The sequence below is a fragment of the Nesoenas mayeri genome (assembly GCF_963082525.1).
Source record: "Nesoenas mayeri genome assembly, chromosome: 14".
Lineage (NCBI taxonomy): Eukaryota > Metazoa > Chordata > Aves > Columbiformes > Columbidae > Nesoenas > Nesoenas mayeri.
In genome coordinates this window covers 11,378,580-11,522,758 of record NC_137556.1, presented here as the reverse complement: position 1 = coordinate 11,522,758, position 144,179 = coordinate 11,378,580, and the positions used below count along the sequence as shown (strand labels likewise).

Here is a 144,179-nt window from a genome sequence, read left to right as displayed (position 1 = left end):
TGCACTTGAGGAAATAAGCGTGAAGGGAATGAAATGGGATAAGACACTTGGTGTGATGGGGAATTTCAGAAATCCAGCAGTAATTCTGGAGAATGGAACTCAGCTTGTCTGTGATGAGAAGGATGTGGAGGGAAGTGAGTGGTAGGAGTGAGCAGATAAGGGAGGCAGCTGGGACACTGTGCAAGAGAGATGATGGGGACAGGGTGGAGAGTGTGGGGCACAAGGGTGAGAGGGAACAGTGCCCACTGTGGTCCACAGCTGTCAGAGCAGGTTCTTGGCAGAAATAAATGAGGGACTTGGGGTTCTGATGGCCAGTGTGACTCTGCTGCCAGCAAACAAGGACAAAACCTGTTACTCAAGCCTTGTGCCTTGTCCCATCCTACCTGCACAGCCAATGCCCCCCCAGCTCTCACCATGTTGATCTTTACCTCGTTTGTGGGTGTCCAAGGGCATCTGATGACATACAGTGGCAACGTGACATGACACCATGGGTCTTCTTTTTTTAGGTACTGAAAAGTACTGAAAGAATAGCCACAAAAAGAATTACTGAAATCACAATTCAGTTACTAAGCTGTGTAAAAGCCCAAGAGAATAACTTCCTTTAGAAGGGTGGTGGTGTGGATATGGGAGTGGATGAAAATCAAACACCTCCACGGCTGATGTAAATGCTGCATAAGAAACGTGTATCAGAGTCTCTGTGCTCTTCTGTCAAAGCAGAAGTTCTGTTGAAAAAAAAAAATCGTCATAGTTTAGTCCGATGTTTTATTTTGCCAGCAGCTAAGCACTGGTCGGTATTTTTGACGTGTTAATTTGGCTCTTGTTATTTAGTAGCACCTGAAATTATGATGAAATCCTACTTGTTTGTACTTGAACTCCACTGAGCAATGAGAAATTCTTTAATTCCTGCTGCCATTTCACAAGTCACATCTGTAAATACCAGGGGTAAAATGCTGACCCAGTGAAATAATGACAATGTTTTTCAGTGTGAGTTAAACATCCCGTTATTTAGATGGAACAGAGAAATAACGTGTAGTTCTGAAGCACTTAGAAACCCTCATCCAAATCCTAACTCCAAAAAAAGTTAGTGTAAAGTCACCACTCAGAGTTAAAGGACTGTGTATTGATGTGAAAAATAGGTGACACAGGAATTGATTAGTAGATGTCCAATATTACGTGGTAGTATTTTATGTTGAAGAACAGCATTAGAAATGGATATTTGAAAAGGTGTCGTCAGAATATGAAGAAAATCACCTCTCTATTGTTGTTTTTAATGATGACACTGATTTTTCACAATTTGAGAGATTTTTCTATGTAGAATGTGGTAATTAAAACTCTAAAGAACAACTGATAACTGATTAGCAGGATGAGATAGGTACAAAATACTGGTATAGTTAAAGAGAACTAGCGCATGTTCTGTGTTTTAAGGATACCACGTCTTTAAATCTATTTGCATTGCCACAAAGGTGCTTGGGTTTCAGTGTTGTTTTTAAATAAGACATATGGCTTTTTCTCTTATGCAATGTTTAGGTTTTCCACTGAATTTTGAGTTTGGCCTTCAGACCCACTGCAAAGATACAAATCAGATGCCACACAACCCTGTTTCACTGGCAGGAGATAATGACAGCATGGTACCACTGTTGAGTTCCAGCATGAGTTTGCATCAGAGCTTACGGGTTCTTTCCCTGACACACAGGGAAATGAAGTTGGCCAAACTGTGCTTACAGAGACAGGTAAAACCCTTCACCACCAACTTGTGTGCAGGCACACTTTCCCTGCCAGATAACTTTTGAAGACATTAATCACTGAAGTCACAGGATTTCTGGTCTTTATATTTCACTGGATCAAATTACCCTCCTGTGTCCAGAAATGTGTTTTCTTCCCATTACTCACTGGAACTAAAGGTCTGTCTCCCCATCCTCCAGCTGGCAGCCACATGGAGATGCCCTTCAATCCATCAGCTGACCCACTGTGCCAGCAGGGTCCATGGCTCAGTTTTCATGCTCCTTGGATATGATCTTCTGCAGACCTGTTATTTCTGGCTCTGAAGGTGACTTGGAAGTCAAAACACAGTTGACTCAAGTAAGAAAACCTGCCAAATTTCTCATACTTTCCCCATACAACCAAATTTCTGTCTGTCTGTGAGACAGAGCTGGCAGGTGTAACAAAGGAGGTAAGAATTTCCAAGCTTCTTTGAGTTCTTCCTTTAGTTTGGGAGTTTGTGTTGCATTTAACTTTATCAGAGATACTGAAGGGGAGGAGAAACCTTGTGTGCACGTGTCTGTGTGTGCATGTGTGAACTCACCACTGTGCTGGTCCATGTAACAACTGTGCTGCTCTGGATATTCATATGGTGTCTATGACAGCTCGCTTTCCTGTGACAATAAGGAGCCAGTTTTAGGCTTCTGGGTTTTGAGGTCAAGTTAGGTCTCACAGACAGTTCTGGGGGAAGTACTGCAATGAATAAAGACTTATGTATTCTTTGAAAGCCTTACTATTTTATTACATAATAAAGAGAGCTCCAGTTCTGACTCATCATGTTGTTTTATTTACCCTAATAAGTAAATGAAAGCACAGAGTTGTTTTGACTGGAGCCGGTTATTCCATCCCTAGATAACTGGTCAGCAAGTGGAAGCTTTACTGAAGCCGAGGGTGCTATGCAAATCAGTGACTGCGTACTCCACCTCTGGTTGCTCTCAGAAGGAAACTGCAAAGTTTTTAACATAACGAAACTGCCTTAGTATTTCCAGACTGAAAATTAGAACTGTCTGGGGGAATCGATTGCGACTGCATGAGAAAAAACTCACTGTTTTGAAATAATGTTCAGTACATTGCAGTGACTGCAAATAACACACAGGTAGTCCTTAAGAGCCAGGTTTAATCTGAAGCTCTTTTATCTTGTGGTGAGTGAGAAGGTGGATGTGAGCAGCACAAACCTACACTGTGCCCTCCTTACACTTGTGCTCTCTGGAGTTTTTGGGTTATTTGTGGTGGGTTTTTTTTTTTGTTTGTTGTGGTTGATTTTTTGTTTTGTTTTTCCTTTGACATGCTTCAGCTTTGGGCTTGATATAACTCTTTGTAAGGAAAATATTTCCTTTGCTTTATGATGCAGACAAATCACTCTCAGTGAAAATGGCCAAATTCTTGAGGGGGGGCTGGCAAGGGAGGATGCACCAAAGGAGCATTTCAAACAATCTTTTACTAGACAAAAGGTTTCAATCTCAGACAGAGAAAATGTTGCTTAAACTCGAAGTGATTTCTTTTCAGTGAAATTGTGAAGAAAAATGGAATTTTCTTTCTTTACCAAACATCCTATCACCTCAGAAAGGCATTAGTATGGAGAAAAGGGATCCAAAAACCTGGGAAGAATTTTTAATCAAAACTAATTAAGAAAAGCCCTTACCACGGATAAAATGGATTTAGAGAGCCATTTATTAGTATGTTTTCTAAAAAGTCCCTGACACTAAGATTCCTCAAAACTAGATTTTGAAATTTTGCTTTACATGTTTCTACTTTTCTTTTGTTCTGTTTCCTTCTTTGTTTCTTTGAATTTCTTTCTTTGTTTCTTATTCTCTCCCCCTTGCCATCTGCATTCTGCTGGATTTCAACACTGGTAATGCCTTTTTTAACATAAAATGAAAAAAATATGGAGGTAAAGAGTCTCTAGGATAAATCCTTATTTGAACAATGAATACTGATAACAGACATTCCCTATACACAGATACACACAAAGTTATCTACTGATGGCTTGTCAACATCATATTGTTTTTCATGCACCGTTAATGGAAATGTACCTATGTATTTTCTGTTGCTTGTTTGGAATTCTGATTCAAGCTGTAGCAAATATCTGAGCACTACTGAACATGTCAAATGGGACCTTTCTCAACAGATATCTCTGGCTCCCCTGTGAATGCAGACACAATGTACAACAGAAGTGCCACATGAGGTAATGTAGCCTTCCCTATCTTGACAAAAATCAAGGCTATTTAGTAGAATCTGTGGTCCTCTTCCCATCTTTTCCATAGATTCATTATGTGTAAATAAAGCTGCAGCACAAGTGAATTAATTTCTATCTCAACTGCTCAGTCACAGGCATTCAAAAGAAACATTTGTGCCTAAGATAGTGTAAAGTTTCGGGGTTCTTTTCTCACTTCTATTTATTCCTTTTCGTGAAAAATTAAGTGTAATGAAGGGACAATGTAAATGTAGTCCCCTATAGTGAAATGGTAATGGTAGTATTGTCACAATGGAAATTCATGACCGCTAGGGATTTTAGCTCTGATTGTGTTGTCAAGCCTAGGGCTGTGCCCAGTCACCTCCCATTTAGCAGCTGCGAATAAACTTTGCCCTCGTTTATTTATAACTCTGCTGCAGATTGCAAAGTTCCTGTTTTCTTAAAATGACACACTTTGTTGCAGAGTTGACTTCTGTGGAAAGCTGTGTGGTGACTGCAGGGCTGTGCTCATGCCACATCCCCTGTCTGTGGCGTTTGTGCCAGCCGGCCCATGGAGTGGTGCCAGGCTCGTGATGCTGCCCACAGCCTGCAACGTGACCAGCCCTTTCGGACAGCATGAAGTTCCCTGCAGAGCTGGGTGGAAGTCTCCTTCAGTGAGACTGCTCACAGTAGCCAAGTAGTGTGTTCATTAAACTCAGCTGGTTGGGAGAAAAAAATAAAAGGCATAAGGTAGGAGTTCCCATATGAAGGTTACCATTTGGTATATATGGTTTTACTGCAAAAGTTCTCTTCCATCCAATCTATCTACAACATTAAGCTACCTATACTGGACTGCATTATGTGATAAAAGTGGTTTTCTGCTGAACTCTTTGAATATGAGTGACAACTTGTTTGCTTTGAGCAAACAACGGGTTCCTTTGGCAAAGGGATTTATTGTTATGATTGTCAGATCAAAGCTTTCTGAAGTGGTTCTTACTCTCAGATGTTAATTATAGGTGGAGGGGATCGAAACAGAACATCTAAAACTGATATTATTATTACATATGCAAACAAGCATTGCATAGGAATACTAATGTTTAACTTCTGAGGTAGTCAGACGTGCTTACAGATGAGGTTCTGCAATGCAGGGCTTTTTCCTGCTGTTTCTCACTTGCCTTAGAAATTCCATAACTAGTTGGAAGATAGTTCAGCTTTGCCTCACAATATTAGAGGAATTTACATTGTGGAAAGTCACAAATGCAAGCAACCTCTTTGCTCAGTCAACAGTAGTCAGAGAAATAAACAGTGAATATGAGGTGTATGATTTTCATATGGTGTTGCTTGCAGTAGCTATTACCACGGAAAGGAAGTAATGTCATTTGTGGCTGAAACCCACGTTTGATTGACTTTCTAGTGTCGGGGAAAGGTTTGGTGGAGGTACCAAGAAACATCATGGTGCGATCACTATGTCAACACCTATTGTGTAACTTCATTTAGCTTCGCACAAAGGAATTGAATTTTTGTTTTGAGTACTCTGAGGAGTGTCCGAGGGGATTTTTCTTATAGTAAGAAGCAACAGAAAAAAACAATTAAAGGTGTACATTTTAAAATGGAGTTTTCATTTTTGGCTGTAATAACTTACAAAGTCAGATGGAATTTAGGGGCCAACGAATCTTTATGCTCTGCATCTCTGCACCGTGGGGCCGGAGGCTGAGTTTGATTTCCATCCTGTTCATTCATTCTCCACCAAGACAGAGTGAGGAATGCCCACCCCAAAACACGGTTAAGCTTCAAGGAAGAGTAGACTTAGGAAGCGACAGAGGAGAGTCAACAGTCACTCTGTGATAGCTGCAGGGCTTATTTATTTACTTAACAGGATAGCATCCTCTTTTCTGTGTAAACTGGAAGGCCTTGGTTTCATTACCTTCGTACTTGCTGCCCATAATGAATGCAGAACCCAGTAGAAACTCTCCTGGCACAGGATCTAATGAGCTCTCGAATGTGCAAAAAGCAGTCAACTCGAAGAGCCCTGTGTATAGGGTCAACAAAAAAAAGGCACTGGGTTACATTTTTGACCAAAAAAACCCCAAACAACCCAAAGAACAAGTCTGCACACATTTTAAATGTGAAGCATTCCCTTGTTTTTTTTTTTCCCTAGGTCTCCTCAGACAAATTAGGAAGATATCTCATTCCTGCTCAAGTCCAGGAATTTACTGATATTGGTCAACAATTTCATCTGTGTGACAGATGCTTCTTCTGCAGACCTGTTGTGGTGCATTTACTCAGGATGATGTCAGAGCCAAGGGAGGAGCAAGAAGAGCACAATTCCAAATATGAGCAACTCCAGACATATCCTCATACTCCATGGCGTGATGGTAAGCAGAAACAAATGTGCTCACACCATGCAAGCAGTTTCATCATTCTTTTGGGAAAGTACTTAGTGGAAGTTCCCTCATGCAAGGCTTTCTCCTCACTTTGACACCTAAATTGTTTGCTGAATGACAGCTATTGGCCAACCAGTAATCTCCCTTGAATAAGGAACAGTAAGTAGGTTCACACCCAAAATCTCAAAAGACACCCCAGAATGACATGAAAAGCTGTGTGTCTGCTTTTGCCTTGCTCAAAAAGAAATGTAAGCTGTCACCTCCTTTCCTGTTTTGCTTCCTCTGTGCCCCAGCCCAATGATGCTGTGAGCAGCCAGTAAGAACTGAAGGACGGGACAGTGAACACCCTCTCTTCTCCCCATTTGGATCTGTGCAGCTCAGACCCTAGAGACCTGCTCCTTGGATGAAGCAGCTTGATCTTAACATCTTCACCCTCCTACTCTCTTCCTGGTATCTGAACATAGGGGCCATACAACCTGGTTTAGTGTTTACTTCTTAGCTGGTGGTTTGATGTTTTATCCCCTAAAAGTAGCTTATTTAAGAAACAGCAGAACAATAGCAATAACAACAACACTAGAGTATGTGACAATGTCTGTTAGTCCAATTGCTTGTTAAGTCTTGAGAGGCATTGCAATGTTCTTTGATGTCTCTTGTGCCATACCTAGCCACAAAGACACAGGATACTGTACTGGAACGGTCTTGTTTTTTCCCTGCCATAGGGGTTAGGTAGATGTTCAAAGCTTTCAAGGTTAAAAACAGAAATACATCTCAGGATTTCTCAGAATTTTTAGAAACAATACATTTAAAAAAAAAATGTATTATTTTGTTTCTTTATTTCCAGTCACATTTCTATCATTCCAGCCTCTGTATATGTAACACTGTTGAGTAGTATTCTCGCCAGCATATGGATCATTCAGCAGCTGAAAAGGAAAGAAAATCTCTCTTTAGGTACAAGTGTGTGCTTGGTCCTAACTAACCTGAAAGTGCTCCCTGTGTGTCCTACTACTGTTTGAGATGGGATATTGAGCTCAACTGGCCTTTGGCCTGATCCGGGCCATACATTCTTATTCTTTACTTCCTATTTTACTTCTTTTTTTCTTAATTAGAAACCTAAAGGGAGATCAGAACTGTTAAACCATGAACTAGTTATAAAAACGTTGCACGATAGAATAAAATCCACCAGCAAAACAGTCACTTCTAGAGGATCTGAAACTGAGTCACAGATGGAGACTCCGTGTGTGTCCGTGTGGGCTCAAACAGCTGCTCGCGCTGCATCCTCGTGACCACAGATTGTCCGTGTGGCCGCCCTCTGCAGTTCGTGTAACCGGTGTGCAAATGAGGTGGTGAATCTTTGGGGCACAACATGAAATGAAAGCCACAGGCCACAGAGCACGTAAGAGGGAAAAGAGGCAGAGCAGTGGTCTACAACCAGCAACCGAGCCGCTTGTACCCAGTCCGAAACTGCCCTTCAGCTGGTATGAACAGAAATATCGTATTTCTGGGTAGGAAGGGAGGAGGCAAACGCTGGGAAAGGTCAGGGCAGAGAACACACAGAGTTGCAGCTTCAGGTTGTCAGTATTATTCTATTCTGACATATCATTGAACAAGAAGCCTTCTGCAACAATTTCGTTCAGAAGTGTGTGGTGGTGAGAAGTGGGGTTGCTGTGATTAAGTCTGAAGCAATCTAATTCCCGTTAATCTTGTAACAGTCTGTACATCAGTGCAACTGGGAATGAGACAGACAAAATATAGTTTAAAAAAAGACATATGTCTCCTTCTACTGCCTGTTTAATTACTTTTGGCTGCAGAGACATCAGATTAGTGGTAAAAGAACTTTTTAAAAGATTTCTCCATTTCAAATAAAAACAAGATAAATTCAGTTAACTGATTCATATAATAAATATTGTAACAATAAGAACTGTTCAGCAGTTTAAAAGTTGATGAGGAAAGCTGATACTGTTGAGCATAGAAAAAAAATATATATACAGTTCTCTTGTTTTATGGCTACAATTAATGACTCTGTAATAAAGGACAAATGAGTCACCATCCCCGGAGGTGTTTAAAAGATGTGTGGATAAGGTTCTTAGGGACATGGTTTAGAGGTGAACTTGCCAGTGCGAGGTTAATGGTTTGACTCAGGGATTGTAAAGGTCTTTTCCAACCAAAACAATTCTATGATTCTATGAATTTTTCAGGGATGATAATTTTTAAATGTAGAAAAATCTAATACAAGGTTACAGCAGAATGCAGCACTACGGAAAGTTTGTTTCTGCACTGAGAGAAGTGACACTGTAAAAATAAATTTTTGTGCTTCTATTTGTTTAATTTACAAAGAAACACATCAAGAAATTATTGAAATATCTGTATTCTCCCTTTTAGAGTTCAGGTCTACTCTGAACACCTCTTTAATGAACAAAGTTAAGGAATGTGAATTCTATTGCACACTTCCAACTCAAACTCCTGTGTTGCTGGCCTCCATAGTGCTTTGCTGCATGAGGAACTATCTGAAACTACCTACCTAGAGAAAACAGAATATATTAGTTTTCTGTCCTTGAAACTCCATGATATATGACTCAAGTGGGTATTGAAAACCTGAGTTTCATATATCTTCAAATTTTCCAGTGGAATTTCAAATGTCTGTTGAGAATTTTAGACCACTATGGTGATCTTACTCTTTTAAAAGCTCATTTATAACCATCTTAGAACAGGCTGCAGGCCAGTTTGCAAACCTCTGTTGCAAAGAATATATTAAAAAAGCCTAATGTGCATTCATTCCCTAAAAAAGCCAGAGGACAGACCTAGGTCTCCTGATCCACTCTTTGAGAAGGCAGGTAGGACACTTCATGTCTGACCAGGATCCATTTATAATAAAAACAGTGGAAGTTTTTCCTGTCCTCGAGCCCAGCGGTTCCAGGGTGTTTCAGCCACAGCCTCGCTGCAGGCACCTTGCTCAGTTCAGGGAGGTTTGAAACAAGTTATCTTGGCAAAACGTTGTAGTTTTAGCACTCAAGAAGCTTTTTTTGTGAACACTGGCACAAAGGCTGTTTTCACTGACATCTATGCTGCAACACCCATTATATTAGAGGGAGAAGGATTAAGCCTGTGCTGTTTTCTTTTTAAACACGGAACACACCTTTTTCTACTGTACAAACTCTGTATAAATTCTCATTAGTCCAAATTTGTCTTCTATCAGGAGTAGAATACAAAAGCCAAAAAAGGAAGGCTCTTCTTTTAGCTTTCTTTTAAATGTCTTGCAAAGTTCCAGGAACTGATCACAAGTTATATTACCTTTTGCAGTTTATTAATGTAAAAACTGTGTAAAGTTTTGAACGACATAGTTTAGTTAGTCCTAGACTAGTACAAAGCAACCTTGTTATTTCTCTAATTATAGTATTACTAACTCTCACAATTTTACAGGGATTCATATTTTCTGAACGTGGCAGTTAAGGCTTAGTTTTACATGCTAACACAAGGTTGAATTCTCAGCTTACATTTTTTGCTAAAATCAGCATCTAACTATAGTGGTTGCAAAGAACAGCTGACCAGTGTTACTTGGCTCCACCCTGAATCCTAAACACAATATGAGCAGAAGACAGAAGATACTGTTTAAAAAATAACTCCCTGGGGTAGATAATATCTGGGTGCTGTGGAAGGCAGGCAGGGCTGGAACCCCTCCTGGGCACATTAATTCCAACCATGATCTGGTACATAACAGCAGGGAGGACTTGCCAGGCCACAGTTCCTTGCCTTTCCCCATTCTACTGTGGTTGCTAGAAACCATCACATGTCAGAGCTCCTGAATTTTCAGCACTCAGGGTTGGTAATACTGTATTCCCACTTATTACAACACGATTTCAGCCCAGCTAACATTCACAGAAGTTACAGAAGCAAATGTCGTATCACAAAGCAACCACTGGGGTCATTTCAGAAATTTCCTTTGGCTTTCAGAAGTTGAGGGATGCTTCAGTGGTTCGTTTGTGAAATATCCTTGCTTTCCAAACAGGCCTTGTATGACCTCATTCATTAACAGTCATAAGTGGTGGTAAAGCTCTTATTATGTAGTTTAAAATGTCTTTTCACCACTTCCAGGAACCTGGAATTTTTTGACAGGTAAAAAATGATGCAACAAGCTGTCTAGATCATGACTAGGCACTCAGTCTTAATAAGAACTCTGGGTGTCCTTCATAAGATGAGGTCCCATTCTCAGTTTGAGTCTCTAGACTTAAGCATAAAGTAAATATATACACATTAATAACTACATAGCAAAATAGCAAGTTGTCAGGACTTCCCTTTTCTTCCGGGTATATCTCTGAGTACCTTAATTTCTGTCCATGTTGCCCTTCAAAATAGCAATAAAAGCAGGTAGAAGAAGTATTTTTCATAAAGATAACGTTTCGCGCTGACTTACATGCACTAAGAGTACGACTGAAATCCTGTCGATCCAGTGTTTCACACGTAGCCGCAGCTTGCTCTGCTCCAGCAGAAGCTGCGTGGCAGGAGCCGGCACTGTGCCAAGCCTGAACTGCATGCTGTCTCAATAAAATTCAAATCTGCTTGTGAAATACCGTGTAAATATCGGCTTAGTCAATGGAACTACTGACAAGAATAACTCCTCTACTCACCTCTCATTAATGCCGTGATAAGAGCCTGGTAACCTGAGCAATGTGCATGTATGTAGCACAGATTGTTTGCTTTCCCCAGAGGAGGAAGGATGTGTAGATTAGAAGGGCAAGAAGAGGGTTTGTTTGTTCTTTATAGACACATTGCAGGTTGCAGGTGGAGAAAAAAAAAATAAATTAAAAAAAAAAGGTGCATTTGGAGCAGAAAGCAATAATGTTTTCTGACTTCCTGTAACATTTCATTCAGAAGTCTTGGGCCATTTCTGGAGAAACATTTGTTTTCCATCCTTGTCTTCCCCTAAAGAAGTGTTACCTTTACATGCAGATTTCTTACTATTAAGAAGCTGAAAAATTTTAACCACTATCACCCTTCCAACACTCCAGGTGTTACTTTATATTTCCTGAGCTCAGCTCTGGTGCAGCTGGAAAAGAATGGCCATGAGGGTCCCAGATAAAGCTGGAAACTTATGTGAGTTTTTGCAATATACTCCTAAAAGGCTGAAGTGGTTCAAAGTGCATTTCAGTGCCTTTGAAAATTTTCCCTTTCCCCAAAAGTGGCAGGAAATGAACAGCACCTTTTTTTTTTCCCAGCTCTTCCTTTCACTAAAGCTGCAGATCACTCAGCATGGGCTGCATTAGCCAGTGCAAAAGCAGCAGGTCTTCATCTCTGGTTCATGAGCCGCCTGTTCCCCATAAGGTCCTCGACATTGCATGTGGCCGTAGGGATGCAACCAGCTCATGCTGCATTAAAAGAGAACAATGTCTCATGTTGCCAACAGCTTATTACTTGTTCCATCTCTGAGACATCAAAGGCAACTCTGAGACTGCAAATTCAAGTGCCAAAATGAATTCTTATTGTCGCTGAAACACAATAATAAAAAAAATAAACTGTCCTTCAAATACCATGCTATTAAGTGATAAGTTGATAGGTGAGTGGTTAAAAAGAGAATATTCCACATAGTTGTACAAAAATTACAACATAATGACTCCTGAAATATAAAAGAACTGCAAAAGATGTTATAACCAGTTTCTGTCTCCCTGTGGCATGCTTAACCTTTGCAATTCTTTTCCACTCCACTTCTTCTGCTTAAAGTCACACACTGAACACTGTGACTTAAATGTGTGCACTAAAAGCGTGTCACTTGCTGTCCAAAACTGACATGTATCACAAAGTTAATTCCTACCTATCAACAAATATATTTTGTAATGCTATCTAATCAAATATATGTATTTCATATGAGAAAATCAACTAATGTCTGAGAAAGGTATTTGATGAATTTTCGATTATTAATACAAATCCAAAACCTGAAAGTAATTTCTCAGTAACCTCTTCTCTAACTGAATGTTAGTGTAGGTGGTTTTTCTTCGCTTCAATATCATGCTATATTTCTCCATTTTATCTTTCTCCTGCATTGTTCTTTCTTCAGCTGTGGCCAAGGAATAACTGAAGAGCAGTATGAGAGCATCAAAGCCTTTTCCAGACTGTACAATAGATGCTCTCCAGTAATTGTCTGCATTGGAATGCATTTGTCTACGTTTTCCTACATTGCCTGATCCTAACACCAGCAGAGAGGTCTTATGTATTAACTGGCTTTTGGTAAAGAAAATACAGACTTTTCCAGGGATGTTCTTATGGCTTAAGGTATTCCGAGAGACTACATTGGTTGTGGCCTCCTTTGTCACCTTCAGGTTTATGTAGAAAAGCTACTGTTGTTTTCTGTAGAGTTGTTCATCCCAGTCCAATGGTGTGAGATTCTGGGTTTTAAAAGACTATCTGACCCCATAACACAACCATCACTAATAATCACTGGCTCTGAAAACTGTGACCAGTCCATCTACCTACATATCTACATACCTGCCTATGTACCTTCCCTGTCATGTCTTAAATCAGCTGAAATTTCCATTACTGTCATAGAGATCACAAATACATCCTGAGGTTCTCTGCACAGAATAGTCAGCTACTGAATTTGTTGCCCAAGGGTTTTACTCTTGCTTGTTGCTAATGTGTTGTGAATACCTGAAGAACTGCTCTATGCAATTTTAGAATTGCAAAGATATCAAGTGTTCAGCCTCCTTTGTATACAAGTTGCCTGACAAACAAGAAAATGCTGCTTGAATTTAAGTCAATAAGTTACTACCGGGTTTTTCCCTTTGCTTTCAGTTTGATATGTTATTTCCCCCACCCCAGCACTATATCCCAGCCTAAGCAATGGTGACAATGGATTTCAAATAGTTGCAACATCACACTCAAGAAATGAGTGAACTTGACGTAAAGAGAGCAACTTCCATCTAGGTCCTGCAGTTGAGTGTAGCACATCAGATCTATCAGATGTAAAGAACAGATCTATGATGGAAAGGGCAGACTGATGCAGTAGGAAGCATCACATTGCACTGCACTTGAAAAATGCAATGAACCATCTTCATATGTGTACTCTGGGGAAGGAACTTTTGTGCTTTCCTGTGTTAAAGAGTACCAGTATCTCTATAGTTCTGCAGTGAGTCCCAGACATATGAGATTCTTTTGTATTTCTGCCCCATATTTTTGGAATTACTATAAAGATTTGCAAAAGTGTATCATAGACTTAGGTACCCAAATCCCATTTACTCTCTGAAGTAGTTTACTGTAGAAAATGTTACTTAGTTCTTAAAACCCTTTTGAAACATCATACCTCTTTTTGCTATTTTTTAGCTTTATGCAGGACAGTACTGTCTCGGTCCTCACATTCTTTTTTTACTTCTAAGATTGTCTCTAAATGCAGGCTGTATTTGTGATGTGGAGACACCCAGTGTGACGTGAGTTATAAGCTGACTGAGCAGATGTTTCCAGGACAAGAAGGGAGTAGGACTAAGAGATGACAACCCGTTCTTTCCATTTCTCTTATTTAGCACCAGCTTGTGCTCTGTGTCTACATGTGTTTTATATTCCCATTCAGCCCCACACTGAACAAGAGAGCTCTAATCTGAAAGTTGATTAGCCACATTAGCATGATAATGGCCAATTAATTAGGTCAAGCCACAATAATCTATTGTGCAAATTTTTTCTGGAGGTAGTAGATGGCCTACCAGCTTGGAGCACAAATGAAGTGAAATTGTTGTCCTCTGCATCTAAGGAGAGATACCCAAATTCTTTGTCTTGGGTGGCTGCTCTAGTTGTGTAACAATGCAAATGAATCACTGTTGTATAAAGCTTAGATTTTTTTAAAAAATTATTTTATATATATATATGTATTTACTTTAAATAAAAGTGGGATGTAGTTTTCCCCTCTGTTGTTTTGCATTTCTCTCAAGGTTTTATCTTGGTTCAATGATTCCACATAGTGCTTGCAACTTGATTTTTTTAGGCAAGATCATTGATATGTCAATATTATACCATATTTCTGGATGAAGTCACATGAATCACAGTTTAGTGAATGATATATAAAGAACAGAGTTCCCTGCTCACTGCTACTACATTAATAATAACAGTAATAAAACTTGATCTTTGGCATTAAACTCCAAATCAACATCCATGCAAAACTAGCCAGATGCTGAAGGAAATTCCATATAGACAAATCATGCTAATTATAGAGTTTATATAAATCTTCCTTTTACTAATGTTATGCAGTTTTTTTCCTGGATTGTGGTGTAAAAACTATGTTATTCCACAAAGCAAAAATCATCTGTCCTTCAAAAGAATGGAAAAGCATTTTGAAACAGGCCATTTCTGCCAAAAAGTAGTGTTTCCATTGCATTAGAGAAAAGCAAAACATGGACATAGAGTTTCCACCATTCTCTTTCACTGTCATAGGGGAAGTAGGATAAAACAATGGGAGAGAAGCTGCTCTCCTCCAAATTTCCCCTTAAGAATGTATGAGCTCATAATGGAAAATCAGACTGTCATCAAAACATATTTTCACAATCTCTATGTTTTAATATATAAAAATTCCTCTGATGGATCATAGCAAACTATCCCACCATGGAAGTTCCACAGAGACATGTCTGTGTTCTGTATCTGGCATCTAGGGCCCTTGATGTAAAGCCTGGATCCTGTATTTCTCCGTTTGTCCTGTAACAAGAAATGAGCTAAGGCAGTTACGTAGGCTTTGTGCATGTGTGTGCAAGCATACACTCTGAACATGTGTATTTATTTATATTAATCATTAGCTATTTATGTTTCAGAACTGAGCAGGCATTTAAAGACTACTGTCAAGTTGAGCAAATGTTTAAGCTATGCATTAGTGACATTACAGTCAAAAAAGAAAAGCCATAATAGATATTTGACATAAGCAAACAGGCAAACTAAGATGGGTTGAGAAAGAAGCAGGCAACGTGTATGTAAAGTTACTTGTGTCCTTATTTATCTGCTCAGTGACTGAATGCAGCTCCCAAGTTCTCCCGTTCATTACTGGCTTTCTGTTAAACTTGTGTGTTATCACAAAAGTGAATTTTGAAAACTGGAAATTGTTTTAAATGGGAACAAGGTGTTGCCCAAGCTTGATTCGGCCTGGGCTCTTTCCTGTTTAAGAAAGGGGAGCTGCCCTAAGTGCTTCCCAGAGGCTGCAACTAGAACAGGCTGGAACTGCAAAGGGAGAGGTGTGTCGGTGTTCACTGCGGCTTCCTCGCTGCTCTCATTTCAAGGTGTCCCCTGGGAGGAGATGCAGATGAATGGGAATATGGTGCACAGCCCAGCCTCCATCTGACATGCATTCCAAAGGTAGTCAGGGACCAGGATCAGAAGGAGACAATTTTCTCACCTGTAACAGCTGAATACCTTTCAGTTGCCTGTGCCCCACCTGCTTCTGCCACATCCTTCTCAACATGCTTTCTCACACTGCTATTTTCTCTTTCTGAATGGGGAAACAGCAGTAGAAGTGTCAGTGTTGGCATGGACCACCTTGGTCAAAATGACCTGGATAACAACAGTTGAAGATAGGAGTGGGAATATAAATAGTGTATGCGAATGAAGACCCAAAACTGCCTGAAAAGACATTTGTCCTGAATGATCATGTAAGAGGGGAAGAGAGGTATCAGCCAGGTGCAAAGAGGGTATGTGTGCTTGTAACCCAGACATCCTCAATGTGTGAGTGTAACACCATGCGTATGTGTGGGAGGGGGAGATTAGATCTTTTGGGGACAAATGGAGGATAGAGAAGTATAGATATTCATTAACAGTATAGGTATTAAGTAACGGTTCACTGGTTGCTGGTCAGTTCTGTGTCATGAATAAATCAGTAAACCTCTTTGATCCAGATTCAGTACAGAGTATGGGAAGGGAGCAGCTTTTCCTCTGACAGACCTGCTGTATCAAACCCTCTTCGGAAGCCGCGCTCGCAGCCGCAGCCCTGGCGCTCTGCTCCTGCCCAGCTCTGGCTCTGAGCTCTGGCACAGGGGAGTCTGGACCTGACATCTGACCAACAGGTTGGGTACACAAGTTAGGCCTGTCTGAGATTGAGATGCTCTAGTTTTGTGTTTTGTCAGATGCGAGGGAGTTAAACCTCCCCTGCCACAGGTGTATGTGATCCCCCTTTGGCAGTGTTTCTTTGAAGAGGATGGCTAGGAGAGAAAAAGATTCCACTGGTAATGCTGTAATACATTTGAGTAAAGCTTTCAGCATGGTTAATCCAGAGCCCTCAAACTACCCTCCTTCAAATGAGCATGCCACCCTCTCTGCTGTTGTGCCTCCCATATGTGTGACAATAAACAGGAACCCCATTCACTGGGAACTGCTGGGGTTCATAATAAGTTTGTCTCACTGCTAATTTGGGTTGTTCCTCCTTTCATTTTATGTTCTTGCCGTATTTGTGGGCACCAAATATGTAGCATACTGCAAATTCTTGTGTTGTTTTATATGTGTGAAGGACTTCTAAAAGACTACTGACTACAGCAGAAGGGACAGGCACTGTCTTTTCATTGCTGGATTACATTACAGCCATGCTCTCCAGGCTGTGGGAATCCTCCTGTCACTAGAAAGCAGTGTGTAGAGTTGTGTCTCTTTATGAATTCCTAGAGCATATCTGGTTGAATTTAAAACTTTTTTTTTTCTTATTGCTTGTAACTATTAAGTCATCTTATTCAGGTTTGGAACAGGGTTAGAAGAACTACTGTTTTGGTTTGCCTGACAAATGAATTGTTTTCTATTTCACAAATAATTGAAAAAGCAATAGAAACTTTTTCCTCATTTTCAAAGTATAAGCTATGAATGGGGCTTTTCTTATACTTGAGTACATGTCTAAAAGGGACATCAGTTCATAAAGAAAAAACAATAAGTTATTTTTAAAACTGCAACATAAAATAATGTTACAATCTCAGGATTTTTTCTCTAAGCCAGAACTAATTATTTTATTGTTGTTGTTGACCTAAGTCTTTATTTTTAGAATAAATACAATTCTAAAACAACAATTAAAAATTAATTTTCTCTTAGCTGTACTTCTGATTGATGTGGTAGCTGCGATTTTATTTCATGTAATTACCTCTTTCATGCTTACCTTATAGAAACAGATTTAGTTAATTTAACTTTCTCTTTCTGTCTTCATAATATATTTCCCATCAGACAGTTTTGGAAGTTTATTTAGCCTGTATTTACTCTTCCTCAGATGATGAATGGGCATTATGAGAAAGAAAATCAGAAAGGAAAGGAAATGCCTCAGGCATATGATAAAGGTCATTGTAACAATCTCATAATCTCATTTCCTCATTAAAGTTTACCTGAGAGTCCCAAACAATTTTTTTTTTGCTTTAGCTCTGCCACTATGTAAAAAAGGAACTCAAGCCACGTGTTGCAATTCTGTGGTATTGCGGTGAAACGGAGCATCCCTTTCCTTTCAGAGTTTACAAGTATTTATAAGGGAGCCAGCTTCCTTCAGATCACAAACCCAACCTGCCTGGCAACTTCAGCTGACAGCCAGCACAGGAAAAGGTGAGAATTCCCTTCTTCTCTAACACTGGGGTGACACAAGTCTGGCACGAGCTGCTTCAGGTGAAACTATCTAAAACTTAACATTATTTAAAAGTGTATTTAAATAGTTGTCGTGACATTTTAATCAGAAGGGTATTTATATCCCTATGTGCCTGAAGTTAAGCACAGTGTATATATTATATAGCTCATAGAATTGTTATCTAGCTAACAGACTAGCTAATGTTATAAAGATAAATCTTTTGTATCTTACCAGTGTTCATGTTGCTGGGGTGTGTGCATTGGCAAATATTTTATGTTCAGACTGTTCGCTGATTTGAAAAAAAAAATGTATTATGATTGACTTGGCCCTGACTCGAGCTGGGGCTGGTCCGGACATTGTCCATGGGTCCTTTCTGACATAAGTTATCCTGTGACTCTCAGTGAAAGGGTCTGTGCTGGTCTAGAGCAGCTCCTGCTCTGGGTCACAGACAGCGTATGCTGTGGGTACACTCTCCCTGTCTGTGAATGCTTGGGCAACTGGACTGATTAGTGATGTTCAGAAACTGAGTTTGTTTCTGATTAGGTTTTTAGTACCATTTTGAGATGGGGGAGAGGGAGCGTTCTCCCCCCGTCTCAAAATGGAATAGTTTTCCATGAATGTTGTTAACATTTTCATCAAAAACATGAATTGTTAAACTCCTCCCTAAAACCAGAAGAAATTGTTCTGTTTTCAAGGTTTTAGTTTTGATGAAAGGCTGATATGGAAAAGAAGGCGTGTTTTAGACTCCAAGTTTTATTTGATATTTCAGATTTTATGAGGCATCGTAGTGAATGCCTTGTTATAATGAAAGTCGTATCTTTCAGAAAGTTGGAAAATTAATTTTCTTCCACAAATTACAGATAATCCTGCCTGCAGTAGGAAATCATCAGGAGCTAAGAATGTTTGCCTTTTAGTGAAGCAATATGCTGCTGATAGGCTGCCTGATGGAATCTGGCTTTTCACTGAGGCTCCTGCCTCTCTGAGTACAGATGCAACATGAGCTGGTTCCTCTCCTATATACTCTCTCTGTTACTGTACTTGTAGCTTCTGGTCCCACTAACAGCTGTGCTGTGTGGTGTACACAATCAGATGGCACGTTTTCTTGGCATTGGTTCAGAGACAGCTGGCTTCTGATCAAGATTAAGGACTGCTAATAATAGCATGCACTGCCAGTGAGTAACTGATTTGGCACACGTAAAAATACAGACATACTCTTCCTCCATGAACCCACAGGAAAATGTTTCATATCACATGAGAAGAAATCAGGAGGACTACTCTCCTTTCACTGAAAAAGACTGGTTTGAGAAGGAAAAGCAAACAAAACAAACAACAAACACAAAACCACAACACTTAATTTTGTGTTTTTCGTGTGCATTCAGACTCTCACTGTAGTCAGAATAGACTTTGAAAGATATATTCACCAGCCTCTTTTTCTAAGTCATATTCCTATTAATTTGTTTTACTCTCCAGCTGAAAAAGGTCTGAAAGTGTATCTAAATAACTGTCATTAAAATTTTTATGCGCCTAGTGGTTACTACAATATTTGAAAATACATTTTACATTTCATTTTTGCTCTAGCTGTAATTTGAATTCAGGACAGATATACATGTATATATTGTATATATAGCTATATACTTATATATTCTCAAGTGAGATATACATATATGTCTCGAATGAACATAGTATCAATGACATGCATATCCAGCCATTTCTGCAAATATAGCTGTGGCACTGAATCCAGTAGGAATTTTGACTGAAATTGCTTGCAAAGTTAATTAGCCCGGGCAACCTCAGGTGGATACTAAAACTAGTACCAGTCAGGCAAGTGTCAGTATTGATGCCAGCTTGACACTCCATTATTGACTCTGCTGTCACTTGTTCTCAGAGATGGTGAAGACTACACTTCAGCAGGTCCTTAATTTTATTTGCAGTCCTTTGTTTTAACAAGACTACTGACACACTTAAACCAAAGTTTAAGTTACTTATATTACTTATAAGCTTTGTGTTACTGGAACTTAATGTCCATTGACCCTTAAGCCCAATGCCTTGTTCATTGAACCAACCTCATTGACATCAGCAGGACCTTTCTTGCATGAGGAATACTTAACTGAGGGACTTGGGAACATTTCTGTGCTCCTGATCTTATAAGACCTATACACACAACAATTTTCCTCTAAGTTCTGTGATTTCTTCTCTGAAGTGGTTCGTAGTGTGAATAACAAGTGGATCAAAATCTTGGCTTGAGCTCCAGTACAAATCTGATATTCAATTTTTGTGTAGTCTAAGAGTTCTTAGAATGGGGTAATGTTTCTTATCTCACTGGAACTGACTCTGTCTTCTTATTGTCCTGTCTAGTGTTGAGCTCGATTTCAGTACACACTCAACAATACTCAATGTACTTTAGTAATGTATTTTTTTCCTTACAGATGTCTCATATCCTATTTGCCTTACTTTCATTATTTTCCTTTGCTGCCCTTCTGGAAGCACAGTGGAAACTGAGGGAAAATGGTAAGCAGTCTTCACTTACTGAGACCTACAGCTGACTATAGGACACAAGGGTATTTATTTCAGAATTACACTTGTGTCCACAAGCAAGGAATTTGTTGACTGTAGTACCTTAGGCCAAGGTTCTTCCTACTTTCTTGTGAATAACTAGCCAACTAATTGGTATTAATGGAAGAAATAGTTAGAAGTCCTAAAACATCATACAACAGTCATTATAAACTGTCTTATTTCCTATTCCTTCTTCTCTTGTTTCAAAAGTTTCAGTCATGCAGTCTGGAAGCAGAAACAGTATCTTGTGACTTAGATAACAGTCCACAAATGAACAAGTGAAGAATTAATTGTCAAACAGAATATTTCACAGTAAAACCTAGAAATTAGTTTTCCCAGCTTTTCTGGTAAATAAATGGAAAAAAATACGAAGTCAGTAATAAACAAACAAATCTTTTAAATAACTTACCAGAAACTGGGCTAAATTCAGATAATCAAATTTGCTGTTCTTATTCACCCAGTGTAGCTCTATAATCCAGGCTGTCATCAATGCAATTATCTAAAAAGAAGGACCTTAGTCAACATGAGAAAAGCATTCTCAACCTGATTGTGTTTTATTTGTAAAAAGTATTTCAATTACTGTTTCCCATATTTTTACATTTAAAGATGGTTTATCCTGTGGGTTCCCTGAGATATACCATGGTGCTGAAAACTGCAAGTATGTTTGTCAGAACCAAGAATAATCTCTGTATTTGAAGCCTGTAAGATTTACCTTGCCTGTGTTTCCAATATCCATGAGCAGTTTGGTAAACTTCCATGCTTCCTAGAACTGCGTATTTTCTGCCATTTTGGATTCAGCTTTTCATATATATTTCTTAGTTTCTTCTTTGTGGTAAAGTCTTAAAGCTCTTGTTCTGGTAGTGAAACGCTCTGGTGAAAAGGTCTTGGAGCTCACTGGAACTCTGATTTCCTGAGATGAGCGCTTGCTGTCGTGTTGACACACTAAGAAACAAATTTTTGCCACTTCTTGCCTGTAGGAAAGTCTCTAAGGGCTGGGGAGCCTGTGACAGCAGCATCATATCTGAGCAATGACAGTTAAATTGGAGAACTGTTGCCACACGGAAGTGTAGGCGAAATTCTTCAGCCAACCACGGCAAAGAGACAAGAGAAAATAATGTTTCTTTAATTGAATTGTTCCCAGTTATTTTGTGATGTGGTGTGTCTTCTAATTTGAAAAGGCCAGCAGGGCATTTCAGAGTTACAAGATGGCATTTAGAAGACCACATCTCCCTGCTGCATTCCACTTACCTCTGCTGTAGCTCAGAGATCCTCCGTCTCCTAGTGATCGCTCCACTAGGACGAGGGTGATGGGAGTACAGATTTCTCTGCAGAAAATGGAAAACAACATCAGCTACAGGCAAATACAAACCACTTCCTCAGAGCTCCCCTCCTTCCCGTTGCTAACTCGTGGACCTTTGACGTTGAAGAGGGCAAAGCATCGCAGCTTTGCGCCATAGGAAACACCAGAGTACGGAGTGATAGGACAAGGGGAAATGACCTCAAGTTGCACCAGGGAGGTTCAGAATGGATATTAGGAAAAAAATCTTCATGGAAAGGGTTGTCAGGCATTGGAACAGGCTGCTCAGGGCAGTGGTGGAGTCACCATCCCTGGAGGGGTTTAAAAGGCATTTAGACAAGGTTCTTTGGGACATGGTTTAATACTAGAGATAGGTTATGGTTGGACTCAATGATCCTGAGGGTCTCTTCCAACCGAAATGATTCCATGATTCCATGATTTTACCTGCCTTTCTGGGAGCAAAGGCCATAGCCCACATGCAGGAGGAATACTTGCGCTCAGTGTGTCCTGGAATCCTCACCTTTAAAACAAAGATATCTGCCTACTTCCCACAGTTATGAACCACTGCAAGATTCTTTAGGAACATGGAAAAAAAATGACTTCCTCCATTAAAATGTCATCCCTATTGATCAGCAGGTTCTAGATACGCTGTAAAATTCGAAGTCAAACCTCTTCTTATAAAGATTTCCAGGTGATGGTGAGGCCTTGGGCAAGAAAGCCAGAGACTGGTTAGCAGTTTTTCTGGAGAGTAGAGCTGAAAAAAAGGGCTTGGTTCAGTTTTCGCACTGTTAAGTATGAGTAGCTGCTAACGTGTCTTTCTCTGCCATGTTCAGTGTACGTCATAGAATCAGAGTGGAACGATGTGACACCAGCTAAAAGAGTGAAGCTCACCTGTAACACACCTGATGAAGCACTGCCAGTTTACTGGAAGAAGGGCACAGAACTGAAGGGAACTGGAAAGACTTTAATTGCCGAAGTAAAAGAATTCCCAGATGCTGGCAACTACACCTGTCTGAGAGCTGATACCCATGAAATCATCAGCTATGAGTTCTTCCTCATAACTAAAGTAGACTCTAATGGGCAAATGATAAGGTCAATGCTGAGAAGCTTTGAAGGTATGGTCGTAATATGATGTATTGTATCTTGCTCAGCTTTGTGTGTTGAAGCTTCGTGAGGACCAGAGGGAGCTCTCTGGAGATATGCATGAGAAATATCCCCTTTAAAATAGGTCCACCTCAAATGCTTTACTGACAGTGAAAGGTAAATTACTACTTTTGTGGGTGTGTGTATATATATGGTGCAACTGATGAGCAGCATTGGTTACCAGGGCATTAATTTAGGACTCTATAGACCTATAGGAGAGATTGATGGTAGGAATGATTAAATACAGGATTCAATCAATAATACATCACTGCTTTTCTGATGTGAGAGCAATTTACTTGCTTTGCCTCCATCTCACAGACCCAGCATTCAGGAGAGGGTCGGCAAAACCAGGACTACACAATTTGACAGAACCAGGGACTGACCTGAATTTTAAGTGCTGTCATTCGGGCTTCTCCATTCACAATTAACCCACTGGGACAAACCTGTGATGTTTTGCATTTTCTCCATGAACCTCCCTCATCTACGTCTCATATTGCACTCCCTTGTTGTAGTGACAGGAACTTATGACTTTCCAAGGCTTTTTGCCTGGCTCCTGGAGCCACATATCAGATGCAGTGGGCTGGTCTGCCGGTCAGCTACATCCAGGGTACAATATAGAGTTGTTGGGAGTCTACAGTGCTGGGCAGCAGAAATGAAATACGCACCTACACTGAGGCCTCATTCACTTCTCACACTGGAAACATTCCCCATCAAGTGCCCCAGTGTGTGAAGACGTTGAATTATCCACCGCCTGGGGTAACAAATGCAAAGGTTTGCCAACTGAATAGCTGCAATGTTTCTTTGTGAAAGGAACAATGGGTTGTTCTATATTGCTGCCTGCAGCAGCTCAGGTATGTTCTAGCTCCTCTCAATGGCCACGTAGATGTGGTTAATGTGGTGCCGTGTAAACCAGCCCTCAGCCACTAATGATGCTTATATGGCTTTTTAACTACAGGTGGCTGCCCAAGGGGCAGTATGAGGCTGTGTCTGTCTGTGTACCCACCTGCTGAAGTCTCTTGAATTACTGTTTTCTCTCTGCTTTCAACGTATTGGCAAAAAGTGTAAATAAACCATGTTTTCTTTCTTTTGCCATCTAGAGCCAAACAGGACATTTTTAAAATGTGAGGCAAAGAACTACTCTGGAATTTTCAAATGTTCATGGATGACAGAAAATGAGAGTCCAAATGTGAAGTTCACAATCAGAAGTCTTAAAGGGTAAAAGCTTGTACTTTCCTTAACAACCTCAGAGTAAGGCCAGAACAGCCCTTTATGTTACTCTGTGTAGAAAACCTTGGATTTTAGGCTATTGAGGACATCCCACTGTCTGATGAATCCCACTTCCAGAGCCTGAACACCTGCCAAATGTTTTAAGCCATGACCGAGACTAACTTAACTAGTAAGGATGTGGAAACTGCTCAGAAACTAATAAAGACTTGCAAATGGACCAGTCCCCCACTGGCCTGTTAGAGCTGCTGCAGTGCAGCCACAGAATAATTTAAGCAATAATAAAAACAGTTTGTGCAGGGGAGAGAGGGGAAGTTGGGCCAAAAGCAGAAACAATCACAGCACTGAGTCCCTTGGCAACAGATCCAGTGGAATCAAGGGAGTGGGAGGCTGCACTCACGGCAAAAGCCACATGTCCACTGACAAGTCTCTGTTGAGGAACACTGCAGAAACCTGTGAGGGAAATATGTGAGGGGAACCTCGTGGGGATTTCCTACCTCCCACCACTCTTGGGGCTTTCTCCAAAACATGGAGTGCTTAAGCGAAGGTCACTTCAGTTCGTTGAAGAAGAAACAACGGCAAAGAGTTTTATTTTGCTGAATGCAAAAATAGAACCAGATTCAGGTAGTACTTTATAGATGGCTTTTGTTATTTTGTTCTCAATGGATACATTTTAACATTTCCTTATTTCTTCCATCAAGGTTTTGGAAAGGACTAAGGAACAAAGTAAGATACTAGAGCTTGTCATGGGACAGTGGCATGATAATAGAAGAGATATCCTTGTTTAGGTTTAAACACTAATTCCTTCTGCTAAGGAAGAGGGGCTTTTGCGATTTTACATTAATATGTAATACAGCACTAGAAATGTAAGAACTCCCACTGAACTGTTTCTGCATCTGTTGAACCGTAGCCATAAAATGATACAGGCAACAGTAAAACATTACCTTACCAACTACATGTTATTGTTGTTTTAACAAATTCTCGGAACAAACCAGCATTTCCATTACTTTGTTCTGTATTCAGCTCTCAGGGAGATGTAACCTGCAGCAGCCCTGTAGCTCACACTGATGAGTCAGTGACTGAATACACAGCTCAGTGCCAGAAAGAAAACTACTGTCCATTTGCTGAAGAGCACCAGCCGATTGAGATGTTCCTGGAGGTCATTGATGAGGTGGAATATGAGAACTACACCAGCAGCTTCTTCATCAGAGATATCAGTGAGTAGATCAGGAATCATGATTAATTCTTAGCTCTACTCTTGCTGCTGACAGTGGAACTAACAGTGGCTTGGGAATCCCTGCTCTATTCTACTGTAAATCTCTATCAAGCCCCCAGTTACAGGAACAGGGGAAAACAAATCATAGCAGCAGTCCAGGAGAGGATGAGGAAGTGAAGAAGCAACATGTCCCTAGCTTGTGACCTCCAACCCCCTCACCCGAGATCTCACAGAAGTTCCTGTAGCCCTCCCTGCTATCACATGGACATGTTTTGGAAGGGGTATGTGGGAGAACTCAGGCAATAACCAATAACCCAACTGGTTCTTTTCTGAGAACTGTAGATTTACTCCAAGAATGGTTGGTGCTGTGCATGCTTCCCTCCTGATCCATTCTTCTTATGGGCATCCAGGGCAGTTTAATAGGAACTAGCGGGAAGTAAGAAAACCAGTTGTGACCATGATGCCACAGGGCACAGGAAAATGAAGCAACATCCTAAAGAAACAGATGTTTTGCTAAATGCCTTAACAGTTAGCAGGGGTTGAAGTTATTCCTCTGTGCCTAACAGAGCCCTCTGCAGCCCTCCAGGAAAAAAGAAAAAAGGATCTTACCCAGAGAGACCTGGGACTGTGCTTAATTTTCCATAAGAAGCACACAAGGCAGTACCTAGACATTGTGCCTACTCCTCTCTTAATCTCATGGAGGCTCCCAAAGCTGATCCCTATAAAACTATCAGCAGCAGTACACCAACCTCTGATATTAGGCTGCTAATGTGAACTCCTTCTGTATTTTCACTTGCAGTAAAACCAGACCCACCTCAATGTCAGTATGTGGCCACAAATGGAACAGTGACCTGGACGTATCCCAGAACATGGAGCACACCAAAGTCCTACTTCCCTTTGACTTTCAGGGTCAAAGCTGAAAGTACAGAGGAACAAAAAATCCAGGTAGATGTACATTTGAAACATGATTTTCTTGCTTGAACAGACAGTATAAATAATATTAGCTTAGTATGCAAGAACTGTGGACTACAATTAAATATGTATATATATATATATATATATATATATGTATATATATGCTGAGACTTAAATGTGAAAAGGGTTTATTTTGGCGGAAAATGTCCTCCTCTCCAGTTCCATGAACAGTAAGATCCAGACAACACACTCTGTGGTGGATATAACCTTGATGTAACTGGAGAGATAAAGTCATGCCCAGCATTGCATAGCTGTGCCAGCGTGAGAAACGTATTTACTAATTCATTAGTAGGCTGTGTGGGTCCTAATGCAGGAAAATCCCAATTTCCAAATCAAGGAGTATAGAATCTGTTGCATTGATTTCCTTGTATGTTGCTTGTACCTGGGTAGCTCAGACTTTCTTTAGAGCTGAATTGGAAAATAAGGAACCCATGACTCATTTGGCAGCATTTCTGTGGAGACTGGCAAAAGCTACAGTCTTTGCCACTTACTTTCCACTTATTAGTTAATTGTTAATTAAACATTGCTGCTCTGTATTAGCTTTAAATCACAAAATGGTTTCACTTCCTGTACTAGTGCTCATGGATACACTAAAGGGTGCACAGCAGCAGTATGGCGATTTGCCCAGGTTGGCAAAGAAATCAGCAGTGGAAGTGGAAATAAATACACAAACCAGTTGACCACAGTGCAGGTCCTTGACTGCAGTGCTGCTCTTCCGTGGTCCAGCAATCAGACAAGGAAACAAATGTAATGATCATTCCAGTTCGTCGACAGATTAAACCAAACACACTAGCCATGTCTTTTTAATGTGAAAAAGATAAGCAAGCCTGTACCAGCAGATGGGGCCATTCCCCCTTGATTTGAGTAGGGTTGTCTTGTACAGTCCCTTCAGTGGAGAAACTGGCCAGCTGCACAGCGCTTCTTGTAGCAGCCACAGGTCCTCGGTGGAAATTTCAACAATACTGAAAAGCAGCAACTTCTGTCTTTTAGGGTTCCAGCTCTAGGAGAAGAATGAAAAAAGAGAAAAATCCAGATAAACAAATAAACCCTTTGTTTTAATGACTGTTTCAGTTTGGGGTTTGGGTCACTTTACGACACTAATTTCCGTGGAAAGTGGGGTTTTTAGTTTGTTTCTACTGAGGCTCAAGTTCTCACAAGTCGTCACGACTTTGGTATCTGTGGGTGAAGATTGGTGCCTTTGAAACACCAAACTACCAATGGGGTTTTTTGAGTTACATGTTCTTGTTGCAATCCATCTGGCATGTTATTGTATGTTCTGCTTGACCTTTACAACCTGCTGATGGAGCTGTGCCCTGTCCATAGGTCTATGAGGCTGATGAGCAGTCATTTCAGATTCCAATGGCTGGGCCAAAAACCAAGATCTCTGTGCAGACCAGGGATCGCTATTACAACTCATCCTGGAGTGAGTGGTCTTCAGTTTGCAGGTAAGACTTAAAGAACCTTCTACCAGAGGAGAAGGGACAATTCCTTACCCAGAAGAGTAAGGACCCTGTGCACTTCTTCTGCTTCTTAAATATGCATTTATTTCACATTTCCTCATAACCATTTTTGTCTCCTGAATATTTTTTCATGAAATATCTGTAAGAGGATAAACATGTAGATGTATTGGGCTGTCTAAATGATTATTCTTGTAAAAAAAAATAATGAGGAAACAATTAGAATCCATTTAAATCAGAGTGGAAACAATGGATGTAGGTTCAGAGACATGGGTAGGGTTCTACATAACTAAGCAATTATAAAATATTCTTCAGCAAATACACGAGCATTTTGCCATTGCTAGAGTAACCCGTGCTGATTTTAACCCTTTCTGTCCATTGATAGCTTATGAATGTATGTTGAGCGTCCAAATACAGCAGACAATCTATAAACAGCCAAGTATCACCAGTAAAATGACAAACGGAATGAGAGAGAGAAAGAGGAGATATTTGCTATTATAAAGAAAAGTTAGTAGCAGCTTCTGCTAGTGCTAAGAACGGATATTTTCTTATTCTATGAAGTGATTAGTGTTTTCTGACAGCTCTATACTCTCAGCCCAGCTTTCCAGGTCAGAACATATTTCTAAATATGGAAATAGCCTCCTTTAGATCAACACCAAAAATAATTATGCAAATTTTTAATCTTCTTCCTCTCTTTCATAATTTTAAGGTGGGGTTTTTTCCCAATCACATGTAGATGAAAACCTCTCTGACCTCCAAGTTTCCTGAGTCACACCAGTTGAAAAGTTGTGAACTTGTAGCCCTGTTGAAACACTTGAAATGAGATCACACTGTTCTGTGGATCCAGACTTCACTGCTACAGGGCCATTTATAGATTCCAATGAGAACTGAAAGGAATTTCCCAAAGGGCCATATCTGGATGGGTACTTGACTCTTATTAGCTGAAATTGAATCTCTCACACCCGTCAAGACGCAGGAACTCCTGAGCTTTGCATTCCCTAGGCCTGAGTCCTGTAGAGAAACTGAGTGTTCGTGTTTCACTAGACGGCTTAGACCAGCAAAGCTTTATTGAGAAATGGACTGAAAATCCAGGTCTGAGGAAAATAAAGATAATTCTTATGTAAATTTCCTTTCTCTTATTTTACAGATAACCAGTAAGAGATTCTAGGAGAACGGCAAAAGGCTCCTAAAGAAAGCAAAGAGTGAATTACCACAAGAACATAACCATAGTTAGAAGAAAAAACTACATTTGAGATTCTTAAGAAGCCATAACATATCTTTTTTGAAAGAGATTAATACAGTCCTGATTTTGGCAGCTCTTTTAAGTTCCCCAGATTTGAGTGACGCCTTTAGCATACACCATGTTATATTAACATGTATTTTGATACAATGCTGTCAGCTATTATTGTAGGTTCTGCTTATTCTTGGAGTGCGTCTATCTATCTATCTATCTATCTATCTATGTATCTATCTATCTGTCTATTTATTTATTTATTTATTATTTACTTGATATGAATTGCAATGTCAGATGATGGCAGTTGCTGTTTCATGTTGTAATTTATTTGGAAAGTAACTTATTGAAAGAACTGGTTTAGTATTCCATTATTTAATTGTTTATTTATTTGAATATTTAATTATTTATTTGTATTTATTTTGGTGCAATCTATCAACACAGAAAGCCTTGGCTGCATGAGGCAGCTGTGCACCTCTCAGTTCCTCTCTGATGACAGATGTTTTTAGTAAAAGAAGGAATTGCAAGTCCAAAGTCCTAGAGATGTCAGCTGTCTGTGCTCACACGTGGTGATGCCCGGCCAGGGAACACTGCAAACAGCTGTTGCACCAGAGATGAGCCGCTCTCTAAGCCCCACACCTGCACCTGGACCCAGGCTGCAGCGGCAGCACTGGCGTGGAGGCAGTTTGAGCTGCTGTGGTTGACAGGGTCCTGTTGCCACCTCTCACGAACATGAAAGGACATGGGAGCCGGGAACTGCAGACAGCACCTGCTCCACAAAACTCCCTTTCTTTCATGCCTGTGATCATCAGAGGCCTTTTATTCAGTGCGCTCGGTGCAGCTCTTGCAGTGGAGTTTTCTGACAATAAAATTGATTTGGACCTGCTATGCCGCAGGCAGAACCACAGGGCACAAGCTCTCAGGGATCTGCAAATGAAACCAAGGCAGCTTAAACTATTTAGAAGTTTAACTGCAGTGTATCTGACACTTCGGAGAGCGATTGGTGACTGGTTTTATAAGTGGATGTTAAGCATCTAATTAGAGTTTTATAATACAGATTTGTATAGTTCATTTTGAAAGTGTTTCCCTAGTACTGCAAGAAGTGCTAGATGTTGTCACAGAACCTTAGGAAACAAAACTAGTGCTAGTTCTGGAGTGCTTACAGTGTAAGTCCCCGGGTCTGGAAAGAAGCAGAAGCATGTGTTGAAGCCTGTACATTTTTGTCAAACCACCTAAGTCCTGACTTTCAGGAGGGCAAAATCCATCAAAACATCTTTGAGGATTTAGGCCCTAATTCCTGATAGAAGTTCACTGAAATTAAAGACTTCCATTGTGACCATGCTTCCTTTTTCCCCAGCCCTAGAAATGGGTGGTAATTTAAGATATTTAAACATTGAAGTATCTGATATTTCAGAAAACTCTCAAAAATCTAGCTATAAGTGCTGTTACTATTTATTAATATTAAGTGGATGCATCTTATTTCTGCTATAAATGCAATGTATTGTGCTTATTTTATAAAGGAGCTAATAATAAAATATATCTGAAAACAGGAAAATTTGCTTTACTTGTGATCTTTTAAGAAGAATGGTTAATATCACTCTTCACTTTCCTATAAGAATATTATACACTACTTCTAAGGCAATGTCTGTAGAGAGAAGTAATATTACTGAATAATGCTACCAAATTCATGGCCTGTAAAACTGCACAGAACCACACAGAAAAGTGATGTCTATTAGTCAGCAGTTTCTTCTAAGTCCTCCTCTGCAGGCTGTGAACTGGTTGTTTCTTTTTCAGTCTAAGAGTACATTGAAGTTCACTGAGGTCTGTGGTCAGGAGGTTTGCAACTGAAACCAGGCTGACATAGATCCTGAGGTCTTTGAGGCTTCTCTCTAATGCTGCTGGTACCATATTCAGAATTAGTAGGACCTTCCTGTTCTTCAGATATCTGGGTTGAAACCCTGGCAACATTGAAAACACTCATTGAAACTTCTCATTTACTTTGATTCAGCTGAGTTTCCACTCTTAGAAATATTGAGGCTAAATTTACAAATATCATGACAAAGATTATATTGATCTACTGTCTTTGGAGTAATATGCCTTTCTGTGCCGTGATCCCATAAGGTCAGACCTCCCTACAGGATCCTTTTCTGGCATAGATCATAAGGTAATTAGGAGATGGTAATGATGAAAGTAATAATATAAGATTCTTCAGAAAAGTAACAAAGCACAGTTTGAAACTGTCCTTTTTTCTGTAGAAAACAAGTTACAATTACTTACAAGTAGTTGTAAGATGGTTGCTCTCCATGACCTAAAGTTGGATTCAGTCTTTGATTATCCATTTCCTGGGCCTTACATGCATCCAGTGCCCCTGAGTATCTATTCTAGAAATTGCTAGTCCCCCATTTCTGAGGAACTCTCTAGATTTTACCAAAAGGTGTTAATATAACAGCACAAATATTCACCAGAATGGCTCCATACACTGGAGACTATTTCCTGGCATACTTTGCCCAGTCAAGAAAATAATCGACATGTCAACTAATCCTTATACTTCACTTTCTTAATTCATCTCCTAGTTGCACTGCAAATAATCTGGAAACCTTCTTATGTCACAATGTATAGACTCAACCAGGCTGAACAATGTACAAAATTGCCCTTCTAAAATATTTTGATTGCAAAATCAAAGCTTCTGAAAAAAATAATGGTAGATTGAAGTTTATTCCTGAGGTTCCCATTGTATGACAACCATTAATTAAACAGTCACAAAATAGGTCTTCTGCTGGATGGACCCCTGTCTTACTCCATGACCCACCATTCTCTGGGAAGGGGCAGCTCCTCCAGCGTTCTGTTCATCCTCATCATTCAGCATGTGGCTTTAGGTTTTGCGTAGCACACCTCCCTAAATCTGCACTGAGCAGACTGACTAATTCCCTCCAGGGCTTTTTGTGGGTGATCCGCATCCTAAAGAATGCTTTACAAATAGTCGGTGTGCTTTATGAGGCTGCAGTAGGAGTTTGCTGTCCTCTGAGTGCTTCAGCCATTAGATCTGGGTAAGCAGGCACTTGCTAACAGCAAAACAACAACAAAAAAAGGCATAGGTCTAATTAGGGGTTTTTAAAGAGAACACATTAAATTTCAGGTCCAAATGCTTCACATACACTCCTCCTTCCATGTTGACCTTCATTCTTTCCCACTTCTTCATAAGTCGTGGCTTCTCTTTTACAAAAGTTATAATATTTTGGAGGCAAAACCACTGTATGTCCACTAAACTTGTTTAGAGACATTAAAAAATAACTTTGTTTCCTCAAATGTTTCAGTTTAAATGACTTCGGTATGACAGAACTTTTAAGTGCTGAACACCTGGAAATTACATCTTAAAATACAAAATATGAGGCAATTTAAAATAAGTCCTATTCAGTGCTATTTGTCCAATTTATTGAGTGCTAAGCATTAAGCTGTTAATGCCTGCTTTGCATATGTCTTTCAAGAATCAAGTCATTCAGAAACATCAATGGTATGACACTAAGTAACTAAAACGATTCACAAGCTGCTTGCACAATAGGAGGTATAACAGCCTCGTAATTTATCTTAAAGGGATCAGAAGCTACAAACAAAAAGAATAAAAATAAGCTCCAGCCTTGGCAGAGAGCCATGGTGTTGTTTTGTTTTGTTTATTTGGTTTTTTCTTTCATTCTTTCTAAAATAATATATGAACACTTCACCTGGGATCTGTCCCAGCTTGATACGCGCAATTTTAAAGAAAAGCTCCTTTGATCTTTCTTAAGACGTGGAAAATGGGAAACTCACCTTCCTTCAGGCAAATACTCAAATGTTTTGGCAGAGTTTGATGCCTTAAGAAATACTTCACTTGGTTCTCAAATCTTCTGTTGCGCAAGGCTTTAAAGCCTGATATCTTAATTGCACATGGGTGGACAACCCTAACCACCCACCCACAATAAAATTGAAGGAGCCCGTGTGCTGTGTTGCATATAAACATGCACTAGAATCACTATAAGGCCAGAATTCCCACTCTTGAGCATATCAATACCCACCCTGGCTTGTACTTTCTTCCCAGGTATACATGGTGTGTGAAAATATGTGAGTTTCAGCTGTTCCATGTGCCATTTTTTCAGCACTGTTGATATCCTCAGTGTCAGGCACTCCATCATATAAATGGGAACAAGCTGCTGAGCATCAACACTTTTTGGAATGCAGCAAGGTAACATCCTCGCATGCAGAATAAAGCAGGCACTTAACTAACGACATTCTGCAGCAGCATATTTGGCATCACAGTTGTGCTCCATTCAGGGCTCCAAAAATAAAACCAATATCTCAATAACTGCAACAAACGCCCGCACTCTCAGAAAAATATGCAGTAATATTTTATCAGATATAACAGACCTATTAAACTGAATAAACATTTGTTCACCAAGTAATTGCTTTTTCTTCTCCAAATTAACAACTTGGAGAGGTGAGAAGCTGAGAAAAGACAAGACACGATGACAAAAGTAGAAAACTATCAGAGGCCCACAGTTAACATACATATATTCAAACAGTACCTCCCAGCTCAATGGAAACCAGTATGACTTTGCTAATGAGGCCAAGATTTCACTCATAATTTTTCAATCCAGAGTATTTACCATGAATTTCAGAATTAGTTTTAGATATGGTGAAGAGGCCTACCTATTCAACTCTGGGAAGCAGTTATTACTAAACAGATCTGAACACTTGTTTTCCAAAAAACAACTTTTTTTTTTAGTAGCTAAAATCAATCCAGCTACTCTATTGTCCATGTCTGCCTGGAAATGCTAACAATTAATGACAAACATAATATGCCACAAAGTCCCTAAGCCGCTGACTGCCAGCATCAGTTATCATTCACCTATGAGAATCACAGAATCAGTTCAGGTTGGAATAGACCATGGAGGCTGCCTGGTTCCCCACATCCTTGCCCCACCACCAGATCATGGGCAGTTTAGAAGACATTAATTTTTTAATATCTCCAAGCATGGAGCTTCCATAATCTTTCTGGTCAACCTGTTCCATTGCTTGACTTCTCTCACTCTAAAATTTGTTCTCCTCACATCTAACTGGAATTTGTCTTGCTACAATTTGCACTACTCTCTCTCTTCCTTTCACTGTGCACCTCATAGAAGGGTCTGGCTATTGTCTTCTCTGCACACCCCTATAAAGTAGCTGAAGACAACAATGAGATTTTGTCTTCTTTCTTTAAACTGAACAAACCACTTGTCTCAGTCTTTGCTAGTATGACATGAGCTTCATTCCTCTTAACACCTTGGTGGTTCTTCATTAGATTTGCTCCAGTATTTCAGTGTCTTTCTTGTGCTGAGGAGCCCAGAACTGTGCACAGAAATCTAGACGCAGCCTCATAAGTGCTGAACAGGGTGCAACAACAATTTTTTTGACTTGATAATTACATTCTTACTTACAGAGCTTAGCATGCAGAGTTGGACTTGTTCACTATAGGGGCAAACCATTGGCTCATGTTCAACTTGTCCACCAAGAGAAGAACCGCTTTATTCTCCTCTCAATCTGCCAGCGAATGTTCTCGAAGACAGCACTGTGGCCTAGATGAACCTTTGGCCTATCTGAGCATGACAGGTCTCAGGTTGTCAGACCAGCTCCATATGAAGACTATCAGGGCAAACAAGTCTCTGCAAGTCTGGACAGAAAGGTGCCTCAGATGAAGCATCATTTTTTCAGTCAAACAGTGACTATTTTCTCCAGTTGACTAACGAGTATTCTGCCCATTATTAAAGCTAGGCATACAGTCACTGAGATATTTCGGTATCCTTTTAAACTGAGGTTGCAATAAATGCTTTGTGGTACTATTTTTTCACCAAATTTCATTTTGAGATTTTGCATATGAGTGTTAACTCACTGCAGAAAGTGAAACTGACTCTTTCTGTGAATGGCATTTTTCTTCTCAGACCTTCAAGACAGCTTTGATATTTCAATATACAAAAACCTTCAGAGCTTCAGCTGACCCCCTGTTGTGTCCCGCTTGTAGAGAGATGCTATTTGCACACCATACAATATGTCACAGCGTCTCATCAGAACTATATCCCTCCTATCCGAGTGGTCTGGGCAAGCCCTACAAAGCTTAAGGTCCGCTGCTCAGACAATTAATCTTAATTTTTTTCAAAAGCCCTAATCAAAATACCTAAACATTACCAGAAAGAAAACATTCACACCATGGTTTTCCTGCTATGGGGCATAGAATAAGCATCAGGAATCCTTTCAAGAGCGATGTAATTTTCAAATGCTAAGAAAAATCTGATGCAAAATCCACCTCACTCATTAGCCCCCTCCAACGTCCGAAAGTTCTCCCTTACTACACTAGTCCTCAGAAAATCTTTCTACGTCAACTCAGAAGACTGGACACAGATGTCTATATTCTTCCACTAGGAGGATGGGATTGATCCCGAAGTTGCATCAGACTCTATAGCACCGTATTAGGCAAGACAATGAAACTAAAGTGGCAGATTTCCTCATACCAGTGTCAAAGAACTTGCGTGTTCTGTCAAGCTGCAGTTCTATAGTTTCAAGATATTCTCAAGCAGCTTGCTTGCTCAAAACTATTCAGACTCTGAGTACCTTCTGGATTGTTTTGGGTTTTGATCTTGTTGCCTAGTGTTGGTAATTGTCCATCAATCAACGAACATATCCTGAATATTCTCTATGAGTTCACACATGTTTTATGTCAGGCTCTTCAGAAAAGATTTTGCTTTCCAAAACAAAAATTCCACTGACACCCTAAAGCAGCAGAATCAAGACCAACCCCAGTTTAAATCACAGGCTGTCTGATGTGGTCTTCACCTCACAGGAATATGCATAGATGTCCAAGTTAAGAACGAATTAAAATTTAAAATGAAATCACTAAAGTAAGGGCTTATAAAAAAAAAATAATCTAGAAGCCTCCACCTCAAATAAGATCTTTACATATCTTTACATAGCACAGAACTGGAATTTGATGGCATCTATTTTATTTTTTTTTGTCCCATTAAGTGATGAGAAATTAACCATTTATTTTCTACCTACATTCTTTAAAGACAAGATGATCTGTATCCCTCTTGGTTTCAACATGAGTTAGTGGGGCCCAAGATCTACTTGGCCTATTACAACCTTTACTGTAAGAACTTAGTCCCTGTGAAAGTCTTGCATGGGAAAAAAACCCCTTAGCTATTTTGTAAGGTGATCACAGAAATACTGTGAATTGTAATGGTGCACAGAGATCTTTCATACTGAGAGAATTTGCACATCTATGTTGTAAATTGCTAAAGAGAAGGCAATTCTGGAATTACGGGTTCAAACAAAAGTTTAGGTTCAAAACTTCACATGATTTGGACTTTATGAAAATTAAGACTCAGATCTGAGTTTCCCATTGTGATTCTATCCCTGGTCTGTACTATAAAAGCCAGAAAATTATGGCCATTGATTAAGTCATTAACACACTGCTATGTTGTATTTGTTTAAAGAATCCCACCTGATAAGACATCTACTTTGCTGGAAATAGCAATAAAGGATATGGGCAGGCAGAGGATCTTCTCCATATCCTCATGACAGCAAACTAGGCAGTAACTCAGCAGGATGCACAATGGCCACCTTCTTTACTAGGCAGTGACACGTGGTGTCTTTGCTCCTTCTGTCACCAAGCATTGCTTCTGATCTCTAAACTGGTGGAACTTCAAAGCCAGAAGAACACTGAAAGACTGGGACATCTGTGCTGTGTGTGAAGGTGAGGGTATTCACATGAAACAGATTTTTGCAAGCAGCAGCTGCTATCACAGAGCAGTCTGAAAGGGCTCAGCGCATGGCCACACTAACCAGCACCACTTCTATCCACAGTCAGTGACAAGGGTCTCCAAAATTTCAAGAGAATGGGACTTATGCATTTCAGCTCTACTGGTATGAATGTTTTGGAACACATCCAGTAAAAATTATTTTTTGCTCTGGGAATTATATTAATCTTTAAGGGTCAAGATGACAGTGACAGAACAGCAATACATAACCACCTTATTGAGTCACTCCTTGAACTTGCTACTTGAGATGGAACAGTTAATTAAGCTGCGGATTAGCCAAAGTACAATACATCTCCTTTTATCAACACAATGCATGCCGTGACGCTGATCTTCGCCCTTCGTGTTGTACAGAAGACATTCTTATTGCCACTACCCATGGGGAACACCTTCTTCTAATTACCTTCTCTACAAGGGGGATTTCGTCATCAGGGTTCCTGCTCTTTGTGCATGCATGTATACATATATATATCTGCCCTCACAGACACACAAATCCGCATTTAAGCTAAGTGTACTGGAATACTCAGAGCACAGATCGGCTGTGAAACAGATCAAGAACCCATGTCTGCCATGAAGATAACAGGTGCCTTTGTGCTTCTTGCCCTGGCAGTTCTTTGCTTAGCAAGTGAGTAACCTTTTTTAATTTCTGATATATTATAGTTCTAATGTTCAAACAACAGAAGCTTCTCGGTCTACTGGGACAGTAAGCAATGGTTTCTGGACTTGGGTGGCAGAAAGTGAAATTTTATGCTTGTGCACTATTTAGCAACCAATATTGCAGCAGCTTTACAGTTGCCAACTTGTGTAGGTTAAATCCATATTTTACTAGTGGTGTGAATCAGAGCTGCATTCTGTGTTGTAACTAAAATTGATCTGTAAAGCCTCAGAACTACAGCAGGTTTTTATATTTTAATTTGAACTATCTGAGCAGGGAGCTTGGAGCTGGTGAGGTCCTTCTCCTGCCAAACTGAGCGAGCAGGACACATCATGCATGGGACACATCATATGCCTGTAAAGGATCTCTTTATGATGTTATTTTACCAGACAGGAGAGAGCTCTGAGCACAGGTTACTTTGTGGTAAAATAAGGAGCTGGGAGAAATTTCTTGAGCATTCACTTGGTAGGGGTTTTTTAAACAAAAACTTGCAATGAAAATAAAGATCTAGAAAAATAAGTAGAATAACTGAGAGGAAAGTCCAAGTCTTCTTTGCTAGTAGCATAGCAGTTCAACAGCAGTATGAATGTTAAAGAAGCAAAACAATGAAAATGTTATAACAAAACCAAAGTTATGAAACAAAACAATGTTTCCATTGTAAATAGCTCTGAAAATTTTGCTTTGAAAATTTTCTCAGAATGCCCATTTTAATGAAACGGCAGCCTTCTGATGGAAACTCCTTTCAGACAGTGTTTCATTTACTGTAGATAAATAAATATTGCTTTCAGAAGAATTCAAGCAAATCACTTCCTTGAACTTTCTAGTTTCTCTTGTCTGCATCAAAACATTATGGAGCAATACTTTTTGAACTCATCTTTTTTTGCATTCACTTCCAAATATATAGTGAATACTAAAAGATTACCAGAGAAAAAAATTATATCTCTTTTTTTTTTTTTTTTTTTTTGGTGGGAGTGGGTTAAATCGGGTCCAATTCCAGAATAATGAAAGCTCAATCAAACGTCTGGTGACATAGCCTAAAACTTGACATGGAGCCTGAAACTTGACATGGAGCATTATTTATGCTAGTTTTCTTTACTCTGCACAGCTTTATTTGATGAGAAGATATAAGCAGCTGCATGAAAGGAAGTTTCAGTGGAAAGCTTAATGGATTTATAGATCAAAAAAGCTATAATTAGTCATTAAGACAAATGCTAAAGCCTTATTGCCTTTCAGATTGTAAACATTTTCTTCCTGCTCCTTCTGCACAAAGCCTCTGCCTGATAACTTTTATCCCTTGGAAGCCACAGAATGACAATTACAGGACAGGAGGAGAACAAAATACATTCCTAAGGACAGTAACAAATGTGTCACCATAATGGAGGCATGCCAATATTACTTTATTACTTTCTGGGAGATATAATTATAATTGTTTTGAAGTAGCTTTATGAAGCCCCACCTGAGGACAGGGTTTCATTACATTAGATGCCATATGTATGCAAGACAGGAGCCAATCCTTCTGCCAAATAGTTTTGAAACCATATCAACTGGCAAGGGAAACCACTTTTTAAAGTCATATTATGATCCAAATTGCACTATTGTCATTATATATATTATTACATTTTAATGAAGATATTATCCTCATTATTGACAGAAAATAAAAGTATAAAAGGACTGTGTGATTTGCTTAAAGCCTCAGTCATGCTCAACAAATTTCATCCTAAGCAGACTTGCCATTGAACATAAAATTGATGCCTGGGTTTTCAATCTTTGTCTGGTGAAAAGGGGAAATTACCTTTAACAACAAAGGCTGTTCTAATTGCTGACACAGATTTCTAATACTAACGATACAATAAGGCCCACTTGTATAATAGGTCCTGACACCTGTATCTTATTAAACACTGAAAAGCTCTGTTAGTTACTTTCAAAGAGGTAAGAGAGTTGGTGTTGCTGGAAGGGTTGCTGCTAGCAAAAGCATCCCAGTTGCAAGCTGAATGTTCAAAAGCATTTTTTTATTTTATCTTTTGTGATTCTGCTTATATTGCAGATGCTGCCAAAAAGAATGAGGTGAGTAATTTTCTCCTTTATTTCTGGATTAAAATATATAGTTTGTAACAACATGAGAACAGGGAAAAGAAAAATCACATTAAACATTAATTAAATGCTGCCGAAGTATTGAGATTTCAGAGAGCAATCCCTGAGTTTGAGATATGTGGTTTCTGAACAGTTGCCCTGGAAACTTCCAGATGCTTTTACCTGTAATGTAGTCTGGGCAAGAAATGGGGCAAGGTCAAATTTTAAGTTGGATAAATGAAGATTTTAAAAATATTTATCTGGTAATGACACCATAAGACTTTCTTGGTGTCTTTCAGATTCCAAGTCATGTACCTAGAGATTTTAACTTCTCTCTGGCTATGCTGGAGTGTCTGTCCTGGAGTCAACCTCTGAAAGAAATGAGGCATCGAGCAATAAAAATCCTTACTCAGCCGAGCAGAGACAAGCTGTGCGGTGGTCCAGTGGACAGTAATAGGGAGTGGAGGACACACACAGAGCTACTCCCATACCAGCACAATATTTACAGCCTCTGACCCCGAAAACTACACCAGAACATACACACTTTTCCAGGAAGAGCCTGTTCCACGCTCCACACCAAACTAAGTATCTTGCCCATTTTTCCAGCTGTTATATATATATATATATTTATATATGGGGCAAATTAACCTATTTTATAGGTTTTTTATTAGCTGGCCCTTGCCTCTCACAAGTTGGTGGTTGAACAGTGTTTAAATGGTATAAGTTACAAGCCACAGAGATTCCCTCCCATGCTGCTGCCTCTGCTGAGTTATGTTGTGGAAACCTGGCAGCTCTGTCAGGTTTCTGACCTGCTTTGGCAATTGAGGCTCAGTGTGCTGCCTCAGAAAAACCTAGGGAAACTAACGTCCCATATTGTCTCTCTGTTTAGAAGTGGGACACTGGGTTTAAGCCCATAATACACACAAAAGAGTTATTGGCTAGTGCCTCTCTTTGCCACTGGAGACCTCCCGGTCTGTGCCGAGCCCTGGCACAGGGATGGCCGCACACAGCTCCTCACTCTTCACCCGCCTACAGACCCCAGGCAATGATTACTGTAAAACTAATCTTATCACCTATGTAAATCATGTCATCTGTAATAAATTCCAGGGTTTGGCTGAAGTAACACTCATGTCCTTCACTAAGAGCTGGAATGAAGGGGGGAAAAATCAGGCCATAACAAGAGAACAGCAAGGCTGAGTTCTGTTTTAAATCCTTTCACCAGCATAAAATGCAGCAAGAGTTGATACTTGTGCAATAAAGAGGCAGAAACCCTTCACAGCCTTGAAAACTAATCTCACCTGAATGTACCAAAAAAACTGCAACTGCGCAGAAAAATATATGAAGATTCACCTTTCCTGTAGATGGAAAAAGGGCTGTATTTTTTTCCAGTGACTGAATTCTCATACAGCAAAGTCCCTGAAGGTGCTCAGTGCCTGGCACAGGTAGTGTCACACACATCTCTGTCAGAGGAATGGGCTTTTTTTTGAGGTTTAGACTCGGCTAGTATAGAAGGTGGAGCCTCATTGACTGCGTTGATGTAGAGCAGCTGACAAGTTTGTCCAAAAATTTCATGTATTATTTGTGTAGGTGAATGGAGAATGTGACAGATTCAAAGCAAAATGATACTGTATTTGCAGATAGACTGCAGTGAATACAAGAGTTTAGAGAGAGGAAGACCTATTTACTGTGAAAGACTCTATCAACCTTTCTGTGGCTCTGACGGGAAAACATATAACAACAAATGCTCTTTCTGCAAAGCAATCCTGTAAGTACAATACTACATAGTTACTCCTGAATAAACCAGAATCTGAGTTTAGCTGAGTTATCTGGTATTTCTGTTCCACCTAAGCGCTATAATATTTTTCAGGGTAGCTACTCTTCTGCTTCTTTGCTCAATCTTTACAGACTGATTGTTTATCCCATCAATAAGGTCCAATTGTTCTAAATAAATGACTTTGATGTTTGTGTAAGTACCTTCCTATTCTAGCAGAAAGTGTAGAGGTCAGACAGTAAAGAGTCCAATGAGCAACACAAGGCTAACAAGACACATGTACACAAATCAGATCATATAAGAATTCAAAAGTGGTACCAGAAATATCTTGCTTTTTATGGACAAAATAAGTAATTTTGAGAAGAAAAATGTTTACGGATCGGTGTCTTCTTGTCTGCTACAAATGTTTGTAGTATCTTCTCTGTTAGCAAGCTGTTGGTTGAGGACTTCAGAGAGGTTTTAGTTTACAAAACTAAGCTTACTGTCTGCAACGTCTATATCCTTCCTTTCCTTTGCAGGAGAAGCAGAGGTGCCTTATATTTGAAGCAAGCAGGGGCATGCTGAATGAATTCTGCATGACAGAGAAGAGTGCTGAGAACAGCTTTACACTGCCTTATCACAATCTCTTACTTTAATTTCATTCATCCTGCATGTTCTGATGACAGTGAACAAAACACAAAGTAGGCTATTCAGCTGTGCTCTGTCATTTGCTGCTTCTCTCTGCTCCAGAGTGTTGGGATCGACACTCTTGTCCTCCTCGCAAACCATTTCCTCAGGATTTTCAGGAGCATTCTTATATCTGTAGCAAGCTGGTTTTCACATGAGCTCTTCCTTATACTTTTGTCTCCATGGTTAAAGTTCAAATCTCCTAAAAATGCCATCTGATTTTAATGGACTCAAGTCAGTGCAGGCATTGCCTCTGTTTCCCTCGTTGGTGAAGTGTTTTCCTTCATTTACCCAGAAACTTTTGCAGATGCTTCTTTTCAAAGGTCTCAGCTTTCTTAAGCACTACTTCAACTCTTTCGGTTTTGTAGATAAGTTTTAAATTTTCATTTTTCTTCCAATGTTGTACAATTCTGATTCATGTATGTTGTTTAGCTACTTAGATTGCATAGTTATTAAAATAAACATTAACTCTTTTTTTTTTGGTCTATGGTGACCTTTCTGGAGAATATGTTTATTGCATCCATTATTCACAAATAATATATTTCCCAAATTACAGAAGATAATCACAGAGCAGGAGCTAGGGCCAGATATTAAAAAAACAAAGCCCAGAAGGCAGAAATTGTAACACTGACAATATGCACTAGATGGCCTCACGTTACTGGAATTTATCCTGCGACCTGGCTCTTTTTTCCTTCAAATGAAACAAATCTGGTAAATTGTTAAGACTGTAAAAGCTTTAAGTCTTGTCATTTAAATGTGATCATCAGTGATTCTGTTCACTTTTTGGTAAACTGGCTGCTTTCAGACCTGAAGATGTTTCTGTTCTGCTTTTACACCTGTATTTTCTTCATTATTAAACTAGAGTATGTCTTTTATGCTTGAATCATCAGTCAAGGGAATACATTTTCCCAGAGTTAAAACTTATTACTTTACCGAGCTTACAAATGAAGAAAATTTTGGAACTGGAATGTGGGTGTCATTTCTGTCTGGTACTCCAGTTGGCTGGAGTAGGACTCGCACTTCAAAAGAATGTAAAGTGAGGAAAGGAGCCCTTGTCCTTATCTTTGAAGGCAAGACACCAAAAAGGCCAGCCATGCCACTGCACATCCCTGTAGCACCAGGCAGGCTGTCTTCTGCAATGCAAGGACCAAGGGGTTTTGTTGGTCTGTGGTGTCAGTATGTGCTCTTTCTCCTGGCAGAGCTGAGAACATCACTCTCATTGGAGTACACTAGAATGGTGGCATATATTATGGAAATGATGCTGTACACTGGCATTAGAGGTTTTGTCCATTTTTCTCTAGTCAAAGATAGGGACACTACATATAATTGAAATATTTTCTAAAAATCTTCAAGAATCTAGTGAAGTTGCCATGTCTTGAAGTTGCAGGTAAGACACCTGACTAGAAAAGCAAAGCAATAAAAATCCTCCATTGGGTCACCAGACTATTCAGGTACCTTCAATACATTATTTATTTCTTCTTTAGCTAGACTGCTCATACTAGTGCCTCCAGCATTAATTAGATATGTTGTTGGTAAAGAGATATATGTAAATCTGTGCTAAGGTAACAAGAAACTGTTGGTTAGTTGAAACTGCTCATGACCTCTAGCACAATAACAGCAGGTCTTAGGGCTGTGTGTATAGACTAGTAAAAGAGGCAAGTCAGATGATTCTACTCTCTTTTGGATTAGGACGTGAATAGAACATGAGGATATAGGCTGGTACTGAAACTGAAGATAAATCAGTGGGAAAAAAAGTCTGCAGGTATGAACTGTTATTGTTCATCAGCTGGAGCTGTTTCCTGTTGAAACAGATAAGCTGAGAAAGATAAGGAACCTAATTCTCTTAGCATTGAATCAGAGGAATTAATGGGGGATGTTGGAAGAAAATTCTTCTGTCTATCCTAGGACACAGACTAAAGCCACTACTATCATGAATTCTGTTTATCTGGAAACTAGGTCCTAGCAATTAGGCAGTAAGAATGTAAATGAGCAAGATAATATTGTAAAAGCTTCTCATAGCTCAAATGCTTGTGGCTCTGGACAGTCAACCTAAAAACATTCTCACTGCACGTCAACTTGCCCTGAATGTATTTTGACTGACAAAGATCAAAATGAGAAAACAAAGATCAACTTAAGAAAACAAAGTCAAACTCTGATGTTTCATCACAATGGCAGAAAATCCAGCAGCTAATTTGGGGATATTTTCTGCCTCCCAGCTTGTCTTGTTAGAGCCTTATTGGATACTCATACCATCTGCTTTAGTATATTAAGATATTTAACTGATTGTGTTTGTGGACCATTGCTAGGATACCAAGTTTCTTATGCAGGCAATGAATGTCCACATGGGTGACTAAGAATCCTGTAAGTCAGAGGTCTAAAATAGACCACCACAGACCCCTGGGACTCTAAAATGTTTCTGACAATTTCTGACATGAAACAATAAATGAGAGCAGCTGGAGAGCAATACTTTCCAACATGGAGTGCTTGTATTTTTTATCAGCTCCTGGTAGCATCGTGTACTGGCCCATAGCTGCAGGTAATGCTGAGAAGCATGCCAGCTTTTGGCACATACCAGAGTAAAGAGCATGTTTGCAAATTGCTGTAAATGACATCTGAAGAAAATGCTGCAGTGGCCGGACAATCTAGACAGTCAAGTTTGTGTGATGAAGCAATGACATAGAAATATGGGGAAGAAAAAAATGTACGTAGCTTGAGTAAGCTGATGATGCGCTCAGATTCTGTTTGCTAGAAAATAAAATAGAAATAGTCAGATATTGGCATTGAATGGAAAATAGAACAGATCTTGCACTCATTGAGGATAAGAGTTTTCAAAACTCAGCGCTGAAAAGGTTTCGATGTACTTGTTTATATTTGGAGCAGAAGGAGGGGCTTTCACAGTAAGGTCTTACATTTTCTTTTTCTCTTCTATGATAAGAGGTAATGAAATACAAGCCTGAAAATCAGGCTGGATTCCCAAACAAAAGAAAATGCCAGTGCTATAGTAAAGCTACTTTACTTGTCCATAAAGCCTGTGCTGTATTTTCTGGTATTGTTGTTACTATCATTTTCTGATACTGCTGTCACTGCCATTGTTCTAGCACATAAGTATAGCTGATGAAGAGCACTGGTGCTCCCTGTGCTCAATATAAAAGATGGACCCTGCCCCTAAAACCTCAGAGATTGTCCCGGAAAGCAAACTGTTAAGGGGGTACAGAGCCATTTTGATCAAAGCCTCTTATGTATCAGAGGTGTATGGGTGAGGCAGAGCCAACAGTCAGCTCTCCTGACTCCTACACTAGCAATTACCTTCTTGAAGACATCAAGGGCAAGAGGAAAAATTGCCAGCTGCGCTCTAGAGTTGCTATTGAATCAATCATTCTTTAGATCAGACCAGAATCCCGTGTCTCTGGATTGAAGATAATACCAGGTGTCTGACTAGCCAAGTATAATGGAATATAATTCACATTCAACTGGCTTCATTATGGTGTATCAGTGTCTGGTCAGGCTGGAGAAGTACATTCTAACTCTGCCCTAAAACCAGTGCAATACTGCTCAGGCTGTTTACACTAAATAGCTTAAAATGTTATGTCATGCTTGTGGAGTGTTTCCAGTTACTACAATTATTTGGTGTTTCTGAGTCTTGTAATAATACAAAGTATTTGGAAAAAACCAGGCTCTTAGAGTCATGACTTAGAGAACGTAAGCAGAAGACATTTTCAACTATTTGATCTTAAGACCGTAAGGTCTTACTCCAAAGACTCTACAACTTGTGGCTGCTAAGAGAGCTGGTAAAAAAACCTGTCAGCACCAAAATACCAGTGAAGTTCTCAACACCCAGCACTTTATTTCAGCCACGTGTCAAGAAGGAGACATCTTAAAAATTCAAGATTTAATTTGCATGTTAATGGTAATTGCTTGCTTTGGAACATTCTTCAGCTGGCTCCAATATTAAAAAAAATACATGGGAGAGGATTAAAAGCAAGTCTTGAGCTAAGGGAATGAGTAAAAAATAGCGTATGGTGCTAAATTAGTATTTAATTCGTGTGTATTTACATTAATATGAAAGCACAGCAAAAGATTGAAAAAAATAACTTTTCCTACCAAATTTGACATCTTTAACAGTAAAGGAGATTGGAATGCTATCCCATCACTTTTATACAAAACATGTAGACTGCCATATGCTCTGTTTAAACAGATATGTTGCCCTCTCTCCCCCAAGCTTTAAAAATTACAATTCAGAATATCAGAATACCAAAGGTATGTATTTCAGTAATGACCAACAATCAACACACATGTAATGTATTAACCAAGGAGTGGGAAAAGAAACCGGTGGCTGAGGAAATCCAGATTTTTTTTTAAGAAAAATTTGGAATGTTGATAAGTTTTTGCTAGCCACTTCATATGTAGCTAGTGCCTAACTTTGGTATGGTTTCAGATGGAGGGCATTCATTGTTTCAGAAGATTAAAGCTTAGAAACATCTCTTTAGGAGACTGGTTAGTATCGTGAGTTTGTGGGTTGTAGAACTTTTTCTCTAAAGCACAAATGAATGCATTAATTCCCTCAGGTCTTTTATCGTTTATTCAATAATACTTTTATTGCAGAAATAAGATTATGAAACCTCCCTAAAATATAAACTTGTAGTATGTATGGCCAAGTAGCTTCCACGACGGTCTCAACACCCTGGGTAAAAGGAAGCAAAGCCAATGCTCTAATGTTAGTTAAAGAAACAGTAGCCTCTTAACATTGTAAACTTCTCAGTAGTGTACTACATTTAACTCAGTGCGCTCTTTCATTTCAGATTTGATTAAGACTAGAACTGTATATTTATTGATGGCTGGTCAGCATCTCTAGTTTCTAATTGTTTTGCTTTGGGTTTTTGTTTGGATATCCTTGAGTGCCTCAAACTCTAAGTGTTCTTATATGTAGCAGTGGAGAGAGAAAGAAATAGAACCAATAAACTGCCTTCTAAGATCTACGTGTAACTGATCTATGTGATAAGTTACTATTCTTCTGTTAAAGAAAAAGGATGTTTTTGTTTTATGTTACCTGTCTTGTAACCGTATAACCATTCCTACACTATACTATTTATATGTAAGTTTAAGTGACAGTAAAACTAAACTGTCCTGCCCAAATTCCTCAATTCAGTTTAATCTCTCTTGTGTTTTTTCTGCAATCTCATTGCTACTAAATTCTACTCTCATCTTTGGGTGAGGAGGGCAGGAACAAGCATTGATAAACTGCTATTGAATGAACTACTGTTTCCCTTCTCATTTTCTGTTCAGAGGAGGCCTCACTTGACTACGTGCCTCATATTTTGGGGTCTAAATTTTTGGGTGTTGCTGTTGACGTGTCTAAAATCCACATTGATTGCCAAGACAAGGGTCTGTTGCTACTTTGCACAACTGTTACCAACTGTTCTGAGTTCACCAATAGCACCAGTGGCACCAGTTCCTCTTGTTCAGCAGCCCAGTGTAAATTTGGTCTATCCTAGTGATAAGAGGAACAAAAGTCTTTTAGAAACCTGTAGGCCTAATGTAACAAGACTAGACTTAATGTAACAGGAACTTAATAGAGAAACAATAGCTATATAGAGACTGGACATGAGGCAAAGTGTGATGGCCTTGGTTTGCAAGCTGGGAAAGCGGAATGTTCCACTAAATGAAGAGTGAGCTACGTGACTTTTGCTGTGTAGTAGCACAAAACAACAACATGCATGCTCAACAAATTAGGTCAAGAAGCTGAGAGTGGGGTGGGCACCAGAGAACCCCAATGAAGATCCTTGAATACCAGAGATGGACTTCTGGCAAAGAGTGGGATTATATAAATAATGTATGTTTAATGCATGAGCTAAGCAGTAGAAACAAATGAATATGAAATTGGTATGTATAATAAATACCAAGAAGTGTAAGTTACCCACACCCTCAGTTAGAGGAACTGGGGTGCTGCAATCCAAGTGCTGGCTTTTTAACACTTTCAAAACAGTGCTAAGGAGTCTTTTTTGCCAACTTTTCTGTATTTTCTTATTCGTGGAAGAGCTCATTTTAGGATTTTATTTTCACACTTTATCCATGCTAAATATGTTGTAAATCACTAAACGTCTTTGCACAAAGCATTAAAGTTAGGATATTTTATTCTTCAATTACAGACCACATGGGAAGCAGGTCACACAATGCTAGTGCACATTTTTATTACAATGAAGACAGAAGTTAATGAGTGATGGTTACTACAGTTTCGTATATGCTTTAGCAGGTCAAATACACCAACTGGGGATCAAAGGTTGCACAGAGAGACCCAACGGAAGGTGACTGAGGTGGCACAGTGGGAGCGATCCAGGCCGTGCTTCCCTCCCATCCCCAGGTCAGAGCCTTCCAGGCACCCTCAGCTGCACATGTGGCCCCCACCAAGCGTCTGACACACAGAAAACTCACTGATGGTTGCTATGAGAGCCTTAAATAGCTCACTAGCAATGCTTTTAATTTCTGCCAATAGCTACCAAGCCAGTGCTGTTTTCTTCAAATAGTAACTCTACAGACACTGGCACTCAGATCCATTCCTGTTTGATTCTTCCACAGACTATTGCTGTTTGGGTTTCTTCAGACATCCCCATGTGAGCCTGGGAAAGATACTGTCAGAGGACAGAAATTCTCCTTGCAAATGCTTCATCAGCTGAAGCAATCTCCTTTTCCTGTTTTTAATATGCTCAGACACCGTCAGGCCTTTTAACATCATCACATACTTTTCAGAAAGGCATTCCACTCTTGTGAAAGATTTTGGTTTAAATCTGCCATTAAAAATACTAAAATGGGACACTAGCTTGAGATCAATGGTATAAGTAAGAAAAATGAGACTGATTAAAACAAGATGTTTAAAAAAAAACCCCCACAACCCTTAAAAAAGGAAAACTAGGTTTTAGGATACTACAAAGTTCAAGAGTACAAAAATATTTACCTTTTAGAAATACCCAGGCCTACAATCACATAAAATAAGTATCAACTTACTTAATATAAAAATCTTCATAAAAATATGGCCACCCATATTTAACCAAGTCCTCAAACCTGCCCTACACTGGATATAAAGGCTTTGTTGAGAAATTTAGTTATGTCTAAACAGCTATTCTATAGATTAACTTTTTAATAAGTAAAACCAAGATTAAATACTGCTGTTCTTAGAGAAAATCCAGCTTGAGAAGGGATGAGAACACCCAGAGTCACAGGATAATGTTTTCCTCATGCCACACTACATCTATGGCAAAAGCAAAACTGCAGAAAATTAATATGAAGGCAAACAGTATTTCCACATCCCAAAGAGCAGCTTGAAATAATTGCACAAGTTCCTTGCATTTAAATATTACAAAGCTTTATATTTGTGCTTGAACTTAGAGGGAGAGCCTCATCCCTGTGCTTAGTGCCAGCACGGAACTACTTGCTAAGAACTCTCACATTGGAGATGAGACATTGTGCTTTTGTTGGCTGTTATTCACAGAGGATAAAAATCAGCCTACCAGGTCTGACAGATTTTGTGGCTAAGAAGTGCATGCATAGCTAATAAATAGAAAAATAAAAGTTATTATACTTTTTTCAAACTATGTAGTGTCCGTAAAACAGTAGTAGCACAACTCTGAGCTCTACATTATTTTTCATCCAATCTAGATTTGCTGAATGTTTTGTTTTGTTTTTTTAATGCATGTATAACCTGTAGGATTTGAAAAACAAAATACCAGTTTTGTTGGCATTTTGTTTTGAAAAACTGTGGTCCCGAATTAGTCCTTTTGCATTTTTAGCAGCTGCAGGTGGACATCTCCAGTACAGAACGGTAGCTTTTCGCAAGCATCAAATGCCCTTTAAATTTGTAAATGGTACAAAGGTTTTGCAGAGGCTTTTGAAACGGCAATGATCTTTCTCTAAAGGTACAGAACAATGCGGTATATATCCAAAGGAGAAATGAAATGCTTTGGAAAAAAAACCCACAAAAGATCTAAAAAACTGCTTATGCCAACATACCATGAAAAAGCCAAAAGTCAAAGCTGCACGGCATGTTTTGACAGGATCACTGACTCACTAAAGCCCACGTTTCTTTGGAAAGAAGGCACGGCCCATCAGAAGGTCAGCAAGCCACAGTCCTTACTCTGTTTTGGAGATTTCCCCCGAGCCCCAAAGACACTGAACATTCATAAAGCCCAAGGATTTCAGTGGGCTCAGGCTTTATGAAAAAGCATCAGCAGAGACAAGTGGATCCCAGGTCCTGGGACAAACAAGCAACATCAAAGGATAAGCTGATACCATGTTTAAAAAACACATCCTTGCAGCGAAATCTATGTCTGCTTTGGTACAATTAAATTCAGATCCCACTTAGTCTACCAGGCTTTGGTCACAGATTTCAAAGGAGGCCAGAATCTTCCTTTTAAGAGCATGTACTGAGATTTTTCAAAGACAGATGCCCAGCTCCCCTTCATCCAGTAAACACGTACAGCAAGAAAAACACCCGCGCTGTTTGCTAGCTTTTTTTTTTTTTTCCTTTAAGCAGCTTTCACTGAATATCTGACCGACTGGAGTAATTGTTGCTACTATTCCTAAGGCTAATTTCTAGCTTATTCCTCAAATCAGGTTTAGCACAGATAGGCCCCCATTTCTCAACAGGGACAAATCTGTATCTGCTCTCACATCCCAGGTATCAGGACACCGCATCACAGACTAAGAGTCCTACCAGACAACATCTGCTCAGTAAACTTGGTATTTGGGTACAGTAGCACAGGGGATAATCACTATGGTGCAGTTGCACTGACTGTTGGGTGTTGTTTGTTTTCCTCTGGCAGAATATGCATTTTGAGAAGATCTTGTTCTTCTTTAGGCCCCTCTGAGAGTGTGTGTCCTTCTTCACAAAGGTGTTACCAGAATTTTAGGACTCTCCTTTGAATTCCTAATGTCAGTGGTTTGCTGGCCGTTTCTGAAACTGAAAACAAGTAGAAGACTTAGAAGCTAGAGAACATTTTATAGGGTGTTATCAGATACTTCCTCCTCCTCATTAGCACCGCTAAAAAATACACGTTACACCACTAATATAAATATTAGGAAAACCCCAAGTGCTCTGTCAAGTCTGCCTTTCCAGAAGGCAGAAGCAGTGCAGCAAACAACACTTGGAACTTGAACATAATTCAGTGATTGTAATTCAGTTACTTCAGCCTGTTTATACAAGAAGCCCGTAAAGGTAATCTGGTTTGACTCTAGGATTTCTAGCTATAGTTTGTCAACCACAAAGCTGAAAAGCTGTAAGTCAAACATATGAGACATCGTAATTGTGATAAAGAGCAGCATACGCTACTTGAGCATTCTGGCCCTGGAATTGTTCTAATTCTGGAAGCATAATGACAGCTCCTTATGCGACTGGGGATTTCTGTCAAGCTATTATTGCTTATAAGGGCAGATTCTGTTCCAGAACAAGTTCTCACTAAGCTGGATGGGAGCTGTGAAGCTGCACTTGGGCTAATTCAGTTTTTCTCTGCTGCTCCCAAGAATTTTCTTCCTGTTATGGTAACTGGCAAACACTGGCCATCTTCACTGCTCCCACACTATAATGTCGTCCTACTAAATAGATAGTTTAAATGAAGAGTTAAGGAGAGCGAATGATATAAAAGGATGGGAAGTGTTGGGAGATATGAAGTTACAGCCTCAAGGTGATGTAAAGGCCATCCTTGATCTGCAAGTCCCTGCTTTCAAGCAATCAGCTCTCAGGTTCAGAGATCCTGGAGAAACTGCATAACGTCAACGGCCATCAAATTAACAACCCAATAAAATAATCTAAAGGGCACTTTGAAAGCTTTGATGTTTTGCAGTGGGTCTGATGAAACATGGTGAAAAGGGTTTACGTAGAAAGAGGTCCTGAATTAATGTGAAGCACGGGACGGATGCGAGCTGCCTTACCATTTCACCTTCAGCATCTGCTCGAAGGTCTCAGGCAGGGGGTTGCCGTAGCTCTCCGGGAGAAACAGGATAAGGATCCCGATCAGGACAGTCAGGCTTCCCATCAGGATATAGGGTAGGAATCTGTCATAGGCACCTGGCAGAACACAGGACATCACAACACCATTGATATGTCCACAATCAACAAACTCGTGTAAAATTTATACTACAGACATCATAGTAATGCATAATTAATTTAGAATAATTAGCTTGAATCTTTGTGAATATCAAAGGTGAATCCAAAACTGAATTACATCTGGTATCTGCTAGTAAATGAAGGAGTTTTTCAGTTTTAAAACTACAACATATGCTCTGGTACAGTCACCACCTACCATCAGTTTCATGCCATCCCCTGTGTTTGTGTAACAGCTAATAGGTTTCCTGTACATTTTCAATGGGGGTAGCCAACATCTTTGCAATGTAACAGCTCTGCTGGGATCACTTCTGGAGTTCTCAGTACTACACTGCCATCTGGAACCAAATCCTCAGGTAAATAATTCAATATGAGGAAATAAAAGTACTCATAAGCAACCAAGCACTCATCGCCTGCCTGGGATTGTGCATGCTACTGGTCTTGTACAAAAGAAGAGACTGATGGCAGCTGAACAGGTCAACTTCAGACTAATGGGCCATTAATGGGGGAATCCTAAAATACCTTCTTTATTGCAAGGAGCAGAAGCACCAGGCCTCCTGTGACAGACAAGATGCTCTGACCTTGGAATACTCAGAATATTATTTTGGACTAGAAGGCAGCAGCCCCTGCTGGTAGCCTGAAGCCATTGCACAATGTTTGGGCAGGATGCAAGATCTGCGAGTCACATTAGCACAGCAATTAAAAGGTCTTTGGGTAAAGGCAATAGCTAGGAGTTAAACTATCTAAGGGAGAGAAAGTCCTAAATTGGACCTCACAGCTTTATTTTTTAGCTGGGATAGAACAGTATGCTTTATAGCGTATGGAATAAGCTAGGATTACAGTGAAGGTCCCTGGGTATTTCACATAGAGCCAAAGTTTGTGATTTGATCTCTTCTGTGTGCACAAGTAGGACGAACTGCAAGGTCCTAATTTAGCTGTAGCAAATATCAGCAGCTGACAAGTTTCTCCTAAAACCTCCTAAAGTTTAGGAAACTATTCTGATGACCGGAACAAAATTTTTTAAAGGCTGAGCCTATGGAAACCTGGGAGGAAAAAAAAAGAAAGAAAGAAACAAAACAAACAAACAAAAAAACCCTGGAAAACAAAAAACCAAAACACTAAAAACTTCATCCTTTCTACATCTCTCTGTTACTGGTACTTGTGCTGCAATGGAGACTAGGGAGCATCACACTCCTGCTGTCTCTTTTACTTTACATTTGTGCTGAACAAGTATGAAATAAAGATAATGTATTTTCATTATTTTTAGTACAGCGTGTTATAGCCACACTGGAATGTAGAGGTGAGACAACACAGGTGAGCTGCAGATAGTCTCTCCCCTTTCCTGGCATAGTGAACCAGCACTAACCCCTCAGCAGCACACCAGTAGCGTTCTGCCAGAGCTGGCAAAGTCACGCTCCGTTCATATTGAAGGTTTCAGCAAGAAGCAAAACTCTTCAGGCACAGAGCAGAGCTGCATTGGGTCCAGTGGCGGTAGAAGGAAACAAATGTGTGAGTGAAAGAAACAGGATATTGAGCACCACGTATTAAGCAGGCAGACAATATTCACAGATATTTCCATCTTTAATCCCCTTACCTCTGTTACCCTTTCCTATCTGCAATAAGAGGATCATATTAAAAAAAAAACCCAAACAAATAACAATTAATATTTGTGCAGCATTCAGAATGTGATGGTAATTATAGTCAAAATAAAAAAAAAAGGCCTCTGAGGAAATCAGTAACTCTGCTTAGATAACAAGGTATGAACAATAATCAAAACCAAAATGAGTGCTGAGGTGCCTGGGTTAGTAATGGGAAAAAAAAAAGAAAAAAAGAAATCACTTAATGAAGGTCACAATTAAACACCCTCTTGTGCTGCTTAGTCTGCATATTTCCCATCAATTGCTCCGGAAAACACAGATTTGGGGGATGTTTGGATTCCCTTCTGGTTTACCTGCTCCTGACATACCCATCTTGGGACATGCAGGAAGAGCACAAGCCAATGAACCTACCACTGCATTTCCTCTACTTGCAAGATCGTTTCTTGTCACACTCTCTTGGGAAACTATCTGGTGCCCCAGGGGTAACATCCGTTGCCAAAATGTGACCAGTTCTAAGCCCAGCCACTCTGTTTGCACAGTTTATAAACACCAGAAGTGCCTTGGACCAGCTCAGACCCACTCCAGCCTCAATAAAGGAAAAAAAGTGCCTGATTCTTCTGCAAAACCCAAGGAGCTCCACTTAATTCCTGCAGTGTATGGCCGTGAACTCGGACACAAGGTGAGAGATGGGACTTATAAGACAAAAATGAAAGGACTTAAAGCTGCGCCTGTGCTCTAGAAGCTCCAATAACTTCTCTGAGCAGTTGTGCAGCAAAAGGCAAGAAATGCAAGGTGTCTCACCCAGGTAAACAAAGTAAGGAGCAAGGATGCTGCCCAGCCTGGAAGCCATGGAAGTAGCTCCAACTGCCATATTTCGCACTAGCGTTGGGTATAGCTCCACGTTGTAGACATAAAGCATTGAAAAGGCAGCTGTTATGCCAAATTTTCCAAGCATCACCAGACCAATAGACAGGACATCAAAATCTGGAGGAGAAAAAATAAAATCAAGGTGAATAAATTTTTTTAATTATACAATGTACTAGCCCCATCTTCAGATGACTTGGCTCCAAACTTCCCGCTGAGCCTAATGTAGATGCTCAGGTTATTTTGTACGTTTCATATTTTGGTTCTTCCCCAGTAAACAGCATTATTGAAATGGAACAAAATCCTGGATTACACACCAACAAAGCACAAACTTAAATCCATGTCTTTTTCGCAAAAAAACGGTGGCGATTTATCCATAGTGAAATCTGGAAGACTTCCAGGTTCTTTTAGCCTCTACACACAACCAGATAAATCACAGTACACTTTTGGCTGTCATTTTACAAGCTGGTTCCCCTGGACTATAAAAAGCTTAGTAATTAGACACAATAAATGATGGCTGTCCCTGACTCAGCATATACACTTAAAAAAGAAATCACAGCTGCAAGTGATCAGCATAAACTTAACCTCAAATTCTAAATTTGATCATAGTTTCCAGTAATTTTACAGAACTAACAGATAGCACCGTGCAATATTTCTAACATTTTATACAATTAAGTCACAAATTGAACCTCGTACCTGCGGGCACGAGCTGAATGAAGAGGACAACACCTCCCCCTAAAACCAAGGTGCCAGATAAGGAGTAGCGCCGAGGGAAGGAGTGGAGGAGAAGCCAGGCGATGACATAGGCTGGAACCTCAATAACCGCCGCCAGGAAACAGTTGATGTAGGCATTGCCATGCCAGTTTGGAGTGCTGAGGGACAGGCCAAAGTAACCAACTGACGTGAAAAACCTGAGAAAAGCAATAAAACCAAATGATTCCAGAAACACCAGGCTCTGAATGCTTCCAGTGTTGCTTCAGATGTCGTTACAAAAACAGGATGTGGCAACGCACTGCCATAGGCATCGTGGCTTAAAAAAACCACAATCTCAGTGGAAACCCCATCTTTCTAATTCTGTCATCCCTTCCAGTGATCACATCCACAGCAGCTTGAAGAGACCTCTGATTTCTCTGCCCTTCCTACATGCACTACACCAAGTAAAAAGCTTTGTGGAAGTTGTTCACAATGGCTTTTCACTGCAATGGACTCATTGACACAATGAAATAACTCCTGAAAACTTCCCATGCCAACTACATTCCTTCTTGTAGCAAACTCCAGTGACAGGATCTCCTCCCACCCTCAGCAGTTCCGTTACATCTAATGTAACCTTCACGAGAGAGCTGGATGTTTGGGTTTCAAATCTCAAAACTCTATTACTATGGCATGCCAAGTGTGCCAGTTCCTTTCTGTTAGGGGAAATAGGTACAGAAAAGTGTGCTGGTTTGACTGAATGGTATTATTGGGTCCTCATTCCTCGTGGCTGCAAGATGGGCACTGTAGAGAAACAGAACAAAATCGCTGGCCATGGGTCTAGTTCTTGCTATGTTACTGAGTTGCTGCCTCTGCTTCAAGAACATTTCTCTTCAAATAGATATTATAGACATGGGAGCTTCATTTAAAAAGAAAAAAAAAAGGCAACAGAATTTAAAGTACACAAGCTGTTATGTATAGTTTCCTATTTTACGTCTGAGTCAAGGCTACTGCCTCCATACTCTTGTGTGTTAATGCGTCGAGGGTGCAAGGACACTGAGGGCCATTTACCCACCATGGACCATGTACAGACAAGCTCCGAGCCTGAGACTTGTTACCTAAACCTGTGGTATGTGCCCTCAAATTAGAAATTGTTCTATTGTCTGGATACTTTAGGAATACACATTTCCTTACCACAAAAGTATTGACATAATAGTAATAGTTGCAATGTTTCGGGTTCGAAATAGGTCCAGAAGGATAGCCTTCTGCTGCTGCTGAGGCTTCGAATCCTGCATCTGAAGGAAAAAGGAAAACAAAACCAAAAAAATTCCCACACACCTAAGAGCAAAACAACCTCTGCACACCCACAAGTTGGGCAGTTATGAAGTTATGACTCTATCAGGAGATAACTGGCCAGCCCATGACCACTTCTGCAGCCCGGAGGTAGAGCTCGTCTCTGCACCCAGCTGTACTCCACAGTAGTTTCCATTTTTTGGTTAAAAATAAGGTGGCACTGAGACACAACACCATGCCGACTGATTAAAAAGAAGTATTAGCCGACAAGAAAAAAAACATTAACACATCCTTAATGATCTAACTCATCCTTAACAAGCTAACACAGTACTTCCAGAGTAACCTCATTGCTAAAGGCATTTTTCTGTGTGCTGTCCGCTCAAGTCTCTTCTGTTCAACCTTCACAAACAGTGTGAAATAAATGCAAAAAAGTTGCCCAGTTTTCTGCCTGCTGGTTGGCACCCTGCTGGAGATGGGGACGAGGACGGGTGCCAGGGTTTATGTGGAAGCCAGGAAGCATTATGGGAGCATCCACCACATCAGATCAGAGACCGAGGGTCCAGTTTGAGGCTCAAAGCTGGGACATGGGTGGCATGAGGGTGGCATGAGGGTGCCCTTCTGCCAGCCTAGTGAGCCCTGGCTGGGCTGAAGCTGCTGCTCACACCCAGGCTTTCCCTCAAGCCCACAGAATAAGCCACCCTGTCAGTCTCTGTGGGGCTGCCCAGGAGATTTCCCATCCTAGGAAGAGAGGATGGTTTCTGAGGAATCTGTGTCTAGCATTCCAAGGAGTATCTTCCCACTTCAATCAAGAACTTAAAGTACAAACATCATCCTCAGGCTTTTGCAGACAGATGCTTTCACACACAAGATTCCAATGAAGTAAGGGACAGCTGAGCTGCTGTTTGGTCTCAAAAATACGCAGGAGCGATGAAAACTCGTGCTGGAGCCTGAAAAAGTCACATCCAGTATGAAAGACGACTGAACTCTTGCTGTGAAGTAAAGGAAGTGCTTTTCTATGGTTTCTGTAGGATGAGCTTCTCACAGCTGGAACAGGTACTCGAATTTACACTGGAACAGACACTTGGAAAAGAGATCTTCAGCAGATCAGCCAAAATGTAAGCATGATGTTAAAGAGCTGGATCCCGCCACAGGAGGTGCAGCATGCAACAGCTCTCTCCTGCAGATACTGCAGAAGACCACACGATGCTTTGTTTTCTGCTCTACCAGGAGACATAAACTGCAGGTGCCAGTATAATGAAGCAAAGCAAGATCTGACATACAAATACGTGGTTATTGCTGGAAGCGTTGCTGGTTTCTTTGCATAAGAAAAATGTCTGAGCCTCTCCAGAAGGAGCTCTGGAGAGGGAAAAGCCACATGACGGGGTGATGAGCACAAGGACCAGCTGTGCTGCTCCCAGCTTGCTGCGGTGCTAGGTTTGTTCTAGGCATTCTCCTTTTAACCAATAAATATGATATACAAGGAAAAACAAACAAATAAACCAGGCCTGAAGAAAAGCTTAATGTTCTTCACTGCCTTTGCTATCATCACACTTTTCAAGTGCCCATGTAGCACTCGGGTGATTTTGCGGGTTTGTGCAACCACAGGAGTCCCTCCGTGCAGCCCCTACACGTGTGGGTGACAATTGAGGGTCCCCAGCACAGCCCACTGCAAAGGGCTGATGTTAAACTGCAAACTGCTAAAACTACACCAATCTGAAACAGGGATAAACATGTCTTCCTCTGGTCTTCTCAGGGCACAAAGGATGAAGCAATCTGGGTCACCCTTGCTCTGAAAACCACAACAACCACCACTGAGGAAGAGAATTCTACTGTTAAAAAAACAAACAAATAAAAAATCCCTCTGGCTTCTCATTTTGAACTTGCTAACCCAGCACCTACCTCACACCACCAATCACTGCCAGCCTCTAAGAGCTGCTGCTCCAAAACATTTCTCTGCTGGCATTTCCCAACAAGTCAACGGGCCAAAGGGGAAACTGCCACCGAGGTAAAATACCAGAACATATGAAACATACCTCCGTGGTGTCAAAAAGCACGGCTGGGGCTGGAACACCATTTAATTTTGCAGCCTTTCGGATAATAACTTCTGCCTCCTTATATCTTCCCTGGGAGATCAGCCACCGTGGGGATTCAGGAATGATCCTGCAATCAGTTTCAGAATAAATGACTCAACGTTTTCACAAAGTAAGAAGTTATTAAAAACACATGTATCTTTTTTATGAGTTAGGCTCTCATCTCACAGATTGCTTGCAGCAGAAGACAGTCAGCACAGAAGCATGTGAGCAATGTAATGCATGGATTTGTCCCACTGGGATCAGTGGGAGAATTCAAATATATGAGATGTTTTTATTCTCATGTTGAAGTAGATACACAACTGGGCCCTTGTCCTGGGTGGTTGTATTTCAAGGAATAGAGTCATAAAACAACTTTGGTTGGAAAAGACCCTCAAGATCACTGAGTCCAACCATTAACCCAACACTGTCACTAACCCATGTCCCTCAGAACCTCATCTCTGCGTCTGTTCAACCCCTCCAGGGATGGTGACCACCACTGCCCTGGGCAGCCTTTTCCAATGCCTGACAACCCTTTCTGGGAATAAATTTGTCCTAATACCTAATCTAGACCTCCTCTGGCGAAACTTGAGGCTGTTTCCTCTCATCTTATTAAAAAATAAAAGAAAGAAGCAAAGGTAGAATGAATCACCACCTAGTACTATAGGGGTAAACTCGAGGTGGTTAACAGTGTCCAGAGTTAGGATTCAAACACAGAATTCCCAAGCTGCTCTGCAAAGCTGATGAAAAAGTGGCTTCAAGCACACGGCCAGCACCAGTGAGGCTCTGAAGGTAGTTAACTCAACTTAAAACTGGCAAAAAAAAAGCAAACAAAAAACCCCCCCAACTCCCACCTCAAAGTAAAGCCTCCTTACATGGCAAATAGGGTAAAAAAAAAAAAAGAGGAGAAATGAGGAAATGAGACACCTCAACACCTTGTCATTACCCAGTACCTGGAAGGGAGGGGACATGGGGAGCGTGGCCTTGTGGCGTGGGGACACTCACCACCAGAGCGGGATGCAGAACAGTCCCGGGACGGTGAGTGCCAGCAGCAGCATCTGCCAGTCTCTGATGAAGTAAGCAAACAGTGGCAGCAACATGTAGCCAATTGCAAAAAATATGCAAACTCCTAATGTAGAGAATATAATACGAACTGATTTGCCAAGAATTTCTGTTCCTGTTTAAAACAAGGGAGGTTGGATTAGCATTTTAACTCTTTCTGTTAAATCATGACTAAATACTTTACTGCATTCACAAAAAAATAAGCTAAACAATCTTAGAAAAGAGTGGTTTCTCTTATAATACTTAAAGGGACACTGTCAAGGAGAAATGGTCCAAGAAATTATGATTATCACAGTGCTATTAATCTGGTGGGAGGTTCCTCCAGATGCTTGTTGTGCATCTCCCCTGGAGCTGCCATTGGACCACCCATGAGACCAGCACCAGCAGTCTGGGAGTCTGATACAAAACCATTTTCAATACTAAACTTACCCTGTTTCCCCAAAAATAAGCCCTAGTTACAGTTCATAAAAAAGTCAATTTAAATAGTGTCCAGGCATACATGTAAAAAAGTAAAACATTTTGGAGCAAAAGTTAATATAAGACCCTGTCTTATTCTCAGGGAAAACGGGTAATTACCAATCAGTATTTGCTCACAGATCTAGCAGAGGATTTAGAGACCTGCTGTTCAGTGAGTTCTTCTCTATTGCAAAGGCTGGCAAAATGAAAGAGAAACAGCCGACAGTGGACTTTACATGTTTCACATCTGCCAGGAGTTTACATGCGTTTTGAAGAGAAAATGAAGGCTACCATGTGGAACCACACAGCAAAACATGAACCCTCTGTGGTGTGCTCCAAGGACATGGAGGTGAAGGGATCCCAGTGCTGTTGATGGAGCACCAGAGGCAGACGCAAAAGCGTGAAGCTGCTGTGGTACCATGGGGACAAGACTGAGACCACTGGTCAGCTACTGCGTGCTTGCAAACAGGCTGAGCTTGGAGTGGAAGAGTTTATGTCACATTTTTTGTCCTCTGTGTCAGCCCAGGAATGTGCACCCACACAGCTAAAGCAGCTCAGCTGATGGGCAGGAACTTGAATGTATGTTAAAAGCCTAAACATTGCTTGGCACTGCAGAACTTCTCCACAGCAGTGAGTCCTGTTCCTTCCAGCTGCATGAAACAGCTCATCACATCCTCTCCTCATGGGAAGGACTGAGCAGAGGGGATTTCAGTTATCTCCATTAGCCTCATTTCCAAACTACTGAGCTCCACTACTACACACACTAACTCCAGCTGATCTATTGGGTGAACTGAAAGAGCTGTGAGGACCTGAAGGAGCTTCACTCCTCCCTGGTCCCTTTCCCTGCCTGGAAAATCTGCTTCTGTCCTTCCCAGTGGTTTGTGGGATGGCAGGGAAGAGCTGTCAGTGACAGAGTGGTCACTGCAGCACCATACGGACTCACCCAGTACAGAAATTATCAGAGATCATCAGGAACCTTCAGATGAAGGAGCAACTTCTGTTTGCTTTGATTAATGCATTGTCTGAGACAGATATGGGCAGGCACGGGGAATGACCAGCAGACTCTCAGGAGCCTTCCCAATGCACTTGGCTGAAACACAGCCTCCTCCCCGACTTGACCCGTCTGGGATTTAAGGTGCAGGTCATCGCTGAGCCCTTCTGGGGCTGGCAGACTGACACGAGTGCTTCGGGATGAAAGGACATGCCGCACATCAAGGCAGCATGCCGACCTGCATCCAGCACCGCCTGTGTTCCTGGGCCAGCTGTGGAGCTGTGTCTCTGCCTGATCAGATCCCACACCCCCTTTAGAGGGACTCGTGCAACACAAATTTCACCTGCGTACAAGAGGATTTCCAGTCAAGCCCTGCACCTCCCAGCCTTCCTACAGCAGGTGTTTGCTCCAGATTCATCAGCTCCGCTCAAGAGTTAACTCCCAGGATGGAGGGAGCAGTGGCGATGGCAATGGCAAGGGATCTCCCCCGTGACAGTCTGACCTATTTAATCCTCGCAGTGGTGACTCACGGCTGCCTGGGGACACACCACCATATCCCTTCCATAACACTGATTTCATATCGTGCTCTTCTGCTCTGTTTTTTCCCCGTTAAAGTCTCATGGGGTTGGAAAGAACAGCATTAACTATTAGAATATGGTTTTAATTTAGACTAGCTCACACTCCAATCTACAAGTTTTAAATTTGACACTAGTGGTTTAAAAGCTGACAGAGAAGTATATATCGCTATTTTAAAGACAGCTCTTGCAAATCCCAACTTCTCCCGGAGGCTGCATCCATCACCCCAGTAATTCACCAGTGCAGTTGCCTTTCCTGAAAACCCTGAGATGTTGGGGGTCCCCCTTTCCCCACAGGGTCCCTGGGCAGTGACTGTGGCCATGCAGCCTCCCCACAGTCACTGGCTCTTTCTTTCTATGCTGCCCATAGAAAACAAAACAAACCTTGCGCAATAAAATCAGGGACTTCATCACTAGCCTCAGCACCAAGACCAGTGACTTTATGGCTAATGGAGTCTCTAACACCCACCTGGCTCCTCTGCTCCCATCTTCCTACTGTGTCTGGAAATGCTGGTTTGCTCCAAGGGTTTGCAGCCAGGTATGTACCAACCACTGTGCAAAGGCACAGAGCGGCAGGGAGGACCCAAATGCCCTCTCTATCTCAGACCTGCTTTTTCTGCTAACAAACCCTGAATGCTTCCTGCAACATCTTCTCCAAAAAGGAGGGAAATTGATGATTATTTAGAGGTTTCCTGCTCTCATCTTTTTCTCTAACCTGTAGGAAGTATAGGCTTGACACATCCAAGAGCAAAAGAAAGAAATCATACTAGGCTAAATGAGGAATTGTACCAGTGAGGATTTGCTGCTAACTAAATGATGCAAGTTCACAGGAAACAAACAAAAAAAAACCAAAACCAAACAAAACTCAAACCAAACCAAAACCAAAAAAACAGTACATTAATTGAGACTTTAATCTAATGCTGACATACTCATACCCAGTATGAAAGCCACCACGTAGTTAGAGATCTGTCCCATCCCCACCAGGAGAAAGAGCACTGTGAACATCTCCCAGCTGGTAGAGAAGATCTGCAGGAAGCTGAAGCCAGTCTGCACCGCCATCGTCAAAAAAAGGATGTTCTTCCTGCCAAACCTTTCGCAAAAGATAAAGGAGATCATCATTGAAACAGTATTTATTTATGGAGCAGGGCTATATAGAAGAGCATGAGGGAACACAAATATGGAACCTCAAGAGATATGGCTCAGAACAAAATGAAGTTTCATTAATTTTAAAGAATTTTGTTTCTCATTTTCATATGCACTAAAAAAAAGGTACAATTTCCAAGATGCAGGAAATAAACCAAGAAGAAAAATTAAGAGCAGAAACTTCAGAGAGGCACTAGAAAGGAACTAGAGAGACTAGACAACAGGATAGAAGAGAAACCTGAAGATTGCAAGGCACACAGCCAAAAGTTGGGAAATTATGACATTTAGTCTACTGGCATCTATACATTGAAACACAGTTATGCTTTGAATCTGCTAAATAGTTCTATCAGCTAGTGTCAGTCTCTCTGAGCTGCCATACATATTGCACTCTTTCTCTCACCCACTTGTCTGCATGCGAAGTCTGTAGCATTTTCTTATGGAAATGTAAGAGCGAGCACATGCAGGGGTTTGCACCAGCAAGATTTAGTTATTATCTCATCTCCTTTTCGAACAGTAACACTGACTGACTTCTGCACCCAGGGCAGGAGTTGGGAGATTAGATTCAGATCACATGGAATTTAATGCTGGAGGCTTTAGGATTAAGGCTCCCGTTGAGTTTTGAAACCCCTCTGTTAAACCCAGCACTGCTGCCCTTATGAATTCCTCACTAACAGGGAGCAGCCAAAGCGGTATCAGAGACCCCACCATAACAATATGGAAAAAAAGGCTCAGGGCTCTTTGAAACAGAACATATATTCTGCATTCAACATTTGCAAGGCCAAAACTTCAATAGTGCTGAGATAATTATCAAATGTCTGTAATGATTTTTTTACTATTTCACATCTACTTAGAGGCTATGTTGATTGCTATCCATTTACAGGTTATCTTTTCTTTTCTTCCTCTTGGATATGCTTATTTTATTGCCAGCAAACCAACTCTTCAATGCAGAGCTTCCATTCAAAGGTTGTTTCTGTCCTGCAGCTCCAAGAACGGACTGACTGTTAACGTGTGACAAAAAACATTTCTTGAACTACTAAAAAGGCCAGATACAGAAACAAGCGTGGTCACAAAGGGAAAACCGCCACATCAATCTGCAAGCAGCCACACTGGCTCCTTGCAGAGACCAGCTCTTGATCTCCTGAAGTACCCAAAAGGCAGCTGGGGTAGACCGAGGGTGGGATTTTTGAAGAAGCCAGGCCAGTTACCTAATTTTAATCAAAACTCAGAGAGCTGGACTCTTAACTCCCTTACAAATGCAGCATCCATGGCAGCAGCTCAGCCCAGCTCTGCCCACGAGCAGACCAGGAGCAGCGGCATTACCTGTCCGAGAGCTGCCCCGAGATGAAGGAGCCGATGAGGACCCCCACAAAGAACAAGGAGGTGGTCAGCGGTGCTTTCCAGTCGTTCTCGCACACTAGGTTCCACTGCAAGAGAAGGGCCCATGCTCAGATGCAGTCACATCGAGCCTCACCCAGGGGGTTATTGGCTGGAGACACACATGTTTCCACAGCATTTAATTTAGTTTCCCCACACCTGCATTTCCACCCATCGCTGGCACCAGCGCTGTTTCCACAGCAAAGGTCGCTACCAGCATGTCCTGATTAAAGCACAAAAAAAAAGGAAAATCATTGCCTCGAGTCCCATCAGGCTGAAACACCAGCAGCCATCTGATGGGACCCCATCACCTCGGAAGTGGGTGAGCAGCCAGCAATGCCAGCCCCATGGGCAGTCAGTGTGTGCAGCCTCATTTCCAGCACAAACACCGCACCACATGCCCATCAGGCCCTCCCAACACCCAGGACCTGCCTCCCCATGGCCTGAGATGCTTCTCACCAGAAAAACAGAGTGATGGTGATGGGCAGGAGACGGCCCCATCCCTGGCTAGGGATGGTTTCCAGTTTACCTGACCCCTGCCATCACAAAAACTGTTGTTTCTCCAATTTCTGGGTTCAACAAGAAATACACAAGATGCACAGAATAAAATCTCTTTTCCCATGCTGACACATTTACAAAAGCCTTCCCATCATCACAAGCTGCATGGCTGACTCACTGCCCATCGCTCAGCCTCGCGACCAGACCCAGCTCGGGCTGGAGGCTTAGGACAGGAGCCAGTGTGGAAACTTCCACCTAAAGCTGCTCATAACCCCAGACAGGGTTTAAAAAAACAAAAAACAGCATCATGAGCCTCTGTCCACTGAAGCTACAGCTGAATGTGTTTCTGCTGCGGCTTGCTGCTGTCCCGGTGACTAACCTCTCAGTCAAGACACGCCTGCCAGGAGCAGTTATGGATTGACTTCAAAACTGTCAGTCTCATGTTAGATAATTCTAACACAAAGGTAAGAGAATTAGCTCACAGATCAAAGTATAGCATAATTCTCATAATTAGCCGTGCTATCAGAGAGCAGAGACATTGCCCTGGCTGTGCCCAGGGAACGAAGGGGCCAAGCCCAAGCAGAGGCAGTGGAGCAGAAAACTCTGCTCTGGGCTGCCCAGGCTCCTCCACTGAGCTGCCGGCAACAAAAAGGAGCAACTTTTGCATTACAAAGAGATGCCGGTGCCACCTGACAGCACTGAGAGTCCTGCCAAAACCCAAGCAAACAGCCGATGGCTGGTCGGCTGGGCTTCACTTCTGCTGCAGAAGAACAAGCAGAAATAAACCCCAAAGCAGTGGGGATGTGTTGTGGTTTGGTGGATTTTGCTCTGGACTATAATTCAGGAAAGTGATGCAATCAATGCCTATTTTCAGGCAGAATGAAGGTACGCTGCCATGGGTACTTTTGTGCCTCTGCCCAGCTTGCAAAGTAGCACCAGCTACGGGACAAAAAGAGATGAATTGAGCTTCAAAATGCAGCCCATGCCTCTTTGAGAAACACAGCAAGTCTTTAAGATGGGAATATGGAGATTTGAAGACTGAAACCTGAAACGTGCCTCCACTACTTAAATCTGATTAATAACAAAAAAGACCCCTATGGCAGCCACTTCTGTGAGAGATTTTCTGGTCCCTGCTGGGAAGGGAGAGGCGGTGAGGTGTGGGCTGGCACCTGCGCTTATCTTTGCTGTGTTTGATAAGGTGGGTGTGAGCACGTGGGTCAGGAGGGCTCCCATATGTTCAGGGATGTTAATTGTGAAAAATATACGAAGGGATCTGTTTCACGTCAAATACAACCCATATTTCTGTGAAGGAGCTTGGTGGAGATCAAGCCCCATATTTAAAACACAAATGCAGCTTCAGGAAACAGCACTAAAAGGAAAAGTTTCAGCAGCTCTGCACCAGCTGGGCTCACCTGGTCCCTGCGGTACAGAGACATTTTGTCACATCCCCTGCAGCTCCCTTTCCCCGCTCTGGGAAAGCTGGTGACTGCCCCAGAGGGCAGCATTTGCAGCCAATACAAACTATTATCAATGATCTGGGCACTGAGCATCCCGCTCTGGGGCTGCCGGTGCAGCACCTGCTCCCAGACCTTCAGACTTCAGTCACTCGAGGTTAAGGGTCGGTGTTTTTAAAATGCCTCCACCATGCCAAAGGCACTTTGGTTGCAGAACAAATCCAGCTAAATAATAACTTGTTCATGACACTGAGTTGCTTCCTGTGTTTCCTTGGTGCCAAATGGTTCCTATGCAGCCGTTCACTCTACTGTTTCTAATGGCATACCCACAGATAGCAAAAATTCACTATACAGGGTCGCGTCTTTAAGATGTGTGGGATGTGGTAAACAGCCAGCTGGCTGGAGAGGGGACGCTGGCTACAAGAACTTGCTGTATTTAACCAGAAAACAGAAACACACAAAACCCATCTGACTCCAAGCATACCTGAAGCTGCTGAGTGAAAAAAAACCACAGCACTTGTTTTGAGTCCAATACCACACACAGCACATGGGATCTGGGAGAAGATCTGTACAGCCCTACTCTATAGGCAGACCTCGTCTTTTCCCAAAACACCAGCCTCCCCTCCACAAAGGTGCTCTCTCTCATGCCCTGGCACTGCACAGTGATGGAGCATGTGTTGACAGGGTAAGATTTTAGTAGTGATTGAATACATAGGGCTTTAAGGTGTTCTCTGTATGCTGACTCCATGCAATTAGTACTTGGAAAAAGAATAAATTTAACTTATTTGAGCTTTTCCTTAGAGCCTGCATCCATTGCAGCCAGCGCCAAGCACACCATGGAGCTGCAGCCCAGCCGCAGCGAAACTACCCACAGCTATGACTTCCGAACCATCTGTGCTGGACTAATTATTCATTAACCAGAAAATAAGTAATTCTGTAATGTCCCTGGCAAAGCATACTGGAAAGCAAAGTTCATATAAGCTTCCAAGCAAGTGCTTTGAACACTAGGAATAAGAGCTCCTCAAGAAGAACACTTAAATCACTTTATTGCCATCAAATCCTTCCAACTCTTTCCCACAAGCTCCCAGCTACTAGAAGAGCAAGTTCTGCTGGGTGCTGCCAGCAGGAATGTTATGGATGGACAAGGTTTCTGAAACACTGAAACTGCTGGAGAAGGTACACTGATTGCCCAGCGAACAGGGAAAAGGTGCTGGGAGACAGCCTGGCTCAAGGGAATTAACTGTATGCTAATGCACCACTCCAGAGAGCAAAACTGGTGCATGTGCTTCAATCTTTAATTATGGTCAGAGCTCAGCACTGTTGCCTGGAATTAAAGCAGAAGTAGGTTAAGTTTCAGACAGAAAACTCCAACGAAACAAAAATACATATGTTAAAATGTAGATTAATTTCAAAGCACAGATGACAGAAAGCAGAACGGGTGGTGACAGAGTAGCAGCCCTGGTGACCCCAAACCAGGACCTTCTAGATCAGCTGAACCCCTCATGCAAGCGCAGGTGGCACTGACCCCGTGCAGCAGCCACCTGCTTAGGTGAAAAATGGTGATTTGATGTCAGGACAACCAGAGGAGCTGCAGCAGACAGGAACTGCTCTGGAAATGGGGAGAGGTGGCTGGGCCAAGGGGAACCTGCCAAGGTGCCCAGCTGAGCCCTGCAAAGCAAAACGAGACCCTGCAGCCCCTCCACAGCTGCAGGATCACACCTCACCCCACACTGACCCCACGTTTCCACATGCTCACCATTATGCTTACAGCCTCATTCTTACCACCCTGCCCTGTTTATCTGCTTTTTCACCTGTGCTGTGGACACATTCACTTTTCTGACATCATTTCAATTTTAAAACTAAGCACATGACCGAGTCTGGGATCCTCTGTTCCCAGAGTTTAGCATGTCCCCATAGACCAAGTGACACCAGTGCTGAGCTGGCATCTCCAAGCCTGTTCCTTTCAAGCACCAGTAGTAACAGGATTTGATGCAACTGCACGAACCAAATAACACCTGCAGCACTTAATCCTGCACCGTCAAGTTTTGCTCCTCAGTTGAGTTCTTGAACTGAAGATGTTTTTTGACTGAGCTTTCCTGATGGCATGTCTTGGCTTGTCTTTCATAATACAGAGAAAAATGTTGGGTACAAAAGTAATCATCTCAAATTTAACTCAACTACTTCTTTTCAGGGTTTCATCAGAGCCTGTTTTCCTTGTTTTAAAACCAAATTCGCTATTTTTTCCAAATGTCCATGACAATTTTTAAACAAAATAAGTATCTTTCTTTTCCATCTGGCTTACAGATGGGAATCTGGCACTTGGTTTCCATCTCCGAATGTGCTGTTGCCTCTCTGCTGTGTCCCAGGCTCCATGGTAACCCCCCCGCCCCGCTGTGTTCCATCCAAATCTGGTACAGAGGCTCTTGTTTGGCATCTGCCAACACAAGGTGTTCACTTCTTTAAGAAGGAACAGCATTTCTCCTCCTTTTGCTTCATTTACTGTCTCAGAGCAATTGCTGATTCCAAACCACAGACTGTGAGTTCACAGTCACCCCAGGTTAATCTGGCCTCCCTCCAGCAGTGAGCATTGGGACACTGCCTGTGGCTACCACACTGCCTGTGACTACCAGTGAGCACTGGGGCACTGCCTGTGGCTGCCAGTGAGCACTGGGGCACTGCCTGTGGCTACTGGGCACCTGCCATGTGGCATGTGCCAGCCCATGGGTTTATGGCCGGGCACATTTACATGCAGCATGTGGGCTGCAGCCAGGCTGCCGCTCGAGTTCACTCATGGCCTGGAGCAGGATGAGCTTCCCAAACACCCTTGCCTTGATGTGATGTTGTAAGGGATCCCCAGTGGCTGAGCACAACCACCAGCACAAACAACAAGAGATATGCACACAAAGGCACCATGGGTGACAATGGCTTCATTTTGGGCATGCAAGGGGAGGCAGCATCCCCTGCCCGTGTCCTGCCCTCCTCCAGCATGGAGCCGTTCCCCACTTGCCTCCCTCCCTGTACGCTTCAGTGCAGCTGAGCCCATGTCTGCACAGACCCTGCCTGTATCCCTGGGGCACAAACCTTGCTCCTGTGTCCCTGGGACGTAGACCCACATCCACATGCCTCTCAGTCAAGACTGTTCCTGGCTGGGGCTCCATGCAACAGTTTTTGTTGGCAGATGTTGCTGCTGAGTCACGGGGACTTGAGCCAAGAGCCACATACCCGCTCCGTGCCATGCACCCTGAGTGTGAGCCATCAGTGTGTGAGCAGGGTGTCCCTCAGCTACCTGGGGTACACTGCTTGTCTGAATGACTGTGGAGCCCACCAGCTGCCAAACCCAAACACTGGCTGGTATAAGGATGAGCCTGTTATTCCTTGAACCGCCTCACAAAACACAAAAGAGCAGCAGTAACTCTGCAGCTTCAGGGCAATCATGTTTTCCTTCTCTACCAGAGCTCCAAGCTCCCCACCAGTGCAAGCAGACAGACAGCATGTCCCTGTTGGAGCATGGCCAGAAAACCCAAACAAGTGTTCACATGACCTGTCACCATCCATGCTCCCATAAGACACCCAGTACAAATGATGCCATTGTACAATCTTAAAAAAAACAAAGTCAACAGCTTGGCTGTAGCCTGAGGGAAGGTTCTGTCAGGAACCTGCCACAGCATGCCAGGCACGCCACAGACCGCAGGCACCAACCACAGCACCTGCCTCACACCAACGCTGATGGCCACCAAAGCCACCAGCACAGCTGGCAGCATTGGCACAGGGTGCTGGCACCAGCAAGGGCCCACCACTGCTCTAGACCCATCCGGGCTGCTTGTGTGTTTACCAGAAAGCATCCATGTCCCCATTCAAAGTGTCACTGGGAACAAGTGTCAGATTCCATCAGACGGAAAGTTTACTGGGACAGTCAGTGTGCCGACAGAAGGAAACGATCAGGCTTCTATTTTCAGCCTTTGCCTCCCCCTCCACACAAACCCCCTCTCCAAATAAAACAAGCTGAAGTTTCAATGGAAAACACCACCGAGATAACGAGGACTGGGGGCTCCTCCGGGGGCTGTTCCCCCCACATGCTCCCTCCTCTCCCCACAGCATCCGACCCTTTCTCACAGACACTTGCCCTCCTGGTTGTTGCTCTCTGTACATGCCCCCCTCGCAAGGCACAACGACCCCCCAAAGCCCTGGCAAAGCCCGGCCGGTCACAGCCTCTCCCGGGGCATCGGGGCCCCGCGGCCGCGCACCTCGGTGACGATGGTGGAGTGGTAGACGTCGCGGCTGTACTCCCAGCCGTCCAGGCACGGCTCCTGCTCCAGCGACCCCAGCTCCACATCGGATCCCGGCAGCAGCCCCAGCGCCGAGAAGTTGGCAAGCGCGGCCAGGTTGTAGCGGCGGCAGCGGCTCGGAGCCGCCTGGCCGTCCCGCAGCTCCAGCGGGATGCTCGCGTTCAGCCACTCGCCGCTCAGGTTGGCCCCGCGGGGCACTGCGCACCGGTGCTCGGGGATGCCGGCCAGGAAAACGACCGACATCCCGTTGAAGCCGTTAGGGATGGTGCTGGCGCTGAGGAGGAAGAAAACGAGCCTCTGGAAGCGGCCCCACTCGCCCAGGAAGGCGGTGGCCGCATCGTAGTCGCGCATGGCGCGGCGCGGGTCTTCCGCGGCTCTGCGCGCACCGCGGGTGCCCCGCGCGGCGGCTCCGCCCCGGCCCGGCCCCCCGCGGAGGCGGCGCGTCCCGGCGGGTGCCTGCGGCCCCGCTCCGGGGGGCGGTGAGGAGGGGAGAGGATGCTGCCGGCCCCTCAGCATCCCCGGGGCCGGAGGCACATGGGCACTCACGTTTGCTCCGCAGTCGGCTCCAGGGCTTTCCAAGGAGGCATTTTCCGATTTTGCACCGAGAATATTTAGCAGATTTATTTTAAATCGCCGCTCGGGGACTCCTGACTGTCAGCCGAGGCGGTCAGGGCTGCGCCGGTATCGGCGGTTCGGCACCCGCGGCCGGGCGCGACCCCGCTACGCCCACGGCTGGGATGGGCGGGCTGGCTCGGCAGCTGCTGCCGGTAAGAAATCGGCGTCCGATGAGACTGGGCGCAACGCGATGGTTCCATCGTCCCGAGCCCTCTCCGGCGCCCTGAAACCAGCCCTTTCTGGAACCTGAATCAGGTTTCTCCCTGTAATGCCGCTGCAAGATGGATGAATATCACTGCGCAATGCACCCTGCAAGAGCTGGGCAAAACCGACAGTCACGATAATAGTTAATAAATAGGAAACTAGAACAGCTCTCGATCAAACCATGTGCAGGGGGGGCTGCCGGGAGAAGCACCCGTGGTACGCGGGATACTGCTTGAGGCAGCAGCAATATGAGCCCCTCCTTCGCACTGACACAGCTTTAGAAATCAAATGTGTTCACGCCCCCGAAAATCTGTGATTATCTGCAGCCCAGTGTTTTTTTCCCGGTGGTGTTTATGCAACAGACAAGGTCAGAGCAGACACTGCTGAAGGAGCCTGTAGCAGTCTGGCCTCAGGAGAGGAGCTTTTTATATTCCGGTTTGCTATCTGTTAACTATTACCGTTTCACACGTGACTCTTGGCTTTGCCTGGAGCGAGATATGTAGATAGCTGGTAAAGCCATTTCAGAAATCTGAGCAACACTGTCATCTGAAATATATCTCAAGGGGCACTCAGAAACACGATGGTGTTTGAAATATGCACAGCACTTGGCTTGCCTGAAGGATCGAGCTCCCTGGAGCAGTACAGCAGGGTGCCCACTCAAAAATAGGACAGCTTGGCTTTGCAGAGCTGAGGGTCCCTGTGCTGGCAGCGGGTGGGGCATGCTGGGGAAACATCTGTCTGACAGGGATGATGAGAAGGTTACGTGGAAGGCAAAGGCACAGACCCAGAGCGATGGCTGCAGCAGTACCCAGGGTGGAGAAGCAGATGGCAGCATTTATCTGGGCCAAGCAGAGATCTGCTGCTCCTCAGGATAAGGGGCAGAGAACCAATGTCATGCAGAAAATGGGGAAGGTTTAGATACCTCCCACGTCAAGAGAGGCTGGAGATGGCATCTCACTGCCAGGCCTGAGCTATTCCACAGCCAAACCTGTCCCCAGTGATAAGGGTGGGGCAGGGGCAGTTTGGGCAGATCAGGGTCTCACAGGCAGCAGCAGGCAGCCTGCCCTGCCCTAGAGCTGGGCAAGAACCACAGCAGAGACAGGCAACACATGAGACAGGCCCGAGGGAAGGAGGAACTGGGAGTGTATTGTCTTAAGCATTAATGTTAATGCAATCTTCATAATTATTTAGTCAACAGTAATTGTTTACAGAGGAATAATTTGCAGTATTCGTAAATAATTGTGGTGGTTCTGCAAATTTAATGTAACCAAAGGAAGTGGTAGATGTATATGGCATAGGCAGGTTTATCCAGTTTGCAGATGAATCCTTAATGTATTATAAATTTCAAGCATTCAACATTAAAACAGTAAGGAGTTTCCTCTTATGTTGTGAATCTGCATAAATTAGTAGTACCTCAAGTTCTTGCCAGCTCTGCCCCAGCACCACTAATTACTGCATACAATCATTTTAGCCCAGCACGATGCCACTCTCCTGCTAGCCTTTGCCAGGTGCTCCCCAGGCTGGAAACACCACTTACCATCCAATATCTGGGATGCTTCTGCCCAGATATGGAGATTATGAATACCACACGGAATTAGCGGCCAGTAGATGGCTCAGTCAGTCACAGAACAAGTTTTCTATAGTGGAAGGACCAGTCCTAATTCTTCCAAATGACCCCTCTGAAAGCTGTAAGTGGATTTCACTGCAACCTGCTAAAATACACTTTCAGCTATTAAATCAAGAGCAGCATGTGGGAAATGAGGATGGAGAGATTCCTATAAAGTGAAATCAGATGCTGAGGAGCCGGCAGAGCAAAGGAGTCATGAGGGGAGAAAGAGTGAATCTTTGCATAGTTGAGAAATCACCTTTTGTGCAAATATTTTGTTCTTGTGCAACAGTATTTTCTAACATGGCCTAAGCCAGCCGGGCAGGGGTTGGTTGGGGAAGTGGCACCAATGGGCTACTCTAGTGCTGGAAGCTGCCCAGTGGCTGTGAGCTGCCCGGCTCCTGCCATGTGCAGTGCCATCACACTCACCCTGTGACACTGCCAGCAGCGTGGCTGTCACCGGAGCTCCTGGTGTGCCCTGGCTCAGGGTGGTTACTGCTCACAGCAACTCCGCTCTCCCTCTTCTGCTTGGGCAAGGCCCTTCTCGAGGGATCCTCTGCCTTGCTGGGACTGGGTCACCCTCCCAGGAGACACCTTGAGAGCTGGGAATTAAGAAAACACGTGAGTTCTATAATTCCGTGTTGCTTGTGTAGCACTCAGATTATGTGGAATCTTGTTAATTGATGGGGCAAAGCAAAATCCATTTTGTAAGTGTGTTTACTGAGTCTGCAGAGTGTCCTCCAAGGGATTCCATGCATGAGAGCGAGATACAGCCATGCTCTGCCCCAAACCTTGGCCTTACGCTCCTGCCTGCCGCCCACCCTGGCATGGATGGAGCTGGTGATCATGTCCATCAGGGCCACATCTTACCAGACAGTTGGCATCTGGGAAAAAATCATCTTTGTCAACTCTGGAAAAGGCTCTTGGCTCGTTCCAGCCTTGCTGCTCTCTCAGCAGCGCAATATGACTGTGTGTACCCACAGAGCAGGACTGAGGACTGGCCAGTGCAATTCTCACTTGAAACCATATTAATCTGGAGCTTTTAGGGGCATTTGTAGCCCGCTTTCCAGTTCCTGGCACTACTGCGTGAACTTTTCCCTTCCTAAGCAGAGCTGGGCAGACAAGCACTCAGCATCATTATTTTTCAGGCAATCATATTTGTGGTAAGAATATTGTAAAAGAGATGGACTAGGGCACCTGCCTGTAGTATATGTGTGAGGATTTGCAATAAAACCCCCCAAAACGCACCTATACTCAAGTAGAGCTAGCTTTCCCAAGACCATCCACTACCCAATCACCAAGGACTTAAGTAATTTTACCTGGTGTAATGTCACTCTGGTCAGGTAAGAGATACCACTTCGGCCTTGCCAGCTGACACCAGCACACGTTTCGACCATATCTCTGCAGCAGGAACAGATGCACCGAGGAGCAGCACCCATGCCCTGGGGCAGTATCACCCCGTCCTGCATCCATGTCCCCTCAGCCTTTGGGGCAGGACACAGTGATTCAGTACTGAAAAGGAGCCTATAGGAAAGCTGGGGACAGACATTTTACAACAGGATAAGGGGTGATGGTTTTAAACTAATGGAGCAGAAATTCAAGTTAGACATGAGGAAGAAATGTTTTACACTGAGGGTGGTGAGACATTGTCCCAGGTTGCCCAGAGAGGTGGTGGATGCCCCATCCCTGGAGACATCCCAGGCCAGGCTGGACGGGGCTCTGAGCAACCTGAGCTGGTGAAGATGTCCCTGCTCATGGCAAGGGTGGCACTGGGGGAGCTGGGAAGGTCCCTTCCAACCCACACTATTCTGTGATTCTATGAGGGTCAGGGCTGAGTGATGTGGGGCACGGCAGGCAGGGCTGTGTCAGAGCACAGGAAGGCAAGAGATCTTGCCAGAGAAGAGACAGGATATCTGACAGCACCCAAGAGCTGAGCAGACAGGTTCAAACCCATCGCTACTACTCACACCCGACTCTCCCAGCACAGCCTTTGCTAGAGATTTCTCAGAAACCCTCTAGGTGGATGTGGTTGTTCCCACCCAGAAACCACTCCACAACGCTGGGAATCTTCAGAGCACAGGTTCTTCTCCCATCCTACCTGAAAGCGCTGGATATTTCGGTTTCCATCACTAGATGGTGCAAGAGACAGGCACAGCAGCCGGCTGGGCTGGGCTGGGTCTTGGCCTGCCCCATGCGTCTGCACCGCAGGCACCCCGTGTGCCCCTTCTGCCCCTGTGCACCCCCACGTACCCCCATGAACCCCCCCCACATCCTATATAGCCCCATGCACCCCCATTTATTTACTAATACCACTATCTACCCTCTTCATCCCATACATTCCTCTGCACATCATGCACACAATGCACACCTGTGCATCCCATGCAACCCACAGATCACAGAATCATAGAACACCAAGTTGGAAGAGACAATGACGATCATTTGATTGAACCTTCTTTGGCAAAAGCCCAGTCTGGAGAAGCTGGCCCTCTATCCTAATGTTGGGGAATCCACCACTTGTCTGGGGAGATTATTCCAACAATGTTTGGAAATTCCAGTGCATGGGACATGATACCCGGGGAGCTGGGAATTTCTAATCAAGAACAGATTAAACATCTCCTGAGAGGGATGCAGGTACCGCCTAGGGACAGGAGCAGGGACCAGGTGGCCTCCTGAGGTCCCTTCCAACCAGCTTTTCCAAGCATGGTGCTCAGCATCCCTCAGGTGAGCACCAGCACCACCATCCCATGGTGCCAGCAGCTTGTGTCTGCTCTAAGCCAGTCAGCTCCAGGAGGACAGACATCTGCCACTCACCTCCCAGCACTCCTTGAGTTAGGAAGTGAAGAAATCAGGTGTTTAAGTAAAAAAAAGTAGCTGTTATTATTAACAAAGCTAAAAAAAGCCTGAAACGTGCTTGAGCAGCATCTTTGCACAGCAAGAGAGCGACCCTGTGCACATCAACTGCCCAAAGCAGCAGTGCTGGCTGCAGCCCAGGCTCTCCCCACCAGCTCTGTCTCACAAAAGAACTGCTTCAGCACTATGTAAAAATTCAAAATATTTAAACACTGAGGTGCAGGAAGCTGCTCCAGGGCTGGGGGAGCTCTGTGGGTGTCTCCTGACAGCTTGTGCTTTCCCAGGGAGAAAAATAGAGGCAAAATAACTGGCAGGAGAGTGCAGTGTCTGTTTTGTTATAGGCGTGTGGAAGAATTTTTTTCCCCAAAGTAATTAAAATAGCCTCTTTCACACATGAGAAAGGGAGGAAATGGAACTTTTGCAAAGACCCTCTTTCCCTTTACCTCCTCCCCTATGGCACAAGGACTTTTATCCTAATACAAATGTAACCAGCTGAGATTTTTTCTAAGGTCCCTGGGGCAGCCATCCAATAACAAAAGCAAAGTTAAACAACTCCAAACAAAAGCAGCAGAAGAAAAGGGGTGTGGTGGTGGAAATAATGCCTGGCTAAGTAGGAAATTTTAATGATGATACATGGAAAAAGTTAAACAATTAGAACTTGAATCAGTTTGGCCCTGGTCCCACCTCATTTAGTTAATAAATGGTACCCTTCATTGTGTTTGATCTTATACATTGCTTTTTTCCAACACAGCGAGGAGTTCTGTGAAGGCTCCCAAGGTTGGGCAAGTCAGACCAAGGCAGCTGCTGTATGAGACAGGGCTGCCATGGGGATAACAGGGGGGTCACAGAGGGCCCCTAACACCCCCAGGTGCCCTGTGTCCCCCTCTCCAGTCTCGCAGTCAGGGATCACCCCAGGAGCTCAGCCGTGGGACTGACACTCCACAACAGCAGCGCCCAGGGCAGAGGGACTGGATATCACAATGGCTGTAACATAGAAACACATCTGACATACGTATGCATTCAAGGGTGAATGGAAAAATCACTGGCTAGGGAGTCATAAGCATGTTAATCATCTGAATATGCACAGTAATTAGACGTGGAGTTCCACTGACCTAAACTTCATGAAGACCTTTCATGCCACATGTGGATCCTCAGGGGCTTCGTCTTTCAAAATATTTTTAGGCACGTACAAGCAACAATTTCCATATATGAATGCTTTCCAAATAAAACCTTTTAGATTAAATATCTGCAGGAGGCACTTACCCCACATTACTTCCGACTTTCCCACATACCAATCAACCACTAAAACCAGACCTATCGAGATTTAGCTACATAAGCAAACATCTCTCTATGATACATCAAGCCTGCCTTCACCCTCCTGATCCCCATGCTCTTGCCACCCAGCAGGTTTTTGCGGTTCAAGGGTCAGCAGTGATAATGTGGGACAGGGATTTGGGGACCAGTTCTGTCCTTGCCATGCTGATGTTGCAGCTCCGGGCTCGGGGAATGAGCTTGAGTGGTGCCACAGCCAGAACTGTGCAAAGAGATTCTTAAGAGCACTGTTTGCTTACGGCTGTACTGTGGTTTACATTATCCTTGGGCAGAAGGATGTTTTCCAGCCTGGGTGCTGCCCAGATCCCTCCCATGTTGACAGGGCAGGTGACACCCTCAGCCCCCCAGAGCTGCAGCTCCCTGAGAGCCTGGGCCATTAGGTGGGAGATGGTACCTTGGGAGCAGCACCATGGCTGCTTGGATGCTGCTCATAAATCCCATTCACCTTATGCACAGGCAGACATGATAAAGCTCTGGACCACTGCAGGGCGAGGGGAGCCAACCCTGTGGTTGTTCTCATAATGGGCAGGGACAGGCTGGCCCTTCTCATCTCTGTGCCCGATGCATGCAGGGTCCCAGGAAGGTCTTGGGAGTTAAAACCAAAACAAATACAAAAAACACCAAACAAAACCAAACAAACCACAACATACAAAAAACCCCAAACAACCCCGCAACAAAAAAATACACACTAAAAGAAACACAACCTAAAACCAAACACCCCCCCACCAAAATACAGATCAAACCTCAAACAAGGCTCTTAATGCCCAATGCAGTGAGAAGTGCAGCTCTTTGTCTCCAAGATGCTTTTTAAAGGTTATCCAGTGTCCTCCTTATCCAGATGCCGAGTGATCCCTGCACGTACGGGTGCTACCGCAGCAGAGACCCAGACGGGGACCAGGCAAAGGCCACGCTCAGTAATGCGAGACATAAAACTGACAATACAACTTTATTTTGTATTTCATACAAACAGCACCCTCCCCCTGTTGTACAGAGTTAAATAGCGTTACCTGGGGACACAGGAGCCTCACTTGCAGCAGCTCCCACAAACCCCGTAATGTCAATGACGTGGCCTGAAACCAGGAACCAACGTGCCCTGGGCTGGGGTTGTGTGAGGCAGCTCCAGCTTCAGGCTCCTTGGGAGAGGATCAAAGGAGTTGATTACTCCTAAGAAAAAGTATTATGAGGCAACCACATGGAAACGTTGATTTGTGGGAACTTGGTTTTAGCTTTAATGAAAAACCCCATGCCCAGTGCTCCCAGTGCTGTAATGGTGCAGCAGCCAGGCAAGGCTCTGGATGCCCTGCCAAGGATGCCCTGCCAGCAGCCTGCTCATGCATTCAAAATGATGGCAATGAAACCATTTATGAACTCCTAAGTTGTTCCCTGTGCCAAGGCTGCAAGATGCCTGGCATTCCCCTGGACACAACAAGATGGAGTTGAACAGGGGACAAGAGCTGCAGAGGGTGACACGAGCTGCAGCTGGCAGCTGTGGCCATGTCTAGGTGGAAAATGGGAAAAGCCCCCAGGACTGTGTGTGTTGTGAGTTTTCCACTGCTCAGCTGAGCTGGATTCAGTCCTGTGTTTGGGGGAAGCCTGAACTTTAACACAATGGACACCAGAGCTCAGTCCAGCAATGCATGAGGTTAATGGAGGAATACAGAACAAATGTTTCTGACAATCTGCCAACTAATGAGCTCCAAGCAAAGGCCTGAAAACAAGGGCAGTAACACTTCCTACCTGATTATTGTTAGTCTCCTCATCATTTACAGTTGTCCCAAGTATTTCCCATCAGATGGTCCAACCTACCAAGCTAGGCTATGCAAATACATGAAAAACAAGGCTCGGCACTGTGATAAAGTTTTCCATGCGTTTCTTGTACTTCAGTAATTAAAAATCCTAACAGCAGGAGGGGCAGCTGGATGTTCTGCTGGTAGCAGGAACGCGCAGGGCCAGCATCCCTGCGGCTGCGAGGTGGTACCCAGCTGGTGGTACCCAGCTGGGATGCTGGGATGCAGGCTCAGGCAGCCTGCCGGGCACCGGGCAGGAGCCGCACCATGCAAAAATGTCTAAATGTGCCCACGTAACACCCTAAAATCCTTACTCCCTCTGGGTGCAGAACCTGTAGGAAGAAATTGCATGCTCAGCTGTAACCAAGATAACACTCCCAACCCTCCTCCAGTCCCAGATTTCTCAGACCCTTGTTACAGAGAGCGAGAGGAGGAGGAGTGCTTTGGCCATTGCCCCATCTCTTATCTTCCTTTTCCACAGAAGGGAAATGAGTACAGACATTTCTTTTCCAAATGCAGCCTCCCTCTCTCACATGAGGAGGAGGAAGAAGACTGCTGCAAAGCAGAACCACCCTCATGGTACCAAACACACTATCACCACCCACAATGGCACCCAGCAGCTGGGTGACAACTCTCTCTCTCCCCTCCAAAAATTAAAAGGAAAAAAACCTCAAACATTTCTCCAACAAAGCAACATCCCAAGATCCTCAGAAATGTTTCCCCATCAAATAAAGTGGATGACGGACCTGGGATACAGGTACCAATCCAAACCTGCTGCCTCTGGACTCCAGGCTCATATCTGGACTCACTGCCACTCCAGTTACTTCCTAGAGGGATTTCATGACCACCTCCCTGGCAGACCAAGATGGCAGCAGTCTGGGGATCTAGAAATAAAGGACTACAAAAATATAGCAAAAGCTGGAGAAGAGTCAGAACAGCCAAAGCAGGACAGGTGTGAAGCAGGAGTGCAGGAGATGGGAATAGCAGAGGTGGGCTCCGTGCTATCTCATTGCCCTATAAAGGTGTTACTCGGGTGATCAGATGACAGAACAACTGAATTAGGAGTGAAAGAAAGAAAAAAAAAAATAAGCCTCGTTGCATGCTTAGCATGGAGATCTCTCAAGGAACTTGGATCAGTCTGTCTCAGCCTTGAACAGCAGTGCCCCAATCTAGGGAATTTCACAGCAAATACTGTATTAAGAGATCGCCCTTTCTGGGCACACCTGCTGGGGTGGGGCTGAGCCAGGGACCCTGACCCACTGGTACCACATCCCAGACTCCTCAAGGGGTTGGTTTTTAATCCTTTGGGCAGCCAGAGGGCAGGAGATTAAGGTCAGGATACAGGAGTCAGCTGCTTTTGTTAAAGTGCCTTCTTTTCTTTGAGCTTTTAAAACACCTTCCTTGCTTTTTCAGAAGAGGTGGTGGGGCAAAAAAAAAGGAATACTGGTTTTATATGAAACAGAGTAGAGAATTAATCAGTATTTACACAGATCGTGGATAAGGTTATGGCACAGACTAATAACTCAACACAGCAACCCAAAAAAGCAGAGTGTCAAAAAGAAGGAAAAAACCTGTTCGTATGCTTTCAACACCATCCCCTGGAGATCCCAAGTGTAAACGGTTTTATCTAGGAAAAGGCATTTTAACTTGGGCTTTGGCAGTCGCGGTTGATTACAGCCACATTGCGCAGCCGGCGGGGAGGACGTGGGTGGGCGCGCGGCCGCCCGACCTCTCCAGAGCGCAGCCCGGGTTTAGACAAGTTCAACTTTGGCATTGGGATAAACAGCCACCACGTCATATCCCTCAGGGGGTTTAACCCTCTCCTTGGCATGCGTCTCGCAGTACAGCTGCTCCTCGATGAAGAAATACCCTCTCTGCTTCAGGTTGAGGCCGCAGTCATCACACATGAAGCACTCGGGGTGGTAGAGCTTGTCCCGAGCTTTGACGATTGTGCCCCTGGTGAGAGATGGGGAGAGCTGGAGTGAGACGGAGCAATAACCAGCAAAAACAGTTTTTCCTGCTGCCTTGAGTAAATGGGGTGAGTGAAGGAAAGGAGCAAGGGTTTTTATGGTGAGTTCCCATCCCAACATACCAGGCTGCCCAAAGCTGCCATCCCACTCCACTGTATTTCCAGGGGAAGGGATGCTCCGTTCCCATTTATCTACAGCCCCTGCAGCACCGCACCACTGCTCAATGTAAAGCTGAGCCTCAAATATCATACTGAGCCCAGATCTGAACAACAGGAGCCACATCCTTGAAGCACTGCTAGCAGGGCTGGGGACATGGGCACCACAGCTCATGGAGCAGAGACTCACAGCTCACAGCACCAGCCAGAAACACTGTTACAGGCATTTACAGAGCAGACCCAGCCAGCAAATCTGGCTTGAGCAGAACGTTAATTACAATGGAACATAAATTGCAATAACACAAAGCAGAAAAGTGCCTATATTCTCTGAAGTCAGACCCCATATCCACCTGTCTGAGAGTAACTCATCAACAAACAAATAATCCACAGACCTCTTCTACTTGAACCTCAAAGTGTTTCTCCCTCCATAAGGCAGTGAAAAGTGCCAGCACTATTCATAGTCTCTGGGCAGTTACTATGATAAGCAGGGCAGAAACCAGCTCATGAATCATCCCTGTTTACTGCAAGATTCCCTTAAAAGGGGCAATCCAAACTGTATTCCTCAATTCCAGGTTTATATACGGTTAGCAAAACCCAGAAAGGGATTCAGAGTATTCTGCTAAAAATTCCAAGATATTCTGCTATAAATTCTAACCCACAGGTCTGGTAGGACCTGACCCAGCTGCGTCCCTACATCACCATCCCACTGAACTGGAGGCTGTGGTGAGATGTGACACTTACACAATGCCGTTCCTGCAGCGGGTGCACTCGGGGAGCATCTGCAGCCCAGACATGGCACCACCAAGCTTCGGCACCGGGGACTTGATGTTTCGGGGGTTGCTGAGCTTGTCGAGTTTTTCACCTGCCAAGAATTTTAAAACAGCCACAAATTAGGAACTTTTCCTCTTGGGCTTTTTTTTTTTTGATCCCTAAAGGAGTCAGATGAGTCTCTGCCTGTTACAACAGAACCTGTAACTTGCTTGTAAGGAAGTAAAAAGCAAATTAGTGAGACCAATTATCTCAGAAGTCACACAGAATTCAGGTTTGCAGATGACCAGAGGACGCTGTGCTGACCCTCTGCTCATCCTAATGAAGCATGAACAGTGGCAGAAGCTCTTGGCTGCATCAGCAGATGGCCTATCTACGCACTGTGATAGCACCAACTCAGTACTTGTATCTACTCAAAAGGCAAAGTAGCCTTAATCTAGAGATGAGAGATTAATTTGTCTGCAATTCTATTTAGTGAGTTAAGATAGATAAATAGCAAACATCTCAGAAAAGCTCCAGAAAGAAGAGGTTCTATCACACCAACATTTCAGGTCCACTTGGTAGATCTACCATCAGTCAAGGAGACAAAGATGAAAGCCTTTCGGAGAATTAGGCAAGTTAAACCAAACAATAATAGAATTACATGCATTTTTCTTCTTAGCACACTCATTTAATCTCAAATAATCTGAAATAAAATATTGTGATAGAAGATAAGGTCTTCTATGGCACCAAGCCTCCTTTCATAGAGGTCCAACAACAGGAAAGGAAGGAATGAAAGTTTGGTGCATATGAACAATATCAAGGCAAAGTTTTCAGTGTTGCAACCCCACTCCCTACACATCAATCTATCATCTGCCCTCGCGCTCAGACAATACAAACATGCTTGTTGCCAACCACTGTGACACTTAAGAGCTTCCAGTATTCACTGCATGATTTTTCATGGCTCACAACTGACTGGCCTTTTGGGCATTTTTTTGAACTGTCGTTCCTCTGTGATGGCCTAAGATTATAGAAAGGAGAAGCTCATGAAGAAGGACAATGTAATTTATTCTATCAGCTGACACAGTTCAGAAAATAAGCAGAGGAGCTCTTGGATGAACAAGCCATTCTTTGGTGTTGAGCCTTCTATGCTCCCCAAGCTTCCAGGGTATTTCAGCCCATGATGCCCAGGAGGTCTAAGCAGGGTCCAGGCACTTTCTGACCCAGTTATCCATATGCACTACACTGGTTTTGGAAAATTCTACTTGGATCTTGCTCTGAAGCATCCACTCTGGCTCCAGGAACATCTTTTCACTTCCCAAAATGAATTGTTAGGACATTTAACTGGCACATCATCACTGGTGGTCACTCATTGATCCCATGCAGGTTCACACAGTATGTTTTAAGGGGCATTGCTTGGCTGAGATTCCTTCCACTGAGAGATCCCCATTCCCCCATCCAGCACATCTCAGAGCACCCCCTGTCCTGACCCTGTCCCCCAGGGCCACCCTGTGGACATGCAGGGACCCTCACTCAGCAGACCCCATCTCTCCAGCTGTGGCTCTGATCCAGCGACCAACACTGCCAACGGTTCCAGCCAAGCACGTAAAACCAAAATAACTTATTTCCCACCAAACCTCACATTCCCAAGATATAATATAGTTTGGAGATGCTGAGCGCCTTGTTACGTGCGAGTCTGCCTGCCCAGGAGCGGTCAGGGCTGCTCCACCCCAGGGTCCCCGAGCGCTCAGCTGGCTCCAGCCAAGCTCCCTTGTCAAGTCTTTCCGCTGCCTTGCTGGGAATAAACCAAAATAACTGCTCAAGCTGTCAGCTTCCCCAGTGTGAGATATGGACTAGACATGCTCATCTGCCAACATTTAACAGTTAAGCTGTCACTGTCTCTCAGGCAGAATGCTTGGATAAGCTGCTTTAAAGAGAGCAGGACAGGAAGGAGAAGAAAAAAAAAAGAAAGACTGGAAAGAGGGCTCCCAAAAAGGTGATCATGTCTTTCTGTTTACCAGTCCACAATCTCATCACATTTTTATGGTCCTCAGCAAGGTAGCAAGATGCTGTAACTCCACAATCTTAACCATCACCACCCCCGTTTGCAGCTGCAGTGCTCATCCTTGCCGCACCAAGGACACCTACAGACACGGCTGCTGTGATTCCTCCTGCCTCCACCAGATCTCAGCAGGAAGCATTGCTCCTTAAGGGTGCAGGATGGGGCTGGTGATGCTGAAGAAGATACAGCTTCCAGCAGAAACACCTTCCCTATAAAACAGGTCATTGTCTGGGACACTCAGCTCTTCAGGAGAGCAGATCCAGACTTTAAAAGGACAACGCACAGCAGGCTCGGGCAAACGTATGTAATTTTAGGCTTAAGGAAGAAGCGGCAGGGGTGGAAGCTGTAAAACAATCTAGCAGAGACACTTCTGGAGATTTCAACCATACTGAAACATCGCAGAGCTTGATGCCAGGAGAGATGCTTTTCACTCCATTTCTCATCCCTTATGAAATAAACACCGAGACCGTCATAAAGGCCAACACAGGAGCGAGCCTGTGCCTGCAGCCAGTCGCACGGCCCGCAGCACAGCACAGCCAAGAGGGCAGTGGCCGGTGGCAGAGCCCTGTGGGTGGCATCTCCAGCCCCCTGGTACCTGTCAGCATCCCCTCAGCCCCAGACTCTGACCAAAGATGCAGGGGCTGCATCAGCAATGGGCTGGCACCGTCACTGCTGGAGTGAGTGGACACCCAGACTGGCTGGGACAATCCCAGGGTCTGGGCACTGTCCTGGCATCTTTTCATCCTCCCCTTCCCTCAGCCCACCCCCTTTTCTTTCTTCCTTCCCCCCAAACAGCAGCACTGGGTTTCTGTCAGCCCAGGGCTGCAGGATGCAAGGGGAGGCAAAGTTTCAGTGTTGTTCCTTTTCCCTGGCACAGAGCAGCGAGAAAGGCAGCAGTGTTATTAATTGGGATTTACACAGTTGCTTCCTATTTGCGTCTTCCTAATGAGGAGACCTGGGTGGGCAGCAGACGTCACCCCGGGAAGCTGCTCGTGCTTGCTCCCAGTGAAGGTACAACTGGAGCCTGTAATTAACAGTGGTTTTCCTGCCAGCCAAGGAGGGGCTATAATATTTACATGCAGTACTTCCAAGGCCGATCCTAATCTTGTGCTTTGCAGATATACCTCAGTACCACTGAGCAAACTAAAACTGGTGGAAATTGTCAGTGCTCAGAAGTTATCTGTGATAATGCTTCTTGTGAAGCAAAACCCAATATCCTTGTAGTCAAAGGGTTCTCAGTCATTTTATATACACAGAAACTGAAGTGCAACAGCCTGACTTGCTGTCTCTCACAGCTTCCTAATGAGATTTGCAGTAGTTAGTGTTTTCCCATAAAATCTAAGTTCCTGGATTCATATGATCAGAGTATGAGGTTCTTGGAAGGAAGCAGAAAGTCTTGCCCTAATGATTGCAAAGCAAAGCCTGAAAGTTTGAATGTAAAAGCCCCAATGGACTTAAAGTTGAAAGGCAAATAAAAAGAAGCTGAAATGTATAGTTTGGGGATCTTGTTATTTAATGCACAGAGTTGGCTCCTGCCTGTGTTAACAACAGGGGCAGGAAGCTGTGACAGACCTGAGAAGTGAGCCAAGAGCTTCTGATCTCTATCCCTGCACTGCTGAGGACCATCCCACATCCTTATGCAAACGCCATTTACTTAAACAGGCCTATGGTTCTTCACCGTTTATCTTGTGCAACTGCTTTAAGTCATTACATTTCATAAACGATCTCAGGAAAACAGCTGCCATGCAGAAGCTGTTTGCAAATCCTATTTTCACACGATGCTCAAGTAATTCACAACATTTGGTAAGCCCCCAAATTTGGATGCTGGCCTGAGCATCCAAAATCCTGATTTGAAACCTGCCATCCCAGTGTTCCGTCTCACAGGGTGCTCAGACCCCCCTGTGCTAAGCTGAGCTGCCTCAGCACCCAAGTAACATGCTGTAAAGCAACAGAAGAGTTTACAAACCCACCCCACCAGCTCTCACAGATGGGTCCTCCTGGACATCAGCAATGGAAGAAGCAGAAGGTTAAGCTTTCAACAGCAACTTGGTGGGTGCAGGGCCATGAACAGGGTACAGAGGGACTAAACGATGGTTCAAGCTCCACAGCATCACAGTGCCACAGCTCTGGTCCTGGGGAGGTGTAGGGGACTTGCTGGGACACATGACAGGTGACAACCTCCTTACCATTCTCACCAGCCTCCAACATGCCCTGCAAGTATCGGAAGGATCCAGACTGCTTAGGCTCCGAAATCGGCTTTTCGTAATCCTGAAGCATCTTGTAGACATCTGACTCCACATCAATCCCATTTCTGTTCCGCGGGAGAGACTTCAAGGGGTCAAGGCTGTTTTAAAGAAAAGCAAGAGAGGCTCACGTCAAATAGAAAAAGCAGTTGTCAGCACATCAGGGAGGTACCGCAATCTCCGCATTCCCACAGATGCATGAAACACCTCTCTGTTCCCAGGCGTTTCTCTGCCTGGAGGTACGCCTGTCCCAGAACAGCCACCGAACCAGGGAAGCTAAACTCGTTCTCTGTTCGGCTGCGATTGAGCAACACAGCCAGGGCTGGCCCTGTTACCAGATGCCTTCAGGAAAGAGGGCAGCTGCTTGCAAGCGCTGGAAATCGCTCTGCCACACACGGAATTTATTTGAGAAAAGAAAAAAGGTAAAACAATGCATTTCATTAATTATGTAGGGCCAGGGAATCCACCCACCCCTCGGTACCACTGCTAGGGCATCTGGCATGGGGAGAGCGGGTGCTGCTGCCAGGCACAGACAGGACAGCAAATCTCCTTACCCTCCACAAATGTCTCTTTTAAAGTTAGTGTTTCTGTAGGTGACTCCGTTAAAAGATCCATTTCACCATCACAGAACACCAGGCTGGAAGGCACCCCAAGGATCACCTGGTCCAACCTTCCTTGGCAAAAGCACAGTCTAGAGAAGGTGGCCCAGCTGCATCTTAACAGTGTCCAATTGCCAGAACCAGCCCACAGTTTAAGTGAGAAACGCCCCCTGGGGCTGCACAGCACCGAGGATGGGACATGGAAGTAGCCCCACAACTACCCCCCAACCACATGCCGACCTTCAGCATCCAGCCCCGAGGATGCTCCTTGTCTGTATGTGGCATGACTGGGATACGTCAAACAACAAATAGTCATTTAAATCATCATTCCAGCTCATTTAATATGTCCAAAAATGAAAAGCGTAGTTTGGAATAAAAAAATATTTCGGGTGCGTGTTTAAGTGTCCCGCTAAGCAGAGATGAATTTGTGCTGTTGTGCTTTGCTGAGGCCCCACAGCGCAGTTCCCTGGGAAGGGACTCCTGTTCCTTTTTAAGGAGAATGTCATCAAGGTCATCATAAAAACAATAAAAATAGCAAGAGCCCCAAACCCCATCAGACAGCTTAACATACTTAGCCATCATCCAACTCATTTTCTCCACTAGCATTATATTCATGCCCACTTAAAAACACAAACAAACAAAAAAACTTTCAAAAAAAAAAACACACCCAAAAAACCAAAAAAAACCCCAAAACAACACCACCCAAACAAAATTCACTTTCGAATTTAAAAAAAAAAAAGAGCTTCATTTTCTAGGAGGGACCTGCCAGCTTCTCCAGTAGCTCCAGCCTCTCAAGATGAGTGGCCGAAGTGCTGCTGCCAAGGTCCCATCCCCGTGACTCCTGGCCAGCCCAAACCCTCCTTGTGTGCCCTCCGTGCCCATCTGCCCTGCCACAGCCCTCTCCTGCACCCACTCACACATTTTCAGTGAAAAGGGGCAGGTTTTGATGAGTCCAGCCTAATCAAGCACAAATTCAAAGAGAATGCACTTCTGACCCAATTCTACTCAAACACCCCAGCTGATCTCCTGGCTTTTGGCTCACACGCCGATAACATCAGATTTCGTCCTCTGTGTTTTTAGTGTGGTTCTCTTCTTTCCAACTTCATTAACTTTTCTGGAACAGCACAGGGAATAAGCTGGCTCGCAGCAGCACTGAAATACGGATTTGTGCAGGCACAGAGCTCCCGAGCTGAAAAGAGACTCCCTTCATTCTTTGTATTTGCTACAGACATTACTTTCTTGCAAAATATTTTGCCAGTCTGGAAAAGCATAAATCAGCAGCAGCGTAAACCATGCGATAGCATCGCAGTGCACAACCTGGCCTGTCTCAAAGTCCGAGTTATCCACTCAAACCATTCTTGGCTACACAAAAGCTTTTTCTTTCCTCTGAGCATTATTTATTTCCCAGCCTTCCAGACAGCTGCATTGAGCAGACCGTACATTTATAAACATCCCAGTTTACCAGGGTTAATTTTCTCTGTGGATACCTCCAGCTCCCAGACCGAGTGATTGTTCCTGGGTCTGTGGTGGTGCAATCCCCACTCCTAGGAGGGCAAAACCCTCCAGCCTGCCTTGAATATCTACTTGGAAAAACCAGGACACTAACTTCTGTGACACTCCGTGGCATTAATCCCACCCTTGGGACTGAATCTGATGCCACTAATCTACTCAGCACCTTTACCCATCTCTGAGATAAATGGCTGAACATACCTTCAGCATCATGAGCTTAAATTCAGTGTTGCAGTTTCTGCATACATGCATAAGGACATTTTCTTCAGAATTCAGCATCTCAAACCTCTGTGCCTTTCTTATTTAGAAAAAAAATGTGTGTGTGTGTGTGTGCACATATCTGGAGCATCTCTGAAGCTCTGGGAGCACCACAGCAATACACACACCCCCGAAAACCGAGGGGGATCTGGAGCAGAAGTCTTGCTCTGGTCCTACCTCTGGGCAGGAGCGATGTGGAGCCCACTCAGCTGGCCTGGCAGAGCCGCCTCGGAGCCGCTGTTGGGGTAGAGCCGGGTCGGGTGATGGTGCTGCATGTTCAACATCTGCTTGGTGTCCACGGGACTGCCGCCAGCCCCATGGGGCATTGACCTCCTGCTCTGGGCAGGCCCATTGTCCTGGAAGAAAAAGCAGTAAAAAAAAAAAAAAAACAAACCTGTGATTTATAGTTCTTAGTACAATACACATGGAGAGACTGTGTTGGGACAAGCAGTTCGCAGCAATAATGTTTTATATGTGCTGTGGAAAATGGAGATAATGCAATGGGAAAAGGAAAACTCAGCCTCGACCTGCAGTTAAATCTTGCTGAATCTGTGCAGCTTTCCTTCATCTCCAACAAAATGAACTTGCCTGTTTCTCCACAGTGAGCCACTGCCAAGTATTCTGCATTTATTCTCCTGTAAAAGCATATTTGTTATTTCCGCAAAAGAAAGGCTGCGGGCCTGTTTCTCGTTTTGCGTTACATCACTCTGAGAGCACTTATCGCTCTCCTGACTTTGGGGCAATCGCTCTGATTTACATTAGCGAAAGACGATAAAACCCAAGCTCTGCAGCCACACATGCAGGTTGGGCAAGAACTGAAGCCAAGGGGCCAGTCCTGGTATTCTCACCTGCAGCTACCCTCATCCACAAAGATCTGTGTCCATTTGAGGAGGCTTTATCCCAAAATAAGATCAGTCATTTACAGTGTGAAAAACACAATGGTCAAGGGTTTAGCTTAGCAGCCATGTTTTCATTTGCTTTTTAAATCCCAAGGCAAACTATGGAAATCTTTTTTCATATGACTTCAAGTCAGGAACTCAGACGCCATTAAAACGCAAGTTTTCCACATTATTTTAGCTACGTAAAACATTACCCACTTGTTTTTCCAAAGCTTTGTTAGTCAGCTCCACACACACCCATAAATCCAACAGTACCTACTGCTAATCTTGCCACAAGTCACTTGAACCAGGTTTTACCTGCTAATAGAGCCTGGGGAGTGACCAGCAGCCCCTTCCCCAGAAAGGGGCTAATTCCAGCTCTTGGGAAAAGCAGGAGAAAGACAGACACAGCCTAAGGATACGCACCAGCTATTTCCAGCCGTGAGAGTCAGAAAGACATCTGTACTGATGGAAGAAATAGATGCTTGTATAAGAGGTGGTAATCTCTTTAATCTGGTTTAATCTGTTTCAGGGCAGATCCCCAGCAGTGCTGCCTTGCACCAGTTTTTCAGTAGACTGATGCAGAACCAAGCAGGAAAAGAAAACACCGTCCCATGAACAGATAGCAAAGCACATACTGCAGGGCTCTAACAAAGTTTACTTCTGACTAAAATAATCCAATAAATACTAATTGGAAACAAATGTCTATCACTGGTGCATAGCAGAAAACACTGGTGCTCCCAAGCCTTGTAAAAATGAACAGCTAAGAGAAATAGGAACCAGATCCTGCTAGAAGAAAACCTTGAAAAAGTCCAATCGTTCAGTTCTTCCTAAGGCAAGACTCCCATTGATAAAAATTGAGCTTAATTAAGAACTGCGAGATGGTGCCTTTGAGGTTTTTTCCTGCCATCACCTGAAAAACTGCCGGCTCCAGCAAGCTGCTGGCACATCCACTGCCTCAAAAGCCCCGACAGCCAGCCCGAGCCCTGTCAGTTCTGCTCCCTCCACACACATGTGGGGAAAGCTGCTTCCAACATAATAACTTCAAATTATCTATTAAAAAAGGAATTTTGCTTCCAGGAATAATTAAGTGTTCCCCTTGTCATATTCTTAAAAGAATAAAAAATAGATATATTACAACTGGGCTATGGGTGTCCAGTTCCCAGATTTACGTTATTATTTCAAGGGAAATAAAGAAAACACTTTCAACCATGACACAGAAAGGAAAAGAAGGATCATAAACATCTCAGGGAAAAAAAAAGCAATGGCCCATTGCTGGCTGGCAGACCATTGCAAGCTACAGAGTTATGCTTTTGAAGAGCCATTATCATTAATTATCTGTGCATCAGGGCCCAGATGCACACTCAGTCCAAGGGGGCAGGATCCTTGTGACCAGAATCTCCCCGGACTTGCTTTGATCCAAGGTAGCTTGGAAAGCCTTGGCCATTTGTCCCTGTTAAGCTCAGCAATTTGTATATCAAAAGCAAATGTTGCTATAAAGCTAAAACTTATTGCTTGGGCACTCTCCCAAAGGCAGGAGAGCCCAGTGCTGGAAATGCAACGTTTCAGAGCCCTCCTGAGCTGTTCGGTGGCCCCGGCTGCCACCAGCACCCTGTCCCCGTGGGAGGAGGATGCTTGTGGTAGTGGCAGCTCAGCCGTGTTATAAAGCCACGGGTGATCCAGCCACATCCACAGGGAACACTTGGCTCCTCCTGACAAACACCAGAATGCTTCAGCTATCCCGACACCTACCAGGACCAAGATAATGGAGACAAAGCAATGGATGTCCCTCAGCATTTTCCACCAAGTTCTTTGCAGGCTTTGGTGGTTTCGTGTTAGGGGCAGCCAACAGCTTTGTGGGAAACACAAATACTTCTGAGACCACACCAGGCTTTGCCTTCCTTGTCGCCCTCAGTTTCCGTGCTACACAACTTTCCTATTGCACAACAAAAGCTGTTCACAGCACCGAGCTCGGGCTCCTTTCATCTCAAAGGCTGTTTCAGAGTTTTCCTGTGAGACCTCTTCAAGGCTTCGCGTTGTGCAAAACACTCATGCACTCGTTCTCAGAAACCTAGAACCAGATGGATTTCTTTCCAGTTCTCAAACTCAAGATCAGAAAAAAACCTCCCCCTTCGGGACCTAATTTGCTTTTCTCTGCTGGCTTTTTTTCCTGCTTTTTATGGTCTCTCTTAATTTAAGAGGGTTTGCAAACTCTTCCTAAAAGCCAGCCTGCAAAGTTTCACCAAGGAGAATTCTTTTAGCCTACAAAACAGAAACTTGCACTTTGTTTTCTCACGCTTGCCTTCTAGGACCATCAATTACCAAGTGTAACCAACCTCCTGACACACAGCATTTGGAGCTGCTGGAGCCCAGGCCTTCCCACTCCTGGCAAACACAATTCACACAGCTGTCCTGCAGCAGATAAACACAAGGAAGAGCTCAAAAGGAGTGGTTTGGATGGCTGAAGTCCCAGTGCCTGAGAGCAGGTGGGTTTTGGGGTGGTTTTGCATGCAACAGCAGTAGTGATGCAGCAAGATGTACAGTGAGCATCCATGGCCAGGGTGACCTGCTCTGGTCACCACCTTGCTGGAAACCCCCAGCCTGTCCCTTACCCATCAGGGAAAGGGATGAACAGAGGAAAAGAGGTTATTTGGAGGAGACTGAGCCACAGCAAGAAAAAAAAGGTGCTGTAGGAAGCACCTGCCTTGGCTACCCCATGTCAAAACATCTCCTCTTCCTCCAGAGGCATTTATCAGCGTTGCATGAGCACAGCCTTCGCCTTATCAAGCACAGGTAAGGGCTGCCCTTACAGATACAGTACTCCTATCCCGAGGAACTATTTCCAGCAGAAGGAAAACACGACACAGCATATGAGAGTGTTTCTCTTGGCAGGAGACACGGGAAGCTGGGGCAGCCGGGTGCACGGGGCTGTGGCAGGAGCAGAACTTCACCCCACGCTGTCACAGGGCTAAAAGCACCAACGAGGCACCTTGGGTTGGCTACTAGAATCACAGAATAGTTTGGGTTGGAAGGGACCTTCCAAGCTCATGCAGTTTCCCGCCACCTGCCATGAGCAGGGACATCTTCACCAGCTCAGGTTGCTCAGAGCCCCATCCAGCCTGGCCTGGGATGTCTCCAGGGATGGGGCATCCACCACCTCTCTGGGCAACCTGGGCCAGGCTCTCACCACCCTCAGTGTAAGAAGTTGCACCTAAGCTACTGCAACTCTTTCTGCTGAGCCTTGGACATCAAGAGCTAGATGCCGTCAGCTTTGCTTGCACTGAGCTGTAGCTCCCTGTATGCAGTCTCAAGCATGTTGTTCTTCATCACTTAAGACAGGAGGAAAAAAAAAAAGAATTAAACTCATTTTTGGAGGCCTGGCTCCTGTCCCTATCATACAACACGGCATCAGGAGCACAAAATGAGAAAAAACTCTTTTATATTTAAGGGGAAGATGCTGAAGAATAGGTTGCTTATATTTAATCCTGGGAATTCCTCAAAGAGCCAGAAATAAGGTCAGGTTTTTTTCTTCCTTATTCTGCAAGCACTTATTCAATTTCCAGCAATTCCCTTTGTTTCATGACTGCTTATTCGCAAATATTTTCCCCTATATCAGCTGAAAGTATTTCATTTAGCTACAGTGGGACACCAGACACAGCCAGCCAAGCAATGTGCACAAATCAGCAAAGTAATGAAGCTCAAATGCTTTTCACAGGACATATCGTTTCCAATTTCAGGAAACATATAGGGGAGCATTAAAAGGAGGAAGCTGAAGATTTCAGCAGAAATACAAATACACTCTGTGGCTTCACCACGCAGAGCCAACACGCACTGCAGATAACAGATGAACAGATGGGCTTTGCCCACTGATTGCGGCTGTGCCCCAGCTCTGCTGGAGCGGCTGAATTGAGGCACTTCCATCCCTCAGGATTTTTAGTTCAAACCTGTAATAGGACAGAAGACTCAAAAATAAAAAACTTCTGTCAAGCTAATCACTGCTGAAATAAGGGTTCCCATAAGTAGGAAAACATGGGGCCAACTGGGAATTTTTGAAAGGTTTAAAAATCAGTCTCAGTCCCTGTCTCTTTTGGAGAGAGTTGCTCATACTTCGAAACCATCTTCTGTAGAGTCAACAAAAAGCAGTAATCCCTTCAGATTTTTAAAGTACATCAAGAGGAGCACACGCTTTCAGCTGTCTGCTTAACAGGAATAATATTGGGATCCAAAGCTGGAAAGAGTTTAACTCATGGATTTAAACCTAAACCTGCCTTTTGGCAAGCTGAAGTCACCCGTGCTCACAGCCACGGCTGCTCCTGGTACCGGCTGAGTTCAGCCACGTTCTTCGGGGCTGTGTTTTACAGAGCTGCAGGAGTTAAACTGCCCTTCGCAGTCCGAGAATGTGCTATACCAGACAGTTTCTTCAGAGTTTTGGAAACTCACATCTGTATCCTGATACACTTTGGTAAAATACATCTAACCTTACTTTCCTAAAGTTTGACCTTTTTGCTGCCTCAAGTTCTCCCCGTCTTAAGGAAAAAAAAAAAATTCTTTTGACATTTTGCAAAATGCCCTATTTGTCCTTCCCTTTTTAAAATATAAGTCTTACCTCTAGAGACCACAGGTTTTAGACACCGCTTTAGAGAATCTCAGACTCCGTGTACTGATCCAAAGTATTTAAAGTTCATTCACTTCAGTGTTTCATATGACACCCTTAAAAGGCCAGAAGTTCAAACAAAAATAGTCTCGTTTTCCAGACTATCAAAGATTAAAACTAAAGATTGTTAATTCGAGAGGTCAATGTTGGGTCCTACAGCCTCCACGTAAGCACCTGATTTGGAAGATCATTGAGCAATGGCAGCTTTGACACATCTGAGAAATCCTCACCAGGAGCAGCCCCCCCAGCATAGAACTGAACACCCCTTCAAAATCACCCCTCTGAGCCCCAAATACACCCTGGAGCCCACTTGTGCAGCAGGGGAAGATCTGCAGGGCCAGAACCAGCCACACGGGCATCACCAGCGAGATGTTTATTTTCCTAAGCCCAGGGGAGCCAGTCCTGCTCTTGGTTATAAACACATGCTGCATCAGATTTAAACAGAGCTGAAGGTCATTAACAGCTTGGCTCAGCCAAGGGCAGTTTTCTGTTTGATGTACTTCAGATCCACTCTCTTCCTTTGCTTTTAAAGCCAAGGTGCAGTTCCTGCCTGTGGCTGCCTGTTCTTCTGACCCAAGGGATACAGTGGGACTTGGATGACCTGTTTCTCACCTCTCCTGGCAGAGGGCTTTCGTGGGTAAAATCTTACTGCCTTCACTGCTGCAAGTCCCCTTTTATGCAAATGTCACAAGCAATTAAGCCTGAAGTCATATCCTAGCATATCCCGACACCAAGACATTTCCTAGCACATCCCAACACTCCCAAGACTGAAATTCAGCCTCTGCACAAAACACAACTGCAATACAGCAATCTCTTCCTCTCCCTCACAGCTTTTCAACAGCAAAGTTGCTGCTTCGTCTCTGATAAAGTGGTTTGAAAGTCCCAGAAATTGAAATCCTATTATTACCCCACAGAGGAGCTGTACAGGATGGACAGCACTGTTTTCATTTGAATGCAAGTAACAGATTTACACTGTGGCTGGTGTCTGCAGGAGTGGGATTGATTCTCCAGCTCGCTGTCTCGAAAAGAGTCCCATGGAGAGCCCTTATGTCAAAGCGGGGGAAAAGGGACAGTTTTAAAAGCTGCACACATTTCCCTATGAGGGCAGTTCAGGTGTCCTGTTGAGATGGTCGTTTCACAGACCAAGCAAGCTTCAATCTAACTTTAAAAAGCTCTACTAAGTATAATCGCACTATTTAGCTCAGCTCAGAAGATTAATAGATAAGTAAAAAGGTCAGAGGCAGTTTGCTGAAGCTGGATGAACAGAGCGTCTGGGTAATTTTATGAGACTGACTTTCAATATTCTGCCAAGTTCCTCTTTCGGTGTATGACATGGTCTGAAGAAAAACTTTATCCATCATGTTCTTCTTACTACGCTCCTTCCGCAGTCATCAGCTAAACACCAAATTCATTTTTCAGATCTTTCTATAGTAAGAGACCAAACCTTTAAAATCAGATGGTCTTTTAGTTAAAAGGCAGCAGACAACATTCATGTGAAACATGACTCAAGCTGGAGCCTGGCTGAGCCCCAGCGCGCCCACGTCCCCGGGACAGTCTGTACCCAGACAAGGCACTGCCATTAGAGCACAGCAAATGATGTCTTTTGAGGAGGGAAAGACACTCAAAATGAGCCCCATGGCCTCATGCCAGGTCTTGGGCACACTGAGAAACACCCGTGGATCATCTCATGGTGGGCAGAGATACAGCTCCTGCAAGCACTGCTAAGGTTTGCTCAGCTTTGTGGCATTGGACCCAGCAGTCAGGCTCATTTTAAAGCTCTTATTTCTATATTACATGCTGCAATTTCTGCTGAAACCCCTGCAACCTGTAGCAAAAGCATTACAGGAAAGTCTCCATCCATTCAATTGCTGTTGCAGCAGGGAGCAGGCGGAGATCAGCCACATCACCTTCCGTCAGTGCACATTTCCAACCACAAAACGTTACTTCCACAGGTAAAACACACTGATCTTTCCATACAGCAGCCTGGCTTTGTTTTTGAGGAGCAATTCCATAAACACATGACTCCAGGAGGTGGGGCTTGACCAAAAGCACCCACTGCCCTGGCCCAGGGCACAGCAGAGCTGCTGGATCAGGAGTGACAGCACCAGAGAAGCAAAAGCTGAACATTTCCTGCGAGCTTTAATGACATGTCACTTTTGACAGTTATAGCAGCCTTGACAAGAGTCATCCAAAATGTATTTCCACAGATGGGAAAGTTTCTAAACCACTTGTAAATGATGGTTGGGAATTTCCTAATTTCCAAAAGAAGACACGCATCTCTTTCTGCAGGAGTGCTGTCACGAGAAGCAGTTCTGTGATGTAAAATGAGGTATTATTAAAAAAAGAGTGGTTTTAGGGTAAGCTAGGAAAATATTCCAGCTCCATATTTGCACATGTTCTTCACTAGGTACTGTATAGCACAAGGACAGCATACATCCAACCCAGGGACAACCTCTCCCTTATTAGAAATAAGCTACATAGACCTTTCTCATGGAGCAAACACTTTTCCACCTCAACGTGGTCATGCTGATGGCCACCAGCGAGGGCCACCAGACCCTCCAGCAGCTCAGGAACAGCTTCACCCTGGGAGAAGCCACAGCCCTCCTGTGAATCAAAGAGCTCCAGCGGGACTGCAGCTGCAATGCCACAACTTGATCCTTTAAGCTACCTGGCTCCCCAGCAGCCTCTTAAAAAATCCACAGCACTGGGAAAAAGTTACCCAAGACCAGCAAGAATGATTAAAATGTGTTTCCATTTATCTTGCCTGTTCCAGTGCAGAGGGCATGTTTTTAATATCAAGGGAGTGTTTAACAAGCAAACATAGGAGGGCTTTGTACAAATGTATTGATTTTATTAACACTTTCATTAAAAAAACCCCCACAAGATAGCTGGGGATCATATGCTCTGCCAGAGAGGAGGGCACAGACTATACTGGCTCTGTTGTTTAAACACCTTCGGACAAAGCTCTGCAGACAAAGCCCTTCTGCACAGGCAATGCAGTAACATCACAGACTCGTGTTAAGGCTCAGGCGAGGTGCGAGTGTCTCCAGCTCTCATAGTCCTAAAGCTACCTCAGCCAGTTCCACATGTGCACAGAACCAATACTCATGATAAATCATTTTAGAAGAAATTAGAGTATGTGAAGAAGCCTAAGAATAAAATAATTTCTATACGTAGTATTTAACTTCCATCCATACAGGAAAACCTAATGAGCATTAATAGAAAATAAGCATCAGTGTAATCTCAAGGTATTTTTGGAATACAATAACCATGGATAACAAAGGTGAAAGAGCCTCGAAATTTCCTCCACCCTCCAGCAGCAGCAGCGCCCTCTTGCCAGATGATTATCAAGCCATAGCCAAGCTCAGCAACAGCCTAGACTCTAGAAAGGATTTTCTCTGTTTCCTAGGGTTCAGGATCATCTTGCCAGCCCTGGAGCAGAGAGCTACAGCCCAGAAGAGCATTGCTCAGAGGATGCTCCTGCCAGCGCTCGACCTCAAGCTGCTCCCACAGGGTATGGGATACTGTGTGTGTCAATCAACCTCCCCTCTGATAGGAAATAATGTCCACTACAGAGGAAAAAACCCCAAACCCAGCGTAACAACTATCCATCTGGTCTCCTGTCTGCTCTCTCCTCTTAGAGAAGATGCTGCTGTTCCTATTTCATTGCCATCTGCACACCTGATTTAACACCACCATTGAATCACTTTTCTCACCATTTGGTGTTTGGCTTAGAGAACAAACCTAAGAAGCTTAACACTAACAGGCAATGTCCTAATTTAATATTTTTTCTGCTTCCTGTCTCTCTCCTCCACTCCCAGTTCGGAGATTGTTGCATTTTCAGGTGTTATCGTATCACAATTTCTGATTTTCTTTCTATAATCACTACCAGCAGCTGAGAAAAAAAGAAGCATCACTGGCAACAAGCTAAGCTTCAGAATGCAGAAATATTACATGGTTAAAACCAGAAGGTGCCTACTTCATCAGCATGGCTTATCTAAACATCTCTTTCTGTGAGAGCTAGGGTAAGGTACACAAAAATAGGTTAAGGTACACAAGGTTAGGGTAAGGTACACAAAAGCAATAGGTTAATATATATTTTTTTTTTAATTCTGGAATACTACAGCCTTTAGCTTTTACTTGTTATTAGAGAAGATACGCTCAGTTTGAGTCAAAAACAAGTCTCGGGATTTGCTGCGAACAAACAAGCCCTGGCAGTGCCCGTGGGACACCCCAGCCCCCGGCAGCAGGAATGCGGTGTTCCAGGGGATGGGAGGCAGCTGCTGCAGCCCGGCCGGCCCAGGCTCCCCCCACACCAAAGACAGTTTCGGGATCCGCTCCCTACCCTCACCGCATTCCCCTCCCCTGCTGCACTGGCGGATGGTCAGCCCTGGGCAGCCAGCATCCCCCCGCACCCAGCATCAACCCACGTTATTTCAGTTCAGCTCCTTCCCCATCAATGAGAACAAACTATTCAAGTTACCTACATGGAAGAAAACACTATTTTGAAGCTTCCATTTCCATTTTTTTCCCCTTTGTCCTAGGCTTGGTTTTTGCCTCTTTCATATACCAGGATTATTGAAGTTCACTTAATAAAGATGCTCATTTAAAGAAGAAGCTGTAACCTTTTATGTGAAATTTTCTACAGTTTGACAGGTTACAGTGGTACTGAGAAAATTCCTTTGCTTTCAAATGACTCAATACTACATCACAAGAGAAAAAATAAACAGAAGCACACACCAACTTGCGTGTAACCTCTTCACTCAGTAAATCAGATCAGCAGATTTCGATTGTGTATAAGCCCCTGATATTTGAGTGTGAAATGCTGCCTGGGTACCCGCAGTTCGAAGTTGATGCTGCTTACAGCAGCCGTCAGGATTCGGCATGTTTCTGCTATTAAATCAGCCCTCAAACAACACGCTGGGAGTTCCCACGCGACGGAGTCGGGTCCTGTGCCAGGGCATTATCTCACCCTTTGTTTTCCCAAAAGCACCAGGCAGACATTTTCCCCGTCCTGCCGCCCCAGCAGCACCAGGCAATGCCCGTGTGAGGGCTGGCGGGACAGTGGGGCTGGGGATCCCAGCAAGAGCTCTCCCAGGAGCAGCCATGGCCCGTCCCACCGCACCGACCCAGGAGGAAGGAAGGTCCATCACCTTGGGAAAGGAAATTCCACCTCACCAGCTAGAAGGCTTTACCCCCCGGTTCACAGAAGTCAGTATGTCCTCTGTCATCTGCTTTTGCATATATGTGTATGGAGGTTTCCTGCACAGCACCAACCCAGTAAGAACTTCAAACAATCCTGAGAGCCAACTAATCAAACAAAGATCCCTTCCTCCTTAATAAAAAAAGATAATGATAATCTAAAACAAACAAAAAAAAAGGATAATAGGATAAAAAGGATAACCTTTTAAACACTGTTAAAATTGGTGCTAAGAGACAAGTTAGCTCCAAACCTCCTCCCCCCTCCACTGCAGGACAGCACCGCTGTCCCCAGGTGCCCAGAGCTGAAACACCAACAGCTTCAACTCACACCTGAGGCCTCAGTCGAACATTTGGGCTGGAAAAACCCCAGCTGACAGGGCACAGCGCAAAAGGATCAGAGCATGGGGACCGGGACCACTGCCCCATCACCCCCATGCCTCCCCCTGAGAACAACCCAGGAGCCGCTCTGCCAGCTGGGTGGCACTGGGATGCCATGCCCACTGGGACGAGGCTGATGACCAACTGCGGGAAGTGCCTCTCCCTCTCCGGGCAGCAGAGGAAACCCAGCCTTTCACCCCATCTAGCTTATTTTAGCCAAGTGTCCAGGTTTAGGAGGACTTACATCCTATCCTATTTCAGCTTTGACTTCATGTTGCCAATTAAATTTCTGCTGCAATTATTTTCACACCCAGACACTCAACCTATTGTCAATTAGCACAGACGGGGCTTTGCCCCATGGCCAGAAGCCCACATTTCCAGCCCCCCCAAGGCCAGAAAGCTGCCAGTTCTGGCAGTATGGGAATGGTCATGAAAACAAACATCCTCTCCTTTTATTAGTACCACATGCTGATATTTTGTCTAGCGAGCTCACGCTACAAAAAGCCAAAGACAGTAGGATTTCCAGAAACCGAAGTATCAGGGCTCCCACTCTCCTCATTGGCCATGGAGGAGTGGCTGGGGACACTGCAATTTGTGTCCTCCTCTATACAGCCTTGCTGTTAATGACAAACCAATGCAGTGTAACTAACTGATAACTAAAGTCTGCTTTTTTTTTTTTAAAATGCATTATTTCATGAAGGTGACTCACTGGCATCCTGTTCAGTGTCATTTCTGCTAATTGTGAACAATCAGCTCTCTCCTCTTCCAGCTTCTTGAGTTGTAAGTGCAGCTATTCTCTCCAGTCACAGCATTAATCAAAGTTTTAATAAGGACAATTGATTACGTTCTCCATCTCTGAGTAGGGGTTTTCCACATGGCACAACTGTCAAGCCACAACAGATTTAGAAAGAGAAGAGCTCAGCAGCCACTCTGTACCTTCCAAGTTCCCTTGCAAAAAGATAGCTGCGAGCCTCACTGCCTTCAAGATAAAGATCGCACCCAAATAATACACTAAAATATGATCGTAGGGTACATGCTTTCCTAGAAATCACAGGGATTTAATCATTCTGCTTATGCTCATGTGTTTTGGGGAAGGGGCTCCCAGCGAGAATAACTGCAGTCACAAGTCAAAAGAATTTCAAGACATCTTTGCCCAGGATGATTGAAAAGTTGATAGAGTAAAACCTGGAGGAAAGAAAGACATGTGCTCCACATTACTGGAAAGGCCACTTGGGGTAAAACTTTCAAAACCCTTTTCAAGGACAACCCCAAACCTCTTTTTGTGATTCAAGGGCAGAATTCCAGCAGATTTTTTTTCCTTGTGTTTCCAAGAAGATTGCTTTCTTCCAGATGCGAGGAAGTGCACCTAAAGGTTGCACATTTTGAGCCAAGCTATTACTTTACAATAAGTCTTTTCTTTCTCACAATCTAATAAATGCTTTTGCTCCGGGGGATGAATGACTCCAGCCTAGGACAGCCCTGGGTCATATGGCATCACTCCATAGGGGCCTCCAGCCATGGCTCCCAGGGACATGACGCCTGCTGCAAGGGTCTGCACCCTTGGGTGCTGCCCATCACCCTCAGTGTCACACAAGTCAGAGGACATCTGCAAAGCACAGGGGTTAGGACAGATACTAGCACACGTCCCACACTGTCAGCATGACCCATGCTCAAGGCACAGTCTGAGGAGGGTACACCCACATCTGGGGTGCACCCACAGCTGGAATCCCCTAATGTGTGCATGGTACCTCCATCTCCTCTCTGGGAGACCAAAAAAAACATTAAGCAAGACAACACAGAGATACAGCCATCGAAAAAGAGTGCAAGAGCAGGAACCTGCTGTCTATACCTGCACGTTCTTGCTCATACGCCTCTCTCAGTGCCTCACCACAAACACGGCTGCTTTACCCACTGAGTACTCCAGATTTAGACATTTTCAGTGTAGGTCCGGATTTGGGAAAATCCATCTCCACTCCCTCATTATATTCTATGTAACTGTCTAATTTTTAAAAGGATCCATATGTAACATATATTAATAGCCAGATTCAAATCCAATCTGCACTAAACCTCAGAAATGTTGTATCTGGCAGCAGAACTGCTGCACATTTGGTCCTTATTTAATATTATTCATAGGGTTTTGGGCACATCAAAGTCTATTAAGAAGAAATATCTGTCAAAAAAGATTGCTGTAATTGATTAATGAATCAAACATGGCCAGAACTCAAAGCCTAAGCACACAGATCACACTACCCTGTCAATCAGCACAGAAAGACGAGCAGACCCGTGAGTTGCTCAAGTGCGATACCAGGGTTGGTTTGCCGGTGCTGCTGTTCTGTAGCTGCTCCACCCGCTGCCCCAGGTACAAACAGACCCTGGGTGGGCTGTGCTGGAATCAGGCAGCATCCTCAGGAAGGCTCCAATAACTCCATTAAATGATGCTGAGCGCCAGCCTGATCACCAGCCTCGATGGGGGTCCCATGCTGGGTACTACCCCCCGCACCACTGCCCAGCCTCCTCATGCTACCTGTAAGCCGATTCAACAAAGCCTATCGTGGGTGTAAGGCAATTACAGAGCTGGGTTTATGCCAGCTCAGTTCAGAGATCTGGTTCACCACAGGAGCTTTACCAACTCAAGGAAAGCACAGCAAGACCTGCACAGAAAAGTCTAACAAACATAATGCTTTAAAAACCACACACAGAAACCCAACCTCTGGAAGGACCGCAGGCAGAGCAGAGGGCTGTCCAGATTCCAGAGAGGAGACCAGCCTGTTCGCAGGGCTGCTGCCGTACCTGTGGGTCCGGCTCTATGTTGATCCGGTACGCTTGAGCTTTGCCATCTTCCAGAACAGGGGGTGACCAGGTCTTCCCATCAGTTCTGCAATGGGAAATTAAGTAAATTCAACTTAAATGGCTTATAAAAAAACAAACAAACAAAAGAAACCACCACCCACCAAACACACACAAAGAACCCCAAACAGAACATTACAAACTTACTTCTCAAAAACAAACGAACAAAAGAAACCAAAACACACTACCAGCTAAACCCCAAATGTATATAACATAGTACACAGGCCTGCAGGGGAATGAATATATAAATGCATTTGTCTAAAATTATCCTCAAAAATAGTACAAGGGTGAATAGAGAAAATGCCAGTTCCGTGCTATTAAAACCATGAAGCTCAAAACCATTCATGAGCTACAGGTTCCAACTTAGATGGAGTTTAAGATACAAAATTATTTCAGTTCAAGAAATCAGGAGACAGACCTGGGGTGGTTCTTGTTTTGCATATCCCTGGCTTTGCCCCTTTATTCTGGTTCCAAATCCTGAAATGCATTTGGATTATGTGCATGTGTATATAAGTATGCGCATACATATATATATGTGTTTGTGTGTGTGTGTGTGTGTGTATTCCCTGGCAGACCTATATGCTAGACCACAGTAGGAATTATATAAATGCCTTTCAGGGAGAATGCTTACAGAACTCTGTATGAATCATCTTGACCCTTTCAACAGGTGCCAGATAGAAAAAGCCCTAAAAATACAGTTTCCATTAATGAATGCATCTTCAGTCCTGCCCAGCCAGAGCAGGAGGCTGCCACTCTCCAAGGATTTTCCATGTGCCTGATCACTTTTTCCCCAGGAAGGCACCTGGGGACACAGCTGGGATGTGATCTCCAGTGTGTCCTCTCCAATGCTTGGGACACTGGGAGCTGCAGGGACCTGGGCAAGGTCCAGTGGGCACATACACAGGATCTTGTGGATGCTGAGAGGTTGAGTTGGGAGATGGAAACTGCATGAAGTACAAGATAAAGTTTTCAAATGCATGCTGTTCTGTTTATCATCCCAATCTGCATATGTACCACTTAATAAAAATAGGCCTTGCTCTGGCAGGCATAGATCACTCACTATGGCAATAGACACGCATCCTTCACTGGACTATGGCCCTTGCCACATACTGCATTCAGCTTTGGTTTAATTATCTGCAAAGTCCAAGTCTGAAAAACCAAGGGCACAGTTTTAACCCAGGAATCCTTGAGGTGAATTTTTACCTTTGGTATTTTGCATCTAAACCAGTCAGCATACAAACCCGCCTTTCAAAATTTAGGGTCTAACCTAAAACCCATTAAAGCAAAGACTCCCACAGGCTTTAACTTCGGATCCATCCCCAGAGTATTTAAGCTCTTTTGTTCCAAACCACTACTCAGTACTACCATCAGCATCTTCAACAGGGAAGAACTTGCTCTCTCATAGCTAGATGTCTTGTTCTAATTTATTATCGTTATTATGATAATTTTAGTTTTTAGGCTGGGACCCTTCTTTTTAAGCCAGCCTAATTTTTTTTTGGTGGGATAAAGGAAGCCAGCTTTCCCAGGAAGAGCAGCATTCCGAGCAATCCCAGCTCTCTTTTTGCCACAATCCAGTGCTGTGTATATTGCTTCCACATTGAGAATTTCATCTGGAGGCCCATAACAATGAAAATGCCTAATTACATTGGCAGAGATCATAATGATAATTTCCATGCTTTTCCCCCTGCATTGAACCAACCAATGTGTGCTCACGCTGCCACTGCGAAGGGGCTGTTAAAACATCTCTCATTGCTCTGGGACCCACATGCCAAACATGGCTCATAGGATCCCTGAAGGCTTCAGTTTGCCAGTAAATAAGAACTGAGATTCAGAAAGTGATTCTGATTGCAGAGGAGTGACAGCAGTAAATTTGCTCTGCAGGAAGCTATGGCATTGGGTCACCAGTACTGCCAGTGTTTTCTAGTTGGAGTTTCCCAATTCCCCACACAAAGCAGCTAAACTTGTGTTTTCCAAAAATTATAGTTGACTTCACACTTTAAAGATGGCCAGACTTAGGTTTGCATGTAGAAGGCCCCTTCATAGTTAGTGCTTTTAATTATTAAACTTAAGGTTTCACCATCAGCTCTTCAGAGCAACCAAAAATTCTTGATACAAGGAAAACAGCCTCACACAGCTTCCAGCAGTGGCCTGAACCAAGTCACACTGATATCAGCCACAGCTTCCACTCAAAACAGTCTGAAATTAAGCCGATATGGCACAATTCAGGTTCTATTTGGTATTTTTAAAGGCTGCCTGAAAAAGTATAAGGGATTGGGAGAAACACCAGCCTCAAGAAATGGAAGTTTTATGTTTGATGAGCACTTACGCTTACACAAAGAAACTCCCTCTTTTCCACAGGAATACCAGAATATGAGGTAATCTAAAATAATTCAGAGGTGACCGACTGAAAGTGAGATGCCATGGGCAGTTCTGAGCTCACCCCCATTCACATGTCCCCAGCAACCCCCACCAGGACAGGGCGACCTCAGGGTCACCATGGTCACCCTAAGCCACCGTGGCAGCAGGTTCGGGCTTCCAACAGTCAGAGCTTTGTGTTTAGACAACAGCAAAAGCTAATCACACTTTTCTATCATAACAGGCAAGAGATCAGGCATCTCACTCAAATGTTCCGAGTGGTTTAATTTACGGCTCAGGGATGGGAAAAGTGTTTTCAGATGTGTTGTAGGGGATTAAAGTCGGCTACGTGGAAATCATTACCCAGCACTAACAACATTATTTTAACGGCTGATAGGACAAGCCTAAGAAAAATAACTTGACCTAGGTTAGTGCTAGGCCTTCAACACAGGCTTCATGGGAAAAGGACCCATTAACAAGACATAAATTAAAAAAAAAGTTGCAGACACTTTTATTCCACTATTTGTTTTCTAAAAGTCTCGACATCATTCTCAAAAGATTACTTGCATATGCTCACATACTTCACCAAAATGTTTTTTCACCTGGTAATGATCTGCAAGTCTTGCTCTCTGCATTTGTAGAGCTGCTTTTAAATTGCAAGAATTCCTGGGACTTACTGAATTTCTAATTTCTCCATCCTGTTATAAACTAACATTTAGCATTTGGGAGAGTGCCAGCCTGGACCGGGGATGCCACCACCTGCAGTGGTGCAGCCACATGGGTGCAGATGGGCAACAGTGACACAAATCTCTCAAACAACCCTATGGCTGCATTGCACCCCAATTGTATAGTCCCTTCTGGGGGATGTGACTCCAGGTCCCTGCCCATCTCCTGAACACTGTTGACCTCCCACGATGATACATCACTACGGTCACAATCGGTTTTTATCCCCGATATGGCCATCAGCCTTCTAGGAGCTGAACTCAGCCTAGAAGCAGCTGATGTTTCTGATCACCTTGCTGTGATAACCATAAGGTGTTGGGTCCATCCCTGCAGCCTGATGTAGGGCTGTCACCTGCTGTGCAAGGTGGCCAAGGCTTTGAGAGGAGGAGCTGAGCTCTGCTGAGCACCCGATGGACCCAGCTCAGCCAGGGTACACAAAGAAGAAGCTGTGGGATTTCTCCTGCTTCATTCCTCTCAGCTGAAACTATTGCTGTGTATCGAGGCTCTGGAAAGCTGCCGGTTTTCCTCTCTATTAGTCCTTGAGGAGCTCTGGAGGGGAAGCTGTGATTCACTTTTTCAGTTGTACTGTTACTGGAAACTTGAGAACATCAGACGTTGTCATCCTTCCCATCTCCCAGCAGCGTGTCTGCTGCTCGCAGCAAACAGACCCTGACAGAACCTCTGTGAGCTGGGGGAGGTGGGACAGGGGCTCGGAAGAACATAAACTACATGAGGTTCCAGGGACTTTTGGGGCTACACGTCCAGACGACTCATTACTGGGCTTTCTCCCATAGAAACTCCATCTCTGTACCGAGGGCAGGAATAAACAAAATCTTCACACTCGCGCTCTCCAAGCAGACTCAGCACAACTGTGATAGCACATCAATCCACGTGGGCTCTCTGCAGGCTGCTCATCCCCAGGGAAGCGGTTTGGTTCTCCATCCCACAGCAGGGCACAGCTTGCAGCTGCAAACCCCACTGCAGCCTTGCACTTGTGCTTGGTCACTCAGTCTCAGGCAAATTAGAGCAAATCTGACCCACACTGCAAGAACACTGCACCCCATTGTCACCTGTGAAGGAATTTGGGTTTTCCTGGCCCACACATGCTGGTTTGCTTCTTTCTGAACCCCTTGTCTTTGCTCAGCAGAGGGGTCGCACAGAGCAAAACCAGCCTCCAGAGCTGGGCGGGGGTTTCCACAGCAGCTATTTAAAAAGAAGTTATCTCTGATATACCTTCCCCGCTTGGGTGAGGGCCCAGAAGCGCCATTCCTGCAGCACACAGACTGGACAGAGGAGGAAGAAACTGCTTCCAGGATTTACTTTAGATAGAAGGAATCAAAGCTGAACCTTTGAGGACTTATGCTTTGCCACTACAGTAGGGAAATAAATACAACACAACTACCTTTGGGGTCCTTGGCTGTGCCTGGGGCCAGGTAGATGCTGCCACTTTTCCAGATCCCACCCAGCCCCATGCACAAACAGCTCCAGTGTTATTACCAAAAGCTGTAATTGGAATGGGAAGAACAGCATCAAAATTATTATTTTTTTTTGTCAAAAGTCTTGCAACATACATGAATTCCTCCCTGCACATCACAGGAATATGAACGTGTTACTCCTGGGGTAGAGGAGCCAGGATAAGGAATCTCTGCCTGATAAGGAATCTCTTCATTTGTGTAACTTAAAAGACAACTTCAGTGAGAAAAAAAGAACAAGTTTTACCATGTGATCATCCTTATCCACACATTTACATTGTTTAAAACTCTGAAATCCTTGGCTGCCAGTCAAGTGCATATATTTTGTGGCTAAATACCAAGAGCTCCATACCAGATTTCTGTGAGTAATAATTCACAGGGCTGTTTAACACCCGGGATTTTCTCCAACCAGTTGCCACGTACCTGCTCGTACCCTCCCTTGCAGATGCCAGGCAAAGCAGCCCCTGTGCTACCTTGGCTTGCTATTCAACAGCTGGGAAGAGGCTGCCTGATTCATCATCAGAGCATCCCAAACAGTCCCACTAAATCCTCATCAGCGTCTTCATCGCCTCCCCCCAGCCCAGGTACCTGGCACCGCTCCAGCTTCACTAAACCACTTGAACTCCTGGCCTCACATTTCAGAGCCATTAACTACAACCTGAACAGCCACCCCTTGTTACAGGTATGTCCAGGTAATTCCTCACACATTACATCAGTACCCACATGAGCATTGGTTACATAAATTGACTTCTTTCATGAGCTGATGAGGATTTTTGGCTGCTCCATTTCAGAACAGAAAGGCTACTGTGCTGATTTGCTTTTCATGGTATCGCTGCCCAGAAACAGCCATGCACCTCTCAGGGCAAAATGTGACCCAGCAAACCCCCTTACAAACAAAACTCCCCTTAACTTCAGGAGGGACAGGGTGTAGTCAAGAAAAGCATTAGAGAATGGGGTGCGAAGAAAAGAGATCTGCCCAAGAGTACCTAGAGCCCTTGGTAATGGACAGAGTAGAGATTTTTAGAAAAAAGAAATGTTAGTACAGCCTGAGAGCAAGGGCAACCTCACAGCTAGCACCAGGGCTGCAGGGACAGGAGGGGTGCAGCCCCACCACACTCGAAAAGCTGCAACATCCCCTTCCCAGCAGTTTTCCCAGTGTGGGCTTGGAGCCTGCCCCTCCAGGAAGGATGCAGCTCAATCCTCCATACTCCCAGCTGGCAGACTACAGCTTCAGAAAAACCTCTCGGGCTCGCTTCCCCCTCAGGCACAGACAGGCACATCTGGACAGTGCTGCCAAGGACCTTCCAGCTGTGTGCATCAACAGGAACAGCATTCATTATGCCACAACATCTCCTGTCCAGTGCCAGAGGTCCTCTGGGTGCTCAGTTGTCTTCTCAAGGGATGGTTTCAGCAAGGCACAGCTCTAAGACAATTTTATGGCAGCTTTTATTTGAGGCATGACCCGATTTGAAGTAACATATCTTCCCTAATAACCCGGGCTGCAGCACAACCCCAAGAGATATTCATCCTCAAAGGAGCTGGGAAGGCTGCCTTCAGAAGAGATCAGAAAATACGCACTAACATGTAAGCAAGAACAGGACAAGCTACACTGCCAAGCTGGTCAGCTCTGGACCACAGACTTGCTCCATGCACTTGCCTGGATGCTGACTGCCTTCCAGAGTAAGAATGGATTAATTGCAAAAAATAATACTGATTTTAGTGCATGAATACTCGTTCACATGAACATCCATCACTATAGAAAATCCAGATGTGATTTATCAAGCCTGCCATTATTTTGGTTTGCGTTGCTGGATCCTTTGCTACTATTAGAAAACAAAACAGCTTTGCTATTCAAGGTGGCTGTTTGGAGCCAGCTTCTCACCATGCCGTTGTTTTACTGCTGATGCCCTCCGGACACTGCCCACCTCAGCCTTCCAAGAATTCTGTGACAGAGCAGCCACAGACCTGCTCCGAGTCCTGCCGTTCTTTGCCAACCAGCAGACCCATCTATTGAGCTGCACCCCCAGCCCTGCTTCCCACAGGACTCAGACGAGCCCAGAGAAACTGGAGCAACCCCCAAAGAGAAAACAAACACTCTTCCAGTTTCCCAGGAGCTGTCAAGCAACCGTGCCAGACACACTAGGAAACGATGCGGTTCCTTTCTGCCAACACAGCCACGCTGCTTGCACTGCAGATCTTTCTGCTGCCTTAAAAACTTCACTTCTCCAGAGGTCCTGGTGCCGCTGACACACTCTGGCTCCCCCAGAGCTCAGTGCAGCCCCCAGCGAGTGAAGCCACAGCAGATGCACTTCCCACCAGCTGGCACAGCCCTCCAGTGGGGGAGAAGTGCTCTGGGTGCTGCTTTTCATTACAGTGTTTGGAAACGCTCCGTTTTTCTCCTTCCAAATCCTGCCATGCAGCCAGCTAAGAGAAAAACCGTCAAACCCAGTGTGACGTTCCTAATGACAGACTGTGCTAACCATAGACATGCCAATCTATTTGCAGTCCAGCCACACGGTCACGCCTGGCTGTGGGCAAAGTTGGTGTCACAGCAGAAATCCCACTAGCTTCAGTCGTTCCCTCTCAAGTACCAGGGAGAGATATTGCCTGCATGGGAAAGCTTTACACACTAATTGTTTATTCTACCCACAAATGGTCAGTCCTCCTGGCTCTTTACTTGTTTCTGGTGTATCCAAATGTCTTAATTGAGCAAATTTGATAAATAGGATGATCAGCGTCTCCTCCCAAAGTCAATTAGCTCTCTGCATCACCAACCCCTCTGAAACCCGGACGGGCCACATGGTCCTCAGGACACTCTGACAGACCACACAGTAACTCTCCACCCGTTTTTCCCCTATTCTGACTTTTCTACTGAACTTTCTAGTCAAAGGGCATTTACTGACCATGGTCTGAAAACAAAAAACAATCTTGTTCTGTATCACAGTAACACACAATGCCAAGGGTTCATGGAGAAAGGGCACGGGACAGAAGCAGCCCAGAGGGCTGAAAGCCCTTGGCTGCCAGACTCATGCCCATGTGCCCAGCTGCAGAGAGCCTCCTTTGGTGAAACAGAATTAACATCAGATTTTGTGTCTTCACAAAAGACCTACAATAAACAAGCTCATTATTTCAAATATATTTCAGACAAATACTCTTACTTCAAAAAAAAAAACAAACCACCACCTCCTTGTGTTGATTTGCATACTGTATTCTGTTGAAGGCAGCATACAGAGAGGATCCTGCTTGAAGAGCATCCTTCTGACCAAAGGAGAAGATGCTAATCCACATCTCTGCACGTGGGGCTTTCCTGGAGCTCAGTCCAATAGCAGAGTCCAGGGCGGTAACCTGCAGCTATTCCAAACAGCAGTTGCTGGACACAGACCCAAACCAAGAAAATCCCTGTTACTGCCCCAGGACACTGTTCTGTCACCAGCACCAGGTCCCCTTCACTCTCTGGGAAGCAGGTCCTGGAGCAGGGATCTGCTCATCCTGAGGAGGTAGCACAGGACACACTTCCAGTGATGACTAATGGCTGGGCAGAGTCCTCTGGATCCAACAGGTCATTCGGGAAACAGGAGATAAATCCAAGAGCCATGTCACCGAGAGCTTGCTTTGGGCCAAACTAAAAACAGACCTAATAAAGCTGCTAATAGAGCTGCTTTCCTTACTGTAGAAAAAATAAACTATTCAGTTTTTCCTATCAAGACAGGCTACCCCACAAACTTCTCCAGGCACGGCCGAGGTGTGGCTGCTCTCAGGGGAGCCACCTAACCAACCCAACAGCACGATCTCCTCCCTGAGATGAGCCACCCCACACCAAACGGTTCTGCACTGTCACCAGCTCCTGTCCATTCCCATCTTGCAGAAGCCTTAACATTTATTTTTGTCTGACTGCAAGGCATGAGCGTCTTTCAAATCTGTATACATGAAGACTTTAAGGCCTGACAAAACCAATACAATTCTCTTGCCTAGCAAAGCCCAAGCCACCTCATCCACAGACACCACACCACTGCAAGGCTGCAGGTCATCACCAGCAACACCTGCTTTAGAGAATCTCCTCTGAGCATGCTGCAAGGTGTCCCAGTTAAAACCATCCATGTTTAGAAATGTAGTTGGGCAAACCCAACTTGAAGCCACAGACCCTCCTGCTGCCAAAAGTCTTCCACACAGCAGCTTCCAGACCACCATGAGGTTGTGAAGGAACATTTCTGCATCTCAGACAAGCTAAACAGACAGATCACCCCTAACCCCGCACCAAGGCACATACTTGCACTGCTGCAAGACTTCTATCCACTCCTCTGGTGATGGAGAGGAGCTGTACCAGTTCAACACAACCCCTGCCCTGTGCAAGCAGTCACCTCTTAGGAGAGAAGATGCACTTTCACAGAGATACCACTAACATAGCAGCTACCACCACCAAGATCCAAGCACCACAACCATGGGGACCAGGCTGACATCAGCAGAAGGCTGTGCACACACTATGTGTGTGCCTCTTGTGGAAGAGGAGTAACTCAAGGGTCTGATCTCAGCCAAACAAACAGATGCCAATCGATACCACTGGCTAAAATGGGGTGTAAAAGTGGGAATTCAGCCCATAAGTTCATGCAGTAGAAGTCCTCATACACAAGAAGAAAATGCTGCCATGCTGCAGGTGAAAGTTGTTTTCAGCAAAACTTTAATATAACCCCTGACAAAGCTGTTCTGCTCCCAAACCACCTCAGCAGGTGGTAGCTCACCATACCTTCTGTCCCAACATAAGGACTTCCACATCTTCCAAAGAGCTCCAACAGCCTGTGGACAGCCAGCAAGGGAACCTTTGTCCTGCCCTGGCTACAGCCCCTCTCTGGGTAGAAAACCATCCAGTCCCCCTAAAACTGCTCCTAACGGAAAGCAAAACAACCATTCTCCTTGGCTCTGGGAAATTCTACTTGCATTAAGTTTTCTTTCTCTCTTTCTTTCCTAATGCTGAAGCTGAGCTCAGGGGATTCTGCTTCAGCCAGGCAGTTCAGATACCACTGTCTGATGAACCATGAGGAACCAACAAAGCTTTAATCCATTTACAGCAGCACAGTCAGAAGCTATGTGTTTTCCAAGAGTATAAACAGTAAATGATAGATCTTTATAGCAGGAAATGCCTTTTTAATCTGAAGTGGGAAATTGTATACACGTATTTAAATCTATTACAGATAACATTTGTTTTTTGTAAGCCTTATAAGGAGCGCTCATTTTGACTGGATAATGCGATTTGTATTAGAAACCCTTAGCTACAGAATTTCAATTAAAAAAAACAAAACACAACACCACAACAAAAACATACACACCGAAAACAAGCCTTGGTTTTGCTTTGAAATAGTCTAATAAAGTGGATTTGGTAGGACCTCCAAAGGTATGTTTACCGAACAAATGTTTAAGAAAATGACAGGTGGATGTTAATTAAGTTAGATGCTTTGCCCAAAGGAGATTTCAATCCTTGTGCTACTCTTGCTTGAGTTAATAAAACCTCCGTTGGGTTGAAGGATCTGAATCAGCTCACAGTCTGCATGAGCCTTGCAAGGTGCAAATGATGATCCACACATACAGATGAGCTGAAGCCATTTTTTTTTTATTCAGTTATCTTCAACAAACAATTCTTCTTTACTATTTTTAAAAATGCAGAACAGTTACACAGAGCATGGGGACGCACCAAGGACTGAGCCTAAGGTCACATCTGCGCCGGGTTCAGCTGCCTGCAGATGGGCCAAGCAAAGCTGACACGAGTGCACATCAAACAGAAGAGGGCCTACCTGTTCACTGAGAGCAGGAGCTGGTCCATGCAAGCTTTGATCTTGTTTTGTGCTTCTAGGTGTGTCATGTTATCTGTGCTCTCTCCATTAATTGCCAGAATAATATCTCCTGGGCACAGGTCTGCCATGGCTGCTTTACTGCCAGGGTTAATCTATGCAGGGGGAAGAAAAAAAAATAGGTTACTTAAAAGAACATTTGGTTTTAAACAAAGTCCAATTTCTTGCAATGAGCAACAGATAAAGGGAATAGTTATTTCTGAAGAAGACACATGTTTTACCTACACCAACAGCATCTACCAGAGGTTGGATTTCAGAGCCAGGGCTCTCAGGTCACCCCAGTTCTCCAAGGACCATCCTCTAAAACAACCCTCTTTTAAAGAAGAGGTTTCTGTTAACCCCAGTCAGTGAGTGATTTCTTGCTTGAAATAATGCAAGACCCTCTTTCCAGAGAGATACTTTACACTCCTTTGGCTTGTAGGCCTTAAATCATGCTTTGAGAGTCAATCGCTAACTATGTAATTAAAAGATGAGCACAGTTACCCTAATTGCTTCCTGCAGAGAGGTTACATTTGACATCAGTTTTTCCTGACCATTATTCAAATGACTTGTCTCTTTCTAACCCTGCATGGAATATCACACAGCTCATTAAGCCTCCACAACTCTTTCCTTCTGGTTTTGTAGGAATGCCAGAACCTTATAAAAATCGTAACTTCTTTCCTGAGGAACTAATGACAGGTCCAGGTACCATTTGTGGTCAGCCATTAAGACCAATCCTTCAGGCCATAAAAGTGTTTCTTGAGAAATTACCATTTTATTTCCATCAGTCCAAATGTGGTTTTAATATTTGCAATAATATAAAATTATGCAAGGCACAGACAGGACAGGTAAACGTGTCTGTTTAAACTCTTAATAGCTACATGCTTGCCCTCTAATTTCCTCTTCAGTCATTCAGAGCATCCGCTAGCGCTCCACTAACCAACCACATGGTTTATCAAGTGAGAAAGTATGGCAGGTATGACTTTTGATTATTCATATCTCACTGCATGTGTGATGGGGCTTTGATTCTGTTCAACCTTGACTCAAACAGGTGTAGTGCCCTATCTCAGGTGGTGGGTCTCTGCTTCATCACACCCTGCCTGAAAGATTCAGGCAACATCTTCACCACTGCATCCTCCATCTCTGCAGGACAGAGCTTACCCCAGTGCATGGTGGCAACCAGCTGCTAACAACACAGGTATGGTTTTTCAGTTTGAGATCAAGTGGCAGTCACCAGCTTCACAGTGCCCAAAAACCCGTGACCACCAGGGGCCATCGTTAAATGGGCAGCAGCCTTTTAGAAAGGGAGGCATACAAACACCCCTGTTTCAATCTTGTTTTCATGGGGAAACTGAATAGGATTTAGGAAATGGGAGAGGTGCTTGAGGACTGGAGGAAAGCAAATGTTACTCCAGTCTTCAAAAAGGGCAAGAAGGAGGACCCAGGTAACTATAGACCAGTCAGCCTCACCTCCATCGCTGGAAAGGCAATGGAACAACTTATCCTTGGTGCCATCTCAAGGCATATCAAGAATAAGAGGGTCATTAGGGGCAGTCAGCATGGCTTCACCAAGGAAAAGTTGTGCTTGACCAACCTCAGCCTTTTATGAGAACATAACCAAGTGGACAGATGATGGCAAAGCAGTGGATCTTTATTTCAGTAAAGCATTTAACAATCTCCCACAGAATCCTTACAGCTAAACTGAGGAAGTGTGGACTGGACAGTTGGGTAGGGAGGTGGACTGTGATCTGGCTGAAGGAAAGAAGCCAGAGAGTCCTGGTCAATGGGGCAGAGTCTAGTTGGAGGCCTGTATCTAGTGGAGCCCCCCAAGGGTCCATACTGGGACCAGTACATTTCAATATATTCATCAATGATTTGGATGAGGGAATAGAGTGCACTATCAGCAAGTCTGCTGGTGACACCAAGCTGGAAGGAGTGGCTGACACGCCAGAAGGCTGTGCTGCCATCCAGAGACCTGGACAGGCTGGAGAGTTGGGCAGGGAAAAATTTAATGAAATATAATGAGGGAAAGTGTAGAGTCTTGTATCTGGGCAGGAACAACCCCAGGTTCCAGTATAAGTTGGGGAATGATCTAATAGAGAGCAGCATAGGGGAAAGGGACATGAGGGTCCTTGGGGACAGCACTGTGCCCTTGTGGTCAGGAAGGCCAGTGGTACCTGGGGTGTATTAGAAGGGGGTGGTCAGTAGGTCAGAGAGGTTCTCCTTCCCCTCTACTCTGTCCTGGTGAGACCACACCTGGAATATTGTGTCCAGTTGTGGCTCCTCAGTTCCAGAAAGACAGGGAACTGCTGGAGAGAGTCCAGCGCAGGGCAACAAAGATGATTAAGGGAGTGGAGCATCTCCCGTGTGAGGAAAGGCTGAGGGAGCTGGGGCTCTGGAGCTTGAAGGAGACTGAGGGATGAGCTTATTAATGTTTATAAATATGTAAAGGGTGAGTGTCAGGAGAATGGAGCCAGGCTCTTCTCAGTAACAACCAATAAAAGGACAAGGGGCAATGGGTACAAACTAGAACACAGGAGGTTCCACTTAAATATGAGAAGAAACTTCTTCACAGGGTGACTGGAACAGGCTGCTCAGGGAGGTTGTGGAGTCTCCTTCTCTGGAGACATTTAAAACCACCTGGACACCTTCCTGTGTAACCTCATCTGGGTGCTCCTGTTCTGGCAGGGGGATCGGACTGGATGAGCTTTTGAGGCCCCTTCCAATCCCTGACATTCTGTCATTATCACCCTTTGTGGATCACACTGGGACTGGTCCCAAGACCAAGGCTGGTAACAGTCAGCAAGAGGTAGATGGCATTTGGCACAACACAGACCTGCTGCACCAGTCTATGCACGACTACAGCCACTGAAACTTGAATCAGAAGGTGTTTGAGTAGCTCCAAACCACTTTTTACATTTAAGTAGAACTGGCAGCCTGAATTAAGGCTTTTGTTGCATTGTCAGAGTAAATCAGCATTTGCCATTTGCTCTGCAATAATGTCAGGCAGGCTATTCTGTTCTGAAAAACCTGCCGAGCCAACTCCTTCCCCACGCACAGGCCCCCCTATGACTCAGCTCAGAGCAAACAACAGGAGGTATTTCTGAACACACATTAGCTGTAAAGCTCTGACATGGGACATTGCAACCCAGGGTAGGTTTATTTTTTCCCTGGCATGCTTTTGTCCTGCTGCGTGTTTTGAACCTGTGTAAGAAGACGTGGCATTCACAGAGCACCAGGGTCCTTCTACCGCCACAGAAGCTGCCAGACCCACCAGAAAGTTGATCAGAAGCTCCACCAGCACCTCTATGTGCTTGCCTGCTGTTATCCACTTCCCTCAGTGTCCACCCCACAGGCTTTTGGACTAACAGATCCTCCCTTTGACCCAGGACAGCTGTGTTTTGTTCTTGTCTGTTCAATGCTGCCTAGGTGTCCAATGGACTTTCCTTCCTGCACTGATCTTAACCAGATTGTAGCTTCCTTGGAGAATAAGCTGTTCATAAATGGGGCTCTTAGCTGTTTCCTATTTTTAGATTCTGGTTTATTTCAAATTATTTTGGCAGTATTTTCACATTAGCATTTTATGCTAGCCATGGAGATGACTGAGGACTTGAAATGGAGCTGCACTCCAAGAACTCATTAGTTTGAGATACAGCATTGGTGTCACAGCAGCTTGGGAATCAGTACTGTAATCTCTGTCAGGTACAAAGTTTGTATTTAAGTGAAAAATGTTTAAAACACTTCAAACCAAGTTCTCCTAACTCACAGCTGTGCAAAGCCATTAACACCAAACATGCCACAGAAAGTTCTACAAGCCTGGTTACACATCAGGGTTGCATTTGGATCCCCATGCTAGGGCCCTACCTGCTTTGCTCCATGCAGATCCATGCAGGATCTCCATAAGGACAAGGATGCAATTTTAAATATATTTTTGTAAGAGTCTCTACTTGGAGTGACACAGCTGAGAAAGATGACCCTCTACTGTTACACAGAAATAACCAAATAGAGGAGGAAGGAGCAGGAGGGATCTGGCTGTCTTGTTTGGGCAGCACCCACACACAGCAGGAATCAGCTCAACCCAGAATGCCCCTTATCCAGCCTCTTTCCTGCAAACACCTGAGCATCCACTATTGTAAACACAAGGGTTTTTTTGTTCAAGTGATAAACCTTGGTTTGTGTATTAGTTTGTTCTCCAGGGCTATGGCCCTAAGTAGTGTAACTACAGCTGTGTGCATTGCCCATGGGTGTAAGGTCTCTCCCAGGCATTAAAGCCCGGCAGCGCACAGAGGTTTAGGGATGGGGTTTTTACTGGGGCACTCATCCATATTCCCCTCCAGAGGGGGCTCAGGTCTGTCACGAGCGGTAACTGCAGCATGCACGACCTGAACAAAGCATGCGTGAATTTGAGAATAACCTGATACATTACCAGTTACAAAACACCGCAAAGAAAACCTGCACCCTGTCACCGGAGCCTGGTGTTCTTGAAAGGGTCCTCCAAAGGAAGAGAGGATTGAGAATAGGATAGGCTTAAGAAAAGCAGTGATAAGATCTGGTTTGGTTTTGAATTTCTCCACCAGTGCTATGAACAAACCATTTAAAAAAAAAAAAAATCAAGGCTGAATGAACACGGATGAAGACGAGACCAATGGATGTGTAACTCGGGGTGGTGTGAGCGGTCTCCCCAGGACAGGCTGTCTCTCCCCACCACACGCTGCCTTTCTGTGGGCAATGCCGAGTGCCCTAAAGCAGAGTCCCAGCTCACGTGCTGAGACTGAACATGGGACTGTCCCACAGTGCCTGCTGCATCCCACAGTGCCATGCCTTGTCTTGCCCACGCTGGGCACCTGCCAAGATTTGGGCTGTTTGTCTCCTTTTGCTCCAGTGATAGCTCAAGCAGGGCAATTACTTGCCAGCAAGGAGCCAGCCCAGGTCCTCACACCCTGCTAACCCCGCGGCTGCAGGGCCCCACACGGGTGCTGGGATTTCAGGGCTGGAACAAGGTGCAAATAATGCAGGGGTGGTCCAAGTCCTGATGTTGCTGGCATTTCATGGGTTTCACTCCCTGCAAGGCCACATGTCTCCCAAAGGGCTCTGCTTGTCAACCTCTATGCACCTTCAGAGCAATCCAGTATGGCACCAAGAGCCAAACCCACAGCAAACACCACAGGCTTAAAGAAACAAATATTTGTATTCAGGCCCCCCAAAGGTTTTTCTTTTTCAGCTGGACAAGAATCCTGCCTCCTTTGGAAGCTGTGAGCTCCCAAAACCACAACTTTATACAGCAGCAACCCAGTGCTGATGGGAACTCCCAACCACCAACTTACGCTGCTGGTTAATGGTTCCACTGCACTTGCAGGTATTGTCCCACCAACACAAAGCCAGAGCCAACTGATGGAGACGGTGTGAAGTTGCACAAGACAGCCTAGTCAGCCCCACAGCTTGCCCACAAAAAGGTAGGGGACCTTCCCCCTGCACCTTCCTGCTCCTGGGTGCCAGCCAGCCTCCCTCCCTGGTGCTCAGCAGGCTAAACAGCACAGCCTGGGACGCAATCCAGTAGAGCTGAACAGTTTTCCAAGAGCAAATCAAAACAACTCAGTAACAGGTTCAGTGCATTAGACCCATCATCTGGGACCAGGGCAGGGATGGAGTTAGCTGGTGGTGAGCTGTTTGTGAGATGATGAAGCAGATCCCACACAGCACTATACATGGAATACCCACTACCCATCACCTAATCCCTGCTGCATCTTCAGCAGGAAGGAACTGAGCACGAAATACATACAGGACTTGTCAGTGTGCTAGGGGGTCACTGGCACTTGTGTTTTCACAGCTGCTTCTATACCCATAGAAGCACATTTGTGTGTTCTTTGCCCAAAGTGATGGTGCACGCACAGCACAGTGTCTGCTCTGGGAATGCAGCATAAATGCACATCATTTTTAGTGCTCTTCCAAAATTAAATAAAGCTGAGAGAGCACAATGTTCTGCATTTCACCACTCCACAAAAATAAGCAGCTGTTTCTTCATTTCTCTCAAAAAAACCCACAGACACATAAGAATATTTAAAGAGAAAATACTAAAAGAAACACGAAACACGCACAGCTAACAACACTGTAATAGCAGGGCACACAGAGGTTTGCAGAGCGTGTGCCCCCAGTAAGGAGCTCCAGCTCTCGGGAGCACAGCAAGCAGCACAGTGTGCCTCCTGCAGGGATTCACTCCAGTAGGAAGCCAGAACCTACACTTTTATCCCCTTTCCTAAGCAGCATATTATTCTTCCTAATCCCCCATGGACAAGTTTCCTTTGTGACACCTTCGTACATCCTCCACATAGCACTGTGCTTCAAAAAATACTAGAGGTCCAATATTGGTGCCTGTCTCAATCCTTTTATGTTACTCTACCAGGAAAAGGAGACTCTTTAAAGAAAGAGACCCCAGTAAACAGCCCTTCCCTCACTGTCCTCTGTCCCTGCAGGAAGTTCAGTCACAGTGCTGTGAGCATCACCCCCACACCGAGGATAACACTGGGAAACACGACCCACAGGCTGCAGCTCTGGACCAACACCCCACACATTAGTATCTCTGTTTGCCAACTCATCAACCAGTGAACTTTATCTGCACAATTACACTTTGTTTTTTTAAATGAGTGTTTTTTCCATTATTTTCCCAACCACTTTCCCCCAAGATCACCACCCACTTCTCTCCCCTCCTCCAGCCCCAAGCAACCCCCTCCCCAGCCAAGTGGATGCTCTAATGCTATGGAACAGACTGGGAAAAAACCCTGAAGCCAGCAGCAACTATCTTATCTGGCCACTGGAGCCTCATTAGGATTTACACTAAGTGCTAGCATCTGACATCAGGCCAATAAAATAAACCACATTAAGGCTACTGTTGCACTAAGCCAGTTGGTGTTGGAAGTTGCACAATCTAATTTAGTAAGTAAGATCATTCACACCGAGAGGAGTTTACTCTTGAAACACACATCATGTTATACTTTCCCCCCTGGAGATGAAGCACAGACATGAGACAGTCAGTGCAGAGCAAATGTTAGGGGCAAAGTCCCCCATGTGTCACTGTGTGTGTCCTGCTGCCCACACGGGGTGACCCTGCACACCCTAGAGACGCCTCTGCTCAGAAGCAGCTTTGCTCCAGCCTTCTCCAGAGTTGGACAAACACCACACGATGAACCAATCAATGCCAATTTGTTATATTAACTTGTTTCCCCCCGCTCTTTTCCCCCCCAAAAAGCCTGCCCCTATAATACCCCATGTCAGGACAAAAGGATGACAGAGCTGGGCACACTGTTCCTCCTCACTGTCCACACAGGTCTCAGCACAATCACTGGAGAGAAGAACTTTGCATTTATTCTCCTTTTTCCTCAGATTGAAGTACCTACTGAGGCAAATCACACATAAAGGCAGTTTTCTCTCACCCAGATCTCTTTCTCTTTTACTCTTAAGAAAAAAAGCACTACTGCAAGAAAACACAACATATCCTATCAATTAATAAAGCCATCTTCCCAGAATTTAGTGGGTTAAACACTCAATCCCACACAAGGTTACATGGACCACACACCACTCTTCTCTTAAATCAATGGCAGTTTGTTACAGGCAGGTCTGAGGAAATTTTCTGTTCTGCAAGCATGATCAAAAGGGCCTGATTAAAGCCTTCGAGAGGCTTTCAAGATAGTGTGACAAAATTCTCAGCTCTTACACAAAGCAAGCCTGTTCTAATATCAGGAAGCATACTAGAAGGCAGCAGATGATCTTACAGTAGCAATATATTTTAAAACAGGAAGAACCAGGAGATAAATGACTAACTAATGAAGATAAATTCCCCAAATCCTTTCAGCATTCTTTCCAGGGATTCTCTTCAGCTTTTCAAAGCATCATGCCTTGAACTGATGTACATTCCTCGCCAATCTATTTGCATGTCTCTAATTGCTTATATAAAAGTCCAATGTATCAAGACATTTAGGTATTCTGCACAGCCAATAAATAAAGAGCACTATTTATGTAACACGACTTTATTAACTGCTGAAGAAAACAAGATAAAATTTAAGAGCATAAAAGGGAAAGAACCAGAGTATGAGTGTTACAAAAGGCAAGACACTTAAGTCTTTTTGAATCCAAGTACTGATGGATCTAGATCCAAATTTAGATCAGATTCTTAGTGGAGATCCTAATCCAGCTTAAAGGCTGAGGTCTCTGTACAAAGAAAAGGCTGAGAAGCAATGAAATGAGAAGAGTTTTAAAGCAACCAACCACATAACCTGAGGGAAAATATTAAAGAGCTGATTGAGAAAGGCACAGGTCGTTCAGACACTCACATCCAGCCTGGCCTGGGATGTCTCCAGGGATGGGGCACCCACCTCCTCTCTGGGCAACCTGGGCCAGTGTTTCACCATCCTAAATGTAAACAATTTATTCCTCATGTCTAACCTGAATCTCCCCTCCTTGAGTTTAAAGCCATCACCCCTTGTCCTGTCATAACAGGCCCTTCTAAAAAGTCTGTCCCCACCTTTCTTATTGGCCCCTTTTAAGTACTGAAAGGCCAAAATAAGGTTTCCCCGGAGCCTTTTCTTCTCCAGGCTGAAAAACCCAAACTCTCTCAGCCTGTCCTCACAGCAGAGCTGTTCCAGCCCTCAGATCATCTTGGTGGGTCCTCTGGACTATCTCCAACAGGTCCATTTCTGTCCTGTGCTGAAGGCTCCAGAGTTAGATGCAGGACTCCAGGTGGGGTCTCACTACTACTCTCAGCCACCACCTCTGCTACTACTCTTCAATCTGCTTCATACTCACTCTGCTATGTTTGGGATCAAGGCCATGGTGGGACAACCTGCCCACAGGACACCAGCTAAGCCTTGATTTAGGTGCACTTGGAGCATCACCATGGTCCTCCAAGACACTGCACCATTGCATGTCACCCAGCAAACTGGATTCAGCAGCAGAGGAAGCTTTTACAATCATAATTGGTTTATCTCCATTAGAGGTTTAATGCCCAGACCTCCCTTCCCAGACACCGACAGCCAGAAACCAGTCATTCCAAACCCTTGTGTGTAGGAACCCCCAGGTGCTTGGCAGAAGACACACAGGAACTGCTCAGAGCTCTCCCTTTCACATCACCAGCTTTCTCAGCCAGAAAGGTGGGTTGATACTTACCTTCCCATCAAAACAAAAGTATCAACTGAGGTATCTCTCAAGAGAAGAAAATTCACCAACACAACAAGCTTCAATTCATTTGATGAGCAAACCTGAAGCATCATTCTTGTGAAGGCATTAATCTCATATAGACTGCAGGGATTTGTGCCTTTGCAAACACTAGATATTTTGCAGGGTTTAGTCTTTTGTACCAGAAGCTTTACATTTGCTAAAGGCAAACGTTGTGTGGCTTACAGTGAAGGACAGCATCCAGACCCAGTGTCCTGTGACCTCCCAGCCGGGCCTCTGCTCCGCACTGCCCAGTATTGCACAGTCCTGGGTTTAACTGTTCAAGTTTCTCTTCTAGTTCTGCATTGCCCATATGTGACAATTAAGAACCATTGCCTTCAATAATCTTCTTTAACCTGATATATTTTGCTTTCTGATGCTTGCACTGTAAAATGTCATTCGCACATAATTGCCTATCAGTCCACACAACATGTAAAACTACTTAGGGTTTAACGGGTGTGAATCTGAGTTGCTCTGGTTGACAAGAAAGATTGAGTGTGGTAGGGGCTTCAAGGCGTCTTTATGATGTTTGGAAAATTCATTGGCTGAAATACTCTTGCACAGCACTTTTTTTTTTTAATAGAGCTCTGTTCTCTGTGGTGAGAAAGTGGGGTTTATTTTAGGTCACCGCTGGCTGTAAAAGCTACATGAATGCCACACTCCGGCTTAACATCTTTGCAATTGCTCCAAGTAACCCAACAATTCCTGGTTTTGCTTGAAATTTTGTCAAAGTCCTGAAGTAGAAACCAAACATAACCTTATCTTCCAGGACTTGGGGCAAGTGTGGTGTTAACAGCTGCATACAAATCCATGGTGTTAACAAGCTCGGGGTATCAGGTTTGCTTCAGTACACATCTACCAGTGCTGCACCAACAACAAATCAAGCAGAGTGTCTCCTGTGAACATGTTTGTTTTAGCTATTTTATCAGCATTACCAGATCTTGAGAGATCTACTGTTTTCTTTCACACTCTAGCACCTGTGGTCACAGACGACTTCAAAAATAAAAACATTTTCACTAAGTGTTTGGGTATCTAAGAACCATGAGCTCAGAAATCAAACAGCAAACTCAGTTAGAAACACTATATTTAAGAGGACTTGTGCCTTCCAGGATTTACCATGTTACTTCTGCAGACCTGTCATATGCATTTTTCCCCAAGCTACAAAAATAAGTTGCAATAGTCTGCACTAATTCCACACAATCCATAATGGCATATTTGTATTAAAATTAAAGCAGCGAACTAACCCCAGCAGGAACCAGGATTATCATCATCTATTGTGATATACAGCAACAATAAGTTTAAGAAACTTCTCCTGGGCTGTATCAAAAGCAGCATGACCAGCAGGTTGAGGGATGGATGGGACTTTAAATAACTTGGTCTGGTGCAAGGTGTCCCTGCCCATGGCAGAGGGGTTGGAACCAGATGATCTTTAAGGTCCCCTCCAACCCAAACCATACTATCATACTATGAAAAAAAACCCACACAAAACCAAAACCACACAAAACATCAACTCCACATATTTCCCCTCATATGCTTCCTACACTAACAGGGCCGTTTTAGTAAGTCTGATGTCTAAATTCACTCTCTTTTATCCCTGTATCAAGTGGGATACAACCATGCACTTTTCCAAAGTGACTCTGAATACCTGCCTGAACAGGCAATCTTTCAATCTTCAAGAGGTTAGAAAACTGACATCACCATCATTAAAAAAAAGAAAGGCACCACAAACATGACACAAAAACTCAACCTAAACTCCAAATCCCCCAGCTACACTGAGCCCATTCTCCTTTGTTCAACCTGGCAGAAGCCCCAAGTGCTTTCAAGGGTGTGCTGGGTTTATTTTGCTAAACTCACCCCAAGGTCAGACCTTGCATGAATGGACCTACATGAATCATTCTTTCCGCCTGCATTCCCACTCTGGATTATCAGTGTGCTTGATGACGGTAATTAGCATTAAGCTTTAATTCCAGCATATTCTACCATTACTGTCTCCTGAACCAGCACAGGCATTTATTCTTCTCTTTCAGTTATTAAATAAAGCCTCAGTGATAGAGTATCTTCAGAAGCAAACATATTTGTTACATACTTTAGTTAGTTCTTATCTGTAGTTCAGATTAATTGTTAAGTACTACTACAGATTCAGATGTAACCACCCAGATTTCTCATTCCAGACCTTACAAGCAGCAATCCTTGGAAGAATGATGAGAACAAAAAAGAATGACAAGCAAAACTATTTCCTTCCACTTAAAAAATAATCATCCCACTTGAACTGTTATGTATAACAAACATTAATATGTGACCAACTGAGAAACTGCTAGCATCACATAGTTCTATACAGGCAATAAAAACATGAAAGATCAGCAGAAATCAGCTGAGGTCCTAGTTTTAGGATTTATCAACACAGAGCAACTCCTTTGGTCTATTTGGGTGCTCTGAACAGAAAGTGCATCAATTTGATTTAATAAACAATCAAATACAAGTTACACACAAAACCAGGAAAAAACTTTAAGGAAACCAAAGAAAAAAAACCCATTCCCTTTGCTGACACCTCTGGTTCTTACCTTCTCCACAAATACACACAGAGTAACTGAAGCCCAGATCTGCAGAGCCCTTTGTGCTCTGCCACCCCAAGCACACACGAACCAGCCTCCCAGGCCACCCCAGAAATCATCACCCCAAGCGGGTTCCCTCTGTATTCAAGTGGGATCACGGCAACACAATCCGGCATTCACTGGCTGCCCTGACGGAGTCAACACAACAACTTCTACTGGAATTCCTCCCTCAGCAGAATTCCTTCTTGAGTATCCTAACCTTTAACAGGACACATATTTGCTCAAATACAAAAGCTACTTAGGTTTAAAAGTCAACCTTAACTCAAACAATACCTGGATAATGGATTGCAGACCAATTATTTCTCACCCTTCTTGTGTTACAGTTCCAAGCCAACACTGAAAAATGCATTTTTGCTGCTCCGCTACAGACTAGTGGGTAAACGGAATTCAAAGCTAGCAAATAGAGGGAAAACTGTAATAAAAACTTAAAAAAAAAATCCTAGAATCAGTCTATTTTAAAATTATTTGTTTAGCCATTTATCCATGACTCTAAAAGCAGCAAGTGCTTGGATTAACACTGGCAAAGTCAGGTGGATGACAACACTGACTTGACTGGTCCAGGAGCTGGACAAGCCCCTTTGGGTGATCAAATGAATTCAGCTCCTCCAGCTACACTAATGACTGATTATCTTTTAATCCCAGGCAAGGGGTAGATGAACTGTGATCATACACAGAACCACAGCACTCCCTGATGTGGTTACAACATTGAGAGCAGCTGAGTCAATTATTCCATTTCTGTTCCGGAGCCGTGGTTGCTGGTGAAAGGCAAGGTTGTCCCTGCCAAAAAGCCCCTTCTCCACAGAGGGCAAACATCCTGCCCAGTTGTCAGCCTGCTCAACCAAGGAAAAGCAGCTGTCAGCTACCAGAAACTTAATTTCAAAGCCACTTTCTATCAAGTCATTAAGGCCAATCCTAACCAGATGTTTTGGCTCACTCCCTTACCCCTATAAATATCAGTAGGAGGAGGAACCATCACTTACCTGAGGTACAACACCCAGTGTAGCTTACTGTAATTGTGGGTATTATAAGATAAGCTGGGTTTCCTCCCCAGAGCACAGCCTTGGGCTACAATTCCCTTCCCAGCCCTGACAGCACCCCGGCATCACCCCTGCAGGTACCCGCAGCAGCATCCTTCTGGGCTGTGTTTCTCCAGCCCAGCAAACTCCTGCCCTGCTCATCTTGGTGCCCCAGAAAACACAAGAAGAAACAGGGGGAGGAAAAAAAAAGGATGGCCAGCACACCTAACTGTTTACACGACCCCATGAGACAGATGCCCTAAGCACACCCTTCTGGATTTGCATTTTTCTTTCCTTATCTTTAATCCTGAAGAACCAAATACTCCAACTCCAGCCCTGGCCACTCTACAGCAGTGCTCAGCATCAGCTGTTTTCAGTCACTTGAGCAATGAGATCTTGACCACTTGTCACTTAAGATTGATCAAAGCACAGATGGAAGTGACCTGTTTTCAAGAAAAAATAAATTATTCCTTGATTTCGTGAGCATATTTGAAACAGCTGCAAGGGATGGGCTCAACACCACCAGCTGCACCTGCACAAACTCTGCAACCTCACAGGGGGCTAAAGCAGCCCTGCTCAGTGAGTCAAGTCCATTACAAAGCAGAACTGCATGATCCTTATTTTCCTTGCTGACAAATCTTTATTTTTTTTCAGGTTTGTCCCTTGACAATACTGTCACAAGCCACTTTTGGGGACTATCTTCAGTCTTTCTTCCTGTCTCAAGCCAGGTACTTCTCTCTGCACCATAGTACCTCCTGCTCATCTCAGCCTGGTCTGGTAGCTCCAATCACACCAACTGCTTCAGTATTTCCCCTCTAGCAGCGGCGCTTTAGCTTCAGGTCCTACAAATGCAAGATTAAGGAGCTCTGCCTTCACTTAACCCAGAGCAACGACACTCAGGTTTGGAGAAGAAGCTGCACCCTTCTGGAGTCCCCCCATCAGACAGCAAAGCATTGCTTTGTTTTCTGTAGTAGCTTAGCTAAGAGTGGAGAAAACCAACCTATTAATGACTGAATACTTTGTTTTTTTCCAACCCCTACACAGATGAATTTGTGTTTCATAAGCAGGCAGCCAGCTGCTCCACCCAGAACTGAACGCGGGTGGGTTTTGGATGCTGTAAATCCCAAACATCAACTTTTAAATTCCCGACCTAACCAGTTTAAGTAGGATGCCTGCAGAGCTGTACAGCCCAAACACCATGGGGCACATCAGTCCTCAGCCCCCCTCGGGCACAGAAGCGGGGCACAAACCCGCATCCCATCACCCCACAGCACGTCGGCATCTTGGGCTCACAGCTGGATGCAGGAGTCCCAGAGTCTGGTCCCGCCTCCTGGCCAAATTTCTGCTTTCCAAAATGTATTTGTAATGCAATGGCATTTTAATATAAAACAAATATATATATATTTGTTTTCTAAGAAAAGACACTTTGAAGGAAGCAGAAGACAGACAAAAGCCTCAACAAGAAGGCTCCTTCCTGCAGCAAACCAACTGGGACAAGGGGGCTGGGGGCAGAGTAGGGGACAGGGAGCCCCCAGCCTCCTTGACCCAGGTTTCAAGCTGGAACAAACAGATTTCCTGGTTAGAGAATTACAGAATAAAAGCAAATATAGCACCACACCAGCTGCTTTCAGTTCTCTGCAAAAAGGCAGGGTTGCTTGGACCCACCACCAAGCAAAGCCCTCTAGCAGCCCTCTCCTGCACCCCCATGGCGAGGAGCTGCACCAGAAGCTAACTCTTGCCCAATTTTAACATTTTCAAGTATTATTTGCAATGCCAGTGAGGCCTCTTATTGTGTTAAGAGACAAAAGCCCAAGCAGAGCACCCTACACCCACATTTATGTTCCCAGCAAGTTATCACCCTCCAAGGGCAGCCATTAGTATTACAGCACATTGGACCACCACCAAGAGTTAAAAAGGGATCTGATTTAAAAGTCTGCCACACTCAGTAACATGACATAACACCCCACAACTGTTATTTGTTTTACAGCTCCTTGTGATCCAAAGAAAGATTGGCCTAATGAGAATTATCCTCACACCTCCCAGGTTTGCTGAATCAAACAAGGAATTTGGCAACCCACCTGTCTAGGCAAAAGCAGACTTTGTTTTTTCTTGTTTAACATTAAGACAAACTTTTTTTCAAAGTTACAGGAAAACAGGCTCCCTCTGCTAAATTAAGATGTTCATCTTCACAACAGGAAGAGTTTTACAGTCACCAAGAGGCGATTTTGTGTTTGTTGTATAAATCCATGCCCGGGAGGTATAGGCTGAGCCCCAAAAGCTGGGTATCTCCCCTTTGCAGACACCCTGGCTGCGTGCAGAGCCGTGCCCGGTCCCCAGAGCATGGCCAGCCCCGCCGGCCACTGCTCTTCCCTCCTCTACAGCCGCCTCCTCGTGCTGCTCCTCCAAAAAAGCCCTCACTGGAACACTTGGTAAGGGACAGACCCAAGTAAAAACAGAGATGTAATGCTGTGTAATAGGTGTATTTGAACTCAGATACAAAGCAAGTGTCTTTAAAACACGCTCTCTTCCATAATTTTTTCTTTAAAACTGAGGGTATACGTTTTCCCTCTTCCATCCCAGCTTCGGCAGTGGAATGAAAAGACAGCAAACAGCTTGTATGCGTTATGTGACAATATTTATAAGTTATGGTTCCTTTCAAAGCCTTTCAATACTCTGTTTGTTCAGGCGCCCCAGCAGCGGCTGCCCAGGAGAGCTCGGCAGTACTTCCCAGCCACAGGAAGGCAGGGCAGCTTCAGACATCCAGCCCTTCCGCAGGGCAGCCCAATGGCCTTGGAAACATCGGAGTCCACAGGAACGTGCCCAGCTCGGGCACAGCACCTCATCCATCACACAGCCCACCGCACCACCTCGCTGTGCTCCTTTCTGTGCCAAGGACGGTTCATTTTCACATATATCTACGCACAGAGCCTTTTTCGAGCTAGCCGCGGTGTCTTAGCAAAGAAGTTTCCAGAATACATCTTTGTAAGGTTAAACACAAGTGCGAGTGCACTTACACAGTAATTACTACCAGCCCACTGGGACCCCATAACGCAGCAGCCTGCACAGGGCAACTTCTTACTGACTTAACTCGTGCCTTCCTAAAAAAACCCAAAAGCCTGTGAACTTGGTCCCAGGCACAAATCCAAGCCCTCTGTAGTGCTGAGCACTACAAACTTTTGAAAGCCGATCTTTATGAATTAACAGCTAAAAAAAATAAATCAAGTGTGGAGAATGCTAGCTGCTCCACGTTAACACGGGGAAGAGCGGCTGAAAGAGTGCTGCGGTCAGAGGCAAACACTTCTTTGCCTGTATTTGGGGATACATAGAAGAACATATATTTTAAAAGGCCCTAAAGGGTACTGCATGCCCCGGGTACCCCCGGCCCGGCCCCGCTGTCCATCACCTGCCGCCGGTCCCGGCTCCACTCCCCCCGCGATCCCCGGCTCACCCTGGAGATGGTCAACGGGGCGCTGAAATCTTTACCGCCCACCAAGCGAAAACCCCACGGCGAAGGGCCACGCAGGACCACCGAGTGGGACATAATGGCGAGGGAGGAGAGCGGCTCCCACGACTCCCACTCGCGACTTCTCAGTCGAACGGCTCCGCCGGTCCCCAAATCGCCGGGACGGGCCGGTCCCGCCCCCGACGGGGCGTGGTGAGGAGGCGGGATCGGCCCGGCCCGGCCATCGCTGGGGGGGTTGCGTTTTAGCACGAATTTTCCCCTGTAATAAAGTTAAGTGCGGTCAAAGGCTCCTCTTACTGCGGCTTCGTCCTCTTCGGTGGGAAGAAAATGATGTAATAGGTCGGTAAACACACAGTCACGACTTTTTTTTATTCATCAAAAGCATCATGTCGAAGCAGAAAAGAGAAAAAATGGAAGAAAATCACTTGGAATGACTTGGCCGATGCATCACTGTAACTTTGCAGGGGAGTCTGGGGCAGCACCGAGCACCACAGAGCATCTCTATGTCCCGGTGGTGCAGGCGAATCGGTGACCATGGGAGCACCCAGAAGATGTCCCCGCTGCAGAGGGTGCTTCATGTGATGGCTTTCAGGCATGTGGTGGTAGCTCGGAGGTGGGATGGGTGGGCAGTACAGCTGCTTAGTGTCTCCCCTGAAAGCAAAATTCAAAATGCCTGGGCTTGGGAAAACTCCTCTTCCTGGAAAGGGCTGGCCCACTTCAAAAAAAGGGCTAAACAAAGGATCCATTGTTTGAAAAGTCCACTTCCATCAAGTTACTTTCTTGGTGCTCAGTTTCTGTGACTTTGATTTATGTGCTATTTGCTGTGCAGACTTTTTGCATGACTTTGCTTGTGGCGCAAGAAGGTTTGCGTGACCATCTCACCGCTGCGCCCGCGTTATCCCAGAGGCTTTGGTCTGGGACAGGGGTGGGAGCTGAGATTTTTAAACACTCCTCCGAGCTATTGCTGCAGCCTTGTGATTTAACAACGTAAATACAGTGAGTGTGATGAACCCAAAACACAATAACCTTTGCTTGCTTCGCTAGAAAGGTACCTACAGAGAAGTTCTGCTGGTCCCAGCAGAGCTTTCACCCATGCTCTTTGTTCCACGCGAGCGTGTGCCTCCAGCGAGAAAGGCTATAAAAGCTGACTTTTGTCTGTACAACTGGTGATGAATCATACCTCCTCATTCCTGTATGATATCACCGAGCCTGCAGAAGGCTGGGAGTAGGCTGGCCTGAGGTTTCCTTGCTCGCGTTAAAAAATCCACCCAGCTGAACACCGACATTTGTCTTGCAGAGAGCTGGAAGCTAGTTTATGTATGTCCCACATCTCCCGCTCTCGCTGGCCGGTGACAAGCAGCACCTCCTTGAAGGACTGAGTTAACACATGTGGAGCGTCAGCACTGCCGTCTTCTTCATTTTCGGAGGGAAAAGAATCCTTTCTGTAAAAGAAACTAAGTTTGCTGGAAAGTAGCAACAATAAAAAGAGAGAAAAGGAAAAAAGCAGGGAAAAAAATGGAGACTGCAGCTCTGTGAAGTCAAACATTTTTCACTGGCGTTCATTACAGCTTTGTTACCAGGGTGGTTTCTAAATTGCACTCAGGCTGCGAGCTGCAGGCTCTGCTGCACAGCAAAGCGTTGGGGATTTCAAAGTAATTTGCTGGCATAGGAAATAGATGATCAAAACACAGAAATCCCCACTATTAAAGTATTCATTTCAAACGCTGATGGGAAAGCTGCTGGCTCCGAGGCACTTTCTCTTCAAGGTCTTTTGAATGCCCAGCCTCGGTTACCCCTCATGGCTCATCAAAAAAGTGAACTCAAGTAGAATACAATTAGAATTAACCAAATCAGTATAAACTTGTGGGTGTGCTTATTCCAAATGAGACTATTCCAATATGCATTAAACTGAGCTGAAGTAGAGGCAGCTTTAATCTGAATAATAATATCTGCAGTTGAATTGCTCCTGATGGAAAGTGTCCTCAGATTTCAGAATTGCATCAGGAATTAATTTGGCACCACTCTATCAGCAATAGATGTTGTGGGTTTTTTTCCCAGGATTTGGGCAATGAGAACATTAACTGAAGAATTCCACATCTCACAGGTGCCTCATTTTCCTTCAATCGCTCACACACCTTTTAACATGTGCTTTCTTTGAGCAAAGCCAATACAATTTTGCAGCTTCACTTCAGTCAACCAAAGTGGGCTCAGAAATATCTGTTCTTGTCTTTGATAACTGGAGAATTTTTAAATCATATTTTAAGTTATTTCCAAAATCTATTTGCAGTTCTTCTTCTGGAACAGAACTCAACAGGACCAAGAGAAGACGACAGGAACCTTGCTGTGGGAGTGAGCCTTGATACCCAGCCCAAACCCCGTATCTCCAACATGCTCATTCCTCAGCTGAGTGCTGAAACCCCACAGCAAGCTCTAACAAAGGCCATGTATTATTCAAAAGAGAGGTCAAACCTGTTCATGAATTCAATCTCATCACCCCACTCACTTTATCTGCCCCCCACCAAGTATTTTCCTCTGTGTTTGTTTCCAGTATTTTTCCACCCTGAAGTCTTATCACCTCTTTGTTTTGATTTTGAATATTCCATTCTGGCTCTCCTTTGCCACTGGTGACACTCTCAGTTTCCTTCCTTTGTTGTCACAGACTGACTGGGTAAACTACAGATATCCAGCTTTGTGTCCCATTTTGAATGAGCGTTCAGGTTTTCCATTTGTCGCCCTCCCGACATCTAGCAAAGGTCCCGTGCTTATCTGGGAGGCCCCACAATGAGCCCCCAATGCTGGTTTTAAACATCTGTCCTCATGAGAGTGGTTTCAAACATCGTTATGACTTGGTAGTTCTTCTTAAGGTCAGGGGATTTCGCTGCTCTACAAACTACACATCAGTTTAAGGATGATAAATTGCTCGACAGACACAATTCGAGTACAGTCAGTGCCCCCTTTGCACTGCCCCCAGGCCCTTCTTGAAAGATTATATTTTTAGACTGTGAAAAAAATACCTGATAAACCTCATAAGCTCAACAAATTACTTTTGTCAGAGGCATTTGTGAAAGGCTTGTTAAGATACAGCTTCTTTCTTTTTCAGAGTTTAAGGCAGAATTCAGCTGCTCTATAGGTGGATTTTTTTTATATGGGGCCTCAGAATCTCTACCCATACAACTGGGATTGCTAGAAAGTGCAACAGCCCATATTGCTCACTGAAGTAGCAAACTCCTATATGGCGAAGAATTCATTTTGAATTCACATCCATCAAGTTCAGAAATACTTATTGCAACTTATTTATCCAGAGATTCCAGGTGAATGACCTCTCAGAGCTTTTATTGCACTGATGTCTAATGTAGCAAATGTAAAATTCCAAACTCTAGTTAATTTTATCACCTGAGAATTTGAATATGTCTATCATTAAGGTAAGGTAAGGAATAAAAAAAATAAAATTAAAAAAAAAATATATCTATAAGTGGTTAATCAAGGCACAAGATCTTACACTTTCAGTGTAGCTGCTGTTGGAAATACTTTAAACTAATGTACATATAGGTTGTATAAGATGCACTTTTTAATCCATAAAAGCATCCATATTTAATTTATAAATGAAGGTGGGAATCTAAGATAGTTCCTTGCCTGCAGAGTGGAACAATCGACAATGCCAATTTATACCGTTTGTGACCAGTTGAATCCAGACATTTGACATTTAAAAGTAGCTTTAAGCACCAAGCTAGATGTGAGCTTGTGGGCTGGGGTTCAGATTCAGCGGTTCATGGTTTGTGTTTGAACATAATTTGTTGTGAATGTTCAGTTGTATGTTCTAAGGCTGGTTTCTCCTCCTGGTAGTTGTGATTGGAAACGATCCCTGGAAGTGACGCCAATCACATGAACTCAAAATTCTTGGAGTAAGGACTCCAAGCAATGTTTCATGGCATCTGTGCCATTTGCCCTCCCAGTAGTCAGCATTTCGCAGAGTATAAACTCTTTTCCTTTCTTACATTAATCAGTAGTACTTGACAGCGTCATCTCAGCTTCCATTTCCATTGTGTAAATGAGTCCTTTCTGGTGCCTTCCTAACTCAATGGGATTCATGTACAACTGATTCTTTAGAAAACCAAAGTTTATTTTTTTACTTAATAGTTAAAAATATCCAAAATATCCAAAAAACAATATCCTATGAAAAGAGTTCATTTTGAAACTCATTATTTGGATTAATTCCAGGCAAATCTCAACCCTATGGCAGATTTAACTGCAGGTTTCCAAAGGATTACTTAATTTATAGGCTTTGCAGGATCTCTCAGATCTGAGTTATTATTGTGGCTTTTGAAAGTTCCTTGGCAGATGCCCAAGTGTTGGGAGCTGTCATTCTGAATTCTATTTAATTCATTTGTTTGGCTAAATCATTTCTAAAAAGTTTATCTCATGGATCTAAGCATCCCACAGAGAAAAATCCAGCTGTGATAGAAATCATTAGGATAATGAAAGAAATCTCGTTGGTCCAGTAGAATTCCTTGTTCTGTAATTGCATTCAGATGGAGCAGCCAGCTGCCTCCCAAGGTTTCCCAGCTTTGTAGGATTGTTACAGAGAAAACCGCACACAAGAATCTGTGCTGGGCATGGTGAGTTCTGCCTTTGAGTCTCTCAAACACTGTGCAGCAGACACAGATTCTCAGTAAGGACCAAGGTAGATCTTTCATCTTTGCAAAATATATTTGGAGGGTAAAATCCAGCAGGGCCTGACCCAAAATGCAGTTTCTTACAATGTTCTGACAAATATTAAGGAAACAATTTTTTACACATTATTCTAATCCTTGCTCATCAGAACAGCCATTTACCAGAACTTCGTATGGCTGGGGTTTTGCAACCCGTTGAAGAGCAAGGACAAATCCCTACCTCACAACATTGCAGACTAAACACAAGATAAGAGCTGGAGGATGTTTTTTCCAAGGGGGAACACCGGGAAGCAATGACACAGCATGGTCGGCTCGTGTCAGAGCACAGCAGCAGCTTGTTCTTGATAACTTCACGGAAGGCCATGGAAAAGGACAAGGCAGCTTGTCAGAGAAGCTCACAAAATGTTCCATCGTCCTGTTCACAAATAAAACATGTTTTTTTTATATTCCCTGCTTCCCATCAATTTTGCTGAAAAATGAATTGTCTCCATGTTCACCCCATTCTCAGCCCCACTTTCCATCTCAGCAAGCAGAGCATACAGATGAGCAAGTGCCTGTTAGCTTGGGTCTAGTCCTACTCCCAGCCTCTAATCCCCAGTCTGAGACTAACCTTATGAGAAGCCGGATCAGCGGGAAGCGGGCAGGTAGGGACCCTGCCACCATCACATCAAGGAGATGCTCAATTCTTTGTCACCTTCCCCATGAGGTTATGAGCCCAGAATATATTGACCAGATGGGAGGAGCTGGTCTGTTTGCTTTGGGGGCATGTGACTTAAAAGGAACCTATAAGAAAGATGGGGGACAGACTTTTTAGAAGGGTGTATTATGACAGAACAAGGGGTGGTGGTTTTAAACTAGAAGAGAGGACATTCAGGTTAGACATGAGGAAGAAATTGTTGACACTGAGGGCAATGAGAGCCTGGCCCAGGTTTCCCAGAGAGATGGTGGATGAACCATCCCTGGAGACATCCCAGGCCAGGCTGGACGGGACTCTGAGCAACCTGAGCTGGTGAAGGTGTCCCTGCTCATGGCAGGGGTGGCACTGCATGAGCTGGGAAGGTCCCTTCATCCCAAACTATTCTATGATTCTGTGACCTTCTCCCCACAGCTCCAGCTGCTGCCCTGGCAGCAAGGACAGGATTAACCCTGGCTCTTCCCCTACATGAGCTGTAACCTCTTAGTGGACACAGCAATGTGAGTGATAAGCAGCAGTTGAGAAAATAAAAAGACATATTGGCATAATATTGTAAGCAGAATAAGAGATTGCAAGTGGTCTGCTTTTTCTGTTAAGGCTAATTGTTCCCATTACGGGATTAAACTGATGGATTTCCCGTCAGAATGGTCCCTGGAAGAACAAAGTTGAAATCTCTAGTATAATGTGAGTCACTTCACTGGGCAGCTAAACACTGAGCTTTTATATTTTTTGCTTGTGAAATCATGACAGATGTCAGCTGTTGGTATATTCCGCAAATAATTTTGGTACATTTTTAGCATCATTATTTCATACAGTAGAAACCAAGTGGTTGTACCTATTGAGCAGAGGAGGTCCCCAGCCTTTCTTTAGGATTTCAGCATTTATCACCCCAACTCCTGTCTCCATTGATAGCGATGCTTCCTTTTTACTATTGCACAGCTCCAGAATGCAGACAACCGGAGAAAATTAAGCTGAATGTTCCCAATTTATGCAGGTCAAGGAAAGTTTGCCTTTTATCATTCAGAGATAAGTACAGCAAACTGTTTTCGAAAGGCTGAGTTCCACAGATGACGGTATTAAGCTTCACTAATCACACAGGTTTGTGTAGGTGGGTTTCACAGAAGCATTTCCATTCATTTTAGAATGTCCCACAGCTTTAAACTGATAGGGACAGAGGTACAAACAGTACACTAAAAATGGAGGGATAAGCCTTGTGATATCTTATCCCTGTGCATTCTGCTAGTGAATCACAACATCACTTCTTATTGCCTTGGGGGAACTGAAGAAAACATCCCCTAGAATTAAATGGAAAATGCAGAGCCTATTTGGTGTGGTGGTGTTTATCCTGGATTCAAAAGGCAAGCTTAAAAATTCGAACTCTCTCAGTTTCCTAAGTTCATTGGACTGCTGGAGGAGGATTCCCAAAAATCTTTGGGAAAATATTTTGCTTGAACTTTGAGGTGAAGTGCTATGAGGTGCTCAAGCTAGACGGAAGAGTAAGCATTCATCATCCATGAGCATTAAATGAAGAAACTCAGTAACAGCAACACCAAATGAAGAAACTCCCTACTGACGTCATGGGCTTTAGCTCAGCCCTGAATTTTTGGTTACTGTAAAGAGACAAATGGACAAAGCCTTCCTCTCACTCCCAGGGCCTGCAGGCCAGGATCCAGATGCTTTCGTGTCCAAATCCTGCCCTTTCTGGGAGTGAATCTCTCCTGGGCACCAAGTGAGACCAAAAGCAGGCAAATAACATTCACATATAATTTTCAAGATTGCCATAAAAATTCAAGATGGGTATTTTGATTTACCGCATCTCTTGTCTTATTTCTCTCTTAATATTCCCTATATTCACATTTGTGCACCTAGATTACACAAATGTAAGAGCACACGTTCAGGAACCCTGCACACAGGCAGTAACTTCACCAAGTGGGCGAAAAATAAAAGTAATTGCCAATATTCTAGCACATAAGCAGGAATTCACAAATGCTTGCAGGAATGTAACGTATCAACCTCTTAAACAGCCGTATCCTGTTTCTTTTGTTTCCTTTTCTGCTTTCGCCATGGCTGTTGCTACAACACCATCCATCACCGCTCCTTTCATCTGTCAGGCCTGCTAGCTGCCCGCCCACAGCTCCGTACCTGCTCCCTCAGGTCTCAGCCGTCCGGATTTCCCCCGTCTTTGTCATTTTAGGGTGTAGGTGCCCATCCTTTCCTGCTGCAGCTGTGTGAGCAATGAAGTTATCCCCTCCGGTTCCTCAGCACCCTTCCCATACCTGCTCGGCTGGCTGCATGAATAGGTTTCAGTCAAGCAAGATTAGTTTTAACAAGTTTCATTGACGGAGATTCTTCCTGGGAACTGAAATGATAGTTAAGATGGGCATGGTCTAGGCTGAGACCAAGGATGTGATGGCCGCAGAGGACAACGCACGTCCACATCCCTGTTCAGAGAAGTTCAAGCATATCTTTGTCTATCCCTTTCCTCTTGGCACATAATTAAGCGGCTAATAAGATGCAAGCTCCTACCACTGAAGATGCTCCTCTGATCTCTCTAGAGCATTGCACCAACTTGCTTTCTGGAGCATATTCCTTGAAGAAACTCATTCTGCACAAATGGTAATTTAATTTTCTTTTTCCCCTCATATCAAATGTGCAGTTACTCAGACATGGAAAAGCTGAGCCTGAAACAAATGTTTAATGTGTTTTGAAGAATTTGTCATTATTCAGAGAAATAGGTCTGTCATTGACTGGAGTGCAAGGAAATGGAGAGAAAGAAATGTGTTACTCAGAAACTGCACTGGCTTGGCCAAAATTTTGCCTACAGCTGCATCTGGGCAAATCATTTAGAGTCAGAGAACCACGTAGCATGGTTTGGAGTAGAATTATCCCTCAGAGTTTAAATAAAATAATCTGTATTTCAGAATCTGCAAGGCTGTTAGGTGATCTTCTACAAAAAGTGGTCTAACAGGATTGAAAACAATATTGATCCAATAATCAGTGTCATGAGTATAAAAGCTCCCACCAGTGATGGTGGGAATGTCGTTCAATGAGCAGCTTGGCTGTTATCCTGAGTGTTTAGTGGGCAGTAGGATAATCAGTGATTCCACCTCACGAAGAGTCAGATCATGCTATTAATATTTCTTTTTTAACATGTGCTGTTCCTTACGTTCCTCAGCTTTTCTCTGGCTTTCTTAGGTAAGTGCATGACCGGACTACGGAGTGAAAATGCCTTATGTCCTGAGAAAATAACAAAAACCACTTAAAATTCAAGGAGTGTGGAAAGCAAGTGTTATAAACATTTGAAGTATTTGTCTGCTTCAAGGACAGTATTACATTATGGTAATGAATCTATATCCGCTTTAATTTATTATTAAGAAAATAACTCCCACCTGCTTCTCTGACTGAGGCATTTAAGGGCCTTTTGCAAACAGTATCTCCAAAGTGGTCCTCACAGACAGGATAAATAATGTTTCTAACAAATGAGTGTGACTGTGGCATCAAATGATTAAATAACCAATTCCAAGACGAACAGGCAGCTCGTGATAGAAATCATACCTGATCTTCTAATTCACTCTCCTGTGGTTTAAGCAAAAGATGCATGTGTCTGAAAAACCCATGTGGGACTGAGGGTCCTCCTCTGTCCCATCGGTTCCCCAAGGTCCATCCAGATACACCAACAGTGAGCGGGAGAAGCTGATGGTATTCCACCAAAATGAAATCATTGCATCTTTTAAAGGGATCATAGAAAATAATTCTCAGTTGCCAAAGAATACGGTATTTTTATGGATGTTTAGGAATGCAAGGTGAGGTGTCACAAGATCAAACAAATCCTAGCAATTCTAGGGGCTCATAAAATGTGCAGGAAGGGAATTGTTCAGCCTTTTTAATTCCTCTGTGCCTCTTTGAAGATTTAATATGGGGTTTTTTTGTTGGCTTTAAATCTTAATGGTGCTCTAAAACTTGTTATTTTTTCTCATCAGCCCTAAGGTTGATCTATGGACGGTTCTGCTGAGCCACAGAGCTGCACAGCGCCATGGCATTGCCCGCGCTTGCCCCTTACCGCGAAAAACCCAACTTCCATCATTTTACTTTAGTTTGCCCCAAGAGCCGTCCACTGCTTCTTTCAATATCTTAATTTCAGCACTGCTTTTACAGCAATCAGTGTCACTGCCAGGGGAGACAGAATACAAATACTTGGCGCAGGTCAATATTTACTTTTCTGTTTTCATGGACGCGGAGTCGCTTGTGCCTGTTCAGAACGTCTCAGGAGAAGCATGAATAGTTTCAACATGTGTTCAAGGAAGCTTCTTAGTTTATGGATCCCCAGGTGTTTTTCCCAGTTGTGCTTTTGTAGAATTGCTTAAATAGATATACTGTTGTTGTTCTGAAAGAGACTGAAAAAAATAATTCTGGGCAGAAGTTTTCTTTAGACTGTACTTTGCAGAGGCAGTGGAACCGCAGAGTCAGTGCTAGGAACCACCCAGAACAGCTTCAGACCCCGTGGCCACGGGGACCGTCCCTCCGGGACAGCCCAGCCAACCTCCTCATGCCTTTCAGGTATATGGTAAGTGAGTCTTTCTCAAATCCCCTTCACCACAGGCCAATGTAACCTTATGGGGGACATAAAAATTCATTGGATTTCTTGTGTAGCATTGGCACAATGGTTTTAATTCACAACCAAATAAAGAGGTTACTTTAGGGGTTGTGTTTTTCTCTCCGTTTCACTTGTAAGCAGAAACGCGTGTGTATGGGTTTGGGTGGGTTTTGGAAGCAGTTTTGCTGATTGCTTTGGGATATCTCCAGTGATCGGTGGCCCAAAGGTGGTGAAGCAACTGGAGTGAGGAACGGGGAGTGCTGCAGGATGGGTGCTGGGTGATGTACCCAGCCCAGGTCCCGGCCTTGCTCCACTCATTCAGGAAGGATGGTGATACCAAAGGCTTGATAAGAGCAAGATTTTACAGTTACACAGTTATTTTTCCTTGGCTAAGTCAGTCCAGGAGTGTAGTGCAGATGTAGTTTTGGGAGCCCAGGCCACAAGCTTCACCGACATTTGCCTTTCAGAAACCCACTCATTAGCATCTGCTGGCCACCACACACACCTTGAAGTGTCACAGAGCACATGAGGTTGGACTGGACCTCCAGAGATCATCAGACGTGAGCTCCAGCTCGGAGCAGGGCCAGCTCTGCAGTTAGATCCTCTTTCCAAATCAGATGGGGTCTGACGAGCTGAAGAAGGAGAGATGTCTAGTGCTCTTGAAATGCCACAGAAACCTCCAGTGTCTTGATGGTTCATAAACTGAAGCTGGGATGGAGCAGTCACGTAGCTGAGTTCAACAGCAGAGAGGTTTCTCAGCATCTCACAGGCACTGAGCATCAACTGCTGATGACTCATTTGGAAATGATTTGTTGGCAGCTTGTCTCCGTCCAGCACGCAGCCTTCATCCCACCCTTCCCGCAGACCCCCTCACTGCACACACCGGTTCTGTGCCGTCAGGCAGGGATCAAATCCAACTGACAACAATAGATACCAGGAAAAAAAAATCCCTAAGAGTTTCTGATTCTGTCAGGGATTCAACAAAGGAAAGAGTGGAAGCCCCTTTGCTGAACTTGGCAAAAAAAGTTTGGACAGTGTTGTCAGGAAAATATTCTTCACTGAAGGAGTGAGGGAGCTTATTAGGTCTTTTCTCTATTTCTGTGACTATGAAGACAGAATTCATGAGTAAGAGGCTGTTACGGCTGGTGTCCAACTGAATAGCTACAACATGCTTAGGGAAGCACACTTTTTCTTTCCATTTGGACAATCAAATGTGGTATTTTTAGTCCCGGACAGAGATTTCTCCTCTGTAATGATGTAAGGTTCCTGTTAGCTCATCAGGTTGGGTCACCCACTGTAAAAAGCTAAAAAGAGACAAAATTGCACACCCCATTAGGTCAGAGCATCAGCTGGAGGCTGGACGGTGGGGCCGGACTTTCTGCTGCTGAATTGCACCCAAGTGGTGGAGCCAGCAGGATGCAGAAGCCCAAACAAACCACAAAGCCTGATTCTGGTCTGAACTGAGCTCTTGTTAATTTATCTCCATGTATGGAGTTATTTTATGTTAGACAGAATATTATGCTACTTTATGGCTGGTTCATTTGAGACAAAATATGTGATGACCTAAACAAATACCAAAATCCACAAATTATACCCAGGTGGCAAATCTATTGTTCGTGTTTTTAAAAGCCTTTTTTATATAATCCTCCTCGTGGGCGGCTAATCAGCAAGGCTGGATCTCTGGAGGGTGCCAGTCTGCGTAGCTGTGTGCAAGTGTATTCATCTCTGCTGCTTTATGCCAGCTAACAGTTTGCCTCATATAGTTTCATGTGCTTAGACTGAGAAAACTCTTAACTTTTGTTGCAGTGCTGATATTTGCAGAAATAGCAGCCTTAAAGCTGGAGTGGTTGTTGTAATTGATAAAGACGTATCTTGATTTTGTAGGGGTGCTGGTTTGTGGGATGGGCAAGGAGGCTGTCCCAGCCAGAGCTGGCTGGGGGCACAGCAGTTCCTGGTGGCTTTTTGGAGGTCGAGACCTTTCAGGCTGCAGTGGCTCTGGTCCTGTGGCTGCTCAGTGGAACATCCTCTGGATCCAGCCCCTCGCAACCCCTCTCCCACATCCCAGTATCTTGCTGCTTTGGACACAGTTTCTCTGTAGCTGGAGGTCTCTGCTTCTCCCAGCTCACACCCAGAGATTTGTGTAACTCCACTATAAAATGTTCTCAGGACATTGTTGGGGTTTTTTTTCTGTCTCCTGTTTTTTCCTCTCATAGGCAATCAAATCACATTCACCTAAGGCTTTCTATGCAAGAAACTAAAGTAATTTCCTTTAAACATTCACTTGAGGCTTGTTAGTTTATAAAGAAGTCTGATTCTCTTCCATCGCCCTTCCCAGGCACTTCCTCCACATTCCTGACCTGGTGTCAGTAGGAAACGCAGGTGCCTCAACCTTGGGCTGCTGGCACCCGTCCCCGCGGGAGAACAAAAGTGTGAACCTGTGTGCCTTGAGTACTCAGCCCAATGATTTCCTAAATCCTCCCAACGTGGAAAGTTTGTGGCTCCTAGGTGTAAATGTTAAGCAATCCTTAAACAAAACCAAACCAAAACAAAACAAAACAAAAAACAACAACGACAACAACAAAGTTTTCATGTAGATCTGTAAAATATATAGGATCAATTCCTCAGCCGCTGTGAGTCAGCATAGCCTTGGGAACTTAACAAGCGGCTGCTTTGCCTTGTCGTGCATGGTCCTTTGTATAAAACCTGGGTTTTTGTTGTTGGATGCGTGGTCTCTTCTGAACTGACCCATTCACCGAAAGCCTTAGGTGGATAGATGCAGACAGACATGAGTTCCTGGTGTTACATCATGCATGGATGCCCAAAAATAATTTTGGGGTGTAGAAAAGACCTTTCTGGCCCACTGGAGGTGCCTGAGAGGGAAGTTGCTGAGTGAGGCTGGAGCCTAAATGGGATTTACTTTTGCTGAATGCACTAAGGGGCCCCTAGACATTCTGTGTATTGGCTCCGATCCAGCCCCGTCAATGTGGCTTTTCGGAGCAGGCCAGAAGAAGGAATGGATTGCTTGTGATATTTCCCAGGCATTTGCTTTATAGTCATTGAAGACAAAATGTATTTGGTTTCTAATGAAACAGGGATGTTTCTAAGCACAATGAAGTTCTTGCCTTTGTTTTGCTTTTCATAGTCTACCATTATGTGACATATAAAACCACCCCATTTGTTTTCCATTACATGTGAGTGAGTTCTCCCATATGACCACCCCCGAGCAGGTGCTGTGGCGGGGGCCAGTCCTGCTCCCCCCACCCCATCCCCTGGGGTCACCCCCCACAGAACATTAACCATTGGGTGACACTGGGTGCCTTCAGGTAGCATCTGCCCTGTGCAAACATCACGCGCAATTCCTAGCATGGTGCAGCCCACACAGACATTAAGACCCACCTCTGTCACAAACATGTCACTGTTCTGCCACAGCACATGCTTTTGCAGCCAGATACGCCACATACTCCATCCTGCAGTACAGCTGAAGCAGTAAATGCATTTAATAGTTTTGAGTCAGTGCAAACACGTGGTTTGTTGAGAACGGCGCTGTGTCTCTTCCAGAAGCAAAACACCCTTATGTCATAAAACACAGTTGCAGTGAATAAAATCACATGTTGAATGTGAGTAGGATATTGTGGGTTTGGCCTGTTCACGTAAGGAGAAGTTTTTGTGGTAATAGATCCTATTTCTATAGCATCATCCATCTGCAGGTCCAATGGTGGAGCTGTGGGGAGTGTTTTGGCACCAGGGCAGCTCCATGGCTCCCAATGCCCATGGTGTGTCACTCTGAGCTGTCCCTGTCCTCCTGCCCTCCTGCAAGCGCAGGGGTGGGTAAAACCAACCAGCACAAACCTGACACCGAGTGGGAGCCACTGTGTCCCCCTCCCTGGTACTGCCAGGGCTAATGGATGGAGCCTGGAAATCTTGCTGTGAGACAGAGAGAAGGAAGAGCTTTTTTTGAGGTTGCAAAGCTGAGACGTGCAGAAATGAAGTGACCTTACAGAGGCCTTTGGGAACAAAAGCACAGCCTGTGTCTTTCAAATTGCAATCCCACCAATTCACACAAACCCATCCTTTCTGCTCCCCTCTGCGCTGTGGGTGCTGCGGGGTCACTCGGGGAGCCCGGGGGTGTCACGGCTCCTCAGCCCAGGCACTCACTGGCCTCCCAGTTGGGAATTTCGAAAGCACATGGAGAATCAAGCACGTCCAAATGGACATTTTGCACACGAAGTCTGCTTGCCAGAGTTATGGGCTGTGCTGGGTCTTCGTTTTCTTCGGTGTCTGGAAGACACATTAGGAACACCTGCTTCTCTTCACGGGTGATAACTAACACACAGTCCTGTATTTCTTCTGCTTTCAATGAAGGAATTGCTCCCTAAAGGACTCAGTACAAAATTCCTGTGTTGTTAAAGATGTGCCAGCGTTTTCTTCACAAATCTTTGGTTCCCACCAACGTTAGTGGAAAGACGTCTTTTAACTTGCTGTGGCCCTAAACTGAGTTCACTTCAGGATAACCCTGAAGAAACCTGTTGTTTTCTAAATGTGGAAGAAATCATATATTCCACTTGCTGTGATTGCCAAGGAAAAATTATAAGGATTTTTTTTAGCTTTAAGCTTTTTGCTTTTATGCTCTAGAACTAGGTGCTCATAAGGAGCTTTGCTGAGATCAATGCAGGTATGCCGATTTACAGCATTGCTATAATACTAGTATTAATAACAGCGTGACCAGACAAATAATTTGATTCTGTTAAGAAAATAAGTTCCCATGACTCCTAGTGTATCGTGTGGCCTTCTGGAGTTGAACTCAGCCAATCTTGATTAATTTGAGTTTCACCACTGAACACACTGTTGTAATTCAATTCAGGGCAGCAGTAATGTTCTACAGTATCTGGGTTTCTAATTAATTCAAATAAATGTTTTGATAAAGTGAACGGATATTCTGCTTGTGTGTATCAGCTCTTCTTTATTACAGTGCTTAGTGAACAATATACAGCTGCTGAAATCCAACATATATTTACAATTAGTGCCACAGGTAACCAGCAAAACACCTGGAGATCCACGGAGGGGGAGCAGCATCTGAGGCTGTTATTATTGCTCTGAAATAGCCTCTCTCTTATGGAGTCTGCTCCCGCCTTGTATAAACCCCAGTATTCTGGATTATTAGCTTATTGAGAAATTCCAACATGCACTATGCTTCACACAAGTTTAAAAAAAAATGTATTTTATTTTATTTTTAAAACAGGTTCTGAGGTTCGTAAGGATTTGCTCTTTATTTATTCCTTGAGCTAAACCTACATT

General features: G+C 44.0%; 4 protein-coding genes across 5 annotated transcripts; 2 read left to right on the top strand and 2 right to left on the bottom strand.

Annotated features, from left to right (window-relative positions):
• Window positions 1-20,274: 20,274 nt before the first annotated feature.
• IL12B (interleukin 12B) lies at window positions 20,275-27,705 on the top strand (the record flags this gene model as incomplete). Its single annotated transcript, XM_080353156.1, has 6 exons — window positions 20,275-20,356; window positions 22,532-22,813; window positions 23,939-24,056; window positions 25,089-25,282; window positions 26,081-26,226; window positions 27,580-27,705. 6 exons carry the CDS (start codon window positions 20,275-20,277, stop codon window positions 27,703-27,705), a joined length of 948 nt encoding a protein of 315 aa, XP_080209282.1.
• A 9,617-nt stretch (window positions 27,706-37,322) lies between these two features.
• LOC308045883 (ovomucoid-like) lies at window positions 37,323-41,821 on the top strand (the record flags this gene model as incomplete). Its single annotated transcript, XM_080353399.1, has 4 exons — window positions 37,323-37,386; window positions 39,461-39,480; window positions 41,124-41,251; window positions 41,776-41,821. 4 exons carry the CDS (start codon window positions 37,323-37,325, stop codon window positions 41,819-41,821), a joined length of 258 nt encoding a protein of 85 aa, XP_080209525.1.
• Window positions 41,822-48,055: 6,234 nt separating this feature from the next.
• Window positions 48,056-70,724, bottom strand: SLC22A4 (solute carrier family 22 member 4). 2 transcript variants are annotated; one of them, XM_080353288.1, is made up of 10 exons: window positions 70,325-70,724; window positions 64,075-64,178; window positions 62,547-62,701; window positions 59,533-59,704; window positions 58,492-58,618; window positions 56,360-56,460; window positions 55,172-55,386; window positions 54,413-54,595; window positions 51,842-51,977; window positions 48,056-50,873 (listed from the first exon to the last, which is right to left on the bottom strand). In XM_080353288.1, exons 1-10 carry the CDS (start codon window positions 70,715-70,717, stop codon window positions 50,798-50,800), a joined length of 1,662 nt encoding a protein of 553 aa, XP_080209414.1. In that variant the 5' UTR covers window positions 70,718-70,724; the 3' UTR covers window positions 48,056-50,797. The 2 variants fall into 2 exon arrangements, with proteins under 2 accessions (XP_080209414.1, XP_080209415.1); XM_080353289.1 differs by having other exon boundaries at window positions 59,533-59,656.
• Window positions 70,725-80,511: 9,787 nt separating this feature from the next.
• PDLIM4 (PDZ and LIM domain 4) lies at window positions 80,512-129,004 on the bottom strand (the record flags this gene model as incomplete). Its single annotated transcript, XM_080352998.1, has 7 exons — window positions 80,512-80,716; window positions 81,627-81,747; window positions 85,881-86,038; window positions 88,481-88,659; window positions 102,206-102,290; window positions 112,596-112,747; window positions 128,912-129,004. 7 exons carry the CDS (start codon window positions 129,002-129,004, stop codon window positions 80,512-80,514), a joined length of 993 nt encoding a protein of 330 aa, XP_080209124.1.
• Window positions 129,005-144,179: the final 15,175 nt, after the last annotated feature.

Excerpts from the sequence above, each read along its gene's own strand:
- SLC22A4 (XM_080353288.1), bottom strand. The coding sequence starts at position 70,717 with ATGCGCGACTACGATGCGGCCACCGCCTTCCTGGGCGAGTGGGGCCGC. Across the intron at positions 55,387-56,359 it reads ATTATGTCAATACTTTTGTG|GTTTTTCACGTCAGTTGGTT; the intron begins GTAAGGAAATGT and ends TGCTTTTCTCAG. Across the intron at positions 51,978-54,412 it reads TCCTTACTTTGTTTACCTGG|GTGCCTATGACAGATTCCTA; the intron begins GTGAGACACCTT and ends GTGTTCTGCCAG.